Consider the following 142,797-nt stretch of genomic DNA (forward strand, 5'->3'; position numbering starts at 1 on the left):
TCAGCTTTGGTCTCAATTCTTGTCCTCTTTTCCTCTCTCCCTCTCGCTCCGCGGCCAATTAGATGCATCTGCCCCCACTATGCGCTCTGAGTCCTCTTATCGAGCTGGGGCGCCTTACGTGAAACACCCTATATAATAATAATAATAATTCCAAAATAGACAGCAATCTGGCCGTAAGACGTATACATAACAAGAGCTCGACTCCAACTCGGCTCAGGCAAAAATACACAGTATATGTAATGTAAACTGTAATATCAAAGCTTGAGTCGAGTTTGAGTCACGGCTATGAGTACGACCGTTGATGACGTTACCCCTTTTGCGTTCCCAACTGCAAAGTACAGTACGCTCATAATTGGAAAATATTAATTGATTAAGGCCCGGTGTCACAAGTCTTATTTAAATTAAATCGAGCTAATTATACTATATTCTACGTTACCTATAATATAGTACAATTAGCTTGATTTAACTTAAATAAGACTTGTGACACCGGGTCTAACAAATTTACAGGTGATTTCCTTAACAGATGTTATCGCTGAGTGTCAGTTGGATTCATCTAAATGTTAAACTTCAATTAAAGGAATAAAGATAGATATTTAAAGTTCCAATTTATATTTGTAATTTATTATTTTATATATAGTTTTGTTAAACAGGGTGAGACACATAAGCCGCCCCAGCGCACAATGCATACCGGAAATACGTGGTAGGGATCAAGCGTTGATTGACGAAGACTAGACAGAGAGAAAGCTATACGGAGGAAGAGAAAGCTACGCGCTAACACATTCATCGGTACTTTGCTTCCTCTTTATCGCTCATGTTGACTTCTCTCTTTAAAATCGCGACTCCTCCCCCCCCCCCTCATTCTCTTCCGCCACCCTTAGTAAATGGATATAGGAAGAGGAAGAGTGCGAGAGAATTTGAGCGGTGATAGATGGAAAGGAATGGTGAGGGGGGGGAGGTCCACGGAGTCGCGATTTAGAAGATAGAAGCCTACATAAGTGATAGAGAGGAAGCAATGCGCCAATGAGTGTGCTAGCGCGTAGTTCTCTCTTCCTTCGTATAGTTTTCTTTCTGTCTAGTCTTCGCCAATCAGCGCTTCACCCTTACCACGCCTATCTAGCACGCATTTTGCCCTGGGGCGGCTTATGTGCCTTACCCTGTATATTTATACTAATTACACTTACTATGGAACTTTCTAAATATTCCTCGGTAGTTGGCCATTTCACATATTGCGGCATGATATTCTTTAGGGCTAATACAACCTCCTTAAATATGATGTGCCATGCTTCTAGATATTTGAAATATATGCGCAATACATCGGAAAGAATCGGGTGTAGCTAAAGTCCAGATACCCAATAGGATTTTGTGACGTACAGAAACTGGTCCATCTGTTACAAATGGCCGTAGTACTTCCTCCAAGACCTATGGAAAAGGGTAAAAGCATATACAAGTAGTTAAAATTTTACGCTTTTTAAAGCAAAGTCATGTCTATTATTTCAAATTATGGATATATTATTATTTAATTTATTAAAAATTCTAATGATTAAAAGAATATAAACTGCGGTTGTTTAAAAACCTGTGTTCGGAGAAAGTTCCCGTTTAGTAATTTTGAGCATTTCAAGCTTAAGTTAAGATAAAAATGATAAAGAGAAAGTTTAATACTTACCAAAAACGTTTCTTTAGTCATTCTAAAATGACTAAAAAATGTTTCATCTGAATAATTATAGAGATTATATTTTCAACTAATTCACTTTGTAAATATGCATTATTAGTTTTTCCATTTGTATTTATTAAAACAGGATTTATTGCCTCCGCTAAATCATTTAGAATTAAATACATAATACGCGTTTCATCTAAATATTAAAAAACAAGATTAACCTATATGAATTAATTTTAGTGATAGTAACATTACGATAATAAGTATACAAGTTTGAATCCATTGAAATCAGGAAGAAAAACAAATTTTTATAGTAATTGTACTTTTAACATATATATAAGCATAGAGCTATTAAGAATTATAAGGCCTTACCATTAATGGCAACTGAAATCATAAGTTCATCGTCAGATTCATCTGATGAATCATCACTTACTAACTCATTTAATATTATTCTTTCTACAATCTCCATTGTTAAAATTCCCAATAAAAGTTAAACTTTATGCGTTAACGTTTGATGACCGTTTAATTCGTAATCCTGTATTTCTTCAGCTTCGCACATTTTAAACCACGATTTAAATTTTAAATAGTACTATAAAACATTGTCATAGGGATAACGTATGTAGACTCGCAGCCTCTTTAGTTGCGCTGAATGTCGGTTGGACGTACAGTGATCGCCAGGTATGGCTTTCCCTAATTTTTTGATGCATTTAGGAACTACTCTGAAACGACGCCAGCGCGCTCACTTCGACAGCCTATCCTGCCTATCAGAACTTATTACCGCTTACCTCGTGGTAGAAAAGTGGGGATAGCTGTCAAAAGTGACAGCCAATTATCTCCTTATGGTGTAAAGTATTATTCGTTTATATTATAATTTGTACCAAGGGCCATTTGAAAAGAAAGGCGTCTATAAGTTACACTAAAATAATTCCCATTAAGCTTTTAATAAATAAATAATGAAAAGCTGCAAATATAAAAGAAATAAGCTCTATTCTTTTACACGCATATGTTAAATAATGAATTATAGACTGTTTTCATTTTTCAGACATCAGTATATATTAACATTATTATTAAAATATTTATGATATTTAATTGTTTCATGGCAAATTTTATCACACTTCTAACTTTCAATAATCTAACGCGACTAAGAGAATTAGGAAGATAGTATATTATTTAACATATACTATTACTTATAAACGTTATTTTATATATATATATATATATATATTTTTTTTTTTTTTTTTTTTTGTCAGGGGAAATGCTCATGCACATCAGCAAATCTGCAAATCAAAACAGACTACTGATAGTGTGGGACTCATCAATTAAAGACGCCTACCCACTAAAACCCCTCAATGAATTCATCGTCGTTAGTCAGTTTGCGTCGAGAATATGCGTTTGGTCAACGTCCATTATTAGTTTCGTCAATCAGTCTACGTTGAGAGTGTGCGTTTGGTCATCGTTCATTATTAGTCTCGTTAGTAGTCGGTCCAGTATCCGTTTCGTTCGAGCACCTGATCCAACTTTTTAGGGATGGATGCCGTCAAATTGCTCAGAAATTCAGGCTCGTACCGAAGATCCTCCCATACTCTTTTCGCGTTCTCCAAAACCGCCAACCTAGATCTGCTTGCTGGTGGAGTCCAAACTTGAGTCATTCGAGCCCAAACATTTTCTATTAAATTTAAGTCTGGACTCTTGGCGGGCCACTGCACCAGTTGAATTTCTGGGTGCTCTTCAAACCAGTTCTTCGTATGCCGAGAGGTGTGCACTGAGCTGTTATCCTGCACTAATTTAATAACAGGCACTTCGTCCTCTGGATAAATAGCCCGTACGGAAGGCAGTAATACATCTTCCAGAATCGATGTATACTCCATGGATGTCATTCGGGGTGAAATCTCCACTAATTCTCCCATCAGATCACCCGAGATCCATCCCCAGCAACCGCAAGTGATTCGTCCGCTGTGCTGCCGTTGAACCACGTATTTCGGGTCTAGACGAGTGTCTTCATGGCGCCACACGTGAAATTGTTGATCGACGGTGGAGACGAAAACTTTTTCATCTGTCCAGATTGTCGTTCTCCAGTCTTCCACGCTCGTCGTTGAGTGCTCTAGAGCAAAGCCAACCCGTTGCTCTCGGTGGCTTAAATTCAACGGAATTTTCTTAGCAGGTCGATAGCAATAAATCCCTGTTAAAATGTTACAATGATGTATCAAGAATATAGTTAAATAATTCCTTTTATCTTTTAATAGTTTAGTAATGCTACTGTAATATTTCTGAAAGACACGCGAATGTTAATATAGAATACCTGCTGCATTCAATCGACGTCTTGCCGTGGTGTTGGAAAGAGGAAAATTCGTTTCGTCTATGGCATCGGCTACATTTCCGAAAGGATTCTCCCTCAAGCGCTCGACTAACGCTTGATCCTGCTGATCGGTTGACAATTTAGGACCAGAATTTTTCTTCCTGTGGTCATTCAATGCAGCATCACCATCGCTTTGAAATTTCTTGATCCACAAGCGAACCGTTGGCTTAGAAATTCCTAAAGTAGCAGCAATTTGTTCCACAGTTTTCCCATTCTCCCAATGACCAATAATTCGCCCTCTCATTGACTCACTGATATTAGGGGCCATTATTATTACACCAGTTATAACTAATAACGAAATCACTGCTTGTGAGATTTTTCACAAAACAATAGAAATGCAATGTAAACTTAGTCGTTCGTTTGTTTTCTTGGAAACAAAAAGCAAATAATACTAATAATAATACTCAGTCGACTTTGAAAGAAAAGAAACGAACGACTAAGTTTACATTGCATTTCTATTGTTTTGTGAAAAATCTCACAAGCAGTGATTTCGTTATTAGTTATAACTGGTGTAATAATAATGGCCCCTAATATCAGTGAGTCAATGAGAGGGCGAATTATTGGTCATTGGGAGAATGGGAAAACTGTGGAACAAATTGCTGCTACTTTAGGAATTTCTAAGCCAACGGTTCGCTTGTGGATCAAGAAATTTCAAAGCGATGGTGATGCTGCATTGAATGACCACAGGAAGAAAAATTCTGGTCCTAAATTGTCAACCGATCAGCAGGATCAAGCGTTAGTCGAGCGCTTGAGGGAGAATCCTTTCGGAAATGTAGCCGATGCCATAGACGAAACGAATTTTCCTCTTTCCAACACCACGGCAAGACGTCGATTGAATGCAGCAGGTATTCTATATTAACATTCGCGTGTCTTTCAGAAATATTACAGTAGCATTACTAAACTATTAAAAGATAAAAGGAATTATTTAACTATATTCTTGATACATCATTGTAACATTTTAACAGGGATTTATTGCTATCGACCTGCTAAGAAAATTCCGTTGAATTTAAGCCACCGAGAGCAACGGGTTGGCTTTGCTCTAGAGCACTCAACGACGAGCGTGGAAGACTGGAGAACGACAATCTGGACAGATGAAAAAGTTTTCGTCTCCACCGTCGATCAACAATTTCACGTGTGGCGCCATGAAGACACTCGTCTAGACCCGAAATACGTGGTTCAACGGCAGCACAGCGGACGAATCACTTGCGGTTGCTGGGGATGGATCTCGGGTGATCTGATGGGAGAATTAGTGGAGATTTCACCCCGAATGACATCCATGGAGTATACATCGATTCTGGAAGATGTATTACTGCCTTCCGTACGGGCTATTTATCCAGAGGACGAAGTGCCTGTTATTAAATTAGTGCAGGATAACAGCTCAGTGCACACCTCTCGGCATACGAAGAACTGGTTTGAAGAGCACCCAGAAATTCAACTGGTGCAGTGGCCCGCCAAGAGTCCAGACTTAAATTTAATAGAAAATGTTTGGGCTCGAATGACTCAAGTTTGGACTCCACCAGCAAGCAGATCTAGGTTGGCGGTTTTGGAGAACGCGAAAAGAGTATGGGAGGATCTTCGGTACGAGCCTGAATTTCTGAGCAATTTGACGGCATCCATCCCTAAAAAGTTGGATCAGGTGCTCGAACGAAACGGATACTGGACCGACTACTAACGAGACTAATAATGAACGATGACCAAACGCACACTCTCAACGTAGACTGATTGACGAAACTAATAATGGACGTTGACCAAACGCATATTCTCGACGCAAACTGACTAACGACGATGAATTCATTGAGGGGTTTTAGTGGGTAGGCGTCTTTAATTGATGAGTCCCACACTATCAGTAGTCTGTTTTGATTTGCAGATTTGCTGATGTGCATGAGCATTTCCCCTGACAAAAAAAAAAAAAAAAAAAAATATATATATATATATATATATAAAATAACGTTTATAAGTAATAGTATATGTTAAATAATATACTATCTTCCTAATTCTCTTAGTCGCGTTAGATTATTGAAAGTTAGAAGTGTGATAAAATTTGCCATGAAACAATTAAATATCATAAATATTTTAATAATAATGTTAATATATACTGATGTCTGAAAAATGAAAACAGTCTATAATTCATTATTTAACATATGCGTGTAAAAGAATAGAGCTTATTTCTTTTATATTTGCAGCTTTTCATTATTTATTTATTAAAAGCTTAATGGGAATTATTTTAGTGTAGCTTATAGACGCCTTTCTTTTCAAATGGCCCTTGGTACAAATTATAATATAAACGAATAATACTTTACACCATAAGGAGATAGTTGGCTGTCATTTTTGACAGCTATCCCCACTTTTCTACCACGAGGTAAGCGGTAATAAGTTCTGATAGGCAGGATAGACTGTCGAAGTGAGCGCGCTGGCGTCGTTTCAGAGTAGTTCTTAAATGCATCGAAAAATTAGGTTAAGCCATACCTGACGATCACTGGCTGCGTTTCAAATACGTAGCGCTACATGAGCGCTCCGCTCAATAACGAAGCAGCTTTAAGTAACTGCTTTAAAAGTGCCTTTGGACAACATAGCGCTATATGAATTTATAGTATGTACGTGTATGTACATACAAAATATCAGTAATAATTTTAGAGGTTAGAGGCCTAGCTTGCGCTAATATTCAATTTAAAATTATGTCGAATGAATTTTATACAGTTACATATGATTATAGAAATGCATATTATGAAGTTACAGGTGATGAAAGCTTTCATTTAAAATTGCAAACAGGTATGTATAATACATGAAATGATCATTTATAACATTACATGCAGTTAACAGAAGTATAAATATATATATACATATATGTATATTTATGAAATGTGAATGAAAGGATATATCGTTATTTCAGATCATGAGTATATGAAAGAATATTTTCAAAATAAAGAAGGAAATGAAATCAATAAATCATTAACTATTGAAGATGAAGCCGATGAAGGTAGTTATCCGGATGATGGTAATAAGTATAGTAAGTATAAAAAGATCAAAATGAAGCAAAAAATTTCAATTAACTTGCAACTCAGCATAAAAAACTTAACAAAGATACAAGTTTTAATAATAATATGTTCACATTTCCAGGTTTTGATGCATTTTATGGAGCCAAAGAGAGTGGTGAGGAATCTGAAAAAGAAAATGGTAAGTTAAAAAGTGCCTATTTAAATTGTTCGTATGTATATGATCTTCTTACAACTGCATTTATTTTGAATTAGCATAATGGTAGAAAATATCCTGCTATAATATTCGCTATTAGCATTTTGTTTTATTTGCAGATCTAGGCCTGATTGGTTTTGGAATTTAGAAAAGAAAATAGGTTTTAGATCTGAGACATTATAGATTCTTTTGAAAAATTGTTGAACTTAGGATTATATACAGATATTTTGTACAGTCTGCATAGAGCCTGTTCCACTGCAGATCTGGCTCATATCTTTTTTCATATCAAAATCAATGCAGTCAAGATCTGTAGAAAATAGAGCTTAAATGAATGTAGCCTACTAGCGGATTTCCTAACAATCAACGTATAGAAAACTATATTATGTAATAGTGTAGTCTATGTATATTAAAATGTTTTTTTTTATTTCAGATGACAAGTTTATATGGGATTTAAAAAGTACGAAGTTTTTACTTAACCAATACGCAGAGAGGAAATATAGATTTAGAAATCCCAAAGAAAAGAAGGGTATACTTTGGAAAGAAATACAAAGAGAATTCCAAAAAGCTGGATTTAAAGATTTAGATTCTGATAAAATAGACCGGAAGATGAGAAATTTGAAAAGCAGATTTAAAATTATTAAAAATGAAAAAAAGAAAACTGGAAGAGGCAGGGAAACATGGATTTGGTTCGACCAAATGTATAACATATTTTGTAATGATAAATCTGTCACTTTTGATGAAGGGTTATCATCAATGAATTATTGTGATGAACCATTAAATTGTAGCATCTCCAGGTTATCTATGATGTCATATTTAAATAATTTTACTTATAATTTATTTCAGCACTTATTTTATATATATTACAATTTATCTGTTTTACCATAAACCTTATTTCCTAAATAGTACTTTAGAAAGCTCTACGTCAGATATGATGGCATCAAAATCAGGAAAAAGGAAACTTGATGAAAAAGATGAAGAAGACTGCATTATAAAAGATAAAAGTAGAAAATTGGTTCAACAGAGAGCTGCAGCACTTCAAATTGAAGAAGAAAAATTGAAAACATTAAAAAGTATTCACGATAATATTATCTCTAATAGCTGTAACCAAAGTAGCTTAAATAGTATTGCAGAAAATCAAAAGAGAAAGATAAATGCAATCGAAGAAAAAAATAAGATTTTACAAGAAAAAAATGCTTTATTAAAGCAAAGAAATGAATTGCTCTACAAGTTAATTGAGTCGCAAATAAAAAAATAGTTGCATAAATGATATCTTATTCCCTTCTCTTCAATAATTATATAAGTAATTGATGTTTTCGGTTTAGCGAAGTAAAAGTTTAATATTTTGACCTTTTAATTAGTATAAGAAATTCATTATTTATTAAAAGTTTATCTGAATTGGCTGTTTTTTTTTCTAATAATATTCTCTTTCATAAACATAATGAGTATGCTACTAATTATAACGTTTCAAAAGAAATATGTTTTATGTTTAACAAAGTTGAACAGAGTTTATTTGTTTATATATAGATTTATAGGGGTATATTCATTATAAATGATAGGAAATATACATATCTTCCTTTCTGGTTTTCGATCTATTTTCCCATAAGAAGCTTTATTAATGGTTATTAGTAATGTAATTACTTAATGATACATAATTCTTCAATTATTATTGCTTTAGAAATAATTTACTCAATTTACTATATGTATGTATTAAACGCATTTGTAATATTTTGTATGACATATCTTTTGGTAATAAATAAAAATTAATGGGAACTGTAGTTTATTATAAATATTCTTTTATAATTTAATGAAATTATAAAACAATTGTCAATGTTATTTGTACATCAGTTTTGACTTAATTTATGGTAAATCTAAAGGGTAAAAGATATTTAAACATAAAATAATAAGAAACGTTCACTTTCTCACTCCCGTTGTAAGAATAACTTCAATAAGATTATAAATCATATTTAATAAACTTTATACAATATCACAAATCAATTAGACAGCCTGACTTTTCGCACTGTTTTAAATACTATAATTGGCTCATAATAAAATCTCGTTTTCTTCGAGGCTCTTCATTTTCATATTCATCATAATCTGTGTTATTTTCTACGGTTTCATTATTATCACTATCATTGCCAAGTGGATCAGTTAAAACATCTATTTGCTTATAAATTATAAGAAAATTGTGTAGTACACAAGCTGCTGCAACAATATTATTGGCCATAGAAATACTGTTAACATCTAAACATTTTAAACGTCTCCACTTTCCCTTTAAAAGACCATATGCTCGTTCTATTACAGATCGTATAGATGCGTGTTTAACATTATATTTAATTTGTTGCGGTGCTAAATTACCACTGTCCCTAAAGGGAGTCAATACGTTGATAAGCAGTGGATAAGCTGAGTCGCCAAGTAAATGTAAAGTGCGCGGTAGCAAAGGATTTTCAGCATTCGTTAATTTTTCATATATTCTACTACTTCTAAATATTGCTGCGTCGTGTGCGCGTCCTGGCCTGCCAATTAAGCAATCAATAAATTTCCCGGAGTGATCACAAGTTCCTGCAACATAAAAAATTTAGGGTAATGATTCCAAAAATTGATTGAAAGAATTAGCAACAAATACCTTGAAGCACTATTGAATGGAAATCCTTTCTGTTATAGTAATCGTTAGCGTTTCCGGGTGGTTGTTTTATAAGAACATGACAACCGTCTATCGCTCCAATAACGCCTCTGAATCCATTACATCTTTTGAGAAAAACCTACAACCATCAAAAGCAATTTACAATTTAAAAGTAATGTAACCATTAAATATTGTGACTATATAAAGTAAAAAGTTCAAATCTTACTTGTTCACTTTCAATCAGCTCATGATAACTTGGCCATTTTATGAAACATGGCATTAATTTTTTTATTGCTGAAAGAACATCTTTAAAATGTTTCCATCCACTACTTTTAGAAAGGCCAAATCTGTCACATGCTGATCGGAATGATTCGGGAGAAGCTAAAATCCAAATCGTTAGTAGAATTTTCTTCCGAAATGGAGTTGTTTTGTTCTCGTTAATTTGAGGTCTTAATAATTGTTCCAATGTCTGTAATATGCAAGTACTTCATTATTGATATAAAAAGGTGCAATAATTATAGCGAGTAGGAAATATAGCTACCTTACCATAAACGTTTCCTTATCCATTCTAAAATGAGAAAAAAACTGGTTATCTGTATAATTTGGAATTATTTTTTCAAAGAAGCCCTTATTATATGTTAATTTTAGCTTTTCTGTATTTCTTAATCCATGCATTTTTGCAAAACTTTCATTTCCTACGGTAATCATAGCAATATTTGCAATTTCAGCTTGTTCTATTAAAAAAAAAATAGCAATCTTTTTACTGTATTAACAATAATTTCACTCATAAAATTGCATGTACTTTTGTATTACTTATAAGATATCACAACTTTGTTTTTTCTAGCATGGAAGAAAATATCTTTTTGCAATTTACAATGCAGGGAAATTTTAGTACTTCTCCAATAATCTTTCATAAAATTGTTAAATGATTATTTAAAATTTTATGTGCTCCAAATAAAAATTATAGGCTTATCTCTCTATACCAGAAAAAAGTTGGAATCTACAGGCAATTATATCAATATTTTATTAGGAGTTGCTACACTTACTATACATATTGGTATGTTAGAGAATATAATAGATGTAATTAAGTGGTCGTGTTTCAAATTAGAAAACATAAATTATACTATTCCAAAAAGATATTATATAACATTTTCTATTATTATCATAATTTATGAAAAGAATATGCTATGAGGTAAATAATTATTTATTCAGCATCAGGATTAAATATAAATTGTTTAACTATACTATTTATTAATATACATCATAATTATGTTCTCTTACTTGTATTCTGTAGACTGTGATCAAGAAAGATTTGTAGCTCCTCATCCGCACTGTCATCTTCAGAGCTTTGACTTGTTGAATCATCGGACATTAAAAGAACATTATTGATAATATACATTTTTTCCATATTATATAAACCTCTAACACTGCTAGCTAATGATCCAATAAATCTATGTTACTTCGAAAATGAAACAACTAAAGAGGTTTTTGAAATTGGTGCATTCATATATGCATATATAATACTAAAATATATATTTGTATACAAATAATGCATTATATCTATGTATATTTACTTATGTATAGTTTATTGCTTGCTTTGTGCTACACAAAGTTAGCGACTTTTCAATAGCGCTCTAGTGTCTACAAAGAAAACAGCTAGCACCTAGCGGAGCGCTCATGTAGCGCTACGTATTTGAAACGCAGCCACTGTACATGGCTGCGTTTGAAAACTTTAGCGCTACGGTAGCGCTAGGTAAAATACGTGTCATGATCGGTCAAATTGATTCAACTGACCAATCATGATATAGCGCTACCTTAGCGCTTAAAATTTGAAACGCAACCCATATGTACAGTGATGTCAGTGATGCCAGAATCAAGTTTTTAGCAACAAAAATAAAGTTAACCGCTAGCCAGCAGCAGTATAGAAAATTTGAAGGAAAGGGATATATACCTCTTCCCTTCGAATTTTCTATACTGCTGCTGGCTAGCGGTTAACTTTATTTTTGTTGCTAAAAACTTGATTCTGGCATCACTGACATCACTGTACACCGTAGGGGCCAATGTAAGATGGAAAGCAGCATTCCCAACAAAAAAAAAATTAACCTGAAAAAGGTCAATTTGCGTTGGCAGCCCTGCGAAATAGCTACACTGCAAGTTCTGTTTGCTGATTACGGCTGACTTGTACGATTAAGTAGTATAAGGTTTAGGTAAACACAAATTTGACAGGTCAGCTCGATGGTTCTGTTCAAATTTATTTCAGATAAGTATAAATTAACCTTTATGTATAAAATGCATTGACGCGCGATACTTTGTGAGAAATATTATTGTTTACAGGTATTTAAATTGATTCTGTTTCGTGGGCAAAGGCAATTTCGGAAGTTAAAACCTAAATAAAGATTTGATCACCAGGAAATAAGATACAAGCTCACAGACATATACTGTCTGGGATGGCAAAGATTCATCTTTCAGGGCTGTTTTAATGGATATACCATAAAAGTATTTATCCCTATCAATGAAATTACCACTAGTAGACTTTATTCTCTGCTCTGTTAATCTATAGAGATGCAAAACCAACAATGTACACATAATTATATTGGCACTTTAAATTCTTTCAGGTTAGTTTTAAATTAATAGCAGGCTTAAAAAACATGACTTTCATGGTTTATAATGTCGATCTTCATTATGTTCCTGTAATTCAGAAAACTGTGTTGCTTCCGCCTTAATACCAAATTTATCACTATGATGTAGGAAACGTACAGACCACTTAGCTCTTGTAACTTGGAACTGCGGATAGTAGTCTTTTGATAGCTTGTGATCCAAAGATCATCCTTGGCCCATTTTACACAGAATATGGATGGCAGTATCTCCTATTCCAAGAATGATGTTTGCGTAAAGTGTCTGTGATGCAAAGACGATGGAAAAACTGTTTTGACTGTGGATTCTCATCGTAAAACTTATCATATCCTTGAATTTAAATAACTTCTGAAAATATGACCACATCATCCTTTAAAATTTGTTTCTTTGACAAATTAGTCAATTTTCATTAATTTTACAGATTTCAAGACCAGCTGATAATGTGGTTCAACGTTACTGAAGCTGTTAGGCTCACGCTATTAAATGCAGCGGTTCAAGTCATTCACCTATGGAATCTACAAAAGTACTGTCTGGTAAGAAGTATTTTTTGCAAGATGTGACTTAAGGACACTTCGAAATTCACTGCTGCTTTGGGAACATCGATAAAGATTTCGTCACTTCTGGTAGCGAAGGTATAACTCGCTTTAGGATCGTTTTAATTAATTAATGTAGACACATAAATTAATCTACATTCTTTATGATTTCTTTCTTAAATCTTTGTCTTTTTAGGTCATAATGTGTATGTGTTGCACATTAAGATACAACTGCCAGCAACAGCTTTAACAGGATACAGTAGAACTGTAAATTGTGTTGAATGGAATCCTGTATAATATCAAACGACGACAACACTGTCAGATGACGGAACAGTTAGAAGTAATAAATTACTATATGATAATAAAATAGCGTGGGAAAAGCTATATTTTATATTATTTGCTTTGATAGAGCCTACCACTGATAAATTCATTGATTACGTTTTCCAAAATGTAGCACATATTACATGTCTGATAAGTTTCTGGATAGAGTAAAATAATATAGTCAAATTCAACCAGATATACGAATAGACTGTCGTACAAGAAATCTCAAGTCTCATATATTAGTAACTATATAAACATATAATAACAATTATGAATATACATTTAACGATATTGTATTTAATAGAGATATTATAGAAAATATACTTTTCTTATCGCATATCAAACTAAACGATTATATTTATTGTAGATAAAAATGCGTTAAAGTTCTTTATGAAAAATTTGGTTTTTAAGCTTTTAAACAGTTAATATAATTATTTCTTATTCAGCGCAGACATGATAATAAATATTTGTAAATAAAAATATTTTCATCTCAATATGAAAAATGATTATAAGGGGAAGAAAAAATTATACAAGGTATTTTAAAGAATTTTTGCTTGTTTTTAAGTTTAATTAAATCATAGTAATTCTTTATATAATTTATATTACAGAATAGACTGATACGGTTATTTCTTTATATATAAAATGTAGGTTATTAAAATTTTTTATAATTATAACAATTGTAGTGTCAACATCAACTATATTGAAATTCTGTTATGTTATAATCTGAAATAATAATACTAATTAAAATAGATATACATTTATATCAGTATAGTTTTCTGTAATGTTAATAATTACCTCTCTCTATTCAGTCTTTTCAATTTTTCTTCCGCCTCTTTAATTTGTAACTGGGCTTGTACCATTTGGATTTTTAATAATTTTATTTTGTTTTCTTCTTTTTCTATTTTCTTTTCTAAATATTTATTATACAATTCTGACTGGGGTGTTTTCCTATTATTGGCGAAAGTTGCGTTTTCCCGAATTTGGCGAAGGGGTTCGCTTATTTTTTTTTTTAACAGTCCTGTACCTTCTGCACTGCCCCACGAAGCTATTTCGCTATTCTCTATTAAAGTCTGCAATAAACAAAAAACTAAATATAATCATATATATTATTATGCGAATATATATGTATGTATAATATAACTATATATACATACAGCAAAAACATCGTCAGGATCATCTATCCTTTCCTCTTCTATTGCTGATTCCATCAATAATTTACCGACATTGCTGGTTGATGTGGACGGTAGAGTATTGCTGTCGTTTTGATGTTTAAGGGTTACACCCATGGCAGATTTTCCAATAAGCGATGTAATTTTCTCCAAAAAGGGATCATACACTGGAGCTACTGATTTTCCACCGCCTAAAAAAAAAAAAAATTGAATGTTAAAAATTAAATTCATTACTTTTAATAAAGAAACATAATACCTGTTTTATAGAGTTCACTCCTTGTAGCAGCTTTATATTTTCTTGCTTGTAGCTTCATATGGGTCCAGCTGGATTTAGGACATATTTTTTCCCATTGCCCACCTATCTTTTCTTTCACCTCAGCCCGAATTTTTTGCCAGGCTTTTTCTTTCTGGGCTAATGTATTGCCATTTGTCATTTTATTTTCAATAATTTTGAAATATTTTTCAATTATTGACAACAATTTTTCCTTGTTTTCGCTTGAATTACTCATCTGAGGAGGAAATGTATATTATTTAAAAGTAATATGGAGATAAATATTTTAAAATATTTGCATTTTTGCGATTGTGTACTTACTTTTAATGGATAACAAATTAACAATGTTTAAACCAGCACGTAGCGTACTTGATCGTCTCCTCTTTCTTCTTTTGATTTATTTATAAATTGAAGGTAGTTGTTATAACAGGAACAAATTAATATGCGTTGCTATAGAGTTTTCACAATAACAGATTTATTTTATGACAGTGAACAATAACTGTATTGTGGCAGAAATGAATGCAAATGGTCGAAATGTTGCCAATGCACGTAATCGAAACATTTTTCGAAGATGCAACTACTTCGTATTATTAAATGATAGAGAATTCCAAAGTCGTTTTCGTTTGACAAAAATACAGTTTCAAGAAGTTTTGCAACAAATTGAGCCTGCTATCCGTCAAAGAAAAATGTACGTAAAACAAATAAATTGAAAATGATATATATGAATGAAATTGTTATAAAACAAATTAAATTGAATTGTTAAACAATGATCATAATATATATTTAGTAGACTATAATGGAGACGATTAATATTTATTCCTAATAACCCAAAATGTTTAAATTTTCATTTTCAGGAAGAGTGAAATTCCACCGGTTATCCAATTGTTAGTAGCCATTAGGTTTTATGCGACAGGATGCTTTCTGCAAGTGGCAGCTGATTTTTGTAATATTAGTACAAAATCTGCGCAAATAATAGTGCATAGAGTATCAGCTGCAATTGCTAATCTATTTCATCTTTATGTATCATTACCACGAACAGATGAAGACATGATACAAACTGCCAAAGATAATTTCTTAATATCAGGAATGATAAGAATTATAGGTGCAATCGACTGTGTCCATGTACGCATAAGATCATATGGTAAGATTTTAGCATACATATTAATTGAAGCGCTTTTTGTCTTCAGTGCATTTTTTGCCTGGTTTGAACTAGCGGAATTACTTGTAACAATTTTTTTTAAGATGGTCTGATCATCAAAAGCCGTCTGTATTTTTTTAATTATAGCTAAGGCAAGTCTCGTTTTCCAAACGAGATTCGATCAATGGCTGACAAATATTTTGCAATCTGAAATTGCTTTTCAAATTCAGTGAACAAATTCATTATATGCACATACATATATAGATATTGTTTAAAAAAAATGTTTACAATACATTATTTGTTGTTAAATGAGTCTACTTTTGTATATGATTTATAGGAGGCGAGGATGCAGAGCTTTGGAGAAACCGAAAAGGATTTTTTAGTATAAACGTTCAATGCGTGGTGAACAGCCATCTGGAGATAATGGATCTTGTCGCAAGATGGCCAGGCTCTGCACATGATTCTACTATTTTTAATAATAGTAGACTCAAACACCGTTTTGAAAATTTTGAATGCGGAAATGGTTTGTTAGTGGGAGACCGTGGTTACCGTAACGAGCGGTACTTGATGACCCCACTCGCTAATCCGCACACACCGGCAGAAGTTCTTTTTAATGAAGCCCACATTAGGACCCGCTGCATGGTAAGCAATATAAATATATTCAATGTAATGCAGCTTCAGTTTTTAAGTTAAAAATGGAGTAAACAAATAGTATGGAAACCTCTGTATATCTATACTGGCGCCTTATACAAGGTGAGGCACTTAAGCCGCCCCAGAGCGTAAATACAAAAAGACGCGTATCTCTGTAACTATAAAAAATATCCAATTTTTGCATAGCACCTTTTCGAAACTTCCTGTTATTTGCTTTCAGAAAGGTCATATGCGAAAATTGAATATCTCTTATAGTTAAAGAGAAACGCGTCTTTTTGTATTTACACTCCGGGGCGGCTATATATATTTAAAGTTTTTATTTTATATTTCAGGTGGAAAGATGTTTCGGCATTTGGGGACGTACATTTGCTGTTCTTACTATTGGTTCACGATTTTTAACCCCAGAAAGAACAATAAATGTAATTTTATCCACTGCAGTTTTATTTAATATTATAAGGCGTGACAAAAAAGTTACGCGAGGCGGATTACAAAATTATCTACAAATACCGGAGGTATTTTCATCGCCCACAAATGATGACCGCCACTTTTTAATTAATAATTATTTTTATAGGTTTGTATTAGTTTCATCCTTATAATATATATATATATATATATATATACATACAGGCAGCTTAATTATTTAGTAAAATAGGTTGAAACAACTACATCAAGATGAGAATAAATTTAATCTGAAATATTTATTATTCTCAAACTAGTTATACCTAAGTTATTTTAAGTAATAATTATATAAAAAATTATTTTATAATAGTTTAAAATACATTTTTTTTCCAGATTAATATAAGAAAAATCCCGAAAAGGATTTACGTGCTATACGCAAAAGAAAATGAAGGGATATCAAATTACAAATATTTATTATCATGTCTGCGCTGAATAAGAAATAATTATATTAACTGTTTAAAAGCTTAAAAACCAAATGTTTCATAAAGAACTTTAACGCATTTTTATCTACAATAAATATAATCGTTTAGTTTGATATGCGATAAGAAAAGTATATTTTCTATAATATCTCTATTAAATACAATATCGTTAAATGTATATTCATAATTGTTATTATATGTTTATATAGTTACTAATATATGAGACTTGAGATTTCTTATACGACAGTCTATTCGTATATCTGGTTGAATTTAACTATATTATTTTACTCTATCCAGAAACTTATCAGACATGTAATATGTGCTACATTTTGGAAAACGTAATCAATGAATTTATCAGTGGTAGGCTCTATCAAAGCAAATAATATAAAATATAGCTTTTCCCACGCTATTTTATTATCATATAGTAATTTATTACTTCTAACTGTTCCGTCATCTGACAGTGTTGTCGTCGTTTGATATTATACAGGATTCCATTCAACACAATTTACAGTTCTACTGTATCCTGTTAAAGCTGTTGCTGGCAGTTGTATCTTAATGTGCAACACATACACATTATGACCTAAAAAGACAAAGATTTAAGAAAGAAATCATAAAGAATGTAGATTAATTTATGTGTCTACATTAATTAATTAAAGCGATCCTAAAGCGAGTTATACCTTCGCTACCAGAAGTGACGAAATCTTTATCGATGTTCCCAAAGCAGCAGTGAATTTCGAAGTGTCCTTAAGTCACATCTTGCAAAAAATACTTCTTACCAGACAGTACTTTTGTAGATTCCATAGGTGAATGACTTGAATCGCTGCATTTAATAGCGTGAGCCTAACAGCTTCAGTAACGTTGAACCACATTATCAGCTGGTCTTGAAATCTGTAAAATTAATGAAAATTGACTAATTTGTCAAAGAAACAAATTTTAAAGGATGATGTGGTCATATTTTCAGAAGTTATTTAAATTCAAGGATATGATAAGTTTTACGATGAGAATCCACAGTCAAAACAGTTTTTCCATCGTCTTTGCATCACAGACACTTTACGCAAACCTCATTCTTGGAATAGGAGATACTGCCATCCATATTCTGTGTAAAATGGGCCAAGGATGATCTTTGGATCACAAGCTATCAAAAGACTACTATCCGCAGTTCCAAGTTACAAGAGCTAAGTGGTCTGTACGTTTCCTACATCATAGTGATAAATTTGGTATTAAGGCGGAAGCAACACAGTTTTCTGAATTACAGTAACATAATGAAGATCGACATTATTAACCATGAAAGTCATGTTTTTTAAGCCTGCTATTAATTTAAAACTAACCTGAAAGAATTTAAAGTGCCAATATAATTATGTGTACATTGTTGGTTTTGCATCTCTATAGATTAACAGAGCAGAGAATAAAGTCTACTAGTGGTAATTTCATTGATAGGGATAAATACTTTTATGGTATATCCATTAAAACAGCCCTGAAAGATGAATCTTTGCCATCCCAGACAGTATATGTCTGTGAGCTTGTATCTTATTTCCTGGTGATCAAATCTTTATTTAGGTTTTAACTTCCGAAATTGCCTTTGCCCACGAAACAGAATCAATTTAAATACCTGTAAACAATAATATTTCTCACAAAGTATCGCGCGTCAATGCATTTTATACATAAAGATTAATTTATACTTATCTGAAATAAATTTGAACATAACCATCGAGCTGACCTGTCAAATTTGTGTTTACCTAAACCTTATACTACTTAATCGTACAAGTCAGCCGTAATCAGCAAACAGAACTTGTAGTGTAGCTACTTCGCACGGCTGCCAACGCAAATTGACCTTTTTCAGGTTAATTTTTTTTTTGTTGGGAATGCTGCTTTCCATCTTACATTGGCCCTAGGGCCGTTGTCAGATGGAAAGCAGCATTCCCAACAACAAAAAAATAAATCTGAAAAAGGTCATTTTGAGTTGGCAGCTCTGCGAAGTAGCTACGCTGCAAGTTCTGCTTGCTGATTGCGGCTGACTTGTACGATTAAGTAGTAAAAGGTTTAGGTAAACACAAAATTGACAGGTCAGCTCAAGGGTTATGTTGGAATCTGTGTCAGATAAGTAAAAATTAATCATTATTTATAATACGCATTAAAACGCGATGCTTTGTGAATAATATCATTTGTTACAGGTACTTTGATTAAATTTGGTTGGTACGCAATGTCAATTTTAAGAGTACACGCAAAGGAAAATTTGCTGGCAAGTAGATTAGAGGTACTTCTTAGCAAGCACATGATAGCTGGGATGACAAATCATCAGATTTAAGGATTGCAATGGATATACCACAAAAGTATTTATCTCCATCTATATTAGCTACCACCAGTCAAGTGTATCCTCTACTCTGCTGAGCTGTAAAGATGCAGAAACATCAATGTACCTATCACATTATTTAAACTCAGGTAATCTTCAAACATTTTGTGAAAAGAGACTAAGTATGTGTTTTTATAGAATGTATTCTGCAGCCTTGAAATCTATTATAATTCAGGTAATACTGGAGTATGCTATTATGCAGGTAATTCATAACTGCAAAAAGGAACGATTGGGATGTCAGTAGATTCAAGTTAGCTCAATGATGATATTGGTACATTCAATTCTCTCCAAGTGACCTCAAACTGGCAGCAGACTTAAGAGACACGATTGTAATGGTTTGTGATGTTGATCCAGCAAACCATCTTTATCAAATTGCTGCAATTCAAAGTGTCCATTTGTTTTTGATTTAATGTCAAATTTCTTTCTTTAACATAGGAAACATAGAAACCGTTTAGCTCTTACAGCTTGGAATTACAAAATGTAGTCATTTGGTAGTTTGTGCTCCAAAAATTGCCTTTCACCCATTATACGGAATATATAGATATGTCAATGACTCCTATTCCTAGGATGGAATATGCGTAAAGTGTCTGTGATGTAAAGACGATGGAAAAACTGTGTTAACTCCAGATTCTAATCACAAAACTGAACAAACCTTTGAATTTGAACATTGTCTGAGATTTGATCATTACATTTCTTAAGAATTTCTTTTGTTGATAAATTACTCAATTTCCATTGATTTTTCAGATTTTAAGAATATTAACGTTTAATGTAATTTTAATTCACAAAGCTGTTGAATTATTTTTATTAAATGTAGCAATTCAAGGCAGTGACCTATGGGACTTGCAAAAGTAATACGTAATAAGATTTTGAGATGTGACTTAAGAACCCTTCGCAATTTACTGCTGCTTTGGGGGCATCAATCAATATTTCGTCACTACTGGTAGCAAAGGTACAGCTCACGTTTTGGGAATGTTTTAAATATTAATATAGATCCACGAATTTTTTTACATTTTTTATGCCTTCTTTATTAAATATTTCATGTTTTTTAGGTAATAATGTTTATGCGTTGCTCATTAAAAAGTGAACTACCAGCACAGCATTTTTAAGAGAACACAGGAGAAATATAAATTGTTTTACATGGAATCTTGTGTATCGTCAAACGATGGCAGCAGTATTGGATGATGAAACAGTTAATATATGCTAAATGACTACCATAATTTAATTTAAAAAGAGTTCATTTAGGATATTTGCTATGATAATACCTGGTACTGACAAATACGGAATATAACTACCAAAATATAGCTGTTATACTAGCATTACGAGTCCCATAAGGTTTTGAATGCGGTAACATAATAATAATGTGAAATTAAGTTAGATACACACAAAGAGACTTTTGTACAGGATATCCGAAGCCTCTTGTACTTGTGAATATAATCATAAATTGAGATTTCTGAACAACAAATATTTTATTCTAAAATCAATATCGGAGTAGCTCTTAGCTTTTCTACATCCTTTGAGTCTAATATTTATGCTTGGAGAAAAGGATTAATCAAGTTGTATAAAGAAATGGATTTAACAATTTCTTAAAATTTGTATGTCTTATTAATGTTTACATATATAATGTAGGACTTATACATGGAAACAAGTTAATAAATTTATAAATGGATACCCATTCATTTTCTTTTACGTATAGCACGTACAGCCTTACAGAGATTTTTTTTATATTAATCTGGAAAAAAAAGTATTTTAATCTATCATAAAATTAGTTTGTAATGACAACATATTGATTGATGTCCCCAAAGCAGCAGTAGATTGCGATGGGTCATTAAGTCACATCTCAAAATCTTATCACGCATTACTTTTGCAAGTCCCATAGGTCACTGCCTTGAATTGCTACAATTAATAAAACCAGCTCAACAGCTTTGTGAATTATGAATGACATTAATCATTGATATTCTTACAATCTGAAAAATCAATGAAAATTGAGTGATTTGTCAACAAAAATAATTTTTTGGAATAGAGTGGTTATATTCACAGACGATGTTCAAATTCAAAGGTATACTCAGTTTTTTGATGAGAATATGCAGCTTAAAGGGATTTTCAATCGTTTTAACATCCAAGACCCTTTACGCATACTTCTTCCTAGTAATAGGAGAAACTGCCATCCATATTTTGCGTATAATGGGTCATGGACACTTTTTGGTGCACAAACTATCAAATGACTTCATTTTGTAATTTCAACCTGCAAGGGCTAAACGGTTTCTGTGTTTTCCATGTTAAAGAAACAAATATGACATTGAGCAAACAACAAAAGGACATTTTGAATTGCAGCAGTTTGATAAAGGTGGTTTGCTGGATCAACATCACAAATCATAACAGCCGTATCTCTTAAGACTGCTGCTAGTTTGAAGTCACTTGGAGAGAATTTAATGTACCAATATCATCATTGAGTTCACTTGTATTCAATGACGTGTCTACCATTCCTTTTTGCAGTTATGAATTATCTGCATAATAGCATAATCCAATATTACCTGAATCATAAAAAAATTCAAGGCTGCAGAAAACATTTTATAAAAACACTTACTGAGTCTCTTTTCACAAAATTTTTGAAGATTACCTGAGTTTAAATAATGTGATATGTACATTGATGTTTCTGCATCTTTACAGATCAGCAGAGCGGAGGATACACTCAACTGGTGGTAACTTAATATATGAGGGTAAATACATCTCTGGTATATCCATCGCAATCCTTAAATCTGATGATTTGTCATCCCAGCCATTATGTGTTTGCTAAGAAGTACCTAATCTGCTTGCCAATAAATTTTTCTTTGCATGTACTCTTGAAATTGTTTTTGCGCACCATCCAAATTTAACCAAAGTATCTGTAACAAATGATATTATTCACAAAGCATCGCGTTCCAATGCATTTTACACATGAAGATTAATTTTTACTTATCTGAAACAGATTTGAAGATAACCATCCAGCTGACCTGCCAAAATTTGTGTTTACATAAACATTGCTTTTACTACTTAGTCGTACAAGTCAGCCGTAATCAGCAAGCAGAACTTGCAGCGTAGCTACTTTCGCAGAGCTGCCAACTCAAATTGACCTTTTTCAGGTTTATTTTGTTGTTGTTGGGAATGCTGCTTTCCACTTTACAACGGGCCGTAGTATAATCAAAATGGCGGAGTTGGCAACGCTGATCGTAGTCCCAATCCTGGTAATAATCGTAAAGTTATTTTTTAATTAGCTTAATCTTCTAGGCAATAGATGGCGCCACTTGCAAAAATGTTATTTTTCTAGAAAGTTGATTTTTCTAGTCAATAAAAGGATATTGATAGTGACAGATTTTCTTATACAAAAACACTTTAATTTGAAATACATTAATAATATAAAAATTCATTATTAATACTCAATTATCAAAATCATTTAAATGCTATAAATTTGGATTTCTCCAAAATAATGGAGTGCAGTGTCTGATCAGCATCATGTTGATTCTCGTCTCGAACCATCTTGAATTTTGATTTACCCTTGGTAGAGCGATGTCTTTCTGCTGATTTGACATTTATTAGGCAACTAGAGGCAAGTGAATATTATTCTTGTACGGATTTTAGCATTGGTTACAATAAAAAGTATATATAACAAATTTCTTTCTCAACTTTTATCTGTATGACTTACAGAAGCTGTAATTCTTTCCAATTTTCCATGAGTAAGTAATTATTGATCTCATGAATATAATAATTAATAACGAACGTGTTATTCTTTGATTCCTTTAATTTTAAAATATAAAAACAAATTTTTTTTGCGATTTTTATCTAAAATTTTATTTTAATATTAAGTTAAGCTTTGTATAATGGGTTTTCTTCTACGCTTTAAAAAGAATATTTAATCTAGTTTATATTAATAGGTTCTAAATCAGTCATAGTACGCTAAAACCTTTTAATTGCATTGGGAAATCAGTTTTCACCTTATTGCAAACTATTCAATAATTGTTTTTCGAATTGTATAAAGATAATAACTTATATATTTACAGATGTTAACGTTGTCTTCCTACAATTGTCAGTGATGCAAATACCCTTCCTGATTCTGAAATCGACAAGATGGCTATCATCTTCCAGCTCCATTTTTAGCTGAGACCAAAATATAAAAGATATTGGTGATTCTTGCACACCAGTAAAATTTCTAGTCTGTTTATGAATAAGTATGATATTTTTGGAAGACAGTAATTTTATAAATAAATCACTTTACAATGGCCAATCCTTTAACCAATTTGAATTGGATTGTTACAGAGAGAAACAAAATTGGTTAATATTGGTGGTAATGCGGGGATGTGGATCTGTTTTGATTTGGTAGGAAGCCGAGCAGGCTGGAGTGCTTCCATTTTTCTTCTTATAATTGTAAGCCTAACTCCAGAAATTATCTATGCGAGTTTATCAAATGTTGAAGAAACTGTACAGCAAAATTCAGATTCATCTGACATGTTACCAAATCCAACACGACAAGAGGACGACGAATGTAGGAATGTGACCACTGAAAACAAACCAGGTAGGGGGGAATATAATTGATTTTTCTCTGTCACATAATTATTTACTATATATTTTATTAAAATATTTTCATTTCTCAGGTAGTGAATTGTCAGTGGTGAGCCCCGGATCTGGCTATCCTCATTCGCCAATAGTGCCTCCACGTTTCCTGTATGAAGCTCTTACCTGCCAACCCTACCAAGGAATTTATGTGAATCATGTCTACTTTCAATTAGCAAATGCCTTCTTCTTATTGTCTCACCTAGCGCCAAGTGGAATTCATGGCGTTCTCTATCTAAGGTTCACTCTACTAGTGGGCTGTGCCTTTCTTGCTTTATGGGGCTGGACAATAGCTTGTTGGCTGGATGCTGCTCTCTGGAATGCTCTCTTTGTTGCGATCAACTTCATCCATGTATGCACGCTTCTTTACAAGCTCAGGCCTATCAAATTTTCTAGGGAAGTCGAAGAGGTAAGTTCAAATACAAAAATTAACACTCATTTTCTAATCATTTTTGGATAGCTCCATATATTAGGAACCATTGAAAACAGCTCAGTACTTCAATAGAAAATTACCACTATATACTGTCTATGCCTTGTGCATGTATAATAGTATTAAATTTGTAACTTAGAATAGAGTATGTATATTTGAAAACAGTACAAATTCATAAATCTAAATTATTACATATCCACCTAAACTATATTAAAAGTAGACATTTAAGAAGGATGCACGTCTTTTTTTTGTTTTAATTGATACTGCATCAAACTAATAGAATAAACATATGATTGCATGTTTGCATAAGAATAAATCCATGCTGCTTGCATCATTAAGAAGATTTATTATATTTTGTTTAAGAATAAAGAAACATCATTATTTAAGATATTAAATTCTTACCTAAAGTTTTAATTGTTCTATAGGTTTATATAGCAGTCTTTCAGCCCTTAAGAGTATCACGACATCAATTTAAAAAAGTGCTAAATTGTATGAAAACTATTCGCCAATTGAAATATCAAGAAGTATATGCCCAAGAAAAAGTAACAAAAGTTGATTCCTTATCTTTGGTTTTATCTGGAAAGTAAGAGAAATTTTACATATATTTATGATGAAAATATATTTTATACCAATATGCAATTTAATATTCATTTTCATTTAGACTGGTAGTATCACAGAATGGAAGAGCTTTACATATTGTTTTCCCACATCAGTTCCTTGATTCTCCAGAATGGTTTGGTGTTTCCACAGATGAATATTTCCAGGTGAATATCTTTAACAATTCTTTGTGTAATCCAACCAACAATACAATTCATTTAATATATTCATGAGGTAAAACAATTTTTAGGTATCAATAACAGCAATGGAAGAGTCAAGAATATTGCTTTGGCACAGAGATAAGCTAAAATTAAGTATAATTAGCGATCAGTTTCTACAAGCGGTATTTGATCACATTCTTGGTCGAGATGTAGTAAAAAAATTAATGCAGGTATTTTAAATCATTATATCACGGCTTCAGCATGAGTACAGTTAAACGTGCTAAGATCACTTGAAACATATAAGTTTCCTATAGCTTACAAAAATTTAAAAGAAATGAAATATCTTTAGAAAATACAATTAATAATTTTCTAAGTAAAAATATTTTAAAATAAAATATTTTATATGCTAAAATTGAAATAGGTCAGTGAAACAATGGCTGCAAGTTCTCACCAGCAACAAAATGGTCAAATTATTGGCCTAGGTGGCATCAATAATATAGATAATGACACTGACACAAAATTTTTTGTTGTTAAAAAAACTGGTGACAGCCAAGGTATCACAGCATTGATTAGCCGACAGCTTCAAGGTAAATAAAAATAATTGTGAAATAAAGTGTTATAATGGTCACCAGACTATTGTATAAGCTTAAATTTTATTTTAAATAATTATTTTACTTATTATTATTAAATTATGTAGTTACTTGTTTTTTTTACATTACTTGTATTTAGTAAATTTTGTTATTATTATAGTCATTGCCGTTCTATAGCATTATTGTTTAACTACAATTAGTAGCAAAACTTAACAGTCACTTATTGCATATTAGAATGTTAATATATTTGTAAATTTAATAAGAAAAGTTAGTTTGACAATTTAAATAATAATTATATTATTTAAAAAATTTTTTTACTTTTTAATTTTGCTTTGCTTTAAATAGATGAAAGAATGCCACTGCTGTATACGAATCAAGACATGCTGAACAATGCATTACACAATCCATATAATTCAAGCCTGCCTTACACAGTTCCTTTATGTTCCAAACAACGCAATGCTCAATCAATCCTATAAATTCTTTTTTTGTAACAGTATTTATTTTTCTAAATATGTGTATATTCTTATCTCATATTGGATGAACATCTTCATTTATTATGTACACTCTCTTATTTAAGAGGTGAGTTGTCTCTTTGTTTTACAGCTGGTTTTATTTTGCTTGTAAGTTTAAGATACAGTAAGATATATACTTTTATATAATTAATATTAAAAACCATAAGAATAAAATTTAATTGTGTGATTATACATTTTCAGCAGCTGGTGATCTTAATGCATGGAGATTAGGAAGAATCGAAGAGACTGATCATGAAACGTCTGTTTAATGAAAATGAAATTGATGTCATCCTCGACAGTCAATATAGAACAAGAACAGTCTTCTTATATAAAGTGAATATGATAAAATCATATTCAACAAATGTAATAACAATGGCATGATGTACTGTGTATGGAACAATTGAATATTCTCTTGCCAATAATTGCGTTTTTCCAGAACTAGTCTATCATCCATATACCGATGAAATCCAAAAGATTTTGTAGATAACAATTTTACTTGAAAATCTAAATATAGATACTATAAATATTACTTTATGCTTCCGGGACATATTCTCAAGTACTGAATTGTGGTTTATGTGGTTATTGATAGTCTGATGTTTCGTTACATTATTTATAAAATTATTTTCTTAAGCAATTAATATATATATAATATATATATAAGATTTTGCAGATAAGGTAAGAGTTGTTCGTTCACAGGGGCGTAACTTCTTTAAGAATTGTGATTAAAGTGACACTGATGGAAGTTAGCGAGGCCTAAGAAGCTGATTCTTTTCCATACCCAATAGAGTGCCTTTTCACCTAACATTTATTTCATAAATTCTTTATGACCTATTATAATTGAAAGTATGGTTCTTTTGTTAGACATGTATGAAATCTATTGATTGAACACTGCAATAACTTTTTTATGATTTCCTAATAAACGTTTTTTAACAAAATTTTACTTTTTGATATAGTTTTATTGTTTAGTAAAATTGGATAAGGTAACAATAATTTTCATGAAGTTTTGTTTTGAGTGTATATTCTAAAGGTGCATTCAAACTATGCCAGCTGTGCCTCTAATGCAATATTCGTTACAGATTTGATTAACTTCGTGATTACGTCCAACTTATGTGAATATCATGTTGAGTAAGTTGCAAGTACTTAACGAGAATTATATTATAGACTTGGCTCGTGTAGTCTAGAATCACCTTAATAAAAGACGCGTAAGATGTTATGAGAATCTCTATTATATAATTATTATTAGGCAAGCTACAGCTTTACGCTTAAAACTTTTTATATTACGTCGAATTCCAGTAATAGCAATAGTCATTGTTTGTGTATCTTTTATTTTTAGATAAGATTGACTAGTAATGTTAGATGTATGTATAGCTTTATTATTTATATAGTAATTAAATAATGATTAATGTTATTTAAAATATGTTTGCAACGCACGGGGAGATAAACGTCTTACTGTTAAGAATTTTATATAAGTTTAGTTATATAGAAACCTTTCTAATTAATTCTTAATAATTTGACACCCAACTGAAGGCTGATAGACACTTTTTGAAACAGTTTTAACGATAAGATGATTATTCGAATCACAGCAATTATTATCTAATCTCAATATTACATTAAGTCTTATAAAAGGATAACTAAAATTTGACAAGAAACAAATAGTAATACTAAAATTACAATGCCCTTTAATTATTATTATACATACATTAAGACTTTTTACATGTGAACATATCTGTCGAGTGACTTAAATATTGATTTTAACAATACAATTCAATTAACAAGTTAACATTTGATAATAAAAATATTTGTCTTATTTTCAATGGGTGGAATGGGGGAGAACGAAGGAAAGCAGGACCATCAGAAAAAACTCCGTTTACATTGAATAATTGTAAATAATATAAAACAATTCTGGTTTGCAATAATTTTGGTCTTATCAGTACATAAGATATATTATAAAGCTCTCAAAAAATTGACCAGAATTTACAGAACAGCTTATTATAAAAGTAATAAAATAATACATACAATTTTACACCATTTCACTTAAGCTTATGATGAATAGTCAGTATTGCTTTGTTTGATGTGATATAAGTTTAAATTAAACAATTTTCATAAAATATATGTTATTTGGTAAATGCGCATATATACTAAACCAATCAGTTACTCTATCTCTTATACTCTTGATTCACCTACAAGACAAAATCAATCCTACTGAAATTTGAGATAGAGTAAAAAGGCTGAATTAATTCTTAACGCAATTGTCAGTATTTTTATTTTTATTGGTGTCATGTCCTATATTTATTATTAATATTTATTTTTTTTTTGAATTCGTGTTTTGGATGTGTACTTATAATCTGTACAGTTATGAAGATGGCTTGAAAGATAATTTAATAAAAAATGCATTAGATATAATATATTAAATAAATAAAATAAATTAGTTTTAGAAAAACTTGTCTGTTTTTTTTTGTTATAGCACTGATGCTTATCCTTATTACGAATGCTTAAATTTGTTAAGAATATACCTAACATTTTGTTTTTATTTTAATTTCTTTTTTTCGAAACTACAAAAACGTTTTCTAATCAATTTATAATCTAAATTGGTCAACGAAAAAGTTAAAGAAATAAACAATAATTATAAGCTTCTTTAAATTTTAAAAAACGGATACTTTCGCGCCTTAATTTAAATTAAACAGCCGAACCTAACTCAACCTGATGAACAGCTTGTAAATTAGGTTAGGTTAGACCAGAGACTCGGTAAACTCGGTTCACTACAAATTACAATAACTACTAAACAGTTTTGCTTCTTATTTATAACTATTGAATGATATTTTATATTATGTATAAGAATATTTTCTATTAAAAAATATATTTTCCTTCAATATAATCATGCGTAAGGAGTAATTTATATTAATCAGTTTTTTGAGCTTCAAGAATATTGATAGACTTACAGCTGATGTCTTGTGAATAGTTGTGATGTCTTGTAGCATTTTTTCTTTGGTTACGTTACGTTATCGTTAAATCTGTGCGTTAACAACATTAGAGTCATAAAAGTGTAATGTAAAAATATTAATCATAGGAAGCACTTAGTGCACTCTTTATAAATAAACAAATAATGTGACAAAAGGAAGAAAACTATTAATATTTACTCAAAAACAATAATTCATAAAACAAGAAAAAATGCCAAAACTAAAGTCATATCAATTAGTTCACCCAGAACTATTACCTAAAGCTGACTTATGTGAAATTTTAAAAAATGTAAGATAAACAAAGTTGTACTGTTGATGTGTACTTTTATCTTGATTGTTTTTTTTTAGAGTTGTATCAAGTCACAGGACTTTGGCAAATTAAGCAAGGATGAATTAATAGAATTATATAAAAGAGTTGCTTTGCCTTTACCACAAAGAAATAATAACAGTGACAAACCTTATAAAGATTTTGAAAATTGCAGCAGCTCAATTTTTAAGTAAGTGAAAATCATTATGTGTAATTTTGGTGAAGATTTGATAAACTTTTAATTACTTATTTAAAAAAATTTTTCAGTAATGATAATCAGTTTATTTCTAATAAACAGACTCAAAAAGAGAAAAGAGCTATAAATCCCAGTCAAATTGTACGTTTAAGACCTTCATCAATTGAAATTCCTGAAGCCAAGAAAATATGCTTATCAGCATCTTCGACTAAAATAGGCATAGAAAATAATTTACCAAAGAGAAAAAATACTGATATCATAAAAGTAAGAACACTATTTTTCTTTCATATTATTCATTTTCTATTATTCAGTTTACAAAATTGCTAACTAAAATTATTTCAGGGTTCTAATATTTCTCAATCAAAGAAAAGACAAAAAATTACATGGCCATGAAATGAAAAACCTATTAAGATTGTGTATATTACAATTAAAAATTTATATCAAATAATGTGAATATGTATGTTTATGCATATATAAGTTTTATATGGAAATGCTAATTACCTAGAATAGTATATAATGCAGATATATATATTTATATACAAGCACATTTTTCTTGCAATGCGTTAATCAATATGTTTTATTGATACAATTTTAAAGAAATATTGTGAATAATAATTAATTCTATGTGTATTTATAGATTTAAGTAATATTTGCATGTTTTAATCAGATTTTAATTCTTAAAAATAAATACAATTAATTGTATTTATTTCTTCTGTAAATGATGTTTAAAATTCGTCATTCAGTCAATGATACTATTGTTTGTTACATTTTTGTGGTTGTTACTCAACAGCAAAAATTTTACGATATTTTCGTGGATATTTAATATTCTTAGCGTGCTTTTAACGCATAACGGAAGCGTTACACTTACACCGTTGACCAAAATCGAAGATTACGCAAGAGTGAAAGTAGTCTAGATAGAAAAATTATTGACCAGGATATGATCATCGATTTCGCTCATTGTTATCTCACACGTAAAAAAATATTTAATTTGCACACAGGCATTGTTATGGAAAGCAAATAGTGTAAAGAAATAAAGAAATCAATATATTTTGAATAGGAACAATTTTCACCAACTAAAGGTGAACTAATGTTAAAATAATATAGAAAGCATTCAGTCAGCAAAAATTAATTGCTACTAAAACTAAATTAATTAACGTCCAATTAGTCATTTGCATAATTTGAGAATGTGAAAAAGTGGTCTACATTACATTTTTTTATTGTATAATCTCTTGCATATGTAATTATAATGAATGATTAAGATCAGAACGAGGTATACATTTACTAAATGAAATGAAATAAGAGACTGGAATGCCATATTAACTGACTGATTAAAAGAGACTTATTTTAATAAATGAAATCAGAGAGATGACAGTGACTGATTAACGATACAATTATAATAAGGAATTGTGATGAGTGGTTTTTATAGGAATAGGACTTTAAAAAACGAATTTTTAATTCATTATCGTTGAAGTGGATTTGATGAATCTGTCTGATGGAGGGATGGAAAATAAAAAGTAATAATTGGGGGGGGGGGGGGGGGTAGAAAACAAAAAGCAAAACTTTCCCGTTGTAGTAAGAATTAAGAGGATATATGTGGTATGTTAAGGCTATCTGATTACAATGCAGGAGTGATACGCTGTTCAAGTGTGACTTGGATATCACGTACGACCACCATGGCATTCCTATAAATACGTTTCTCGCAGGACAACCAAACGTCAGTCTGACTTTCGGTGTTCTCCTCAAAACAATTGGATTAAACGCTCGAATCAATACCAACATGAACATCAAGGTAAACTTGTTCGCAATAATTTTATTTATTTAATAATCATTTAAAGTTTTCAACAATATAAAATAATTTTGGATGAATAGTTTTAATAAAAATAAAAGGTAAAAAATTTAATTTTATGAAATAACACAATTTTTTGAGGTATAAGTTGTATTTTAAAGTAATTAATTGATAACAATTTAAAAATGAAAGTAGATTTGTATTAAAGTAATTCAAACATTATTTAACAATTTTGATCAATTTTTGAAAGCAGAAAATCATTTTTAATAATTGAGTAATAGCTATTGCTATTTGTTTAACATACAAAAATGGTCATGACCATCAAACATGGCATTCATTTATTAAGAAAGTAAAAGTTCTATTATGCTTTCGACTGTCATTTCTGGGCACCCGAGCTTACACAATAGGAAAGACAAATGTTATTTTAGCTTCGCGTAATTTTTGATTACAAAATAGTTTCGACATAGTGAAAGCCTTGATAAGCCTATATATATAATTGTTAGAATAATAAAGAGAACAGATAAATACTAAACGGATCATTTTAAAAATGATTTTAAGACCCTTGAATATTCTGATTTCTAAATATAACTTTTATATTTACATTTATATATCCGCTAGAAGTTTACTTGTAATTAAAACATAATTTGATATATGTAACAAACAATAAACACGGTTATTCCAAATAAATTATAAAATATTGAAAAATAAATAACGTACATATAAATAATATAAAAAAGAGAGATAAAAAGCTGCACCAATTTTATATCAACATTAATTAAACAATTCATTAACAAAAATTGGTCTTTTTTAGGTGTCAACAATTATTCTATGCTTTGGAATGGCAACTTTGTGCAGCGGCTCAGCGATTCCCGCAGGACTTCCGGTTTTTCCAGTAGCAGCTCCTGTACTAGTGCCAAAAATCGTTCCAGGACAGGAATATGATCCCCATCCTCAGTACACTTATGGTTACGACGTGAAGGACGCATTGACCGGTGATTCCAAGAGCCAACACGAGACGAGAAATGGCGACGTAGTTACCGGAAGTTACAGCTTGATCGAGGCTGATGGTACCAGAAGAGTCGTTGAATACACGGCTGATCCCATCAATGGATTCAACGCCGTTGTTCACAGGGAACCTGCAGCAATTGTAAAACCAATTGTTGCTAAAGTTGCTCCAATTGCGCCAGTTCCATTCGCTCCATTTGCTTATCATTCTTAATCTACTAATTGCAGAAAGAAATTAAGAGTAGTCCTAGAAAATTTTAATCTTTTCTAGAAGAATAATACAGTCTTACCAGCTGATTAAGCTCTTTTGTTAAAAAATAGTTAAAGCAATAATTCAGCTGGGGACCAGTTGCTCCAATTGGCTTAATTCTAATTTTTTATTCAGTTGTTGCAATATAAATTTTATAAGTATATACATTACGTTCATTGTACTAATAATGTCAGTGACTCCATTTGATGAAGGAAAAATTGTTAAATCATGAATCTCTGCTAATGAACAGTAATGGAATCTTTTACACTGCAAACTGCAACTATGTAATTAGCACGATTTTGAGAAAAAACATCGAATTCTCGACTGATATTGATAATAATTAGCAAATGCATTTAACTTTTTATAATACAATGTTTTGTTGATAAAAATTTGTTAATATAAACATATTTACTTTAATATCGTTTATAGATAACTGGATAACATTATTTAATTTAATTAATTATAGATCACACCTGTATAATCAACTAGTCATGTTCTATTGTAAATACAATGTTATATATCTAAATACCTATTTAGTTAGTAAAACATTTTTTACCTACAGCTAATTGTAGTTTTATTTCTTAACACAAAGCTAAATAAAAAATCTACAAATTGTATAAAAACAGAATAAAATAAGTTTAAAAATAATTCATAGATTTTTATTGAAATATTTTCTTCTGAATGAACTATTTCAGCGAAAATTATGTCGTTTAAGAAAGAAATATCTTGAAATAATAAGAAATTATTCAACTTGACATATGAATTTTTTCATGTGTCCTATAGGAAAACATTTGTATACTGATTACCATATTCAAATTTTCTATTTGAAACAATGTATTTAATTATAATGCTTTTCGATTTTCTGGCTTGTCATTGCAAGTATCACTGACAAACGTAGCGTTACAATGGTTTCACAATACTATGTTTTAGTAATGCCTGTCTTATAAGTTTATATATGTGTAATACATGTTAATCAGTCTCGCCCTCTATAAGTATAAAAAAAAGCAGATTTAACATTAAATTAGTCCTTTATAATACAAATAATTTTAATTATGCTATTACTATAAAAAAATCCATATTAACTTATACAAATTAATAAAATATTCAATCTAATTAATATCTTCATTAATAAAAAGTATTACACATGAAAGCTTTAAATAAATCATCAATATTGATTGATGGAATCTAGGAATCTTAAAAAATAGTGTAAATTTCTAATTTGGTGATTAAGAAAAGATACGTGAGGAGCAAGAATATAATGGACTTCTAATGCATGAAGTGATTTTATTGATTGTTGAAATTTCTAATGAACAAGGTGGCCCTGGATAGAGGTATGAGCCAATGTGAGCGTTAAATGCTGAAACTACCCCGACGTGACTTAACATATAAGTCAAGGTATGTGGTGCTACAAGTACTGTATGGTGTAATGGTATATAGATTATGGGACATTTAACCCCCCATTTTGCCTCCTTTTCTCTTACCAATGCAGGGGACGAGGGTAATGGTGGGGTTCTTGAACTCCCACAATTTGGCATGACAGACTATGGGTTTTGCTTTTGAGAAGAAAGTAGGTGTCCACGATGATGACATTTTCTACTTATCGCCGCACGTTCAAGTATGATCTCGTTGCACCTTACAGTCTCCTTTATCAAAATACAAGCTCATATCGTCTGTCGTGAATTTACAATTAATCCCCTTCCCCCTTTCCTCTTTGTAAAATTAAAAAAAATTCTCTCTAGCTCTAACTTTTTTTATCTATCTGTATTTTTTATTTTTCCCATTTCTTCTTTGACTGTTCTTCTAGTATTTTTTCCTTATCTTCTTTTACTTATTATTATATTTTTTAAAGAGAATATTTTAATTATATTTAAAATCATCGAAATAAGTAGTTACAGTGAGTATTAACCTTCGAGCAATTTCGAAGATTAATTGGTATGCAGATGGAGCGTGCTGGTAGTGATATAAAGAAACACATAATTAAGTCACGTTAAATATTCAATCGACGAATTAATGCAATAGCCTTTCTTAATACAGATTATTAAATCGATGATATTATATAATTTGATAAGAATCTTATTACATCTTCCCTTGTCATGTTATTAAAGTGTCTTGGATATTTTTATAGTATTATCAATAAATCTGTATGAAATTACTTTAGACACACGTGAGTTAAAAATTAATATCTACGCAAGAATAATGATATATTATTATAATAATCAAAAGATACTGTATTGTATAGAGTCTCTCCGGCAAGTACGTATATAAAAGTAGATAAAGAGTCATTCCTATACCGCCGTCGAGGAACTAATCTCTTATACAGCAAGTAGGTATGTAACAAATGAACGTGAATTAAAAAGTTAATAATTCGATCATTGTCCCTCTTTCAGAATAAATTTCAAAAAAGAAAATAGAAGATTTAGATAAGAAAAAAAACTTATAAAAGGAAGAAGAAAATTAAAAATTTACATAAATACCTTGGAGTTTAATACAAAATTGACTAAATATCAATACAGATTATTAATTAATTCAAATATACATTTTTCAAAAGCTAACAATTGAAAAAGTGTCTTGGACAAAATATTTCGGAAGATTGCAGAAAAATATAGGGTGTAGGTTAGAAAAGAAGAAAAAGTGAAATAAGAAGAATAGGAAGAAAAGTAGAACTAGAAGAATAAAAGAAGATTAAAATGAGCAAAACACAGGAACAGTTGGTACAAGATTTAAATGAAGGAAGAGGTCACGAAGTAAAAGAGTGGAGGGTCGACCTCGTGGCAGTTTCGCGTACTGTTTGTTATCCAAGTCGCGTGTTTGGTGCGAGAGATATGAAGAAATATATAAGAGGAGCGGGAGAGAGGTGCAAGAGAAGAGTAGGATGGGACAAGGTGAGAAGGAAAGAAAAAAAAAGACAGATAGATATTGTAAAAACGTTAGTGGCTGATGGGGACAGGACTGTTTATGAGGAGGTCAAAGCCTACGGATTTGGATTAGGTGGGGGGAGGGCGGTTGGCTTGCACATGGGCTCTGCTCTACTGGCTGCAAGAGCGGTGTATGTATCCTCTACTTACCACTACAAAAAAAGACCCACTGCTTTATTGACAATGGATGACACAAACGTCCCATCGTTCCTATAAAAGTCCGAACAATCTCACCCCGAACCATCAGTCTTCTGCCGATCTTCTCATCAACAAACATGGCTTACAAGGTATAACAATAAGTACATTATCTACTTATTTGTATTATAATATTTTCACTGTAATCATTAGCTTACTAATTTCAATGATTATGACACTAAAAAAATATGTTAAAATAATTTAGAATAGATGTTATTTATCTTGATTTTATAATAAATTATAGTTTGATATTATTTGCATTTTAACAAGTAGTTGGTTGATGATTGTCACTTATATTGTCTGAACTAGCACGAAGAAATCTTTTAGACAAATTTTAGAGCCTTATTTCATTAGTAAAGAAGAATTTTGATTGAAACTCTTTAAGAGGTCTAAGACATTTTTTAAAACGTTAGGAGTTTCAGAGAGAATTTGTTCTTATTATCATAATAAGAAACTTCAGAGAGAATTCTTTATAATAATTGGAATTATTGCAAATGCTGTTTTTAAAATTTATATGAATTTAAATTTCGGTGCAATATTCATTACCAATAATTTTCAGTGGAGTTTAAGTGAATTAATTACAGCTGATTAGTTGATTATTGTAAGTGAAAGCGATTAAAAAACGTTGCGATCAAGGTAAGGTAAAAAACATTAAATAAAAAGATTAACCAGAACCTATGTACATATATATAAATGCTAACTTAATATGTAAATCCAGCTTAATATTACAAAATCTAAAATTTTAAATAAATCGTAGACAAGTTGTTACTGAGTGCACACTTCCTTTTTATCGATAACCATACTGAAGAATTGTAGAAGTTTAAACAAATACTAATTAAAAAAAGCCTCAAAGCTGAATGTATTTTAAAAAAAGAGTAACAAGTAGGTAACGTCTCAAAAACAGTTGTATCACTATAAAAACTGTCAATACATTAAGCTTAGCTCCTTTCTTAAAACAAATTGGTGGATCTAGGTTGTGATGGGTATACTTAGTTAAAACATTGTTTCAGCACTATTTTATTTCTTAACTGTAATGGATAACGGTTAAAGCATATTACAATATATAAAATGGGAAAGAAGGGGTTAATCCTTGATCACGTTAAACACCATTAGCACAGAAATTACAAACTCCGCAATATGACAAAGTAATAATAACATTGCAGAGAAACGATTGCAACTTCTTTTGCATCACGGTTAATGGCTTAAAAAAAAGCAAACAAAATTCTAGCAAAGATCAGATTTAATGAATAAACGCATTTGTTTATACAGCTCGTAGTAATGTTGGGGCTAGCTGGCTTGGCGTACGGAGCAGTCGTACCAGCAGTTCCAGTTGCTGTTCCGGCAAAATTGGAAGAGCTTGACACTGAGCCACAATACACTTTTTCTTACGACGTGCAGGATACTATAACGGGAGACTCGAAGGCCCAATTCGAGACGAGAACTGGAGATGTTGTACGCGGAAGTTACAGCTTGATAGATGCTGATGGTGCTAGAAGGATCGTCGAATACACAGCTGACCCCGTAAACGGATTCAACGCGGTCGTCAGCAGACAGCCAATAGTTCTAGCTTCATCCGTGGCTGCTGCTGCACCCTTGGCGCCAATTTCACCGGTAGTTCCCGCTGTCGCCGCTGCGGCGCCCGCTCCTGTTCCAGCTATTCCGGAATCTGGACCGGATTCCGATGTCGAAGTGGTTGAGGCTCGCTCCGGTCCAGTTAGACAAAAGCCATCCCGGGAAACCGAGGCGGAGAATTTCCAGAGACTGAGACAGTCCCAAAAATATCAACAGAAGCAGCAAGTTCAACAACAACAGCAACAAGAATTTCAAGGATACCCAAGGCAGAATCCAAGCCAACAGCAACAATTCCAAGACGAACAGCAATCACAGCAGCTTCGTTCTCAACCCCAACGGGCAAGAATTCCTCAAGTAACCGCGGCTAGGCTAACCTATCCAGCAGTGTCTGCATATACCACTAGTTTTACGTCGCCAGTAGCTTTTGCTCCAGTTGGAAATCTCGTTTATACCCAAACATTTGCTTAACATAACGCATTGAACCACCTCTGATAACTCCAGTATATTTGGAACAAGATCTTTTCGCCACTTTGCTCGATTTTTTTGTCCTACGAAAAAGACGGTTATTCCCCTTCTCGCTGAGTTCCGTTCCGGCTATTCAGCCTGCTCGGCTCGCTGTGATTGGTGCAGCGATGTACCCCCCATTTTGTTTGTTATTTACAATAAAATGATATATCTAATTATATTTCATATTTTCTCTTTAGCCTCTTTTTTCACATTAATGTTAAATTGTAAAATGAAAATGTTACAATTAATATATTTTAATTTTTAATTTTACTAGATCGTCAATCAGTACGCTATTTATAGATTCCTAAATATAATTTAACGTAAGGCAATTGTATATTCTAATAGCACATAATGTCCAAAGTACATATCGTAAGTACATCAACAGGATATGTGGTTATCTTTAGGATGTTCTTAGAATCTTCTTAGAACTAATGTGCCATTAGAAGAATTAACCTTTAGCTGTTTAAAATGGTTTTATGTTTTCGAAATAAGCGTAAATGAGGAATTAAAAGAAAAGAACGTGAATCGAAAATATCGCGTAATATAATTTCATTGCATCAAGCAGCAACGATCGATTTCAATGTTAGTCACGTCGTCACGAGTAGCACTAATCGGTTAATTCCACAGAAATTTACTTAGTTAAAATCGAAAAACAGAATTGCATCGAATGACAAAATTGGCCAGTTGTTCGTGGGTGTAATAAAAAATGAGTATTTCGGCCATCAATGACACCAAATAGAATAAATTTGAAAGGTAGATATGTGTGAATGTTGATATTCTTCTGGGTCGTTGGCTCTTGGCCGATAATGGCGATCACGTACTACTTCGAGTCTCTGCAGGGATATAAAAAAAACACAGCAACGTTGAGAATAAAATCACTCGAAGAAGTGTTGCAATCTGTCTCTTTGTTCAAGTTTGGCTCAGCATTTTCAATATACAGGGTGTCTTGTTGGATCATGACCAACTTATAGATTTACAGAATAAATAATTTTAAGAATAAAATTCTTATACAATTGAATTATTTAACTTTTAATTAAAAAGTTGTTTGACATTGAAAATTCATTACTTCAAGAATTACTATTGGTCCCTGGATCGCCCAATCGGTGTCTGACTTATAGAAGGTCGTTAAATAGTTCTACCAACAGAAAGTCTCCGATAAATTTTATTGTAATTTTGAATAACTTTCTAATTAACAATTAGAAACAAAAATTTTATTAGAATTTTCAGTTTAACATAAGTCGATTAGACACCCTGTATATTATAATAAATTAGTAATTTTCGAAACAAACTGAAATTACATTTCTGGTTAATTTGATTTTTTTTTTTCAATTATTCGTAACAAGCTGCTAATGATACAGTGTCCAAAAATAGCTGGTAATTCTCGTATTAAAAAAAGGACCGAGCGAATTGAAAAATACATAATTCTTTAATGATATCTTATTAGTAAATGTGTTTGGGAGTGGTGAGCCGTGTTACTGGTTTGGGAAGCTATATGGATGTTGGATGATCGAAGGCATCGACGTAGCTTGTGTGTTGTGTTCAGACGTTACACAATGTGTTACGTTGCCAGGTTGTGGCGGTGCCCAAATTTACGCAATTCGCAAGAGACCGTTGCGCGTAATCCGACCTTCGAGTACGTGTACTGCCTGCGCAATGAGACTCGTGAATCTCTCGATTATAATATAGTATATATATATATATATATATATTATACACACATGAATAGCAGCTGGTCAATATTATAAAATACATTTGTATGTGTACCAAAATACTACGACTATTATGATAAATAATAATGATTGATTGTTACTATCAGATATTATTATTATTATTTAACTAAGTTTGGTCTTTAAGAACAAATGAAAAATATATTTTTTACATATTTTAATAGTGTGTATATATATTGGTGAGAAACCCTCTATTTCATAGTAAAAGTGCTGAAAGAAATTAACTACGATCACCACGACACGTGATAAGAATTAAAATCAATTTGCTCAAGATTACATCTTAATTACTTAATTACATCTATTGTGAAAATCGTATTGCACTATTTTGTTTCTTAACGAGCCAGTTACTTTTTTCCCCCTTGTGAATAATAATATTTTTTAAATTATATATAATACTGACCAATTTTGGTTAACAATAAAAATTATAGCATGTTGATTGCGTTAAAGTTGTTTGCAAGTTCTCAAAAATATCGCAATTTAATTATAACGTAATTATAAGAATGTAGAGTTATTAGTTCCTTTACAATGTGTGTGAGTAGACTAGTCAGTAATTGATCAGACGTAGATACAAAATTAATAACATTAATCGTCTATTTTTCAAATTATTGGTATAAATTTTTAACAAATTAATCAGTAGTGATTTCTACATTTTAATGAACACTTTTCACACCAAGTAGTAATTTCCGCATTAGTCAGACATGACATAAATTCATAATTTGCGTCTACTGTATCACGATGCATCACTACTAAATTTATTTTTTTTACTTCAGTTAAATTATTGAAAAATCCTATTATGACACAATTACAGAAAATTTAAATTTTTTCATATTGCGGTGCAATTGTGGAAGTAGTAATTTCATTATTAGTCGGACTAAGTGATAGAGCAGCAAATAGTACAGACATAGTGTTTTCTACTGTGAGTCGGTCCAATTTTTAACTGTTCCACTATTTCACTACCTGTTCAGCGTTACGCTGATAAAACCAGGTTAATAATTAATAATTAAACATAAATTAGTCAAATAAAAAAACAGTATAGTAAATGACACAATAAAAGTATTAAAGTTGCATTGCTAATCGTTATGAGAGAAAATAAATCACAAGAGCACTTTCAGATTACAGTTCACGTTAATTGAGAAAGAGGGCAGTTGAACCCGAAACATTCCAACTAGCTGGCGTCATTCTGGTCATACAAAGAAAGTGGAGTAAAGTAAGAATATTAAGATTAGCTCGCGAAATCCCAGTTGATGACTAACTCTTTTCTGCAAACTGTTAACTAAATCATGGCACGTTACGAAAAAGAATCGTCAGGATGGATAAAGGGGGGTTTAGAGGAAGAGAAGTAGGCTGAACATTAAAATGTAAATCAATTTAAAAATGATAGAGAACAAAGAAGTCGAGATACGATAAATTAAAAGTAAAAACAACGAGTCTGCGATGATTGCATTAATTGCGCATAAAAACAGTGAAAATACTCAAAAATTATATTAAATAAAGTTTCGAAAGTCGCGAAGATAGTTTGCATATAGAGATCAGCGGTCGATTAACAATGAAAGGTGAAGTTGCATAAATATTTTTACGGTAAAGAAGAAAAATTACGAATTGGTGTTGCAGCAGCGTAGAAATTGCGCTGTTGAGTTTTGATATTCTCAGGAAAGCTTGAAAACGTGTTCTGTTATCATTCTTCTCCTCGTGACGTCATTGGTCTCACTTATCTAAAATGCTATAGGAATACGTGGAAGTGTGTTTTCGTAAAATAAGAAATGTGTGTGAGGTTTCCAATTGGAAAAATAGGAATAAAAAAAAGAGGTAGAAGAAATATTGGAGAACAAAAAAAATAAATGAATAAAAATAAATGTATATAATGAATAAAAGGGAAGAAATAATAATAAAAAAAATACAATAAAAAATTAGAAAATTAATAGACAATTTAAAGATGCACGTGATATGGAAGTGAGCAATGAGCAAGTGAGCAGGTGTCAGTGTAGTGGTGAGTGGATCCAGGAGGGGGAGGAAAAGCGAACGAACGACTTTCACCGCTCGAATAAACCTGAACTAAAACGAATAAAACAAATAAAAGAAGTAAATTGAGAGACAGGGCTCCGCATCGGAGGCCACGTAGGACCGCGCCCAATGTCAGTATGTGGCCTCCCCACGTAATTGACGCCTTCTTTACATGCTTATGCACTTCGAGACCAATACCACGCCACGCAATGCAACGACTTTCATATACATAAAACTATATCACAATGTTTTGCATTACGCAATATATTACATTTTATTTTACATATCGTAATTAACCCACGCCATGCCACGCCACGCAAAGCTTTACCCCGCCCCACGTGTTACCATATATATATATATATATATACTCTTTACTATTTCAGTTTGTACTACTGTATCTATATTTTTTATACGTGTATGAATAATTTTGTATGTGATTCCACGCAATACCATGTTATGCCACGTGTTACAATGTTTTATTAATCTTTATTATATTTTAGTCTAGATTATAGTGCATCTATATTTTTTTTAAGTGTAACTCGTGCTATCTCATCCTACGCAACACCACGCAACGTGTTACTACGTGTTACCACTCTGCATTATATTTTAGTCTATATTACAGTGCATCTAAATTTTTTACAAGTGTAATTCATGCCATCTCATCCCACGCAACACCACGCAACGCTACGCAACGTGTTACCACGTTTTACCCCTACCTCACCCTGTACCATTTAAATCTATACTACTGCAAAAGAACCTTCCCTGATGTATATTGAAAATATACGAAACCCCATCCTACGCTACGCAACGTTACGCTACTCCACACGATACTATCTTATTTTAATTAAATCTCTCATTATTCGATTGCTATAATCCTCATCTACATACAACGCTCTACACCATACTACTACACACAGAGCGGTCGCTCCACTTTTTAATGATCCGGTTTACCAGCGACAATTCATCTCGTCCGACCGAAACTCGCCGAAAAACTTAATAGCTTCTGTCACGTCAATTTGCAGTTAACTTTATTTATACTTTAATTCTGCTCCGAATAAATTTGCATGATACTCTTAAATATAGATTTTTCTTTTTTCTCTGCACTCCTTCGAGAGCTCTTATTTTATCATAATGAATTGTTATACAAAATTAAATCAACGATATTAACAGAAACATCAAAATATAAATGAATTATGACGGAATTACAAGACAGGTAACAATACCGAAGATATAGATATAATAACGGATACGTACGATACTAATTAAGGCGTGGAGTTTGCTGGGTAATCGAGTGAATTTCCGAAGGCAAAATGAAATTAAAGAGTGGGGGGGGGGGGGGGGATATTAATTTGGGCAAAAATGTCGAGACGTTGCAGATTAGCTGGGCCGAATTCGTTAGCGAGGGTGAAAGGCGTTTAATGGTGTCCAAATTCCAACGCACGGTTTAACGAGTTATTGCATAATCATAGCTTATCCGAAAATGGAGTATTCTTGATTTTTTATCGCACGCATTCGTCGTCTTACATTACTTTAAATTACACTGCGTTGTCTTACGTTGTATTGCACTATCTTGTGTTACGTTATAATTTAATTATATTATTCATTGCGTAATTTTAATTAATATAAATTTTAATTTGGTATTTAATTATAATTTATTCTTTCCGAAAATCGCTTTAAATTTAATCGCTAGTTTTATTTTAGAAGGAAAGTCAAAGGGTTAGAGAAAAGAGAGCAAAAAACGTGAATGAAATAGAAGAAAGGAAGAGCGATTTTTAATGAGATACTATACATATAATCATAGCTTAACGAATAATGGAGTATTTTTGCATTGTTTTGCCTTACGCTGTGGTCTACTTATTTCACTTTAAATTACATTAGTCTTACTTACATTATATTACACTACCTTATATCACGTTATTACAAATTACATTACATATTGTGTAATTTAATAAAAAATATAAGTGGCTATTATTAAATTAATTTTATTACATTTCTCCTAGTATAATTATAATAGATTTTGGAAATGAAATGGAAAGTATTACAGGAAGAGTGTAACAAAATGTAAGTGAAATAGAGTAAAAAAAGAAAGATTTACAATGAGACATTACATAATCATAGCTTAACAAAAACAGAGTGCTTTAGAATTATTTTGCCACAACTTATACTTCTTACATTACTTCAAATTACATTATCCTTCCTTACATCACGTTATCAAAAAATTACATTATTCATAACGTTATATTACAAGATATAAATTTTTCTTTCATAAAATAATTATCATGCATTTTTCTCGTGTCACTTTAAAAACTAAACAACTGTGATTGATTTTGTAAAGAATAATTGGAAAGACGAGAAGAACGAGAGTAAAAAAAGTTTGAGTGAAATAAAAAAAAAGAAGAGCGATTGTCTGGTTTAGATGTAATCGAGGCTCGTGTACGTGATACGGTTTTGGATGGGCAATTAATTGGTATTGGCCTCGAGGCCAGGTTTCATTCTAGCAGTAGGAAGAACAGAGAGGTTTCTTTTGAACGTATGTCGTAGACACTGTCCTTTTCTAATGCCGAAACCCTCGTATCACATTCCACAAGATTAGATTATATCATCGAATTCTATTACTAAATTCCATTCTTTCGTTCACAAGGACGAATCGTAGAGTTGACCAATATAGCGTGAAAAATTCAGTAAGGACGTTAAAAGAATGTGGAAGAATTCGATTGGTTAGATTTATGGTACGACTCACTTACGGTTTTCTGTGCATATCACTCGACTTTCACAAAAAATGATTAAAGGAATCGAAGGATAAAATTGCAATAATTATACAACATTTTTAAATGATAATTCTTTCACGTTTTTTTATCTTTTCTGTTTTGGTGGGTATTATTCTTTTTATATTAACACCCTGTGTTTTGCATTTTAGTTTAGTTCAATGATATTTTGGCAGAAAAATATTAACTATTTAGTAATTCCTTGAAAAATAAAGTAGTGAATTTGTCTCCAAATCCAACACAATTACTAAAAAAATTAGTTATTTTGATAAAAACATTTGTAGGGCTACAAAAAACGAGTAAAAAAAGTAATTTCCATATATGATCAAATTATACTCGAGTTTGTAAAGTGGCAAATCTAAAACTTTAAAAACTGAATATTTATTCCACAGAGAGAAAGACACTTTGATAAAAAATAAAATAAAATAAAAGAAATATCTTCCTAAGTGAATAGTTGTACTTGTAAGACTCTTTACAACTGATTCAAAATAAAACAGTCCTTAAAAACTGATTACTTATACTAGAAGCTAACAGAAATCCTAAAGAGGAAATTGCTAGGCTCACAAAAAATACCACTAAAACATAAAAAGAATAAGGTAGAAGAGAAAAAAAATAGAAAAAATACAAATATAAATGTAACTATTTTAATGAGTCACATGAAATGCTACAAAAATAAATAAAAAAAGGATGGGGTAACAGTCGAATAAGAAGATCAATCGTCAGCTCAGTGATAGTAGGCAGCTGGTGCAGCATATGCAGCTGGTGCAGCATAGGCAGCTGGTGTAGCATAGGCAGCTGGTGCAGCATAGGCAGCTGGTGCAGCATAGGCGTATTTAGCTACAGCTGGAGCAGCATAGGCAACTGGTGCGTGGGCAATAGCTGGAGCAGCGGCGTAGGCAACTGGAGTAGCCAATTTGGCAACTGGTGCAGCGTATGCAGCTGGTGCAGCATAGGCGTATTTAGCTACAGCTGGAGCAGCATAGGCAACTGGTGCGTGTGCAACAGCTGGTGCAGCGGCGTAGGCAACTGGAGTAGCCAATTTGCCAAATGGTGCAGCGTATGCAACTGGTGCAGGGGCAATGTGTGCAACTGGTGCAGCGGCAACATGGGTAACTGGGGCGACAGCTTTAACGGCTACTGCAGCGGGTTCTTTGCGAACTACAGCGTTGAAGCCATTGACTGGATCAGCGGTGTAGTCTACGGTGCGTTTGGAGCCATCAGACTCGAGAAGAGAGTAGCTTCCCTGAACAACGTCACCATCCCTGGTCTCCTGTTGGCTCTTAGAGTCCCCGGTTAAACTGTCGTGCACGTCGTATGCATAACTGTACTGGGGATGAGGATCGTAGTCAGCGTCCACAGCTTTGGCAACTGGCGCTGCGGCTAGAACGGGGCTAGCTGCGTAGGCCAGTGGCGCTGCTGGTACGATTCCAGCATTGGCTGCAGCGATCAAGCAAGTGAGAGCTACGAACTGCGATAACAATTTAATATTATTATTAACTTAAAAATACAAAAAATACTTAAATTAAAATTTTATATTTATATACAATAATACTCTTGTGAGTTTAACGTTACAGTTATAGATTTTAGTCTAAATAGTGTGTTAAGTGAGACCAACCTTGAATGCCATTGTTGAGAGTTGGTTTGGTGGATTTGAATCACTTGTAGGAGTGAATGATGTGGTGGCAGAACGTTTTCGGGCTTTTATACCCGAGTGACCGAGTGTCCATGGTCCCAGTCCAGTTCGGTTAGGTTCCAGACTTGGCAGGGAGCTCTTTTCCCCCTCTCCAGGTCTTCAGGGGCTTTGAAAGTTCCTTGTGTGCCAACTGCCAAGTTGACGGGCCCGTGCGTGGCTATTCGCAGTATTCGCACTTGAACTTGGCCGGATCAGAAACTCGCCTACTATACGCCCAGTCGAGCAACACCTTTACCAACTGCTTTAGGAAGGTCGCGTATGATTTACCATACCGCTGCTGCTACTTATTTTCTCACTTATGCTCCATTCCTGGTACACGAGAAATCTTTCAGATCCTTCTTGGATTAAACGTCATGGATAAATTATCGTCTCCCCAGGAAATCCTCAAGTTCTTTTTAACATTTTTCACTCCCTTGTTTAACTCGAGCCTGAAACACCAAATGGCATTAAAAAAAGGCCACGTATTCGACTACATATATATATATATATATATATAGCACTTTCATCGAACCCTCATTTACTGGTATGGAATCCTTGGGTATTTTATTTTTGCTCACGTTTTACTCCAAAGATATTATCGTTGCAATAAGAATAGGTATTTCTTTATCTCATAATTTATTACACTTCTAAATGGTTACTTATTTCTTTACCAAAGCAACACGAGAAATGTTTCAGAATCTTTAAGCATCAATCAGGATGTTCCTGTTCATATCCCAACATAAATCTTCAACAACTATTTTATTCCAATGTCCTTAACTGATTTCAGCATTATAAATAAATCAATAAACAAAGAGATCTTGTAGATTTTCTCAGTCTGAATTCTTACAGTAAAATAAACTGTATATTTATGATGGTAAAATGTAAAAATTCCAAGAGATCCTTGTTGACACCACCCGGAGGTCCCTCATCAAGGAAACGTTGTCCTTTATTTCCTCTTTAATTCCAACGATCATTTTCTCGTGATTCTCCTTCGTAAAGCTCGAAAGAAACTGTTGTGTCTACAGGGGAAGAAAAATGGAATCTCGAAAGGAGCCTCAAGAGATTCCGGACGAGCATCATTATTTTTACACACAGTGAAGAAATTCTGTGTTGCAGAGAGAGGATGTAGAAGCACCTTCATAAAATAATTCACACCTTGCGCATCCTGTTTTTGGTCGTCGTTGGCGGTGAATTCTTGAATTTTTCAATTCGATCGAATTTACGAAGAACCTTCCGCTTATCAGGCGAGCATATTGGATCCGGTTATCAAGTGGCATGATATTTCTTGGCTATTCAAGGCCATCGCACTTGAACAATTCGGCCCCCAAGTTCGCCTTACGGAGAAGAGTTACAGCTCGGGTCCTTGGTGAACCATTTGCTTTTCTCCAATCCGATCGTCAATTGAATAATCCACGAGCAGTCTGGAATTCCACTTGGCCCACGATTTCATCTATGGCGTTTCATAATTCGACATTGGCATTATTATTTTACCAAACTCGACTCGTTCTATCTCCTGCGAATGGCAAAATTTTGCTTGGTAATTCTTAATGTTTACATATATATATAAGAATCATATAAATTGTGTGTGTGTGAGAAAAGTTGGAGAACGAGTATAATACATACATAAAACGATAAATAGCGTTGAAATTGGATCGTTGAGAGGATCCTGTACAATTTTAATTTTTTACCCAAAGGAATTGTCAGTGAGAATTTAAGTGATTTTTGGAAAAAGTTTCAGGAGTTGCTTGGTGTCTAACGCGTCTGCCAAGGAATGAAAGGGAAAGGTGTGGATGGATAAAGAGAGAGAGAGAGAGAGGGAGAGAGAGAGAGAGAAGTGGAGCACTTTCATAAAGAAAAAAATAAGTGGGCGCGCACGAGCTTGTTGCTCGGCCGTAAAACGCTTCGATCATTGACAGCCCGCGGGCAACTTTGCTCGGTTCGATCGAAAATTCAGATTTCGTTCGGTTGACCTCACCAAATGGAAAGAAACGGGCTTTGTCCTCTCCTTTTTCCAAAGCCGACCAATTACGTGTCTCCTATCTTGCAAATTGAGCCAATTTTCTGTTTCTTTGTTTTTTTATAATTGTGCTTTACCACTGTGTGTTGTGTGTGTATATATTTTCTCTCCCTCTTTCTTACACTCTGTATACGTTCTCCAACGACATAATAAACTATTTCTCTCGCACACACATTTTTTATATGATCCAATGTATTAATAAATTATTTTCTCTCTATATATATATATATATATATCATACACACACACATACAGTCTCCATATTTTCCAAAACAGCAATAAAATAAAATGTTGTATTTCTCTCGCATATTCCCTGTGTGCCAGTCAAAACAATGATAAGCCGTTTAAACCGGGATACAATATCGTTGAGCAACACATCATTAATAATATAATTATTATCATAAAAGCGAGTACAGAGGGACGCCGATGAGCGACGCGGTTTCCTGTTAAAATATTTTTGCCTGACATTGCGATTTCACTTGAATTACCGACGCAATGATTCCTAGCCGGTTCTCATTTCACTTTCGTTGGCGCTTTTACGTGTACCCACCGCGAAAGTCAGGCGACCCTCGCTCGTTCATCCGATGGGCCGTTTCAAGGTCACGCTCATAACCCGTACTTCTCGTACCCCGACAAAGAAACAGTCTCGCTCTCGTCCACGCATAATACCCCGATTCCAGACTCCTGCGAATCCTTCGAAATACAATTTTTCTTTCTTTAAATCTGTAATTATGGAAAAAGTGCTTTTAGCAGAATCATTCGGACAGTTTAACTCGGTCCCTTCGATGTTTCACAGAATCAAATCTTTAGTACCAATTTAAGTATTAAACAGTTTCTCGCTCTTGTCCAGGTATAATACCCCGGTCCCGGACTCTGGTGGATCCTTCGAAATACAATTTTTCTTTCTTTCAATCTGTAATTATGGATAAAGTATTTTTAGCAGGTTCATTCGGACAGTTTAATCCGGTCCCTTCAATGTTTTCACATAATTGAATCTTTAGCATCAATTTAAGTATTAAACAGTTTCTCGCTCTTGTACAGGTATAATACCCCGGTCCCGGACTCTTGTGGATCCTTCACACACACACACACACAATACAATTTTTCTTTCTTCAAATCCGTAACTAAGAAAAAAATACTTTTAGCAGACGCATTAGTAGTTTTATCCAATTTCTTCAGTTTTCCACAGAATCGATTCTCTCTTCAGTTCTTCGCCAAAAATTGTTTTATTTCTTCACTCACAGCTAACAAGCTGTAACGCGTCATTAAATTAATTAGTTTGTCTCTTGAAAACCTCCACTTCAACAATGGTTTCTGTGAAATTATAAAATAATAAATGTAGAATCTAATGTTATTGTTTTGTAGAATCAATGGAAATTCAGTGGATATAATTTGAATAGTTACGAAACATTGATGTAAGGCGTTACAAAATATCGAGAAGCCGGTGTTAATTTTTTTTCATGAAGAAAATTAGAATGTTCCATATCAGCCCACGATCAAAATGGTTTCTTCCGGATCGATAATTGTATCACCTGCGGAAACGGCCTTTGTCGAAGGACAAACTCCTTTATTTCTCTGTCCTCCCCTCTCTTTTTTCTTCAATTTTCTTACTCAACACTTAAGGGCCCTCCACTCGTAGCCATTTGATACCGCTAATGGAGATTGCGAGGACACTGTACAAAAGAAGAAAAAAAATGTTAAAAAGGATCTTTTTCAAAACATCTAAAAAAAACATGATTGACTTACACCTCAATAATTTATATCCATCAGTACTTATATTATATTTGTAGATATTAATCTTCATCTTTCTTCAATAATCGCTCACGGTTCCGTTCTTATTTTCTTTATCATCTCGCTATTTACAGAATTTAATTCGTACCTTCATCACCCACCTAATTAACATTAAACATAATTTTATTTATAATAATTAGTTTGAATCATTTTTTCGATTCACAATTAAACGTTAAAAAATTCTTGTCAATATATACTTTGAAATAACTATCGTTCAAAAGATTCTGTTTAATTTAATATTTAATTTGTCCCAGAAAATTCATGAATAATGTTATAAAGATAAGAAACAGATTTTTTAAAAGATCTATTGTAATTTGTCACTTATTCTGTTAAATTATTAATTACGTATAACAAAATCATTATTAATTTGCACTTTGTGACTAATGGAATTCTTAAATTAAAGTGTCACAGTTTTTTGTTTAATCGTTAATTGGTTTGGAGTTGGTAAATTGCAATTGGCAATCTAACGTATATAATACACAATTGATTGGTCTATCAAAGTTCTTGATCAACCTGTCGCTATTGGCCGATCGACACGTCAGTCATCGAGAAAACTTTCTCGCTTGTGATATATTTGCACTTCTTTCCCGAAGTCGTATCATGCGTAAATGTTTTGTAACGCGCTACAATTTTAGGAAGCGCACGTAACGCAATTCGTTCAATCAGTTAACAACTGTCGCCAATGGTATCCTGATGTGATCGCTTTTTTTATCGCCTACTAGTATATATTGCACTATTCATTACAAGATGGAAAGATATATCAGTTAATATTAATTTTAAAATTGTATAAATTAATAATAATAAGCTAATTAGTGTCTAATTGTAAAGAATAAATTATAATTAAATTAATAATAATTTAGATAAATTAAAATCATTTAAAATTAAATTTAAAAGCTAATAAATGTTGTATGGAGATAAATAATTTATTTTTACTAAAAATTATTTAAAGAATTATTTTATCCACAGTAGTTCAATAATTATTTCGGATAACGCAAATAGTTTTAACACAGTAACACCATTAATAGTAATTTAGTAGTAGTCTACTTAAGAATAAAAGTACCATTAATCATACGTTTTCATTTCATACAGATTTTTGTTCCCTGATAAATCCTTTGAATACGTGCTTGTTTCTATCTCTCAGTGAACCAATTATTTATTATTCAAATTTCGCAATTAATTCTTTTGAACCCAAAAATACGAGGTTATTTTTAAATCTCTCTGGATGAATTTCATATTGCAGTTAACAAAATTATATTAAAACTTTAAAGGGAGTACTGCTTTCGTTCATTAAAGTATTATACATGATATAATAATATATAGAAATGTGAAATAGGACTTTCTAGGCAAGCAATCTCATCTATTTCGTATAATATGACAAATTTTAAGACACATGAGCATAAAACAGCTAGGGTAGTTTCTTCATGAGTGATATTAATTTAAAAATATATGAAATGACAAGAGAGCATTTTCATAAAAATTATAAAAATGTTGTTAATATAGGTTTAATAATATAAAACTCCTAAAAGAATCCTACAATATTCTTTAAATATCCAAACATTCTGTTAATGTACTTGGTACATCCTTTAGACACTAAACGATACAGGAGAAGGATTGCATCTAGGGAAGGAATGTATTTAAAAAAGGGAAGAAAGAGATGCAAATGCTGTAGTCTTTCGATTCAAACGGAGATAGATTGGATCTTGACATAGAAATAAATGTGGAGTGAAATGGGTACAGGAAAGTAAGCAGTGTTGGGTAAGCCGTAACAAGGATGTGACCTAGCCAAAATCTAAAGCATTTAGAAGATTGTAAAACGCAGCTGAAAGTCTACTTTAGTGTAATCAATAAGAAAATCCTATAGAATTACCAGTTTTTGCATAAAATTAATAAAGATTGCATCAAAAGTAAGAAATGGTTAAAAATAAAAGAGACAAATCAAAAATTTGTTCGTTTCAAAGGCGACGGGTTTGAGCTTGACATAGAATCCAATGTGGAGTGAAATGGGTGCAGCTCCGCAGGAAAGTAAACGATGTTAGGTAACTCGTGACAAGGACGTGGCCTAGTGTAGTGCGTGACGTTAGCTTGGTCCACGAACGACGAGGAACGCGCTCGGGGGAGACGGATGGTAGACAGAAATGCAGACAGACAGACAGACGGACAGGGGAGTACTACTACGCGAGAAGGTAAGGGAACACGCAAAGCACGTTGTTTGGCCCAATGGGCGTGGCCAGATTGCTTGCTCAATTTGTGCGACGCCTCGCTCGCGAGCGCGAATCGCGCCTGACCGTCCTACCGTCACCCGATTACGTCACAATTGCTGGATCCTCTTGCCTGGTATAAAAGCCGAAAACCACCCGCTTCGACCATCATTCGCTCGACAACCTCTCAGATCATCGGATCTACCTGCTGAAAGCAACTCAAGAACAATGGCCTTCAAGGTATGGTTCGATTCTTCGAGTGTCTTAGTGTCTATTCCATCGCAATATCCTTCCATGAAACTCCTCCAGTATTCCTATTTCTTCTTCTGCTTTATTTCTACCGTCATCCTTTTATACTCCAAAACGAAAAATTCCAGTTCTGTGAAATTGTGCATTTTCCCAGTATCGAGTAATCGTTCAAATCCTGGTTGATTCACTTCTAAATAAGAGTTTTTTGAGATTCGATACTAGAGAGTGATGAAGATTTTTATAAGAGTTGGTTTGGATCATCTAGAATAATGAATTGTTGTAATTAACGATATTTCATGATTTTTAAAGTTTTATATTTGAGATATTAAAATATTGTTTAATATTTTTTAAATAATGTATAATTAAGGTTTGGTTTTTAAGAGAGGGATAGTGGAGAATAACGTGATTAAAGAGGAAATTCGTGTATTACAGTTCGTAGCACTTGCCTGTTTGATTGCGGCAGTAAACGGGGGAATCGTGCCAGCAGCCCCCCTAGCCTACGCCACTAGCCCGGTACTAGCCGCTGCACCAGTTGCAAAGGCCGTAGACGCCGAGTACGATCCTCATCCACAGTACAGCTATGCTTACGATGTGCACGATAGTCTGACTGGAGACGCCAAAAGCCAACAGGAAACTAGGGATGGTGATGTTGTCCAGGGAAGCTACTCACTTCTCGAGGCTGATGGCTCCAGGCGTACGGTTGATTATACAGCTGACCCTGTAAACGGATTCAACGCTGTAGTTCGCAAAGAACCTGCTGCAGTAGCCGTTAAAGCTGTCGCACCTGTTGCCCCTGCCCCTATTGCCTACGCCGCTGCACCAGCCATTGCCAAATACGCCGCTGCCCCCGTTGCTTATGCCGCTGCACCAGCCATCGCCAAATACGCAACCCCAGTTGCCCACGCAGCCCCTCTTGCCTACGCTGCTGCCCCTGTAGCCAAATTTGCATACGCTGCACCCGCCGCCTATACAGCGCCAGCAGCCTACGCCGCACCTGCCCTCTACCACTGAAACTCCGAACCACATTCTATTTAGGCACATTTCCATCTCAATAAAATATCACTTAGCACCTAACCTTTATTGCTCATCGTGTATCACGACACCCTTTATTCGCCTAGAGAAAACTACTTTTTTACCATATTTATACTCAGTCTTTCGCGACAAAACTTTGCGAAAACCCTGCCTTCTCGTCGAATTCGAACAGTTCTTCGCGTGTCATAATGGCTGGTTTTGGTCGGTTGATCAGCCATCCTCCATATTGTATCGCTTAAGACGACTTGCCATATACTTAGGGATAACGATTTATCAAATAAATTCATTTTTTTAGCAATAATCGTTGTTTTTATTGATATACCACATAACTTTTAAATTTTGTTTAGAAGATTTAAGCTTAAAATGGATAATTTCCTAATGAAATTTTAAGGTTGTTCATGTATGTAGGATCAACTGAAAATGTTCACTTGAAGATAAAATCTACCCTTTGATCTAGTTGTTATCTACCACATCTTATAGTAGATAATTTGCTCAAGAAGACGCATAATTAATTTTAACTAATAGAACATTAATAAAAAACTAATTTTTAAGCAATGAATCTCTAAGAAACATTGTTGAATGAAATGTTTTTTATCAAAAAAAGAGTTAAGCGTTGACCATAACTTAACTCAGTTAAACTCTTACAAGGATTCGATTAAACAAATTCACAGTTATAATCAATGTAATTATGATAACAATAATCGATGATTACTACCGGAATATTAGAGCAAACCTTTCTCTATTGCAAGTTTAGGTCGTAATTGCATTTAAACAGAAAAAGTACCTAACGTCAGACTGGTTGGAAAACGTTACTTTTCCTAAAAAATTAGTATCTTCTAATGGTAAATATTCCTTATTAATTAATAAAAAAAATGCAACAATTCAGTGATAATTTCAAACTTTTTTTTTGTAACAAATAACAATGTTTTTCATTATTCATGTGAATATTGTATAAGGAAGACGTTTAAGTTCTAATCATTATAATAAGTAAAAAATAACATATACATAAATAATCTGTAAAATCAAATAGAAGAAAGAGAGAGAAAGAAATTTAAACGGAGGTCGGATTTTTGTTAAGCGATAGGCAATCCAGGCAAACAGTAATGGCGGCAGCTGATTATGTCGAGCAGCTCTCATGACTTTCTCCACGGCGTTGTCAAATTACGATTGCACAATATGGGGACGACCACGCCTGGTCGTCCACACAATGAAAAAGAGCAAAGGAGGCAAGGAGCAGCGAATGAGATTCGAGCACATATCGAGCAATAAAAAGAAACTCACGTACGATATTCGGCCACTTGCTCGGCCATGTTTGACCGGCCGCTTGCGTTAATCAGGAACTCCAAATGAACCAGATTCGCGCAATTCCCTCCAACCTTGATCTACTTACGTCTTATGTCTTCGTCTCCTCGATGTTATGCATCATGTTATGCCAACAAATTTCCCTTTCCCTTCTACTTAACCCCCAAAACCTAACCACCGCTCTGACTCCCACCTAACCTCACTTTTATTGCTCTTTCCCTCGTTTTTTTACTTACCTCCACCCAAACATCCTGCAACTGCCAGTAACATGATACTTTCCTCCTTTCCCTTATATTTTTACTAAAATGTACAATTGTTTCCAAAAATATAACCATCACATTCGTAAAATTATAGGAATATGGCTAAGTACTACTTGCAGTATACACTTAATTTATTCTTTGCAAACTAGCTACCACAAATTTTGCAATTTTGTAAGCTACTTCGATTCTAAGGATTATTGACAAGTATATGTAATAATAAACGTAATCTTTAATTTATAAAATATATTATTTATTACAGTAATTTTTTTTTAAAAACCTTGTACAAATATGGCTTTATTATTGTCGCAAGGTATAATAGTAAAATAAGGCTTCGGATTATCTGTCGGTAAGTTAAAAAGTAGCAAGTCATTAAAATTACCACAACTGATGGTAAAAAATAATTTCTAAAATATGCATATTTAAATAAAAATATCGATTTAAAATATTTTAATTGGACTACGTACACAAAGCATATATTCAGAAAATTTTATATGACAATAGAAAAATATTTATTTTGTACTCTACATGAGCAGTATGTGTGTTTAATTAATATTATTGTTGTTTTCTCACAGCCAACATCCAGTCTAATGAATCCGCATAATCATTGTACAAAGCATACGATGTATACATTCACAGACGGGTTGTTTAGGTTACACTCGGTAAAAAGTGAGATTAACGAACAAAAAAAAACAGTTAAAATGAAACACAAATTTCTAGTTATATAAATACACAGAAATATATAAAAACTAGAACAATAACAATATTAATACTGCACTGAATTTTTCACTAACATGCAGTTACGTTAATACACTCTTAGTTAAAAGGAACACTTTCTTCGATTAAATATTATCAATACTTAATCAATTACAAAAAAACAATGTAGACTTACTAATAATTTAATTGAAACAGGTAGTTTTAGTCGTCATTATGGCCATCTCGTTCAGGCGCCGCTAAGCTGGAAGAGAATAATTTTTAGTTTTTTTTTTTTAATAATCCTTACTTATATCTGGGATTTTATTTCAATTTATCACAGAATATGAGGGAGAGAGTGCAAAATTAAACTCATCTCTCAAACCATAAGGTTTTTCAAAGTTGCTACTCATGATTAAATCACCACTTTTTAGCATGAAAATAGAATTCATTTAAAGCAGAATTACTTAAATTGCATACATAAAAAGAAAAAAAGTTTCCTATTTCCAAAGGAAGCTACACATTCCATCGATTGATGATGTTCGTGCGTATGGTATAACATTTGAGTTAGGTTAACTTCTGTCCCGGTTATGTTTATTAAAACAAAGAAAGTGTTACTAATTTTAGAGACATGTACAAATAAATGCAAAAATCGCGAATCGATTTGCATATTAAATCTGAAAAATATTATCAAAAATTATCATTTTCTTGTGGTCCTACACAAGGCACTCCTCTTAACGGGAATTTCCATATACAGGGTCTTTTCCTAACAGCGGAGCATAGGAGATTCGTGTTAGTTGACTATAGCACTCGGAATGATCGAATCTGAGAGCGCTGATTGGTCAATATTACGTAGTACCAACAGATAATAAGCCGTTACGAATAGTTGGATACAAAAAATGAGATTCATCCGCCATATTGGTGTGGAGAAATGTTTACATGCTAATCCTAGCAGAAAGAGGTGTAAAATGGAGAAATGTCAAATGGTAAGGTTACTAAAGTAAAAATGGAAAATAATGAATGGAAAGTACGAATATTCTTCATTTTCATTCAAAGTATTCAATTTTTACTTTAGTAACGACAACATTTGACATTTTTCCATTTTACACCTCTTTCTGCTACGATCAGCATGTAAACATTTCTCCACACCAAAATGACGGATGATTCTCATTTTTCGTATCCAACTATTGGTAACGGTCTATTATATGTTGGTACTACGCAATATTGACCAATCAGCGCTCTCAGATTCCATCATTCCGAGTACTATAGTCAACTAACACGAATCTCCTATGCTCCGCTGTTAGGAAAAGACCAGTAGACATTACAGGACAAAGACTATTTCGCATGCAGCGTCCTCATTTGTTGACGGGATGTATTGTTATAGCATGCTTTTGAATATGCCAGGAGATTATCTATTGAAATACATTGGAAGATTTTGCAATTTATTTGTTGTTTCTATAATGTTAATTTATTTATTTAAACAATTTGTTTTTTATTTTTTTTTTAATTTGCCCAATGCACTTCAGTAGATAATCTTCTGGCATTTCTAAAAACATGTTATAATATTACAATCGACCAACAAATGAGGACGCTGCATGCGAAATAGTTTTTGCCCTGTAATGTTGGTATACAGAGAAATTCCCATTAAGGGGATGCATTGAGCGACTGAAAACCTATTCAAGTTTACTTTCCAAACTATTAGGAATATGAACTTTCTTATTGGGATCTGACTAACTCCAAAGCGTCTCTGGTGGTCGTTAGTTAAACTCTTTATTTCCTGAAAAGTCATTTGGAGTATTTGGAGTTACAGCCCACACGTAAAAATTTTCTCGTAGGAGTTGTACTCGCAAACCGGTATACTTCTTAAGTTGTAAGAAACATTTCATGCACTATATTGTCAATATTTATTTAAACTCGTATTGCACAACATGTGGTGTCTTTCAGGATTGCGTCGGCCATATTGGTTTAGACACCTGGCAGTTCAGATACCAATAGACTAAATTTATTCTTTAGACTATGCTGAAGGGCGTTACAAAGTCGGTTTCTCAAAATTATAAAAAACAATTTCATAAAAGGAATTATAAATATTTATATTTGTGTTACTCATAATAATATTTAAAAATAGGCTTTGCAGCGCTCTAAAGAAGAGATATATGAGTAAATTGAGACCAATAAAAGCAATTATACCTAAAAATGTGGAAGAATGTTTTGAAAAACTAATTTAGCTAGTTGAAAATCAAATTTTAAACTTTTTTATCGACGCAGACGTTCCAAAGTACGATAGACAAGAACAACAGATGTGTTCTATAGATAGTATAGATAATGGCACAAAGGGGTATTTTTACCCAAGTGTATTTTGGCATAAGGATATTTTGACCCAAAAGGATTTTATCCTGAAAAACGGCAATGTTCAGATCAGTGAACGCCGAGATTGTAATGTTATCGATGATTACCCAACATTACAATCTCGGCGTTCAATGATCTGAACATTGCCATTTTTTGGGACAAAATCCTTTTGGGTCAAAATATCCTTGTACCAAAATATACTTAGGTAAAATATACCTTTGTGCCATTATCTACAGGGTTTTTCTCTAACAGCGGAACATAGGAGATTTCGTGTTATTTGACTATAGTAAATTTTACTACAGTCAAATTATTGTTTTCCATTTAATTTAAATATTAAACGTAGTAACCAAGATTAATTGAGTAAAATGACATTTATAATGAATAATAAAAGCAATTAAACTAAAATAACCATTAAATTGTAACTATCTACGCTTTTATTAATTATAATAATGTATAGTAAGTGCTTCATTGCTATAGTTAAATAACACAATCCTATGTTCCGCTGTTAGAGAAAAACCCTGTATACTACCGTTCTATTGTCTAACTCACTTTGAAACTTCTCCGTCAATAAAACAGTTTAAAATTTGACTTTCACTAGCTAAATTAGTTTTTCAAAATATTCTTCCACATTTTTAAGTATATTTGTTTCTTGTTGGTCTCAATCTACTCATACAACTCTTCTTTAGAATGCTACAAAGCTTATTTTTAAATATTATTATGAATAACAAAAATATAAATATTTATAATTTCTTTTATGAAATTTTTTTTTATAATTTTGAGAAACCGACTTTGTAGCGCCCTTCAGCATAGTCAAAACAGTAAATTTAGTCTCTACAAGAAAGTTAATATTCCTAATAGTTTGGAAGATAAACTTGAATTGAATTTCAGTCGCTCAATGCATCCCCTTAATATAAACTCCTTGTAATTCAATTATTATGAAAGCATTGTTGTATACTATAAAACTATCTACATACTTGAGGCCGGCAATTTCTCATTACGTTAATATTAAATATCTTTAAATAGGTAGTATTATTTTGAAATCAACGTTTGGCAATAATTACCTCAAACGTTCAAATAAAAATCTACACTTACCTGTGAACGGTTACATAGTCATGACGTAGTACAGTAGATGTATCTAATGGCGTTAGGAATGTAAACTGACTTTGGGGATGGCACTTTGCATGATCCAAAAGGATATCCATGATAACACGTCTATTAACTTTATCCTAAAAAATGTATAGAGATAATAAACTTTGTTTATTATAACACAACAATATACTTACCATGAAAACGTCAAATTCATCGAGAAAATAAAATGGTAATCGTGTACAATCCCAAAGTGCTAGAATAAACGCAACCGTGGAGTATGACCTTTCACCGCCTGATAAAGCTTTAGTATCCGCTTTTTGAGATCCTGTCTTTGGATGAACTTCCAAATCAAGAACTTTATTTGTGTGATCAATTTCAATAAATCCCTTTAAAAACAAATAAGTCCCGTTAATTACAATGCAATAAATTACGAAGCATATGAGTCCTATCAAACATAAAAATACAGAACCTAGGTAAGAATAATACTAATTACCTGATAGTTTCGAATTGCTAATATACTAACAAACGCATTTTGAACCCTAATGCCAATAGCGTTTTTCATCTCTTCAAACATTATTTTTCGATACTCCAACAGGTTAATAAGTTTCTTTAACAAAAAATTTCAATATAATATTTAGTAATTAGGTTATTAATACAACTAAATATTATTAAAAAACTCTGAACAAATAAACTTAAATAAAATACTTATTATATCTGACAAATATTATAAAAATAATTCAAATTAATTACGTTATTGCATCGCTCGATTGCAGCTGCAAAATCAATGGTATAGCCATGATTTTTTTCTTTATCGAATAATTTCGCAGTAAGATCCTCCACAGATCCAATACGGTTTTCTATATCACGTATTTTTGACTCAATGACCTCCTTCTCGTTCTTTAACTCATTTTTCGTTCTGAAATAGTAAAAACACATTAAATAGATGGTACACATAATAATTAGTAAGTGATATTTTTTCGCTAAATATTAAATTATTATACCAACAGAAAAAGCAAGCAATTTCATGAGTATGCAAACTACGACTCACTTTTCCATAATCTACTATACACTCATGAAACCAGTCTATTCCCTATAAGGTTAAAATAGTATTTTTCTCAACAATCGCATTCAAATTATTCTTAAATGTAAATTTATAAAAACGAATATCCAATTAAGCTTTTATTTGTCACTGTACATTTACCCATGGACCCTTATCCCAGCTTTTCATCTATGAACAAATAGCTCATTTCGCAATTTTGGCAACGATCTTCTTCTTTTGTGAGCAAAGAAATTAAGTCTCTCAACATTCATAGGAAATTGATTTGAAACAAAACAAAAAATGTACTTACACTTTAGTAAACATTTTTTTAAAGTATTCTATTATAGTATAATATTTATGAATCCTATATTATATATTTGTGTGAAATAAAGATTTTACAAATTTTCATACACACTATCCATTATCTAATTGAAATTGTTAAAATAATTATATTAAATTCAGTTTAAATTTTACATTATTTTTGTAGCCGAATTCATTTTATTTGCTTCAATAAATCTCTCTATAAAATATTAAAATGCTATAGGCTTACTAAAAATAATATTAAAAAAGATTTTACCTTTCGGTATCTATTCTAGCACATTTTGTTAAGGCATCTTTAACCGCTTTATCAGTAACCCTTTGTTGAGTTTCATATGCAGCAACTGCAGTTTGAATTAGTATACGAGTTTCTTCTATTTTGCGTTGATTACATTGAGCCCTAACTTTTAACATCTTCTTATCATCGTTCAAATATTTAATCTTTTTTTTCAAGGGATCTACCCTTGAACCTATATTGCTTTTAGACTCTTTTAGCTTTTTTAAAGTCTTTTCACATTCAGTGTACTTTTCTGTTAATGATTTTTCTTCTTCATTTAAAGTTTGTTGATCAGTTTTTAATTGTTGCAGTTTAGTTTCCAATTCCGTTAACTCGGATTTCTAAAGAAAGTACCAAACTTAGTGTTAAACATCAAGCTATAATTAATACCTTTCATGTAATAAATATTAAAGGAATTAATATACCTACAAGAATCGTAATATGAGTAGTATCCAGCAACTGAATTTTATCTTTCAAATCAGCTATTTTCGCTTTCAATTCTTGCTGGCTTATTCTAAGTTTATTAACCAATGACGAAATATTAGTAAGTTCTGTATTTGTACGCTTCTGTTTATCAACCAAGTCAGTAAAATAATCTTTTGATATTTTATATTCAGCCATTGCAGTACTTAATTCTTCCTCCAATACTCTACAATAGATCATTTATATAAATTTAAAAACAAAAACATTTGATATGTTTTAAAATATATATATAAAAAAAAAATATTGTCTTGAAATTTAAATTTAAACAAAATAATAACACATGGTAAAAATTAAATGATTAAAATAGAAAATATATTTCAGTACTGCTTAGCTTCAGATGCTGAAACTTGAAGAATCTTTGCTCGCAGGTCTGGCCTTCCACCATATGACCGATAATCAGGATCAGGATAAAATATATCACCATTTAATGTAATGGCTTTCTTGCTATGAATTGGTACTCTAGCAGCATCAGACATTATTTCACAAGCTTCTTTACTAGTAGGAATTAGTAATATGCATTCTATTTCATTTTGATCTATCAAACAATTAGCAATAACTGGATGACTAATATTCATTGCATTTAGTAAGCTTTGATGAGTTTGGCTCTGGATACCTTCATTACATACATCATGAACCTACAAAAAATTATCATGATAAAGAACTATTAAATAATATACTTAATTTTCAATAATTGGTCTGATTTTAAAAGTTCTGATGGGAGAAACAAATCAAGTTCAAAACTACTATTTACTAATTCAATTAGCTTTATAAGCTATTTAAGTTTCTCTTAAATCAAATTTGTATATAATCAAATATTAACCCATTACACTTTGCTGTTTTTGCAAAGAGAACATTATGTCCTCTGAGGAGGAGCAGCAGAGTGCAAAAGGTTAATAACTATAACAATTACAATTATTAAAAGGAAACAAAATTAACTAAAAAAAAAACGAGTATAACAAAAACAAACACATATATATAGCACAAATTGCTGAAGTTAAGTTTAAAGAAATTTTATTACTTTATATTATTATTGATTTAACTTTCTTCTTACGTGATTGTAAAATTTGCTGCTTATTATTTGTGGAGTATTTTCATTTAAATAAATTTCTTTCATTATAGCATTTAATATTTTTGCATCAGATGAATTATCAACACAAAATGTGGTAAGAAATGATCGTTTCAAAAAATGTTCCACTGCTGGAGCCCAAGCTGAATCTTTTAACGTTATATAAGCACCTAAAATAATAATGAAGTGAAAGGACTAGCTTGAAGCCATTGCAATAAGTAAAATGATAAATTTAAACACAAGACAAAAGGTAAAATTATAAATAAAATATATACCTAAAGGGCCAACTGGCTTTACTTTAAACCTTCCTCTATTGGCCTCTTCATTAATACGTTTTAAGAGACGCGGAATATTTTGTCCAAAAACAGCAAAGGAATCATTTGCTTGTTGCTTAAATGCTTGTAAATCACGTTGAATCTTTTCTAAAATTACAATTGCAATATAAAACATATTCATGTTTAAAACTAAAAACATTACACATTATGTTCCATACTTATTTGTCCTTCGTATCTTTCCATTTCAATTTTCTTGGATTTCAATTCTTGAGATAATCTCACTTTATTGGATTCAAAATGCATTTCATCTGTTTGTTTTGTACGCAACATTGCTTCAACTTCATCTAATTTATTTTCACACTCTGATATATGATTCTGTATTTCTTCTTTTTTATTTGTTGTGGCAGCATCTCTAATAAAATAAAACATAGAAATTTAGTTTTTTATTGAAAAGTGGATTCTGAAATCAAAGAAAGCTAAATTACCCTTCTAATCTTTGAATCTCCTTATGCAAACATCGAATATCAATTTCCGATCTTTTGATTTGACTCTCCATTGATTTAATTTCCCTAAGTTTACGAGTTTGAGATTCTTTACTCGCTATAAACACACTTTTTGCTTTATTATAATTTTCTATACTGTCATTAGCAGCAGCTTCCTCTTCTTCAATCTGTTTATTTAATTTTCTAACAAAAAATTAAAGCAGTTTATGAATAAAAATTAAATTTATAGCTATATTTTCAAAATAATATTAAGAAATTTACTCTATCTCTGCATCAATTTTATCAGTTTTAGCATTAACTGTCGCTTCTTCCAAATTTTTTAAATTATCTTGATGGAATTGCAGGTCATCCTTAGTTTTTGTAAGCTTATTTTCTTCAACAATTGCCTAAAATATAATAATCTAATAATAGTAAATAACCTAGCTTTAATTTAATATTGTGCAGAATTTTACTTACAGCTACCCAAATTAATTCATTTTCAATGTCTATTAAATTACTACGTAATTTTGTAACTTCTTCTGACTTCTTAATACATTTCTTTAAATGGTCTATTTCTTCTTTAATTTTTGATAATTTCTGAGTGAATTAAAATAAAAATTTTATAACTTAATTTATTTTATTGTGAATTGCTTTATAACTGATTTAAGCTTACCATATTAACTTCCTTTAATTTTTCACGTGTTTCAAGACTGGTAAATAATGCAGTTTCATAATTATTTCCTATTACATCCAATCTAGTAGCTTTCATAAACAATTGATATCTTTCTGATGGTTTTGAAGATACTAAAAATGACCTAGAAACATCCTGATTCATAACTGATATAGGATTCTCTATTTGAATGTTTAAGGCTCTTATTATTCTATTCAATTCTTCTCGTTTTGTTGAAATAATCTGACCTACAATTGATATTATTATTGTAATGAATTTAAAGAATACATTTTTTTCTCTAATGTTTTAATCTTTATTACCATTGTAGCTTTTTAATTTGTAACCTGGGCTAGATCCGATTCTTCTTAAAACTGTTATCTCATGTCCATATAATTCTGGCTTGTAAGCTAATGGACCATCATTAGATAACGTTATTTCAATTGTAGCATAGCTTCTTCCCTTCTGTACAAATCCTGAAGTTTAATAAAGATAAACAGTTAAATCTATAGTCAAAAATATTTTATTTAAAGTACATAGCAACTTTTTGGTAAACGATCATAGCAATAAGTCATTACTACCTTGAAGAGACGTTGATCTATTGGTAACATTGGCTCTAGCTCCCAAACCTATTGTAAGTGCAGCAAGAATAGCGCTCTTTCCACTACCATTAGATCCCACAACAAAATTCACATTTTTATTCAGTTTAATATCAAGGCCTCCATGACACATAAAGTTACGAATAAATATCCTTATTACTTTTCCTGGCAAAATATCAGAGGTATCCTGAAAGGTAAATAATACATAAAATCAAGAATGAAAGTTAAACATATACCATAAAGCTGACAAATATTAAAATAGATACAATCTTGCAGGTTAACATAAATTACTACAAAACTCACATCGAAGCTTATCGCTTCTTCCTCCAAAAAACTTTCGTGATCCTTAAATCTCTTAGTTTGCTGAGATTCATCAGGAAAAGGAAACTTCTTTTTCCTCTTCAATCTTTGGCATTGACTCATTTTGTATAAATTGATGTTTATACAGATTAATACAGAGTAACTATTAACAGAGGTAACGCGGGAGATTGCTCATGATTTTGACTAGTAGTCAAAGTTAATACGAAACAAAGAATAGCGTTCCCGCCACGGCGTTCGTCACACTTTTGAAGAAAACAGAAAAACAACATGGGTGAATTTGTAAAGACTTTAAGGCTAGACACGTTTAAATGTGTTTGACATAATTCTACATAAGAAACGCGCCCTGATTGGCTGAAAGGCAAAAACTTCCACCAATGAGGCGCTTGCGCCGACCATCCCGCTGATTTTGTTTCATGGTTGCTATTTCAACGATTTCAACAACGGTCACGCTGGTCACGGCACGGTCATCATCTATACCACTCTATACATTTATTTAAAAGCAAAATAGAACGAAACTTCTAAAAAGTAAAATAATATAAGGATTTGAGAAATTATAGGTTAATAAAGCTATAAAATTTCTTATATTGTGTTATATATTTAGTAGTATAAGCTTAATAACAATAAATAGCTTTTTAGAAATAGCCAATAATGGAGTATGTAATAAACAAGGAGAAGGCAAGTGCAAAAACACAATGAAAATAACAATTAATAACTTAAAGCGGCTAAAAGAATTATTTAAAAGTTATTTTATTGGTGAAAGTTATAATGAGAAACGCGAATCGTTAATTTGAATAATGTATTGTTTCAGCTAGAAGCTATTGAACCGGGAAAGCGCTGTATGTTGACAGCTAATATTGTTATGAGTAAAAAATATAAAGGTAGATTTTTTAAATTTGTAAAATACATTAAAACAAAAATAATTTATATATGTATAAATATTTATATATTATAGAGATTCAGAATAAGCATCCTGTTTCCTTACTCGCCGAATATTGTAGCAAAAAAAAACTATCGAAACCCGAGTATGAGGTTTGTTTTGAACGTGGACCGGCTCATAATAAACAATATGTTTGTCAGGTATGTTGTATGAAATAAAAGCACACCGGCTTTGGAAGTCATTTTAATATGTCGTTTTAATAAAGGTGACAGTAAATGGAGTGAAGTACGTGCCAAACACAATAAGTTATAGCAAAAAAGAAGCGAAATCGCGAGCAGCTTTGATGTCTATCAAGGCGTTGCGTATTATTGATGCAGCTAAAATTAAAGGTACCTAGTAAATTTTAAATTTATAAAACACATTAGGAAGAAAAGCAGTATACGAGGTTTTTTTTCTAACGACGGAAGATAGGAGATTTCATGTTTTTTGACTATAGCGAAATTACCGTTTTATGTTTAATTTAAATATTAAACATAATAAGCGAGTTTATTGAGAAAAAGTGGTATTTATAGTGAATAATATATGTGAGTAAACTAAGAGAACCATTAAAACTTGTCTATACTTTTACTACTTATGATAAGTAGTCGGAGAGTAATGGCACAAAAATATAGCACTTTTTCCACTTCGTGCCATAGAGAATTTCAATTTTTTTATGTATAGTTTAGAACGTCCTTAAAGAGCTCCTAAAGTCTCGAACACGAAGGATGTCGGGAAGGTTATTATTAATTTAAAAAAATGTTGAAAAATGCGTTTCTTTCTGGTTTAACTTAAATAACTCGTTTATTATTAATCGTATAAAAAAATGTGTCAAATAAACCTTGTTCGTAATTAAATTTTCAATAAGATAGGCGTGGTTTAAAAAATCAATTTGTTTTTTTATTTGTAAAATCATTAATGAAGTACAGGAAGTAGAGAAAAGTTTAAGTAGTGAAAAATCATATAACAAATGCTTGATTGCTACTGAAAGTTCACTAGAAGGTGTCTTTTAGTTAGTAGAATTTGCTATAAAAGCCATTTTTCGATATCTAAAAATGGTGGCCTATTGCAAAATTATTTATGTCAAAACTTTAAGTAGCTGCCAATTTTTTCCTGGCGGTCATAATTTAATGAAACCAATTGCTAAAAATTGGTATTAACGTTATTAACAAATGGTGTAAAGAGCATATTTTTCAATAATAAACAAAGCATTTTTTAATTAAAAAAACCCGTTGCTACCGTCCGTATTTCAGCAACTATTGAATTTTAACAATTGCAATAAAATGCATTGTAATGTTTATGAAAAACCATGAATTTAAAAAAAATCATGGCGATTGGAGCAGTAGAAGTTGAGATCATCAAATTTTACTTCACGGTGCACTAAGTCTAAAGTATTTGACCTTTCGACCTGAAATTTGGCACAGTAGTAGTGCACATATCACCCTATCACCTAAATTTTTTTCTTAATCTTTCGTTCAATTTTTCTTGTTTGCAACGAAGAAGAATCTGTTAGAAATCACGCGCTCGGTGGTAGCGATCTCCTCGCTACGTAGCGCGGTGGTGGGGGTAGCGCCTGAACAGTGGAGGAGGCGCGCTGGAGATATTAAACAACTTAATTGAAAAATTTATTTCTACATAACCAAAGGTCGTAGATGGATGATTTTTTTTTAATTGTATATCATTTTTTCCGTACTTTCCAGCAATATTTATAAAAATTTTATAAGAGTACGGCATGTTTCAGAAAACTATGCTTTTTAACTTATTTGTAATTTTCCATGATTTCGAAATAAAGTACAGACATGTTTTTAAATTGCAGTTAAATATCATATATATATTTAACTGTGCAATTTAAAAACATGTCTGTACTTTATTTCGAAATCATGGAAAATTACAAATAAGTTAAAAAGCATAGTTTTCTGAAACATGCCGTACTCTTATAAAATTTTTATAAATATTGCTGGAAAGTACGGAAAAAATAATATACAATTAAAAAAAAATCATCCATCTACGACCTTTGGTTATGTAGAAATAAATTTTTCAATTAAGTTGTTTAATATCTCCAGCGCGCCTCCTCCACTGTTCAGGCGCTACCCCCACCACCGTGCTACGTAGCGAGGAGATCGCTACCACCGAGCGCGTGATTTCTAACAGATTCTTCTTCGTTGCAAACAAGAAAAATTGAACGAAAGATTAAGAAAAAAATTTAAGTGATAGGTTGATATGTGCACTACTACTGTGCCAAATTTCAGGTCGAAAGGTCAAATACTTTCGACGTAGTGCACCGTGAAGTAAAATTTGATGATCTCAGCTTCTACTGCTCCAATCGCCATAATTTATTTTTAAATTCATGGTTTTTTATAAACATTACAAAGCATTTTATTGCAACTATTAAAATCCAATAGTTGCTGAAATACGGACGATAGAACGGGTTTTTTCAATTAAAAAATGCTTTGTTTATTATTGAAAAATATGCTCTTTATACCATTTGTTAATAACGTTAATACCAATTTTTAGCAATTGGTTTCATTAATTTATGATCGCCAGGAAAAAATTGGCAGCTACTTAAAGTTTTGACATAAATAATTTTGCAATAGGCCACCATTTTTAGATATCGAAAAATGGCTTTTATAGCAAATTCTACTAACTAAAAGACACCTTCTAGTGAACTTTCAGTAGCAATCAAGCATTTGTTATATGGTTTTTCACTACTTATAATTTTCTCCACTTCCTGTACTTCATTAATGATTTTACAAATAAACAAAACAAATTTATTTTTTAAACCCCGCCTGTCTTATTGAAAATTTAATTACGAACAAGGTTTATTTGACACATTTTTTGATACGATTAATAATAAGCGAGTTATTTAAGTTAAACCAGAAAGAAACGCATTTTTTAACATTTTTTTGAATTAATAATAACCTTCCCGACCTCCTTCGTGTTCGAGACTTTAGGAGCTCTTTAAGGACGTTCTAAACTATACATAAAAAAATTAAAATTCTCTATGGCACGAAGTGGAAAAAGTGCTATTTTTGTGCCATTACTCCCCGACTATGAAGTAAAACTAGATAAATCATATGATAATTTATCACCTTTACATAGAACTGGCGTCTACCTGGAATGATTACTGTTTGTTTGTCTTGAAATTCTGAGGTTTCTAGCCCTGATTTTTTCTATTTTACAAGCTATAGCCAAACAACACGTTCCTGCAGTATTCCGCTGTTATAAAAATATTGTTTGTTGACTAGAGAAAACTCGCAACAACAAGGGAAAGCGGTCGATAACCATGTATAGGACTGATTTGGAAGATGAGCCAGATGATGAAAACGTACGTTCTCCTCAGGCATGTATATGAATATCATGTAGTTTATTTTTTCTTGTAGTCATCTTAAAAATCTCTTACAATGATGAAAGATTTAATTGAAAAAAAAAAAATCACGTGCAAGTCGTCGGTCGTGGGAAGCAGTAGTACCAAAAAAGCTAAAGCAGGAGTTGCTTTCAATTTTCTTGAAGCGTGGTACGTGTAATAATTTTAACAACATTTATGGTGTATTTAAACTTTACGAAATATGTTGAAAAAGAAAACTATAAACGTCTTATAATAATTTACAAGTGCCGATTAAGCAGTCTGCCTATTAAACGAAATGTGTAGTAAGAAATAAAAAACCGAAACTCATATGCAATATTGATAAAATTTGGCCGGATAAAAATAAGAGGTTCCTTTATCAAGCACGAATAAATTAATAGTTCAATGTATTTTGCTTCTTGATATCGTTCTAATATATTCTGCTTTACTAACTACAGGTTACATCAGATGAAGTCACGTGTACAGCTTACGTACGTGCGAGGCCATAACAAGAAAAAAATCTGGAGTGTGAGCTACTTTGTCTTGAAACGTTGCAGGCGCCGGTAGTAAATACAAGTGGTATAGTAGAATAATATAGTATTCTAAACAAAAACACTTTACTTCTTTACTATCGCTAGTCTTACTTTACATACTTATTTCTGTATGTAAACTCTTTAACTTTTTTTTTACTTTTAAAATATAATTATTTGCAGAATTTCCTTTCTACTCTATCTTTTCCTATTTCAAAATAATTAATATAATAATTTAAATGTATTTTACAGAATTTAAATTACAAAAGTGAGTATTTTGTACCAAAAAATGGAACTCATAAAAACAGTTGTTCTTTTAGTTTTATTTTTTTTAATGATTATCTAACAAATTATTTCTCGCGAAAAGAACTGTGTGCCATAGGAGTAAAATTTTCATCGCGTGTGTTCATTAAATTGTTTTCTCTTGGTGCAAGTTTTTCTTTCATAACTTTTCTCCTCGTGTTGCTATTTTGGCTATTAAATGATTCTTGAATGTTACTTCTTCGCGGGGTTTCAAATAATTCATGGTAATTATAAGGCCTATCAACGTTTCTGGACCTCTTAAATTCGCGAAACGATTCGGGCGATTCGTTAAGATTGATTTCAAGATCACTAGCTGTAATTATTAAATTTATTAATAAAATTTACTTTGATAAAAGTTAGGAGTCTTTGTTTTTCCTTATAAGTTAGCTTTAACTTACAACTATCTAATGATAAATATGACAAATCTTCTTTGGGATTCCTCATTTGACTAAATTGTCCTCTCAGTTCTTCTAAATAGTGAATTTTTCAATTATTGGACTATATATATATAATAAAAATAAATATTCGTTTAATATATATTTTTTAATACTTTACCTCTATACTGTGGACTACCATCTCTGTAAGAATACAATAGTTTTTGTACTAAATTTATTTGAGCAAATTATTCTATTGCAACAAAGTAGTTATTACTTGAGAAGCACTGAATAATAAATTTACCTATTTTGATCAATTACATCTTCCCAAGAAAAAGAATAAGAGTAGGGTGATTCTTCATTTTCACGTTTGATATTGTGTCTTCTACGAATAATTGAAATGGAAGGTTCATTTTCTACAGGCGCATCAAATTCTGTATCAGTCAAATCTTCTACTAATATTAATAAATAAATAGAAAACTCATTGGCTTATAAGTTTAAATGTTTTAATATTTAAAAAATGGTTTACCAAAGTTTTCAGAGGCTTGTGGCTTTATCGACCTAAAATGAGAAATTCAATTAATCAAGGAAGGGGTTACTTCAATTTTGCATATACAATAATAGATTAATACCATTTAGTATATTCTGGATTGATTGTGTAACTCTCTTCTAACCTTCCAGATCTATTTTCTTGATGTATTTGGACTTTTGCTGGATTAATTTTACTGGTAACTGAAAATTGTTAATAGTATAAAAAACAAGTAAAAATAAAAATATAAAGATGCTAAAATTCTTACATCCAGGTATTAATTCATCTGGTTCAATAAAATTTTGTAGTAAAAATGGCTTTGCATCTTGCTCACTATCAAAAGATTTTGGATATCCTAAATAAAGAAAGAACTAATAAACATAAACATTTCTTATTTTGAAAGCTTTGCCTTTACTTTTTATCATCCATACTTGCCCCTGAAAATAAATATATCTCTGTTAATGTAATTATTTATTTCAATGTTTCTTGGTTTTGTTAATTTATATTTTTTTAATACTGAGATTTTAGACTTCTCTCACTCTTCTCCCAATCAGAATGTAAAGCTCCTTTAAAATAATCTTTGGTCGGATAGTACACACTATCATCTGGAAAATATTAACTTTAATCAGTGTACTATTTTCCACTATTTACCTATTTAAAAATATTTTTATATAATACCAGTCAGATTGGAATTTTTATGTCTTTTGTTTGAAGATAAATTTTTGGAGAAGCTAGAAAATCTAGACTGCTCATTGTTGTAATTGTTTAGATGATGCTTGTTTTTATCTGACATATAATTTGTTTTAAAACCAAATTTCTGATGTTCAGAAATATTGTGCCTTTTTGAATGAGAAGGATAGTCTGGAATCAACATCAAATAATAAATAAATTACCTTCACCTGATTTTTAAGTAAAAAAAGAAAATAATCTACTAACTGTTAGAATAAAAATAATAACAAAGTTCTACCTTTCATTTTATCAAAATAATTGCTTTGGAAGTTATTAGAAGATTCTGAAAAATTAAGCGAGTCAGTTTCTTCCTCGAAACAATGATCCACGCATGAAATATTAATTTTCTCTTCAGCTTCCGGGAAACATGTGCGAGACTCTTTTTTATAAAAAATAAAATTTATGCTTTATAAAATACAAATTTAAAGAAAAAAAAATCTTTTATCAGAGGTACCGTACCATCGTCTGAAAGCTCTTTATCTCCCGGATCAACTCTAAAACGAATAATTGGTTATATTCATCTCAACTTTTATTACCCATGTGCAAATAAATAATACAGTTGTTTTAATTGATTTCGGCATTAGAGTTACTGTTATTGAAATGATTATATAAAATTATAGCAAACATGTTTTTAAGTAACCAATACAGATTAATGAACTATATAGAATAACAAAGCCACGGCGCCAACCATCACATTCGTTGAAGGTGTGGGGTGGTGTATTTGTATGTAATGCGAAAATGTATCTTGTTAATCATGTACACACTCTTTCAAACACAATAAGTTTGTTTGTTTTAGCTGCACTTATTACACTTTATACACTTTTCGTATTTCTGTCTTTATCCAGTGTTTAAGCTGACATCATAAAAAGTGCACAAAGTGCAAAAGGTGTAGCGACTTTCTGCTAAAACGAACAGACCTAATGCAATGGTCGGTGTATGTAAGGCAGATCAATGCCGATAGTTAATTCAATCGAGTTATAATTTTGTGAATGCTTGTACCTAATTAGTACAAATATAAACTTACGCGCAAGGTGGTAAATCTAGCATTCGTTCAACTTGGCGTCTTCTGTTAGAAACGAATGCACAAGAACTGTTGACATTCTCCTTTCCTGAAAGTTTCATTTTTCTGTCTTTGAAAACATGTAGCAATGCGTCCGCTTCGGATAAGTCTAGATCAGCCGTATAATGTGCTAAAACAAAAAATGTAAATCAACAAATTAAACATAAAATTACTCCAGGATTTTACGTCGAATAATTTAGCTAATAATGTATATTTAAGAAAAAAAGGTTGTTAAAAATGTAAGTTATTACTCACGCGATTGATCGATGAGCCTTTCATAATAACGACTCGTGCCCCAACAAGGTCTGCTCTCGACTCCTGGTAGTTCGCTTCTTTGTGCCCTGAATGCAGTTATGTTTACATTTTTTGCCCAATATAAACATACGTATTAGGTTTCTTTTGTAAGTCTCACTTTTCATCATTTTTAGTATTTCTATCTTTATTCCTAGTATTAATACTGTTAAAAGTGGACAAAGAGTAAAAATTATGCTGTTTATGTTAAATAAAACAAACCTATTACATACCGCATAAAACCACTTTTTAAGACAATTTTTAGGGCCGGTGCCAGATGGAAAAATTCAGGGATCGAAACCTCAGAATTTGAAGACAAATAAGCAGTAATCATCCTAGGTAGACGCCAATTCCATAAGAAGATGATAAATTATCATATAATTTATCTAGTTTTACTTTAGTGTCTTCGTTTCGAGCTCCCAAACAAAAAAACTGCTTTTTTCTTTTCAAATTCTGAGGTTTCTAGCCCTGAATTTTTTCTTCTCCCACCGGCCCTTAGAAGTATTTAATTATACAAAAAATAAATAAAAGAAATAATATAAAAGCTAACTGTAGCATTTGTGGTGAAATTTGTTTCGTCGTCTCTTCATCAAATTGAGATTTTATTTCTTTCTCTTTAGAAGCTTTTTCACGGTCATTCGTTGCTTTGGCCGAATAAATATTTTCCATTGTCAGTCGATCCACTCTACTTTGCCTCTCGACAGTCTTTTTATTACTATCACTATTTTTTGCTAGTTCACAAGTGTCCTTGAAACAAGGCAGGTACTTAAACAAAATTTGTCTTGGACCTATTGGTTTTGAATGGACCCATCTAAAAAAAAGACCTTCGTTTCATTCAATCTGTTTTAATAAATTATCACAAACATTAGCAATTATATATAGCTAATTTTATTAATAAAAAATTTATTAGATTAGCTATGATAATATTTGACATCTTATCGTTTTTATAATTACGAGGAACGACATGATAAATAATTACAGAGAGAACAAAGTATAAATATAACTACTTAGGTAATTTTTCTGTGGAAATAGCATAGTAACCATGCATGCCAAATTTTGGGATTTCTTGCACTGATACAAACTCACACAAATCACCTCCAATAGCCGCATAAACTCTTGGAGTTGCCGGTTTTTTATCTTCAGAAACTTTTACCAGACTTATTAATTCAGCTGTCTGAAAAAATCAAATTTTACTTCCTGCGCGGCATCTTTTGAATTTATCAACGATAAGGGAACAATAGCGCTATAGGTTTAGTGTTTCGATGGAGCTTCAAAAAATGTATAATTTGCATTATTTCTCTATTTTGTTTAAAAAAACCCACCGTTTTTTCACTTAATGACTGGAGAGGTTCATCAGGTGGGATTTTCTGGAAGATTCCACCAAGTTTGTCGTTTTGCAGAGCAAACAAGAGCAATTTTAAGTATTCAACATCTATTTCGTTATCTGGATTATCATTGTGTAGCTCTTGCAATTTTTTCAACCAAATTGCCGCCTTTATTCTATCTGAATATCAAGATCATTGAATAGTATTAAGGAAAATTCTTTATCTAAGATAACTGAATTGTTTGAAAGGGTTAAGCGTTACATATTAATTAAATAGTTAACGATAAAACGTTTTTACAATCTATATTACATTTAATATAGAAATAATAAACGATTTTATTTAATAATTAAAAAATTACCCTCGAGATGTGGTAGGTTAAGAATCATAGGTTTGATTAAATTTAGGTAAAATGTAAAGTCGTCCGCATCGCCAATCATTTTATGGAATTTTCAAAAGTCTTCTGGAGACACTTGATTTTTATCCAATTTATTCAATCTCATTAAATTAAAAAATATAAAATAAAGCCTTTAAAAATAAAAATTATTTCCAATTTGAAAAACAAAAAACTGTACGTATATATATAATCCTTACATTTTCAAGAATGTATAAGAGTACATACACACGACACACACCAGAGTGCACCTACATCGATACACGAAAGTAGGCATTGTTGCCAGATTTTCCTTTGCGCTTGCCGTTCATTTGCCAGTTTGCCACCACCAGTTGCACACTGCGGGCGCCGGGGACACTGTTGCACACTTGTTGCTGCTTGTAGGACCACGTGACCCAGAGAGCCGGTACTCTACACACGTAAAGCAATGGTTTGCAGTGGTGGTATTTCTTTACGTATACATAACATACAAATAAAGCAACCAGCTTCGTTAAAGGTGTGAGTGCTTCCCCCACACTGCTTCACAAGATCATCTAAATTTAAATGTTCTAGACAGCAGTGTTAGCTCTCTGATAATACAGAAATTAATACTTTTTAAATTAATTGCTTATAGGATTAACAATTTCTGTTCTACAAATGTTTAAAAAATAGGAGAATACATAAATAAAGAAAAATATAATAGTATTTGAGGTTGTGTATGTTCCGCCCCCTCCATCTTTCCCCCATTACTATACCTGCTCCACGAGATCTCCGAAATTTAAATGCCCCCACAGCGTCGGTTACTAACCGTTGGAATTCTACTTGATTTGCTTCGTTTTCTCCCCTCTGAACTGGACCCCCATGCAGTCAGCATCCGGATCGGACCTTAGCCGGACTTAAATACCCAAGGCATTTCTATTTATTATTATTATTTTTCTCCAAACATCTCCAACCATCTCCCACACATAGACACCCACTCCTTTAAAGTTTATCTATAATTTAGTTTTCTCCTTTTTCCAAGAGATATACTGTTGCAACTACGTTTTTTTTGTAAACTTAACGACGAAAATAACAAAATAAAATGTGCATCGTCAAACTGCATTTTTATCTCAACTCAATTCGTGTGCTTTTTGGTGGTTCTGAAATTCAATTTGTGCTCCGATAATTGTGATTTAGATGTTAATTTATTGCGTAGAAACAAAGTTAAACTCTGTTCTTTAATAGATTTTCTAATAACTACGTCATTCTATTCTTCATATTATTAATGTTTTTTCTCTCTTTGCTGTTTGATCAACGTTTTCTGTGGGATTTATCCCAATAGAATTTTTATACGTTATATATAATTACAAGGAAACAAAAGAATTTGTTTTTGTTTTGATTCAGTACTTTCACTTCTCTAAGTAGTGAAATTTCGTTTGATGAATCTAATTCTTACTTCAGTTATAGCATATAGCACACACAGTGCAGTGTAGAGTGTAAATGATTTATTGTTGTTTTTATTATTGAATGTACAGTGTTTTGGAACAATTTATATCCTTTATTTTGACCTTCTCTATTAAGCTTGTAATAAATTCCCTTTTTTTGTTTAAATTTATCTGGCTGAGTCATGTAGCTTTTCATTTATTGTCAAAAGTGAAATTTAATTGTAAAAGTTGTATTCTGAAAAGACATAGTGGTTATATAATATAGAAAACATTGTATTTACACAAATTTTTTTAGATCTACAAAATCTATCTGAAAATGGGAGCAGCAAATATTTGGTGAAATACTGAATGGGAATAAGGAGATCAAAATCAAAAAAGTTTAAGGTTTACATCAGCAATTTTAGTAGATGCTTCAAAATGAGTGACCCAGGAGAAAATTCTAAATACAAATGGACACCAGACAGCACTGCTCTTTTAGTGTCTGTATGGTCCGATAAACAAGTACAAAAACAGTTGGAATATTCTGATAAACCTCAAGTTATTTGGGAAAGTGTTGCTCGATATATGAGAAAAAAAGGGTATAATGTAACTGGAAAGAATTGCCGCTCACGTATGAAACAGCTTCTGGTATGTTATCGAGAGGCTAGACGTGCTGGAACACAGGCTGGTGTAGAGCAATATTATGAGTCAATTGACAGAGTTCTAAAAAATAGAAAAATGGAACATGTTATTGATAATGGAGTTGATACAGTTGGTACGTCTACTTAATATATAAAATTTTTATTTAACCTTTAATTATTTAAAAAATTTTTTATATTGCTCTTTAGATTCAGTAAATATGAAATCTCCACCCAAGGAAATAAAAACAAATAAGAATATGCAAATGCAGAATAAATATCCAGACCACCCAGTTGAATCTATGTATAGAACTGAGGCCTTATCACCTACCTGGATAACAGGACGTTTGTATCTCTTTTTTCAATATATAATTAGTGATATAAATATCCAACTATTTACTATTATTTTTCAGGTGAAAATGAATATCCAGATTCTCCAGAGTCTAATGAGACGATAGTTGCTAGGCCATTGAGAATGTTCTCTCCTACCAGAGACATTGGTATAAATACTGGAGAACAATTATCCCATTTAGCTAAGCAAAAAACTTTAACCAGAAACTTAATACAAGAAGAATCAAAAGAAGATTATCGTCAAAATTTAATACCCAATTATCTCTATGAAATTCCTTATCAAAATGCAGTACAGAACGTTCAAAATCAAATAATTCAAGAAAATATGCAGCAACATCAGACAGTTTTACAGCATAATAGACAATTTAATCATAGACAGCAACAAAACATGATACCAGGAAATTTAAATTATCAATCTAATTTTCATAATATGTATCAAACTATGGGGATACATCCAATTATTGATCAACAAACTAATTTTGCTGCAGTACCTCCTCCAAATACAGAAAATATTATAAGACAGAATAATCAATTACAGCAAAATTCTGCTATTAATAGCAATGCTGTACCTCAGGAGCCAAGGAGAATAGTATTTGGACAAAATTTAGCTGCTACCTATAAAAGATATCGAGACATTCTTCCACGAAATACTTATCAAAATGAGAATAAGCAGAGTGGCTCCTTATCACCAGATTATTCATCTGATACTGCACCAAATTTAAATGATGCCTTTTGTCAGACTATGGATAGTGACACGAAAATTCACAATATGAATGAAACTTTTACACAAGTTACTCAAAGGAATTCAAATTTATTGCCTGAAACCACAGTTTTGACCAACAATGCCACATTTAATGATGACAGCTTTATTCTGGAGCTTATGACTGATACCCCACCAGTATCTGAAGCTGAAAATAAGTCAAGAGAAACAGCTGTGAATACTGAAAATGCTCCTAATGCTCCTTTCAGAAAGAAGAAAGCCCAGAAACTTGAACAGCTTGTATTAAATGCTATTAATTCTCAAAATGAAGTAGTTAATAAAGTAAGTATATTATTAAATTGTATTAAATGAAAATTTAATATATCACACATATTTCTAATTAATAGTAATGATATTTATATTTCTTGTATTCTTAGATACTAGAGGCCCAAAATGATATGGTGGTACGTTTCCTAGATGCTGGCAAAGATCGTCAAGACAGACTGGAAAATCGTCTAGATCAACTATTAAATGTTGTTCATGCTTCTGTTTTGATTAAACCTCCAGAGTCGGATAATGGAATTCTAGCCCAGCATCAAGAACCAGCAATAGCTTGTTTAAGTCCTCCACCAAAACCTGGGGTAATTCCACCTAAGTTAGATCTTGTACCTCCAAAACCTTGCAGAGTACCATGCACTATTCCAAGCTCGAAAGTAGAGCTTATTAACCAGAATCCAGTCAACACAAGACCAGGTGTGGTGTCACCTATTACTACTAGTCCAGCACCAAAACTTGGTTCAATATGGACACGGCTTGGACCAGTTTCACAATCCCCTTTTGTCAAAGCTCAACAGCGGTTGGGCTTGCAATCAAATTTTACTACTGGTGCAAGAACTCAATCATCCGCAGAACGAAAAATTGCTAAAGAAATTGAAAGATTGCCAATGGATATGCAAACTCTGATTTTTGAAACTACAAAGTTTATAGAAATAGAAAAATTCATGGAGGAAAAAATTGAGAACGCTAGGAGGGAAGAAGATGCTGGAGAATTACTACCTTTGAACAAAAGATTACACCTTCAGATTGAGCCAACAGCCGCAATGATTTTAACTTCTTCATTTCTACAAGCTGAACGTCTGGAGTCTGAAAGAGCATTAGTTCGTTATGTAGGACCCAACATTCAAAAACCACATGTGAGAAGGAGTTTGGATGACGAGCTTATCAGTGGTCAAGGAGATGGTTACAATAAATTGAAACAATTAGATATTCAACAAAATTATGTAATCGATGAACCTTCTGATTCTTCGACACCGGCTAAAGTTCCTCCAAAACCGCCCAGAAGTGCGAATGATGTTAATCCAGTTCCAAAGCAAACGATACAGCAGCTTGCACAGTTAGTAATGAATAGTCAAAGATGGAAAGATGCAGCAGCACAAAATCAAAAGAGGCAATTGGAGCGCGGTCATTTAAACGAAGAAATCACAGGAAATCATAGCAACAATCAATTTAGAGCTGGCACTTATGTACCAAATTTTAATACAGAAGAAAATCAAATTGTTAAGCACGAGGAACCAAGAAAATTCTCGTGGGAAAATAAAGAAGGACAGAATAAACGTTTTGGTACAGATATTCATGACGGTCAACCGCCATTACCACCTAAACCTCAATATCCAATAGGATTTACCAGAACTATGTTAGATACAGCTCCCGTGAAACAGGATATCATAAATCCAAATCCTATTGGAACAATAGGATTCGTAGATAACACAATAGGTAATGATCGGAAGCAGAATGTACGTTTTATGGATGAAGCTCTCACGGAGTTGCAAAAAATGTACATGCAAAAATTATTAATGGCTGAAAAGAAAGAAGGACGAGCACCATTTATGAGTAGTAATGAAAATATAGCTACTCAACATCATAAGTTAATTGAAAGGTACATGCAGGACATGCTAAAAAAAAGAACAAGGGATGGCAAGGATACAGATTCGGACAATGATGATGAATATCTTGATACTACCATGTCCATGCAGCCTTCATCTAGTTCTAAGAAAGGCTCATTGACTTCTATTGGTACAGGATCATCAGGATTTGCATCAAAATTAACCAAGATGGATGGTAATTGTATCATAAGTTAAGATGTATAATTATTTTGCCATAATCATTCATAATATCCTTTTGCTTTCCACTTGACATTAATTTTCATCAATTTATTGTAATAAAATTGAAGCAATTTTAATTTTATCTATAAAACAAATATTAAAAAGATATGTTGTTAGTTATAGATTTTGGGCAAATTTATTATCTGATTTGTTTCAATAAATCATGTTTATTATTTCATTATCAACACGTCCAATATTTTTTTTATTGGATGTAATCATAAAAATAATCAAATTAAATTTGTATTATGATCGTAAAAAAACGGTTGCTCGTAATTTAGGCAATTAAATTGTTAAATGTAGAATTTAATGTAGATCTCTACTTTTGATATAAAACAGTATAGAAGATTGTTAAAGATTTTGTTATTGAATTTTACGTTCACGAGACTTATCTTTAAAATGTTTACATAAAGATATAGAAATTAGAATCTTCTAATGTGCCTTTTTTGTTAATAAGGAATTATTAATGTACTTAGATTATTATTAAATTACTTACAATATATTCGTATATTAAAATTCAAAAGTAATAATAAAATATTTTATAAAACTGATCATTTTGCGTTATTTTTGTGTCGAATTCTTATTTTTATTAAATTCATGTTGTTCTTATAGATATTCATGTATATTATTTTGCAATAAAAATCAATAAAGTTCATAATGAATTTTTATTTCTACTTCGTTTTCTAAAGTATACATGGCTAACCAGATAGAACGGCTCAGACTATGGACATAAAATGTTGTTCAACTTCGTAGCTATATAAGAGATATAAATTTTTGTTATAAGACCTTTTTGAAGCTTCTTTTGATTTGCGTTCAAAAAGGTCTTATAACAAAAATTGCTATTTCTTATAGCTACGAAGTTAAACAGCATTTTATGTGTATGGTCTGAGCCGTTTTATCTGTTGCTTACCCTGTATATATATAATTTTTAAGGAAAATTATTATTATCAATTGACTATCTCCTAACCGAGAACGTATGCATTCAATTTTTAGTATCTGATGGGATGTTGGACCACTTTGATATGTATTAGCAGCGTATTTCCTTAAATACATATATATTTAATATAAATATATTAATTAAGATCACATGCATTTTACAAAAAATTTGAATATTATAAATATAATTTTAAGTATTTTATAATATAATTATAGCCCCAATATGCTTATTTTATAAAATAATAAATATTTATTCTTTCACATTAGTGATTCTATAATACTTTCTATTGAAGGTAGTTCTCACATAACATATAAATATATGTATAATTTATAAACAATATATTCGAAAATTTCCTTTGTATCTCATAAATTACAATTTTTTATGCGATATCAGTGATTCGGCCTTGGAATAATGGTATAGATACTTTTGAATCTTGGTCCTTTATAGTTGTTATAATTGCATAGTAGAATGGTCGATCAACGAGTATCCTCTTTGTTATCAGCATGCAACGAAGCATCATCACTTTTGCTGAAACAAAAATTTTCAGTTCAAAACTAATGATTCAGAAGCATAAAATATTTTAACTTTGTAACTATGTATAATTATTGGAAACATATATTTAAGAAATGGTATTTATTTAATTAGTCCTTCAATTGTATTGAATGTGGGTTATTCTTGTTCAGGGTTATATATTAACTGATTAGTTAATTTATTCTTATCCTACAATTTAATTTTTTTTTGTAGTGGGAGCGTTAGTTGTACGTATATATCACTATGCTTATGATAGGATTATTTCTCTTTTTTATTAATATGTAAGATATTTATGCAACTGTTTTATAATTCGTGATAATCTTTATATCATTGTGTGAATTTACCACAAATATATTTTCATATAAATATGCACTCAGTTTTGTAGTACCTATCTTTTAGTATATTCTTTTGCTTTTATTTGTAATAATTTGGTTTTATAATTTAATGATAATTATTAAAGATGAAAATATTGCGAATTAATAATTATAAGATTATTTGATTCTTATTTTTTAAATCTATTTTATTTATTTCACATGCCATAATTTATATATATTAAATGTAGGATTAGATGGAAGATGTATAAAGTAAAAAAAAACACTAGAATGTTTGAAATATTTATTTGCTGATGATTAAAAAAATACAATTTATACATTAGTACTGTTCAATGAAAAATCTTCACAGCACTAATTATATAAGACTGCTATCATTTGGAAAGTTAAATAACGTAAATATGATAGAAAGAATAATCTGATTAAATAAAATATCCACTATGCTTCCTGATTTTATAAAAAGCAAGTAGTTTTTGTGTACTTTATATTCGTAAAGTATAAAGTATACTTGATTCAAATAATGTAAAATACTTTATTATAAAGTACAGATGGCAACCCTAGCACTAATATACAAATTTAAAACAATAATAAAATATTAAAGCAATGAAGTAATGATAAAACGATTTGAATCAACAATTTTGAATGTGCCCTGTAAATAAAGAAGTGTGGTGGCATTTGACCATAAAAGTGAATGGTCTATCCACTTTAAAAACAACAGCTGGCTTTTTTGCACTTCGATCTCTCAGTTGTACTTCTAAAAACAAAGTATCAATCATAATTATTGTTAATTATTTGAACAAATATCAATATAATTTTGCTGATAAATATAATGACTTGTTTTAAGTGCTATTATGAACTACTTTTTAAGCAATATCTTTTTTCTATGGGTATAATATGATCAAAGATTTATTATAGAAAAGTTTTTATGTGACTTAATAATAAAATATTTATCTTTATTTTAAACTTTTCACTAAATACATCTACTTTAAGTACATCTTCCATAAAAATATCTTACAATAATATCATGCATATTAAAAATGAATACTAGTGAATATTAATTTGCCAATGAATATTAATAATGTCTAACATGCCCTATGAATATATTTGTGTTAAGATATTTGATCATAAAAATAAATGGTTTGTTGACTTTGAAAACAACTGCTGGTGGTGTTGGTAGACTCGGACCTCGAACACTAATTCCCACTCCTAAAAAAATTAATTAGTAATATTTCTGTTAGTGGTGAACTAAACAGATACTATAAAAATGTAAAAAAATAGTTTTAATTTATTTTTTTTCACAAATTTGACATTGATAATATTTATATATTTTAAGTGGACTTTTGTAAAAATGATTGAAATGCAAATTGATTGAACACAATGCTGATGATTAATGAAAAGTTATCAATCCAAATTTGGAAAAATATAGTACTGAGTGAACCTATTAATGGTTTTTAATGTGCCCAACAAATAAAGAAACATTAAACAATTCGATCACAGAAATAAACAAACTATTCGTTTGGAGTAAAACTGGTAACTTCCAGATTCAAGTTTTCATCTAGGTAAATTAAAAAAAATTAAAATACCTCATCTGGTTAATTAATTAAACAATTATCAATTGCACTGACGAAACAAACAAATAATATCGTTAATACATACGATGTGAAGGATTCGTTTTAAACATTGCAATGCTATATGCAACACGTTTAAAGATTTTTTTTTAACAACACAATACAGTAAGTCAATTATATAAAACTCATGTGAAAATATTCACCTTGAGATTAAGAAATCAAATAAATTTAGAAAATATTGTTTCAGGCGTATGAATATTTCATTTTGAATCAAAATTGAACATTTTCACGTGAATCCAAGTACAGAATAGACCTTCTGACATTTAACACGTAGCCACTTTGTGCAAATTAATACAATAAAAATAAAACGAACAAAATTCCTATAAATAAAAAAAATTCACTATTAATAAAAATCAATCCTGTAAAAAAATGGTCAATTATAAAAATAAATTAATATAGGCTTCAAAGGAACAAATGGATGATTAACATGCTTTTTTATTATACTGCTTCATTTTAAACAAATTAAGCTTATTTAAATATACATTTTTCGGTTTGATTTGTAATTAAATAAATTTAAATAAGACACTGTCATTCACACATACACACAACTACACAGGGATAAAGTAGAGAATAGGCTTTGGTATTTTTTATAAATACTATGGAGATTCACAGACATCTACATACATTATCCCTGGACTGTTAACTTTTTACATAAACTCAAAATCAAAAAATGGTTTCTAAAATTTGTACTAATTTTGGCTAATGCTGACACCTACACAGTGTCAACTTTGGATTAGCACAAAATATCTATATTACCTATTACATATATACGTGTACATCAATAAATGATCAATCAAAATCTGTGCTTTGCTATTATACATAAAAATAAAATTTGGAACCTAAGTGCTTCGCAAAGTTAGATGTCTGGGAAAAAAATGGATGCCAATGCACGGGCTACTATTTTCTTCTTAGCAGGAACCTCGAGTGGGTTTGATATGCGGGCATTGAAAAGTACAACGTTGTCTTTGGATTTTACGATTGCGAGGAATGGACGATTAACTGCAAATCTTTCAGAATCATCCCATCCCATTCTCCAACTTAAGTCTGTATCTGAAAATTTGCAAAACTTTTTTTTTCACAGTCGTTCAAAGTTAAGAAAATTAACAATTTATATTAAGACTGTTTAAAATTGAAAAAAGATAAGAAGAAAACAGACATTTTTTTAAATCTTTTAACAACAATAACACAAAGTGTCAACATTAAATATTTTTATAGTAGAAAAGCTTTAAAATCTTGTTCACACCTCAGTCCCCAGCTTTGTAAACATTTCAACCCCAAACAACCACTTGATATTGGTCAATTATGTTAATTGAAAAAACAAAATCCATCCTTTATAAAAAAATTAAAGTACATGTTGAAACACACGTGGAAATTAAAATGTAAACTGCTGTATTAAATGAATTTGTTAATGTGTGATTTTCTGCACTTTTCTTAAGTATAAAAATGCCATGTGTGAGATGTTAAAGAATACAAAAACCAAAAACAAAACAGTTCACATTTTGTCCATGTAAATAAAACGTTTGCAAACCAAATCTCCAAGTTTCATGCTTTGTTTTGCTGCTTCGCTCAGTGGGCTGAAAAAAGCTTGAAACTTAGAGGGCTAATCTGGATTACGTGGAAACGAAAGAGTAAGAAGAAAAACAGCAAGAAAAAACTGGCCAAAGAGCAGCAATAGGAGAATTGAGCCAATACTTACTTTGTTGTTGTTTACCTTCTTTGTCAGTCTACGAGAAATCCGTGACACGACCGTTGAAAAGGGTCACGTCGTTGTTTTGGTTGTTGCTCGATGTTTTCCTTATTTCGAAGTAGAACGGACGATCGACGATAAACTTTTTCGAGAATCTAATCATAGTTAACTCATACCCCAATCCTTCATAAAATAAAAAGACTCGATAACGTTTGTGAATTCTCTCGTTGAGAGTGTACAGACAGTACAAGTCGACTTTCTCTCTCGCTCTTTAATTTCAGATTTTTTAAGAATAATTCATCATTTTTTTGATAATAAAAAGGATAGCTGATTTTGTGACGTCTTCCCTTAAATAATGAATTTTGGTAAATGGATCTTTGTTAAATTTAAAATTTTTTGATATTTGCTTTAAAAATATTTAAATTTCTCACAGGCAAATGTTGTAAAAAAACAAGTTTTTAATCATTTTCAAAAAAGTGAAAGAAATACTTATAAAGTTTATAATTCAGATACGTGTCCAATGAAGAGGGTAAATTTGTGGTTCTCGACACTTTTTTTTATAACGTTAAAAAGGAAAGGACGATTAACGACAAATTGTGTGATTGGAGTTGGTGGGTGCCAGGATTGTCCAGGTATCGCCAATACTACTTGAATAGGATATAAAGATTTCAAATATATCAACAAATGCCTTTCATAATTTTTGAATGAACGAGAAATCCCCTTTCGCCATCCTTATTCTTAAGTTAGTTCAATTATTATATCATTGACAATTATATATAAATGTAGAGCATAAAATGCACAAAACTTTGTAACATAATATTGTGCAAGTACAGATTAATAATGCCCCTTTAAAAAATTTTAGAAATAAAATAAAAACTTGAAAATGATTTTCACCCATAAAACTAACTTGTGATATCGAATAATGAAAGTTGTATGATTAAAATTTATAATAATTATTTATTAAACTCTGTGCATAACACACCTTGATGAATGTATAAAATATAGTTTTATGCAATAGAGAACAGAATAAAATAATACTTCTTGTATTGCTTCTTTCCACGTCACACGAATAAAAAATCTAAATCTAGAAAAAAGTCGAGCTTTCTTTCTCAAAAGTCTTTAATGTGGCCCTCGAAAAGAGTAACCCCGCTACTTTCATTAGTGTTTTTAATAATTTTGAAATGGAACGGTCTGTCAACTACGAATCTATCGGTCAGTGCCACAGAAAGGTAGGAGACTCCAACAGCTTAACAAAGAAAATAAAAGAAAACGATCACAAATTAAACTAAAATTCATCGGTACCAAAGATTCTCTCTCGCATATGATATACAAAGCTCAAATAACCTCTGTCTCATAATAATAATAATAATAAAATTCTGTTCCCCTTCCCCCATTAAGCAAAAACTACCACATCTTACTACTGTTATGTACAAAAGCATATTATATTAGGTACAAAAAATTAGTACCTTTATCAAGCCAAAATTTGTTGCTACTAATTGAACAAGGTGGGTCTACAATATATCTATACATTACATCATAAGCTAAAAATTAACTGCAATCGGATATTCAAAACAAATTATATACGTGTGGAAAAAAATATGTTGTATAGAAATAATATAATTTATGCAAAACGAATTGAATTTATCGACTGCAATTTTATATCTTTAGCTCATTCCTGTCTACTTTTTTATAATTTAACAAAACGCACTAAAAATCTGTTACGTGTCCAACGAAAAGAGGGAGCCCGTCTTGTTCAGTTGTTTTTTCAATTATGTAATGGAATGGTCGATCGACTATAAATTCCTGATAGGAACGTCCATATATGGACGAAACTTTTACTCCTAGAACTACAAAGAAAAATTAAGTAGGTATTGATATATATATATATATAAAATAGTAATAATTTCACCTTTGGTTAATTTAAATTTCCTAACTTTATACATTATTTATTTCACAGTTAAATTCAATTATTTACAAATAAGTCCCAGTAAATCAAAGATGTGTTATACTGACCAGCATTAAATTTGAATAAAAAGTAATTACTCGTGCACATAAAAAATGGCAAGAAAAATTATTGTCCAAGCATATTTGATTGATTTATTAAGTAAAAAAATTATTAATAAAACTTTTTCTGCTAGAGTGCAAGCTTTTTTCAATTGTCATTATAAATTTTGGTATAAAATGCTTTTTTTTGAGGTAAATTGTATTGTTCGTGGTAATTTAATGTTCATCGAAGAAAAAAATTTTCATTGCACTGTAATAAAAGGTTTGATCATATAGTTTAGTATTCAGAGGTAATAATAATTTCCCATTCTTGGTTTAAGCGTAGATAGGTTCCTTGATATGACCTAAGAAGAGTGGAGATTTGGTTTCTCTATGAATAATAGAGTAGAGGAAAGGGCGATCAACCCTCATCAATTGTGTTGAAATTTTAGCTGGCATGGAGAACAACACCATTTGAACAGCTGCGAATAAAATTTCTTATCAGATCCTACTAAAAATCTCTTTTTCAATCCATGCGAATGTGCTCATAATATCTATATCTATACACAACACACACACACACACATATATAGATATATATTAATCATGAACGTGCTTACTTCTTTAATTATAAAAAAGAAAAGAACTCAGTGTTACATTAACAATATACTCAAAAGTAACTCAAAGTTCTTTTTTAATAATAATTATATATATATATATATATATATATATATAAGAATCAAATTTTTAATACGTTTTGGCACAAGATGAAAGACAATTAACTATAAGCAACAGGGGTGAGTTTTAGTATGGTACATTTTGTATTGATGGCAAATGATTAAGAAATGTACAATAATCCTAATAATAATGACGTAACAATATTGAGTAGCCACTAAAGCTACCATTTAGCAACAGCGTAGAAAAGAATTAGTCGACGACGATAACGAATAATCGCCATGAATGGACGATCGACGCGAAAACGAATGGGCTCCGGCGGTGACCATAAGGTGGATAGGGGCCTGACACCAATACCTGCCACAAGAATATCAATGTGCTCTGTCAGGTTACTCGCTCGAGAAAGAAAAGAATTAATATCTCGTGAAAGAAATAGAAAGGCACGAAGATAAATCGTTTAAATTGTTAAAGATACTAATAGGCACTACTTCAACATAGAAAAAGCATAGATACCAATGATATATATCATCACAAGATCATGGAATATCTTGCTTTTGGTTACTCGATTGAGAATTAATAGAATTATTAACATTTGATAGAAATAAACAAGCTAGGGAAACTAAATGTTTCATTGGTTAATTTTAATAGGTATTCCTATATATACTATATATATATATATATGTATTTAAATTTTAAAAAAAGCATAGAAAGAAAGGTATTAATAAATTCTATTTCCACAAGTCAGAAGATAGAAGCTACTGAATTACAGCCCACACCTATGTACAATAAGAATGTTATTTGTTTCCAAGTACTTGTCTATAATTATTGGGAGGAATGTTAATTCCTATTGTTTTAAACTATTATGGACACTCTTATTCTTGATTTATATCTATTTTGTTTTTTACTAGAAAACTAAATTAAACAACAGAACAATATGTTTATCGATTCATGAAGAATTTATCATTCTTGGTAACAATGAACATGTGATGATGTATTAATTAAGATGTTTATTGTTTAATTAAAACAACATGGCTTAGGGTCCAGTAAAATTTAATATGAAATGACCTAATAATGAGGCTCGATGACTTTGCCGGTGAACAAAATAGTTTCGTCATTTTCTTCTGTGGAAGTGATAATGAAGAGGAATGGTCTGTTCACTTCAAACATTGTTGGCAAAGAGAGTGCAACAACATCCGACCCTATTTGATAAGTCAAAAGTCATTAATATAAATTTAGAAAAAAAAGAACATTAGGATTGCTTAAAGTAACAACATCATGCAACTCTATCAGACTGACAACCTAATTAGGTTTTTTCATTATTCTGTTAAGTGAAGCTTTACCAATTAATTGACACATGGCTTTAGCTGATATTTGCTAGATGTTTTTGGTTCCCTTCCTAGGGGAACTTGTTGTTATAAATAAGAGAACATTCCTGATTCTTAATCTGGTCCTGTAGTGGGTGCAGCTAATGAGTTAATTGATAAATTTTATTAGGTAGAAACCAGCGTAAATACACCGTGCAGATAAATAAAAAAGATAAAAAAAGCAACTAGTAGCACAGTTTATATATAGGTGAATGAAGACAAACGCAAAACAAATAGTGCGACGAGGAGCAAAACATAAAAACAACAAAAAGTTATACGTTGAATTTTTTTTAACTAGCCCATTGGATTTTTAATGATGTACCCGATTTGTTATTCTTGGTGGTCGCAGAGCATATCAAATATACATGCTATAGTACTTCTGAGAAAATAATCTTCTAGCAGCCAATATTGAAAAGAAAATTTGGAAAAATCACCAACAATTATAATGAATTCACCCAAGAGATTCGACTACACTGATTATGTTGACTCAATTGGAGTTTATAGATTTTTTTAATGTAGTCGAGTTTCAGATAAAACCAAATATGTCCTTTTGCAGAGAAACTATATTATCTTTCTCAGAAATTCTTAAAAGCGAAAGAGAATCTCGATGTACCCATAAATGAAAAGACAGTACACAAAAATATTGAAAAAAAGGGAGAGGGATAATTTACTTACCAGTAACTGCAGCAGCTTCGCTACCTTCCTCGTTAACCTGGATGAATGCTTTTTGAATAACTTTGCTTACATACAAAGGTGCATCAGCAATATTGGAGAAATCAGCTGAAGTATCAAACATGTCAGTCATACCCAACTAAAAACAAATAAATTTAATATATTTAGTTTTTAATTATAGTATTAAAAGCACTTTGAGATTTTCTAAATATTTAAAAATTATCATCATAATGATGAATAAAATCATTTCATACTTTTTTCAATGGTTCTTCGAGCTCCAATGTACTTTCAATTGTAAATTTGGGTAGGTATAATTCAACTTCCTGTTCATAACCCTTGGACAGAAGAGAATCCAAGCTAACACCCTTCAATTTGTTTTCAACTTCAGTCAAACCTTCAATTTCGTCAGGGAGGATGATTACCATGCTCAATTCATTGCCCTACAAATACAAGAGTACAATAATTATAAAATTGAAGAATAAATTTAATATCAGACTATACTAAAAAACACAGCAAATTTAAATTACTTTGTATGGCAGCTCAACGAAGGAAGCTTTTAATTCCGGAAGAACGCCAAACTTGATGTCACCTTTTCTGTACATAGTTGGGACATTTTTTTTGGTTTGAGCATTCAAATTAAATGGCAAATCAGCAGTAGCCTTAGGATTGAATTGGGTGGCCCAGTTGCCTTTGAAATAAACGGCGTTCAAAAGAACCAGTGCGGTGAGTGGGCCAAGGTCATCTGTTACATTTAACAATATCGTTAATTAAATTCTTAAAGCCACTAGTCTAATTAATCATATTAAAAAAATTAAAAAACAAAAAAGTAAAAAAATAAAATTTAGTCGTAATAATATTAATAGTAAGCTACACACTGGCATTAACAATTTCTTTAATGCGATCATGTGTCTGTGCAGAAGCCCATCCATTAATTTTCTGTGCTGCAGCATCTGCTTGGGAGAAATCCACGCTCTCACTAACAGACTTGAAGACATTCTCAGTGGCCGCTTTGAATTCAGGCTTGATGGCGAATCCTTCCTTCGTGTAGATTTTATTGGCAACGCTCAGCTCGACGTCCTTGATGTTCTGAAAATATAAAACCTACGTTAACCACTCTTCTTGCAAATTTCTATTTCTTTTTCGATATAAGTCTGCAGACTATGGGGATTAAGAAAGAGAAGAGCAAGAAACGATAAAATACTAAACGTAGAACAAAAAATGAATTATTCACAATGTCTCCAAGACCGGACACTTTTAGCGAGAGAAATATTTCTTAAATTTGCTTTGGACTTTTTAGAAATGCAAACCACGTAGAGATGACGTGCTTCGAAATTTTCTAAATTTAAATTTAACGTTTTACAAGTTGCCTTTACAAATAAAATGTAGTTCTTACGAATATTTTAACAGATTTAAATATGTTCACGAATTAATTACTTGGTTGATTACAATTAACGATTAGGGTTATCAGGTATTAGCAAACAAATGCTAACTGATGTACTTTACAATGAGATAAGATTATTAATGAAATAAATGTAATAGAAAGATGTCAGTTCAGTGAGCAAACTTGATAATTACGTTCAGCTTTTCAATAAGAGTTTTGTATCCATTCTTCACAGAGTTTTCATCAGCTGAGAGGGCAAGGGCACTTTTCATTTGGGCAGCTGTGTTTCCAGAAGCACCCAGCGAGGCCATGGCAAGAACAACATCGACGCTAAATGGGGACATGATGAGGTTGCCATTGTTCTTCTGGGCAATTTCCTATTAACAATAAAAAATTCGTTGTAAATGTTGCAAAATTACTTTCTTCTTAAAAATAAAATTTTATTTACAGCATAATTTTAGTATATTTGAAAATAATGTTGTTGTACAAATATCGATATGAATCTTACTTGGAAGAAATTGTTGGAGAACGTATTAGCACTCTGAGTTGTTGCCAGTAGTGCAGGATCGGTTTGCTCGGCTGGGGCTGCTATAACTGCAGATGCCATTACGACTGTTAACACCGCTAAACCTTAAAAGAAATGTAATATTAATTAACATAATATAAAAATATTATTATACGCTATATTATAATACAAATTATTTTATCTTTGTTTAAATAATTATTTGTGGATTAAATGATCATTCATACTAATAATTATTTGTATATTTTATAATGATTTCATTCAATTATGTAATTAGAAAAATATTTGCAGATTATATTGAAAAAAGTAAAGAAAAAAGTGTTATAGACAAAATTTGATAAAACTAAGTAAGCATGATAATATCCTTTAATATATTAAATTATGATAAATTACACAATATTTCGTATATGTGACTGGTGTTGTTTATAATTACTTTGTTTTTTTATGATAAGTTTGTATTGCTTTTCCAATAATTAGTTTCGTTTTTGCATTAGTGTCAGTAATCAGAGCACTTATTACATAATTGATAAGGATAATCGCTCTGTCAGATTTAGTCTACTCTAGCAAGAAGGCCAGTGGGGTTTTTCACAATTCTAACGCGATTATTCAAAGAAAATGAGTGAGAAAATCGGTATTTCCAGAGATGTAATCGGGATTGCTTATAATATATATAGCGACCATTACCATTATCTCATTCATCAAACAGAATTAATACGTTCATCCTTGATAAGGTTAGAAAATGTTCAATATTTTCTTCTTTCGTTCAAAAAGTTACACAAGTTTTTTTTATTTAATATTATAAAAATTACTTAAACATAGTGTTAAAGTGAAATATTATTTCTGAACGTTAAAAATGATTTTTTTTAATGGATATTTGCAAACAATTTTTTAATATTATTTTGATGTTAAAATATAATTAATGTAAATAAGTTTTCAGCAGACTCTTATCACAATATACGTATTTTAAATTGCTTGATAATTTATTGTCAAGGTAAATAATTAATCTTCTCTTATTTTGAACCAGTGAGTAATGTTAAAATTGGATACACGTGCTTATTAATTACAATGAACCTTACAAACATTATTTGAACAAATGTTTGAACGAATGTAAAATAAACATAAGAAATTACTATATTTGTTTTTCAGTTGTGTAAGCTGGATCAATCATACATATTAATATTTGTATTCGTACAACTAGCTGCAAAGAATAAACAAATTTATGATATTGCAATACAAGCATTTATAAATTAACAATCATTATTTTTATAATTTATCAAATCCACCACTTTTGCCCTAACGATTTCTCTTTGAAATTTACACAATCTTGATAACAATAATAATAATGAGTATAAATTATAAAAAGTCATATTTTACACCAAATGACAATTTTCTATATTTTTATTATCTATATAATCGCAAATCAAGTTACACGTGGAGCGTTTCCAGTTGCATAGTCGAGGTATAATTATTGTTAATTACTGTCAGGTATATTATAGGAGAAAAAAATTCTTGGTTGAAGGATGAAGCTAGATGAAGATAAAAAAAAAGTAGAGAGGTCGGTGAATCAGGCAAATGGCGGATAACTTGCGTAACGAATGAGATATAAAGTGTAAGATGAGGGAGAAAGAGAGGGGAAAAGGCCGGTTGCGGTCACGATCTGGTCCCGAAGAATGACCTTGAGTCGTCCAGTGGACAAGGCCGTTGAAACCGGGCAACAAACCGGGAACGACCCGTTTTACGTCACACAGTACCAGGTATAGTTATCAATATAATATAATAATTTTCTAATTATATTCCTGATATTTCTCGAATTACTTTATTATTTTTATAACATAATATTGCTGTGTTAAAAATAGAAATCGTATCTACGATTTTTTACATTCTCAGATTTTTGCATAAATATCTGCATATTTACTGCAACTATATCTATTCGTGAAATTCCAATTTCGTATTTGTCCTTTTCCAGTAATTTTATTTATGACACTTTAAATTTTTTTCAAATATTTATGGACATGTACTTTAATTAGTAAACATTAAATCATTTTAAAATAGTACAAATATCACCTACGTTTTCTGTTCTTCGTACAAAAGAAAATCATACACTAAAAATAACTATGATTATAATTAGAGCTACTACACGGAATTTATTAACAATTTGATGACGTCATTCTTTATATATTATTGTTACAATTATATTTATTTCGTACGTAAATTAGTACTGTGTATAAATAAAGATTTGTATACAAAGAAATAAGTGGAATGAGTTATTTATGGAGCATCTTTAAATCAAGCCAGAGATGTTTTTATGCTTTGTCGAGAGCGAGGCGTTCGTAGAACGGGAAATCCCTGTACAATAGGTTCGTGAATATTACTGTTAATCTTCGAATTCTTAACAATCTTTCGATAATTTATTTTCACAATACTCTATTGATTGTATGAGCAGAATATTGTTGAAAGATTTTCCTTAGTCTGTAATAATTTAGCAATGTTAATTATTTCTGCACGTTTCGTGATTTGAGGTTAGGAATCGTCGCATATCTCGATATTTCAAAACGAATATTTTCGTAAACCTTGTAACATATTTTAATAACACTAAATAAGGTATTATTTTGCGAGTTATTATTGTGTGATTGTTATAATAATATTTTTTAAATATCTTTCAATATTGGTAGATAAGACTCGTTTGGTGAAAAGATTCGCTCTAATAAGATACGATACTGATAACCGTTGCATCAGACTTTTATTGCTTTTATTAATTAAAACTTTTCTTATATACAATTATCTCTGTTTATATAATAGATGTCGAAACAATGTAACAATTAAATGACTAATCCTGTGCTACAGCTGGTACATTATTTACACATCTTTCTAGGAACTCGAAGAATACTTTTGAAAACAAGCTGCCAGAGACAAGTTTTTATACCTATCATGTATATATGTATCACTTTTTAAATAATTTAAAATTTACTAGAATAAAAAATGTTCTTAAACATTAAAAATAAATACTTTAACAATATTGAATAAGACTAAAATTGCATCACAAATTACAAATAAAATTTCAGTCTCTTTGAAATAAAAAAATGGATTTCTAGTGGTATTTATTAAGGTTGATTCATTTTTGTTAAATAGTGAAAAAAGAATAAAGCAATATTGTTATTCATTTCCAAATATAAAATAACTTTTTCTCTGTACCCGACACAGAGGATTTTTACTAGAACATATGTATACAACGATATGATTTACCAGTTACTGATTATCGATATCACGATATATCCGATGAGTAACGTGTCGTTTTAACTTTAACAGTCAACTAGTCGATTAGTGATAAGAAGCTAAAACTCAAGACTCCGTGTACCCAGCGAGAACTTTTTTATCACCAGCAGAGACTCCCACGAATTTTCCAGACTATAATAGATCGTAATCGTGAGATTATCGATATTTAAAGAATATTACGGCAGCTGCATATATTGATAAAAATGATAATAATACTGAATAACCAAGTTGAGACATTTAATAAGTTCCAGAACTTATATAGATAAATAGACGTATAGAAACGTCGTTTGGTTAACTATATTAAATATTATCTTTTGCATTGGACACTTCTGAAGTTTCTGTCTATTTTCCTCTAAAAATAGGTCCTACAAAAAATTGATATCTTCAATCACGTAGATATATTAATTTTTACGGTCTAACGCTAATGCGTCACAAGTTGCTCGTCCTATATTTATACACGATTTTTATTACATTATAGGTAATAATTTGACTAAAACTTCTTTGCAAAATTATAAGTAATAAATTCTAATAAAAAATAGCAATTAAATACCATTTAAGAATTAATTAAATTTTTAGTTAACTACACAATGAATTATTAGTAAGAGTAGAAAAGTAGGGAAAGCGCTCGCTTTTCTCGCCCTTCTCACAGTTACTTTCCTTCTTGCTTTTACTGTTCTGAAGTAGAGTGTTAAAGAGTCAACTATAAAGTTAAATAATATCCAGAAATGGTATATGACAGAATTTTTGTTCTATTATATGTAGAATATGTAATTTTGCAATTATATTATTATCCATGAATTAATTTATTCAATGTATATATTGAGTCTTAATTTAAAAAAAATTATTCATTATATTAATCAACTTTAAAGCTGATGTAACAATTACTATTCGTAATTATATTTTGAATGAACGTGTTATTTTTTATTTGAGGTTAAGTTTTTTCAATAATATAACAACGAAATCTAGAAACCTACCGACAAAAGAAAAACAGCGATGATAAGAAAGACTTAGCTTAATCGTTTAAATCTTTAGAAATCCTAACGAGAAGCTTATGAGCGTCTTTGGCAATTACCAATCATTGGAAAACTGACTGGGTAACTTTCACAGTTTTTCTTTCTCATGTCAAATAAATTTAAGACAGCACAAATTTATGGATATGCGTTCAAAAACACAATTACTCTTCCTCTCAGTGGTTAAATTATTATCAGAAACCCTTCTCAGGTGTGAAAAAACTACAATAAAGCTTACAAGTTATTAATTTACTTGGACAAAGAAATTTTTTAATTTTACACCTCTGTAAAGTTCCAACTTCCCCAAGCATTAGAGAATCGGGATTTTATTGCAATAAAGATGATCCAAAATTCGTTATTGGTTGAGAAGAAATATCTATGAATTATTGGGTAGGGTGATGATAAATCTTAACCTCGAAACGACAGATGGCGATGTTATAGCATAGGAAAATATTTGAAGGTTTGGTTTACTCACTTAAACGCATTTTGATGGTTTACGATTGTTCTGGTTGTAGAATGAAAATTCTTTGTGCTCACTTTGAGTTTCAAGCCAGAACTGAGAAGAGCCGGTCGAATAAACCGATTAAGAAAGCTGAGGGAGAACGGTTGATAAGCGGTGGTTGAGCGAGAGGCACCAATAAGAAGGCGGGATTCAGCACCAATCGGATGGTGGGGATGCTAGTAGTGAGCAGTAGTGAGAGGAAAAGTGAGTGAGTGAGTGAGAGAGAGAGAGAGAGAGAGGAGACGCCAAGTGGCCGGCAAGGTTAGAATTGCAAACAACGTGCTTTTTAGTCTTTGGACGATCAACGATTTTTTACGGAACCGAAAATGTGATTGATTTTGTGGAAGAGCGATAACCTTGCTTTTCCGAACGAGGAAAAGTTCGTATTATGCCATAATTCGTCTCGCAATGTGTAAGTATCGAAAGATTCGCTGGGTCGCGCGACTAGCGCATTCGATCTTTTATTCGACAGCGTCACTGCAGACAATAACAAGGATGACGAGTTCATACAACCGGTATTTCCCAATGGCTCGTGAATCAAATATGGTCAACTGCACAGGGATTCAAAAATAGACAATAGAAATCTCGCAGATATGTTTTCAACATTTTCCAATGGTAAGTTAAACTTTTTGAGCTCCAATGGAGGAGGATTCAAATAAGGTCCTTTTTTTCACGAGGCAAACCAGTAGATTCGTCTAATACGAGGGTATACCAGGTAAGTGACTATAAATTATGCATGATTATATTGTACAAAGATACGGGGATAAATATACTGTTTAATGTGGCAGCTATAAATTAGACGAATGTCAATATCGGTTGAATTAATTCAAACTCGGAGAATACAGTTCTGTAATAGACAATTGAATGGGAAATGCTAATCTATACAAATATTGAATAAAAAGTATGCGTGTACGATTAAGGATAACGCAGTATTTTATTTCATTATGAAAAATTTCACGCTTTTCACTGCTAATACAGATTTACCGTTTAAGATTGATCACTGGTGTTTCATTATTCACCATTAGTTTTGGCTGTATTCGGTTCCATGCATGTGCGCATAGAGCGCTTAAATTGTAAACGTAACGTAAACTATAAACTTCATGCACGAAGTGGAATGCGCCCTTTGATACAAACGTAAAGGAGAGAGTTGAGCAGTTAATTTTTTTAAACAGCAACTTTTTTTAGCATTACACGATAAGTGAAAAAATTTTACCACGCTTTGTTGAAATATCTAATAAAGTAAAAAAGTTTAGAAATAGGTGATTTATGAGATAATAAAAATGCAGTAAACATGTACGTCTGCAACGACCTTTTCATCCTGTAACCAAATATTTATCTTAACTTGTAGATTTATTATTAACAATAATAAAGATTAGTAGAAATATTATCTTCTGTACAAGATATAGTGTTTGATAAAAGAATTTTGCATTAATCTTGTATAGTAAGTGTATGCAATTAAATATCTAAAAAATTCTCTTAAAATTAATAGTTTATGTTAAATATTTTGGTAAAATATGAATTATTTTATTATTTTCAGCCTTTTACGATATTCAATGGTAATACATGTGTGATGAGTCAGCTTAATTCGTATACATATAATAGATCATAGACCAGTGTAATCATTTTGCACACTAAATTTACAATTTATTGTTACCAAGCTGTATATTCAGATGTGTAAAACAGAAACGGATTAACAATTGTTTTAATGGGAAAACAAACGAAACGACTAATTTATGCAACACATTTTTATAATATACATGTACACTTATATTGTATAATAGTATATTATATCGTTTTTTTCTGGCCATTCAAAAGTCAATTGAATTGATTGCTGAATGATAGCTGTACAAATCGAATTAATTTATGTAAGAATCATAAAATAATATTTTTGCGCGTTTCGCCTACGTCAATTATATTGCGCAATGAGTTTTAAACTTGGTTTGCCAAGTTTTTTAATAAAAAATAATTTTAATTAAACGGTCATGGTACCCCAACTTTTTGCATGGTTCCATTCAATGAATATTTATAACTGATAATGAAATAAAATAATGCATCTGATAAAGCCAATTTTTTGTGAATAAAAATTGATAGATTACGCAATATTTGATTTTAATATTATATAAAGTAAGCTAAGTAGGACACGTTGCGAAAAAAACTCCAGGATTATTATTAACTGAGTCAAATGCTATATTGATAAAATTGAAATGTAATCATATTACTCGTATTCTGTTATGGATCATACGATAAGTTATATGTATAAGGAAAAATTTAATCTTTTATTTTATTTATTAATATACAGGGTGTAACGAAACGACCGCCTTTTCTCGTAACTGGAGGTTCGGGGTGACAAACTGAGTGCACGTGTAAAATTTCGTTCGAATCGTTCAAGAGGTTTAAAAGTTATTTCTATTTAAAAATCACCCTTTTTCAATCCTTTTCGAACGACTTTAACTGCATAATGGAAAGTGGAGAAAGTGAAAAAGAATTGATGAGCACCCAGCTAGAATGTAAAAATTATCGATCGCGTGCGATAATACTTTTGCTATTTATTTCTTTAATCTGGCTGTTAGATTAATTTTAAAAAGAACAAAATCCTTTACATTACAATTCCAATTCAATTCAGTACAAGCATCATTGACTGATTTGATGGAAAGAGCGAGTTGACGCAATGTAAAGGAAAGTATCAAAAGCTAAGATATCGCGCGAGCGCAATGATAACTTAATAGACAATGCATGAGGGCATTCTCTTTCTACTAACGAAGCTAAAGGGAATGATTCAAAATCAATACATTGATGAAGGAGAAAACTAAACTCACCCATTAAATGTTCTGCAAGTTCCTTTAAATCGAAGTTTTTGAAAAAGCTTCAAACTGGCTCCTCGATGATTTCCAGAAAGCACACTATCACTGATTTTGCATTTAAACACTTGTGAATTTAAACAAATTAGGTATTAACCTACGTTTCTTCAAAACACTGGTGAATTTGACACTTTTGAACTGTTTCAAGTAGGGTGATTAAGAGTGGTCGAAACGAATGATTGATTATTCTATCTCTCTGTGTCTCTCTTTTCAGCCTACTTCAAACAGTTCAAAAAGTGTCAAATTAACCGGTGTTTTGAAGAAACGTAGGTTAACACCTATTTTGCTTAAATTCGCGAGTTCTTAAATGCAAAATCAATGAAAATGTGCATTCTGGAAATCATCGAGGAGCCAGTTTGAAGCTTTTTCAAAAACTTCGGTGTAAAGGAACTTGGAGAACAATAATGGGTAAGTTTAATTTTTTCTATCATCAATGAATTGATTTTAAATAATTCTTTTTACCTTCGTTTGTAGAAAGAAAATGCCTTGATGTGTTTCCTATTAAATTATCAGTGCTGTCGCGTGACATCTTACCTTTTGATACTTTCCTTTTCATTCTATCTTCTCCCTCTTTCCATCAATTCAGTCAATGATACTTGTATTGAATTGATTTGGAATTGTAATGAAAAGGATTTTGCTATTTTTAAAATTAATCTAATAGCCAAATTAATGAAATAAATAGCAAATGTATTATCGCGCGCGATCGATAATTTTTACATTCTAATGGGGTGTTCGTCAATTGTTTTTTCATTTTCTCCACTTTATTATGCACAGTTAAAGTCGTTCGAAAAGGACCGAAAAAGGGTGAGTTTTAAATGGAAATAACTTTTAAACCCCTTGAACGATTCGAACAAAATTTTACACGTGCATTTGGATGGTCACCCCGAACCTCCAGTTACGAGAAAAGGCGGTCGTTTCGTTACACCCTGTATAGGTACCATTTTTTTCAGATGCTTTATCGTATACATTTATTTGAATATAACGTGGAGTTTGTGAATTGAGTGAAATTAATATTACACGAGATAATTCTTCTCTAAAAAACAATACGTTTAATTACTGGGCCGTTCTTAAGAATGCGCGTATAAGGTAATTCCTTACCTAAATAAGTTCGGTGTGAAATGTACTCATATATTTTAGAGGGAACTCTATTGATTATTTTACTAAAAAAAAAAAAAAAAAATAAAGTCAAATGTACATTTCAGAAGATGCAGTTATATACTCAAGGTTGCAAAAATGTATAAAAGTAGTACTGTTTTTCGTATATATAAGGGGTTACGTGCAATCAGTAAATTTGGAAAAATCGAGTTTTCAATTTTTATATTTCCTAGAAGTACTAACCCTTAGGAATATTTTGTGAAACTTTTATGGGTTTCTACTATAATTTTGCGATTTACTGTGTCAAAATCTACAGTACGGTAACGATTTCTATCATTATAGCTTATAACTTTAAACGCGATTATCTCAAAACATGATTTTTCAAAACGGTAAGCAAGAATTACTACAAAACGGTTCAACATGTAGCTTTCAAACTTCACGCTTTTTTCTTTGATAAAAGTCTCGGCCTTAATCAAAGGATTTTTTATTATCTTGAATACTTTTTTTTTTCAGCCAAAAATACCATTATTTGTTTCATAAAAATTCTATTTTCAATTTTAAAATGTCGCCATTTTGTTCTTGTTTATTGTTTTTGAATATCCTTCGATTAAGGCCGAGAGAAACTATTCTACTTTCGAAATATAACGCGATTTTTTTCCGTAGATGATCCGGTACTAAGAAAGTGTGATCACCGCTAACATCGTTTTTTAAAAGGCTATCCAGGACGTTGCATGCTGACACAACAAAAATTTTTTTGGATCTTTGTCAAAATTCATGTGTCGGTACTTATTAACTATTACTGCATCATGTTGTTTACTTAGATTTCCTTAAAGCAAGCAGAAATACTTTTAAAAAAACCTAAATAACAGGTTTTTTTCGGAAAATAACTGCTTGCGACCCCTTGAAGGAATGTATTGAGCGGTAAAAAAGTAATTCTAATTATTTTTTATAATTATAGACATTTGAATCTTTTTATAAAGCCCAAATTATATCCTGCTGATTTACTTATTTAACGTAAAGGCTTGTTTTTTTAACTAACCTGTCAATGAGTACACAGGGTGTCCAGAGCACCCCAAGAATATAAATCTATCGGTAACTTAGCAAAAAATTTTTGCACTTACAAGTATTAGCGTTTAATTAATAGAAAAAACTTAAAGAAGTGCAACTGCTATTGTATATCAAAGGGAACATCGTATAGATGATATTTATTGAAAAATAAAATTGAATTCGTAAATATTTGGCGCTGAGTGTAACGACAAACATATGGGGTTTCCGTGGCACCCTATGCGCCTATATACGAAAAAAACGCGCCTATTAGCGGGTAAATTAAAAAAATTCAGGTGTTAGTAATTATATTTTATTTCCGATTATTAATTTTGGAAAAGCGAGGTTTTACAACGCTTCGACAAACTTCTGTGACTGATTCGGGACTAAAGAGAAACTAATATTTTTATAACTGTAAAAAATTACTTGAAAAAACTTAAAAATTCTAAACTCTAAATTTTTAATTATATATAATTATAGTACAATGGATTTTAGTGGAAGAACATTCTTTTTGTGTGCTTGCAGCGATTATAAAAATAAATGTATATATTACACTTATTTTTCCTCTTAGCGCGTAGAATGCTGCTTAGTTTTAATAAAAAAATAAAATAATCCAGCTAGGACTAAGAAATTTTTTAGACAAGTTTTAGAGTTCCATTTGGCGAGACACAATAAATACTCTCTTAAATTAATTTAAAATTCTTTGAAATTTCTGAAAATATTAGCAATTGAAAAAGAACCCATTTTTCGTTTCACTAAATAAAACTCTCAAATTACTACTTGGGTAGGTTGTATAAAATATCAGTAAAATTGTCGATAAATCTTTGCCACGTCGGTACATATTTGACGTGGCCAAAAGTCCAAAATTTTCGCCTTGAAAGCGAACGAGCTAGGTTCCTGAATAGCTTCAAAAAATAGACACGTAAACGACCACGAATCGCACGCATAATACGCTATTAAAATATTCGTGGAGGAAGTCGTTCGCGTGACCTTGAGGCTCGTCGCCTCTACAAATTCTCCACGAGCAATGAATCAAACGCGAAATATTAATATTTTAACACGGTTGATATTTTCCTCCGCCTTTTTAATATTTGTATTATCAATTCTACTCGCAACAGAAATAGAAGCGAATTTTTGAATAGACCGGATTCCATGCGATTGGTGGAGAATTGAATAGAGCGCTACGGTGTTGATTGTTGACGTTATCTTCGAGAGTCACGCTGAAACGCCTATTCTCTGTCACGCCTTCGGTAATACGAAGCTTTCTCATCGATAAAATTAGTTTTGGTTTGAAATTTACCTGGATTCGGTGCTAGGAAAATCTGAATTTCTCGCGATCGATTCACCAATTGCTGTCCTCGAGTGTTTCCAGAAAATTATCTTTATAAATTTCGATGAAAGAAACTTTTGGTCAACACGAATTACACTTGTCTCTTTTTCACGCACGATACTCGCTGGAACGAACTTGTCAAACATTCGAGAATCGATTATTTGTGTATTCCAGATCGACTTCTATACTGGCAGTTTCTCGAAGTTCGTCCAGTTATTGAGTTTTGAGGTTAGGTAGCGCTCGGTGAGATTTTAGGTTATAAGGATGGTTGTGCGTTTTATGGATGGTGTGTGTCGTTTTTGAGGTTATGTGAGTTATGTCACCTTTCAACCGGTGTCTGCGATGCTTGATGGCCACTGTGCTCCGCTACATTTTTCTTTTTTGAAGTTGTAACGAACGAATAGAGCAGTTCTCTTTTAGGTTAGCTTTGGTGAATACATTTTGTGGCTACCAGCAGTGTTTCCTGTTTACTTTCGCATAATCGACGGTTTAAGGTAGTAGTCTAGTTGTTTGGGTCGATTTTTTTTTTTTTTCATATTTCGATAGTATACCAATATGAGAATATGGTGTATAAATTTTAAACCGATATTCAAAATATTAACAAAGATATAACATATATTCAAGAGCGCCGCATAATTGAACGCTGTAAGGTGCATGACAGCTACTAACGGTTATTCCTCACTATTATGACTCATTACCTTTATATTTCCTTGAAGTTTTGTATACCTTTTGATATACGAAAGAATATAACCAGATATACCCGGGTTTGACACGTATGAAGAGACCTAAAGCTTGTTGCACGCACCGGGGATCGACGATTAGTGTGAGGATAAAAGTTCTGTTAGCCAAACTTTAAACGCGTTTTTCTCGAAATCACGTTTTCTCGGTCGGCCCGAGGCATAACAGATTTTCTGTTGAACCGATCGGGCTGAAATTTGTACAGATTGTTCTACACATCTGTAATTCTGGCGGGTACTAGAATCAATGTTTTTCATTCATTACTTTTCAATTTACAGCCCAATTTACACTAAAAAATTGTATCTTTTTCTTTCGAAGTCCGCCATTTTATTATTTTTCAACCAAATTAATTTTTTCTAGTACCTGCCAGAATGACAATCGTACTGAACAATAATCCATTGCATTTTTTTATTTTCGATTACCCAAACTGGAGATACCTCACGGGCCAGCAGCATATATTATTTTTTTTTCACCTACTTTGAACCCATATGATTTAAATAAAATATCGTAAAAATTAAAAAAAATATATATTTTTGTATAATTCAATATAGTATTAATAACATATAAAATTTTCAGAGTTTTTGCACTTCATTTAGGTAGTCAAAAAAATTCCCGAAGAATACCTTGCAAAATCGGTCGATTTACTGGACTGCTACCTTAACCATTTTAACCACGTATCCTTTTTATTTCGAAAACGGAATGTGTCGACTGTATAAAAAGAACGTAAGAATTCTTGAATAACCTTATGAGAACAACGTACATACTTAAAGAGGTAGAAAAAATGTTTTCGATATTTTAGAAAGGAAATAAAGGAAACAAGGGAACTGCTATTCATGTCATACGAAATTTGTGTTGCTTTTGGCCTTGGCTACACTTGGTTTACAGTTATTTTAATACTATCTTGATTTTTAAATAGTTTCCAACATAATTTTCTCATTGTTATAACGATTGTCATTGTAATCTAGCAAATCTCGTAATGAATATATTATTAGTCAAGTTTGTGATAAAAGTGATGACGACTGCTGACTATTTTTAAATTTTAATATTCTCATGCACGAGCAGAATAAAACTAGTGTAATAGTGGTCGGTTTAGCCTTATCTTGAGTGATATTAGAAAACCGCTGAACTTATAAATAGCGGATTTCTTCGAGCTTACGTCACGTATGTAAACAATACATACATAAAAATGTGTACACTATTAAATAGTTTATTTCTTTGTTTATTGTTTTTATTATTTATCTATAAATTCTATAATTGCAGCAAGCCAACAAAATATTATGAATAATAATTCGACACTATTGTTATGATAATAATAAGGAATAATAAAAATTTATAACTTACAATTCACACGTTTTAAAAGGTAAAAGAGAGGTTTTACTGATGTACTGTGTAATGAAATGCGTCGTAAACTAAACTCAGTCAGGTGTTAGAGGATTACGGCTACGGCCAGAATTTATCGATAAGATTGTACATCGAATGTGTGATGACTGTGGTGCTGATATGATTGCTTAAAATAAACAATGATGAACTTAAAAATTTTATTTGTGAAATTTTTTTTAGGAATTCTTAAATATTACGAATGTTAATACGTTTGATTCTTTTTTGTCTCATAAAATAGAACTGTAAAAGGGCTCTTTTCGTGTTAATAGGAATAAGTAAAATTTATTTATAAAAACCTTAAACTTTTTTAATGTTGATTAAAATTGGGAATTAATGAATATTTAAATTATCAATGAAAATATGGAAAAAATTATCTTAAACAAATTAATTAAAATTGTTTAACGTGTCCAGTAAAAATAGGAATGTTAAGGTAATTGATCATAAATATAAATGGTCGATCCACTTTAAACGTAATTGGTGGTGGAGGCAAGCTTCGTTTTACAATCCTCACGGCTGAAACAATTTAATTGAAAGAAAAATTTGTTATAAAAAATCTTCATTCTGGTAAAACAAAAAACTAAATGTAAATTCATGCAAATAAACAATATTTTTTACACTAGACTAACAAAGTATTTAGTTTGTAGGGTTTTAGGTTCTTTATTTTCGATTTGTCTATTACCATAAAGGTAATATTGCAATAATTTGTAAATTTTTATCTCGAGTAAATATTAATTACAAGAATACATACAATTATGAAATGAATTATTTTTTTTTCAAAATCTACTTTAGCTAGTCAAAAAATTATACATTTATATGTTCAGTTGAAACTTTTCGTGATTAAATATATATATATCTCTAATCTCATGCATAAAATTCAGCTTCACTAATTATGTTGACTTGATTAAAGCTTATTTTTTCAATCAATGTTATCAAATATGAAATAAAACTATTAAAACCTTTATGTATAGAAACATTGTTCATTATTTTACGCAAACATTCTCAAAACCAATAGTGAGTCTTAATATTTCGAAAATGTACACTAGTTTAAAAAATATTACAAAATATGTAAGGCTACAAATAAACCTACCAGTAATTGCAGCAGCTTCGCACCCTTCCTCGTTAACTTGGATGAATGCTTTTTGAACAACGTTGCTAACGTACAAGCATTCATCAGTCATCTTGGAAAAATCAGCCAAAGAATTGTCAAACATATCGGTCATGCCTAACTGAAAAAAATGAAAAATAGATTGATACATTTTTTATGTATAACATGAACGTGCTGTATCTTTTCTCGTGTATTTTGGTACGTGAAATTAAATTTTTTGCTTAAAATATATAATCTCATCAGAATATTAAAAATTTTAATTCCAAAAGTGAAAAACTTGTTCATTTCATATGCACCTTTCGGTTTTTTTCGACTAAGTATAATTCATAAAAATGCTTCATACTTTTTTTAAAGGCTTCACTAGGTCTAGTGTGCTTTCAATTGTGAATTTAGGCAAGTATAATTCAACTTTTTGCACAACGCCATTGGTTGCAAGATAATCAAGGTCAGCATTGGTCAATTTATTCTCAACTTCAGCCAATCCTTCAATTTCATCAGGAAGAATGATCAACATGCTGAATTTGTTGTCCTGAAAATCATAATAATAATATTGAATTTAATTAAAAATTAGATTATAAGTTTCTTACTGAAAAATTTGTGTACCTTGTATGGAAGCTCGACAAAAGAAGCTTTTAATTCCGGAAGAATTCCAAATTTTATGTTATCGTTTTTGTACATAGTTGGAATATTTTTTGTGTCCTGACTATTCAACTTAAATTGCAAGCTAGTAGTATTATCAGGATTAAACTGGGTAGCCCAGTTGCCTTTGAAATAAACAGCATTTAAAAGAACCAATGTAGTGAGTGGGCTAAATTCATCTGTAACAGTATTAATTATTTTTAACAATTGTTTAATTTTTAAATTAAAAAACGAAATTTTCCATATTAAAAATTCATAAATTTCTCAAAAACAGATTATTTCTAATATTATTATAAATTTTAATAGTTAAGTTACACACCTGGTTTAACAATTTCATTAATTCGATTCTGTGTATGTGCAGCAGCCCATTGATTAATTTTCTTCGCTGCAGCATCTGCTTTAGCAAATTCTATATTTTCTGTGGTGGACATGAAAATATTCTCAGTAGTGTCCTTGAAGTCAGACTTGATGAAAAATCCGTTTTTCGTGTAGATTTTGTTGGCAAGGCTAAGATCGACATCCTTGAAATTCTAAAAATTTTAATTTAGCATTAGCAATTTTTTTTACAAATTTTAGTAAGTTTATATATTTATAATTAAGATATAGAAATTTTTCAAATAAAGGAGAATCTTATATGAGTATTTAAATTAATTAATTATGTAATTACAATAAGAATAAAGATTTTTAAATAATTTAATGCTAAATAAAAGTGATAAGTATTTATAAGATAAATAAAATTTATAAAGTATTATGTAAGATATCAAATTTATAATTAGTTTGGATAATTACTTTTAAACCCTCAAGAAAATTTTTATAGCTACTCTTCAATAGATCATCATCAGTTTCCAGGGCTAGTACGTTGTTGATTTGGGAAGCAGTGTTGCCAGAAGCACCAAAAGAAGTCATTGTAAGTGCAACGTGAGCACTAAGTGGAGATGTGGCCAGATTTTCGTTACTTTTCTGCGCCACTTCCTATTGTAAATAAAAATTATATTGTGTGAAATTACATTATCAATTAACAATTTTGTTTTATATTTTTATTAAATTTTTTAGACGTGATACAATCATGATACATAATTATTCGTATTATATTGAGTCTTACTTGAAAGAAGTTGATGGTGAATTTATTAACACTCTGCATTGCTACTGATACAGTTGAATGACTATCCATGATAATTGTTCTGTTCGGCAGCCTTAAATTAAAAAAATAAGTGATTACAAAAGAATTATTTGATTTTTTTATAGTAGGTTTATATAAAATAAATATGTGTAAAGTTTATTTAAAAATTGCAATTCAGAGGGGTATTTTGGTCTATAAAATTTCATAATTTTTAAGTTTATTCAAAATATTTCACTTTAAGAATTTATCATCATTGTAAACTTTTTATTTTTTAATCAAAATTAATATTGGTGGTCTTGACGTTTATGTATTTAACTAATTCGTTCAAGAAATTACTAAGTCTTCTTATTATAATAATAAAAAATTTAGACTACTTTTATAGGCTCAAATTACATTTATAAAGGTTTAGTTGATGGTTCAATATTAGCTTTAGTGTTAATGATATTTGTTTAGAATAATTGCCAATCAAAATTAAAAACAAAGACGTAATATTTAAAAAAAATAGTCTCTGTGATGTTAATTTTCAATTATAAATCTTTTATTTTCTGTTTCAATTCTGCTGTTAAAAAGTGACAATATTAAACATTAAAAATAAAGAAACCAATGTTGGAGTAACAGTATTTTTTTTTTCAGCCACCCTAAAATAGGACAGTAAGACAAATGTTATATTACGTGTCAAATAAAATATCTAAAATGATTGGATAAATAAATGATTAATCCTATAAATTTAGACAATCAGAAATTGCTTATAGTTGTAGGTATGGCTGAAGTAGCGTGTGTAATTGCCACGTATGCACATTTAAAACATTCGATCATACACTTGTTATTTTAAATTGAAATATCTATATAAATTTTAGATGATTGTTTATCTACTCTATAATTTATTTATTATCAACAGAAACAGGTGAAAATTTGAATCTCCCGGATTATACATGATTGGTGGAAAATTGAGTACAGCGCTGTGGTGCAGATTGTAGAAATTATATTTGTGTGAGTCATAACGCAACGCTTATCTACCTAAGCTGTCACGCCTTAGAAAAAGAATCTTACTCGTCGATAAATTTGATCTACTTTTGAAATTTACCTTTATTCGTTGTTAAAAAATTTTAATGTCTTCAAATTGATCACGAAAAGTTGTCCACTAGTATTTTTAAATAATAATTATTTAAAATTTCAACAAATCTCATTTGACACGACTTTAAGTTTTACACATACTTAAACATATATAACGCGTATGCTAGGGAGTGAAACATTCGAGAATCGACCATTTTGAAATGGACTAAATATGAGAGTTTTGTAATTAGTTTAAAAATTTACAAATTCAGTAAAAATTTATAATTTGTCTCATATGTAATGTATTGTTTTTGTTTAATTGTGTCGAAGTTTAGAATAATTAAAAGATATTCTATATCGTGCAGAAATTTATCAGACGAATGTACGGAGTGAAGTTAACTGAAATGTCGACGAATCAATTTCCTCGTGTTCTTTGTCCACGTTTCAAACACTGTGTGACAGTCGATTAGTGTAGAAATTGCTATTACCTTGTGCATTGGCTTGGCAGCTGTGTTACGTTTCAATTATGCTGTTAGTTACTTTAGCTCATTGAAAAATACCAATTTCTACCTAAAAAAATATATATATAATAATGCATTGATAGTTTACTTTTTAATTATTTGCTGCTGGTACACTATATATATATATACAGTCTCTTAATTTTATTTTTAAAAATAGATAAATACCCTAAGAAATTAGTATTATTTGTTTGGTTACAGTTATTATTCAACGTATATGAGTAATTAACTATTTATTTATGTATTATAATAAATATTTTAACGTTTCTAAATAAGTTGTATTTTTTTCTAAGAATAAAGTGTTTGATGTTGAAAAAAAAAGTAGAAATTCTTGAACGATTTTAAATTGGTATCATAATATAAATTTTACCTCGATCGGTAAAATCGGGAGTGCTTTTATTGGAAGATGATATTATTTATTGTAGCACGCAGTGGCAGCATTCGATAAGTAAGGCTTGATCCATTGAGCATAGTTCTTTCAAGGCAATACTTTTTTTGCATTGCAATTGATTTTACCAATCCGGTAGAACGTATAATGTATCACTAGTTTTGAGTAAACCGACATTTTTGAAAATATACTTTTAGTTTATGTAAGGAACGAATAAAACAAAATTATCATTCAAATAAGGAGGGATTTATTTAATTTTTATATTATTAAGTAGTTTTTGTAATTTTCAAAGTGAAAATTAATTTATCGCATATTTTCACTTCAAATTCATAATCAGCAGGTGAAAATATTTAATTGTAATCTAGCAAACGTCATGGGTCTTTCAGATCTCATCATTTTTTCTTTTTGCATATGATTATTAATAAGAGAAATGATAAAAAATCAGTTCATAGTCATTGAAAGTCACAGCTTTCTTTAGGATCATTCATAAAATAAACCAATTTTTGTATAATATTTAGTGCAAAGAAGTCGATGCAAAAAGCTTCTGGATATGAAGGTGGCTCGACTTTAATTGTAACGAAACACTATTCCGGGTTAATTGTCATTGTTCGAAGATAATTAAATTGAAGTACGATGTTATCCAAACTTTATTCGAATAAGTTTAGCAAAACATTATTATTAAATTATTAGTATATTCAGATTATTATCATTCATATAATTAATAATCTGTTACTGTAGTAGTTATGAAATTTTCCAGTTTCTTGATATAAGTGAGGATGGACCCGTTAGTCTTAATCCGATTATTACCGTGACCAAATTCATATCTGTAGTAAGTAGCTATACCAATAAGAGAATTCTGGTAAATTAAAGCAGCACCATCATTACCCTACAATATTAATAATATTATTAAATATACAATTGTACAGACTTCAGTTATCTGTAATTAATTATTTTTTTCAGAATACTTACGAGCTTCTCATCATTGAAAGCGCATATTTCATGATCATCGTAGGGTTGACCATACTGTTCGACAAATCTCCTACAGCGAGGAACTCTTTCAATTATAACTCTTTTTTCCATTTTTAGGAGATCAGGGAAAAAGTATCTGGGTTGTGGGCGCTTTCTTATTAGTGCTGCGGGGTCTTCTATCCCCCAGCCAACCACTGTTCCTAACCCTGTAAATTAATTATTTGTAAATGTGCTACTTATGTAAGATCGTACCTCTTAATAGTTTTAATCGTGTAAATTACATTTAATATAGTTGTAAACTATGTGTTTAAATTTAACAATGTTAGTCAAAATAAGGTAATAATTCATAATTTATTATGACATTATATGAGAAATGCAGTATATTTAAATAATAGTTTGTCCCATCCTAAAATCTTCAATTTTATTCCAATTAGAAAATATATGACAAAACATGTTATTTTTAATTTGAAAGGGAAATAAATTTAATCTAATTTTAAAGTAATTTTCAAATCTCACTATTCTGTTTAGAACTAGCCTTTTCATAATTTAACTAGCAAAAGGGGTCAAGTGACACATAATGTTAAAATTATTTGCATGCTTTTCGGGAATTTTAACTAATATTATAGTATATAAAGTCCGAAAAGTATCCGCAATCTTAATTCAACACATTGAAACACGTTTGAAACAGTTCTTACTTTATATTTGATGAACTTGCTCAGAAAAAAACACAAATTTCATCATTCTAATAGGTACATTGATATGTTTAAAATGCTTGAGAAGGTTTATTTTTAAAATTTACTACATTTATGTGGTTGATAATTTTATCAACATCTGAGTCATCTATGGTAATAATTATTCGTTAATATTGTTAAAACAAACTTATATTGCAAATAAATACCACATAAAATAAATGATATCACTTGCCTCGTTCTCTTTATCATGAAACTAAAATATACTATAAATTATTAAGAAAATAGTTTCAATAGCATTTAAAATACTAAAGTGTCTAAATTGAATAATAATAACTGCTAACTTTGATTCTAATGCAAATTCAAACTAAAATTTAATAGATTGTTATTAAGGGGGAGCCTCTTTTAATAAGTTTTTAAAATCGATTTTTTTTCATATATGGATAGTACATAGCCTAAAGATATTACCTTTAAAATATTACATTAAAATTCATACTGAGTACATAGTTATAGAGATTTTTGTAGTTGTGCGTCATGCAATAATATTGCTTGCGGAGCATACTGTTCCGCTAGAAACAATAGCTTTCATTATTTCTGTGTACGGTCAAACCTTGTTTTCATACATTGTCTGAGACTATATTTCATATAAGTTTGGTAAAAATATTTGTTATAGTCAACAGTTATCGATCCTGTTATCATCCGTCAGCTGAGAATCTCTTTCCTACTGGAAACTTTAAACGCGTTTTTCTCAAAACTACTTTTTCCGAATTGCCGTGACGCATAACTCGAAATGTTCTCAACCGATTTAAAAAAATTTTTTTTGTTTTGAAGGTAATAAAATTCCCTTATAGATGAACCTCAAATTAAAATTATTTTGCGAATCAGTATTTACTTATCTGTTTTAAAGATGAACAAAAAAATTATCAAAATTAGACTTTATTTTTCACAGTTGATACTTATGTTTAAATTATCATTTTTTTCAATAAAACGAGGCACATCCAGAGGGGAATTTTATTAGGATTGTAGTTAAAAAAGGAAAACATGAATTCTAGGTTTTTTAGGGAAGCTACACGTCACGCCGTTTGAGGATGTTCTTGCGGACACTTTAACATTAAAGTTAAATAACTTTTTTTACAACTCAACTAAAGTAAAAAAAATATGATAATACTTTTGAGAATACATACAAACAACAGCAAAAATAGCGATTCGATTATATATTCCCTTACCCCTGATAAAAATTCCCAAAATCTGCTCATTCTTCTGTAGCCAACATTACGGAACGAAAAACGAGGGAGAATTGTCCAGCGTTATTTTTCGACCGATTTTAATGATTTTGGGCTTGTTGGAACCGTTAGGACTCCCACTTTGTCATAAATAAAGCCGCATTTTCCAAAAGACGTAAAGAAAATAAAATTGTTTAAAAATTCGCATTAATAATATTTAATCGCAAAACAAATAAAAAAATCGGGCTTCTTTATGACGAGGTGCCAGACCTAACGATTCCAACAAGCCCAAAAACATTGAAATCGGTTGAGAAATAGAGCCGTACCATTGTCCCGCGTTTTTGAGGTGGACGAAAACCAAAAATTTTTAGGAAGAAAGCTAGGCTTCCACCCCTCTCGCGGCTCACGCTAACATGTTCCCCCACTCCAGCATCCAAACTTACTGCGAAGCTTTCCTCATATTTACGCTATTCCCCTATCTGTAGCTATACACATATAAATACCGTTAAAATAATGTTGAGAACATTTCATTTCGCCGATATAATGAAATTGCTAAAAATGCAATTATCATTTTGAAATAAAATTGTAGAAAAGGAGATTTCGTAATGCTTGAAATATAGGGCATATGGCGAAACGCGGGACAATGGTACAGTCGTATTTTTCAAAAGAATTTGATGAGACTAATAATAATTAAAGCCATTCTTCATGTAGATTGTCCTAAAGAGCTCGCATTTTCGATAAAGCTTATAGTTTTTCAGCTATGAACGATTGAAGTTGCACGGCGCACAAATACATATTTCTTCTCTCGCGTAGATCAGCTGTTGTGCACGTCCATCTTCAATCGTTCATAATTAGAAAACTATAAGCTTTATCGAAAATGCGAGCTCTTTAGGACAATCTACATGAAGAATGGCTTTAGTTATGACTAGTCTCATCAAATTCTATTGAGAAATACGCCTGTACCATTGTCCAGCGTTTTAACGTAATTTCTGGTCTTCAAGCGTCCTGACTCGTTCATGCTGCAATTTATTTCGAGTAAAGTAAAAATGCATCAACAAGTTGGGTGGCATCATTGAATAGAGCGTGAAAAGGGGAGACGCTTTTATATTTTCATAATTTTGCAACGCTTCTTTTGGTCATTACAACGTGAACTGTAAAAAGATGCATACTCGAAGTAAATAAAATTAGCTTCCCCTCTCCCCTCTGCAGCTTGTTGCCTCATCCAGCGTATGTACACCAGCATAGTAGGCCTACTTACATACGGGTGCGACTGTGTTAGTGACTCGTGAGTGTACTGTAAACAAACACACATTGCGTTTACCATGTATGTATGTGCGTCTTATTTTCAATCGCGAAATTGCCCTTCTAAATTTATTGCATTGCACCTTCTACGACAAGCTTTATAAGATTAAGAAATACTCATAGCAGCATGTACATTATCGAGAACTTTTAATGTAATTTTTCAATGTGCAATCGTACTTTTATTTGTTCCGAAATAAATTGCAGAATGAACGAGTCAGGACGCTTGAAGAGGTGAAATTACGGAAAAACGCGGGACAATGGTACAGGCGTATTTCTCAATAGAATTTGATGAGACTAGTCATAACTAAAGCCATTCTTCATGTAGATTGTCCTAAAGAGCTCGCATTTTCGATAAAGCTTATAGTTTTCTAATTATGAACGATTGAAGATGGACGTGCACAACAGCTGATCTACGCGAGAGAAGAAATATGTATTTGTGCGCCGTGCAACTTCAATCGTTCATAGCTGAAAAACTATAAGCTTTATCGAAAATGCGAGCTCTTTAGGACAATCTACATGAAGAATGGCTTTAATTATTATTAGTCTCATCAAATTCTTTTGAAAAATACGACTGTACCATTGTCCCGCGTTTCGCCGTATGCCCTATATTTCAAGCATTACGAAATCTCCTTTTCTACAATTTTATTTCAAAATGATAATTGCATTTTTAGCAATTTCATTATATCGGTGAAATGAAATGTTCTCAACATTATTTTAACGGTATTTATATGTGTATAGCTTACAGATAGGGGAATAGCGTAAATATGAGGAAAGCTTCGCAGTAAGTTTCGACGCTGGAGTGGGGGAACATGTTAGCGTGAGCCGCGAGAGGGGTGGAAGCCTAGCTTTCTTCCTAAAAATTTTTGGTTTTCGTCCACCTCAAAAACGCGGGACAATGGTACGGCTCTATTTCTCAACCGATTTTAATGTTTTTGGGCTTGTTGGAATCGTTAGGTCTGGCACCTCGTCATAAAGAAGCCCGATTTTTCGATTTGTTTTGCGTTTAAATATTATTAATGCGAATTTTTAAACAATTTTATTTTTTACGTTTTTTAGAAAATACGGCTTTATTTATGACGAAAGGCGAGTCCTAACGATTCCAATAAGCCCAAAAACATTGAAATCGGTTGAAAAATAGCGCTGGACAATTCTCCCTCGTTTTTCGTTCCGTAATGTTGGCTACAGAGGGCTTGAAGGATCCCGTTAAATCGATTATTATTAAGAATAATTGATCTTTTTTATCGATTTATTCAAAAGTCGATTTATTAAACATCGATACTTTTTTCTAACATCGCCCATCCCTATTCCCTAGTAGTATCCATCGAAGTGTTCGTTTTGTTAGTATGATTCGCACGTGCGTTTTCCACGTGAATTCATAGTTAAAATTGGGATGCATCAATTATATGGCAGTGATCCAGAAATCAATTAGATAAGTATTGTTTGTTAGAACAAATATTTAAATATTTGAGCAATGGTTCTTTGTGGTTTCTTTGTTTTATAGGTTACAGGAAATAGAGTGACAAATAGAAAACCATGCGTTTATAAACGCTCATCACATTCCAATTAATAAAGTAATTGGTAACAAAATGATGCCAAATCAAGGAAAATAGTTGTGGTATAGTCTATAACCCTTAATACGCAGATTATTTAGGTTAGTTTCAATGCATCTTAAAGAACAAATTAAAATTTAAATAACATTTTTCAATATCTGATTTTTATTTACTCAGTTTTAATATTAAAATGTGTTTATCAATATTATTATTATAGTATGTGTTTTCAAAATTACAGATTGTGTTAGCAAAATGCAGAAAGCAGATGAACGAATGGCAGATCGAACAGTTTACATATATAAAGGTATGCAGAAACAAGAATTAAACATACATTGATCTTTTGTGACTAATTTTAATGAGGTTAGAAGGTTGTATTAATAAATATATCTTCTTTCATCATTTAAATTTGCCACAACTTGGTTTGTACGTATGTTTAAAAATTGAATCTAGATATTTTTATATATTTATATACGCAGTTACATACCAGCATATACTTTAAGCTTACTCAGGTTATTTAGATCAGATATAATGGATTACAATGGACAAATTAGAAGGTAAATAACATTTAACAATTAATATTTAGATTTAATTCAGTCTTAGTCTTTCTGTTATATATGTTAGTGAATATTATTATTGTTTCCTAAATAGCAGATTGTTTTGAAAATATGCAGGAATAAATAGCTGGAATAATCGAAGATCGATGAGAATGATATATATATATATATATATATATAAAGGTAGACAGAAAGAATAATTTGACATACAGTAACTGTTTGTGACTAATTTCAATGAGGTTAGAAGGTTGTATTAACAAAATAAATCTTCTTTCATCATTTAAATTTGCCATAACTTGGTTTGTACGTATGTTTAAAAATTGAATCTATATAAGTACTTTTATATACTTATATGCAGTCATATACCAACATATATTTTAAGCTATTGTTATTATATTTTTATAAAATGATTGGCAGCTAATATATTCTTCAAAAATACAACAACAAGTATTGGAATGGGAAAATAAAGTAGAAGTTATCAAATTGTATCCAGGAGTTGATTATGTAGAGTATGAGCCATTTATGGATATTAGAAAATCATTCAATTAGACAATGCTACGGAGGATGATAAATTTGGATTTCGACTAAAAAGAGGCCTGGTATTTTACACTGCGTAAGATCTATAAAATTGTAAGACAAAAATATTAAAATTTATAAATACATATTCATGTTTTTACAGATATATTTTTTTGTATTAATTTCAGATTATGTTGGAGAATTCTGTTTGGTATATGGTGATTCATGATGCTTATCAATAAACTCTAATACAATAATATTGAGATACTTATTTCAATTTAATTTGTGATCTGCAGGTAGTGGAAATTTAAATATTATCACATTTTCGGTTCATAGCCTCTTGTATTGTTATTATATTCTTATAAAATGATTACCAGGCAATATATTCTTAAATAATGCAACAACAAGCATCCGAATGGAAAAAAAGAGTAGAAATAATTTGTATCCAGCAGCTGTATGTTGAGTATGAGCCATTTGTGGATATTATAAATTTATTCAATTATATTATGTTTGAGATGAGCTTTATGTAGCAAAGCAACAATTAAAAGGAAAATTATATTGTATAATACGTACATATCCAATTTTAATTCAAACCAATTTTCTCTTAAGTAGCATTATTTATATAATAAATTTGTCTTATTTACAGGATATGTCAGAAAGAAGAAGGAGCATCTAGAATAGTGGATAATTGGGTAAACTCTTAAATATTTGCATAAAGGTATGCAGAAAAAAATTTTAACATACGTAAACTGTTGGTGCCTATAATTATTGAAGATACAAGGTTTAAGTAATAAATAGATCTTTCATCATTTAAAATTGTCATTAATTGTTGTGTATGTATATTTAAATAGTCAGCTTGGGTACTATTATGTTTGAGATGAAGTTTCAGTAGCAAAGTAACAATTGAAAGGAAAATTATAATGTATTATACGTATCCAATTTTAATTCAAACCAATTGACTCTTAAATAGCATTTTTTTATATTATAAATTTGTCTTATTTACAGGTTATCGTAGAAAGAAGAAGGAGCATCTACAATGGTGGAAAATTGACTAAACTGTCACATATTTGCATAAAGGTAAGCATATAAAACCTTTTAACATACGTAAACTGTTAATGCCTAATTATTGAAGATACAAGGTTAAGTAATAAGTAGATCTTTCATCATTTAAAATTGTCATTAATTGTTGTATATGTATTGTAAGGTTATTCCCGTCAGTGCGAGGGGCCACTCACACTACGGGTTTTCCCATTACCTTCGCCCGTCCTTTTCTATCGGTATCAGGGCGCCAGTTGGTCAGTTGGGTGGCCAACAACCCTGCGTTATCAATTGGGTCCTTCGACCCCATTCTCTATGCATCTTATACGGCCCTGCGGCCATGCATATGGACGGTAGCGGTAGCCAGGGTCGCTCAGTATGCTAGGTCGTGGAGAGAGGGGAGGGTTCCTTACGGAAGTCCGAGCCTCGCAGACCTGCCTGCTGAGGGGCATACATTTCTTCCTCACCACCCACACACAGGTGGTGGTGAGGAGTGCGGGAACATGCGGTATCAATTGCCAAAGCATAGAGTTTTGCCAGGAGCGGACCACCACGGAGGCAATGTTCACGGCCCGTCCAGCCATAGCGCAAGCCTATGGGATTACGGAGGGCACCGGGACACATTCCAACGGGCTAACTACGCCCCTGCACAACCCACTATGCATTGGCCGGTATCCAGTCGTGACGTACGTGCAGGCTGGCCTATAGCACACGCCTCACGTACGCGAACCGACCCATGGCTGTCTGAGTGCCGCGTCACGCGCTCACCAGCACGCACGGACACATCAGCACAGTCCCATGGTCGCGTTCCGACTGCCTGCTATGGCAGTCTGCGCACGACATTCGCGCAGCCTGCTTGACGCGCGTAACCAGCGTTCAAGCCAGACTCGATGTTCTATTTCCCCTCCTCGTGGGGACTTATAGACACTGTCATTGTTTTAGGACTCCCCGAGGCCGCTTCTCCTTATCTCAGGTTGCCTGGGTTGTTTGGCATGGCCCTGCCTTACTTCTCAGGACAACCTGGACATCGTTTACTGGAGCGCCGGTCTTTTCATCCGGGCCTCTGCCTGTCAACGGGGTCTATCCTTGACGTTAGCTATAATCCACTCGTGAGCCTATCTCACGAATCGGTAACGTAGGGATTAATAATATCCACTGTTCGGTAGCTTTTATGTTCTTTATTCGGTATCTCGTATACGTAACGGGGAACTTCGTTACAGTATATTTAAATAGTAAGTCTGGGAACTATTAGCTTTAGGTAGCAAAGCAACAATTGAAAGAAAATTATATTGTTTATATTAATATGTATCCAAAATTAATCCAAACAAATTTTCTCTTAATTAGCATTGTTTATATTAAAATTTTGTTTTATTTACAGGTTATTTCAGAAAGAAGAAGGAGCATCTATAATAGGGGGAAATTGGCTAAGCAGTCACATGTTTGCGTAAAGATATGCAGATAAAACATTATAACTTACAAAAACTTTTGGTGACTAATGTTAATGAGGATAGAAAGTTGTTGTAATAAGCAGATCTTTCATCATTTTGATTTTTCATTAATCGATGTATATGCATATTTAAAAAATAAGCTTGGGAACTATTATATATGACTTGAGCTATAAAGTAGCAAAGCAACAATTGAAAGAAAATTGTATCGTATAATATCTATCTAATTTTAATTTATACCTATTTTATCTTAATTAGCAATGTTTATATTATAATTTTCTTATTTACAGGTTATATCAGAAACAAGAAGGAGCATCTAGAATAGGGGGAAATAGGCTAAGCAGTCACTTGTTTGCGTAAAGATATGCAGATGAAACATTATAACTTACGAAAATTTTTAGTGACTAATTTTAATGAGGATAGAAGGTTGTAGTAATAAGTAGAACTTTCATCATCTAAATTTGTCATTAATTGCTGTATATGTAAATGATATTGATTAATACATAAGAGGAATAATGAAACATGATTATATTTCTTCATACGCAAATGCATTTTATACAATGCATTGTAAATTGTTATTCAATTAGAAGTCCTATTTCGTATAGAAGCAGACAATGCTCTAAAATCTTTTATTCTTGCTTACAGAAACTATTGATAAATCTGTAAAAAATATTGATATTAGACAATATGCTGAAATCCAATTTGTTGGAAAGCGGCAGTATGATGCTGGTGATTTAATCACTGCTCTGTGTGATAAATTAAGTTGCTTGAATCGCGTTGTGCAACATTATCTAACAAAAACGGACAAATGTAGTACTTCATGTTGTCATACAGATATTACCCAATCTTGTAATAATATTTTATTACTTACGCTATTTGATGGTATGAAGAGTTTGTTAATTCCCAAAAAATTATGCAAAAGTAATTCTTGGAGCACACGAAAGAAATAATTCAGAGCAACTTCTCTAAGTGGAAAAAAACTATAGAATTCTTTGTGCAGTAATTGCATGAGTTCTTTAGAATTTCAGCAAAAAATTGCTAGTACAGTTACTAACAAAGTTCTGATTGTTAAATTATCATTATATAATACCAAAACTGAAAATATAGAAAACGTTAAAGATTGGATTGTTCTTAAAAACTGAAACATTAAAGGTATACCTATTGAGAAATTAGAAATGGGTGATAATGTTTATAAAGCGAATTGTGCGATTTTCCATGACGGCAAGGATGCTGCAACTGGTCATTATACGTTTTTGATACGTAAGGATAAATCATGGATATATGCGAACGATCATATCGTTCAAAAGAAAACATGGCCCAGAAATTCAAAAGGTACGTTTATCATATTCTTTGAGGAAATTTAATTAATTCAATATTACGTTATTCGTATCTCTAACGGCTGCTTTTATAAATGTTGAAAGTTGTTATCATGGGTAAAAACGTTTTACTCGTAATAACATAGTAGTGTGGATATGGGGATTCTATGACCGGGTGGCGAGGGGGTCGGGGTCCCGCGGGTGTAGGGGAAGTGCCCCCTCTCCTCGTGCGGTTGTGCGCATTGTATCGCGCCCTGCTCCCCCCCGACGTTAAACTCGTGGGGTACACAAGTGGCCTCCCCCCCCCCCCCCTCTTACGTTAAGCAGTGGACGCCTTAGAGAGAGAGAGAGAAAGAGAAAGAGAACGATAGAAAGAGAAAGTGAAATTTAATATTTAAAGCATACACCGATCTCAATTTTATGTTACACTTTGAAATTTTGTTGATCGTATATTAAATTTCTAATTGTTGGGTGATGTATCATCACAACCTTGAAGTAGTTATTATTTTACAGTAAAAAGAAGATGAAAAAAAGTTAGAGCCCCTTTCTCTCTATACCATCAGCTTATATTATCTTACTAGGTATAGAGTGTTTCATAATACTAATGTAGGGTTTTTTATTCTTTGAATACGGAGAGGAGAGCAATTATCACTTCAGTAGTGATTCTAACAGTGGTAGTGGAACTTTTGGACATGGATGAGGAAAATTATACATATGTATTTTAATAAAGAAAAGTAACGTATAAAGATGTTTTTTTTTTATTTAAAAAACATTGTAATTTAAAAAAGGTATAATTAAATATAAAAATTAAATATTAAAAAAATTGCAAATATATTTTTCGCTCCTAATTGGGGGCCACCCTTCCTCATCATCAGGGTCTTCGTGTTGGAGGTTGGGTGACCCCCAAACACCTTCCTGCATCCAACGGATTCCAAAATAATCAAAATCTTCTTGGAAGTTAAAATTGTACATAACTTCTTCTTTCCATTGAGCATTCCTTATTTCAATTCCTTTACGTAAATATTTTTTATGCTCCTTCTCAATAATTTTATCCCTTAAAACTGTAAGCGGATAATTAAAAATAAATATATATTATTTAATTTGTTATAAGCAAAAAAATATTATTTAATCTGTCGTAACTTACGGTCTCTAATTTTCTCCAGAAGCTTTTTATCAGGATTTATCCTTTTTAAATACAATATGAAATCGTAGAGGTGTGCGTACATTTCGTCGTACATTTTTTTTTAAATAATAATTATCTTGGAGATTTTTTCGGTCGAAGTGTACAAACTAGAATGAGCGCACCCATCCACAGATCCACTATAGGAATTTCATGTAAGAGGGGAGACGTCACATGGGTACCCCCAAACTATAAGGTAGTGGGGTATAGTTGAGGTATATTACCTCGTGTTAGGACAATAGACTCTGTCCAGCCAAGCGCGAAAGTTACATTTGATAAGAAGTCCATTCTTTCTTAATATCCGGAAGATATTTTTTTTCCTATTGTATTATACTGTGAAGAAACTGTAGGTAACAATGGGAAAAAATCTTAGAATTTATCCCTTTCTAAGAAAAAAAAAAAACATTAAATTTTAAATTTAATAGTAAAAGAAAAAGAAATGTGGTGGTTCCTCTTCTTCTCTCTTAGTCTGCTTTGACGCAATATTTTTTTCCTCCTCCTCCTTCTCCACTACTTTTTTCTCCTCTTCCTTCTTCGTTTGCTTTGACTCAATTATCAACACGTTATTATCCTCCTCTTCCATCTCACTACTATCTTTCACTACCTCGTCCATACTTTGGATGATCTCAATATTTTAACTAGCATCCTGATACGACGAACGTTAATAATATTGTTTTATCATTTTTCGCGTGATTTCAAGGGTGAGGAGCAGGGAGATGGGGGTTGCGAGTTGAACGATCGTTGGTGTTTTTAATTAAAATTTATATATTTTTAAAATAATAATATTATACACATAATAATAATAATAATATTGCTCCTAAACTGTAGCAGCAGCAGCAGCAGCAGAATCTGCGATTAAAAAATTGAAAATGATTTATTATTAGTCTTAAATTTTAATTTCATGAAGTACTTAATGTTAGAAGAGTTTAAACTTTTCTTACCGATTCGTGATGGTGGCTGTTAAATGCAATCACGACCCCTATGCTCACGTAGACCACATACAGGGTGATTCTCTAACGGCGGGACATAGGAGATACGTGTTAGTTGACTATAGCGCTCCGAATGATAGGATCTGGGAGCGCTGATTGGTCAATATCATGTGGTGCCAACATGAAATGGCCCATTACCAATAGATGAATAAGAAAAATGAGACCCATTCGCCATTTTGGAGTGGAGAAGTGTTTACATGCTAGTTGTAGCAGAAAGGGGTGTGAAATGAAAAAATGTCAAATAGTGAGATTACTAAAGTAAAAATGGAAAATAATGAATGGAAAGTAAGAATATTCGAACTTTCCATTCATTATTTTCCATTTTTACTTTAGTAACCTCACTATTTGACATTTTTCCATTTCACACCTCTTTCTGCTACAACTAGCATGTAAATACTTCTCCACTCCAAAATGGCGAATGGGTCTCATTTTTCTTATTCATCTATTGGTAACGGACCATTTCATGTTGGCACTACATGATATTGACCAATCAGCGCTCTCAGATACCATCATCCTGAGCGCTATAGTCAACTAACACGAATCTCCTATGTCCCGCCGTTAGAGAATCACCCTGTATTGCACAGCTTACAATACGTGGTATAGGTTGATGATCGGGTCACCAGCAGCACCAGCAGCAGCACCAATACCAGCATCATCAGGCTGCAGCGGTGCATTTAAAGGTCTACGAAGTGGTTGATGCTACTGCAGAAGTCTCCATCTATTTGGTACAACTAACTGCGGTGTTGGCTGTTGTACAATCCTAAATGGCTTTACGATTGCTACAGGCTTTCCTGTTTGTTGATAATCCAATAATGTCATTTTTTGTCTGGCAAACTGATTTTTTTTAGTGTGAATCCATTTCGTCTACTGTCAGAAACACTACTGAAGTCGAGATTGCTCTCCAGTACGAATGATCCTTATCTATCTCTACTCTAGATTGAGTTACATCTCTTAATCAAAACGTATTAGATTTCTTTCCGTATACTCCTGATGAAATAGGAAAGGGAATATTTACAATAATATTTTTTCAATAATTTTTTATTTAACCTCTACTTTTTCTCTCATGTTTTTTTTTTAATATTATACACTAAATTTAATAGTAAAAGAAATAGAAATGTGGTTGTTCCTCTTCTTCTTCCCTCTTAGTCTGCTTTGACTCAATATCCTCCTCCTCTACTTTTTTCTCCTCTTCCTCTTCTTCCTTCTTCGTTTGCTTTGACTCAATATCTTTTTCCTCCTCCTCCTCCTCTTCCTTCTTCGTCTCCTTTGACTCAATATCTTTTTCCTCAGCCTGTTTCTCTTCGTTTTTCTTCACTTTATTAAAAAAAAAACAATAAACAATAATTATGAAAAAATGTAAAAAATAAATACTTACAGTTTTTATGCAAATAAAGATGCAGCTTCCGTTCATACTCTTCGAAGTAAAGATTGAAAAAATCGTTAATTCGATTGACGTATTCCTCTGTCAATTCTCTGGGAAGAGTGGGTGAAAGAGGAACAATATACTCTTGAATCATGATTAATTTACACTTTTCGCAGCTCATTTTTTTTCCTGTGTGCAGCACCGACGACGGTATAGGATTGAATGAAGATTTGAGGACTTGTGTTCTCCTCTTTATTTCTCTAAATAGTTTTCAAAGAATCACATATTTGCTTTTATCCACTTGGCGAAAACTGACACCTCCTCGTACGGACAGTGGATACGTTCATTGTCCAAGTTCGTCTCTCGAATGTGTAAATTACACGGTGTTTTTTCAAAATCATATAATTTAATTAAATCCTTAAACTTAGGACAACCATACACTTCTAAATTGATATTTTCCACATTCATCCTATTCAATATATTTTTTTCAATATTCCCTCCCTTGTAGGCTACTACGGGATTCTCGAAGGTTAAGCAATCTCCAATAAAATCTTCTACATCCTCCTGCTCGTATTTCTCGAATCCCGTATCACTGTATTTTATACCATGCACCATATTGAGCAAATACCACACAGTTTTTTTGTCTTTCTCACTAAGGTTGTTAATAGTGCCACGCAAACGAAAAGATGCGTAAGAAATTTGGTTACTTATTAAATCAATTATAGCTACCTCTTTATATTTAAGTTCTTTTTTATAAACTAAGAAACCTTCTATATCCATTATGTGAGTTATTCTATGCATTGTTGCGCTCGCGCTATTCTCGACAAAGAAAAGAACTGAAATGAAGCATCAGAAGAAATATCTTCGTCGAGAGAAAGACTTTATCGTTTCTTTAAAATATAAAGTTACATTTGATAAGGAGTCCATTCTTTCTTAATCACAATGGGAAAAAATCTTAGAAATTATCTCCTCCAAAAAAAAAAAAAAAACATTGAATTTTAATACGTTTAGCATATTTGTTCCCCTGATGGAGGGGGAAAAGAAATTTCTTAAATGCGATAAAAAAAAGATCGTTCAGTATTGCATCGAGCGACTGACGACAATGACACCGACATTCGTTGATTTTCAAGGTTTTGTATTGACCGACAAAAGTTTTATAGTTAAAGAGTTGCGGTGTTGCGTGATAATGAATTGTATCACAATGTATTTTCACCACCATTTCAAGAAGCTTGGTTGAGCGATCTCGAGAGAGAACAGAATGAGTAAGTATTTTTTTAAAAACGATAAAAAAATATAATGTTCTGTATATAATTTTTTGCTTAAAGTTGGCTTTATTTTAATCGCCATGGATTCAATTGGACCGACGGTCATGCACCTTATTACAAGTATAAAGATGTAATAAGAAAGTATGTAACGTCATACTAGGAGGAGGAGGAGGAGGAGGAGGATTGGATTTTCGTGAAAGGACGGGAGAAATATGATTGGTTGAGAAAAATTTGCAACTTAGAAAATATATACAATGTTAAGGAGTGTGAGTGGGGTAAGTTCAGTCTTAGAGGGAGTAAAAATTTCGAACCACCGTTACCCAAGTGTATGACTTATTATGGTATATGTTCACTGAAAAATGTCCACTATATGAAATCTGTATATGATGAAAGAAATAAATGAATTCTGTGAAAAATTGATAACAATGTATATATAAGAATATCGATTGCATCTCGGACGAAACAATGGGATGTGTATATCACCCCTACTCCCATTTTCTATTCGCTACATATGAGCGTTACTCTTCGCGAAAGACACATTCACAATTAATAATTTATTGTTGCCTACCGTATGACAGAATCTTAAATTTTTTAAAGAAACAAATATGTCTACTGAATTACGAAGAAAGTTTTTTACAATCAATAGCGCGAACGAATACGATGCGTGGGTACTGGAATGTCGCGAGCATATTCGACGATTGAGCAACGCAGATCGAGCTTTGCCCGTTGGAACGCGTCAAAAGAATTTCGCCGAAATCGCGTGTATAAAGTGTCTATTGCTACGAGCGCAGAGAGAACTGAATCATATAAAATCAGGCGCTGGTTGTAGCAATGACGTTCAAGAACTTATCTGGGAGGAGCTTGATTCGGCGTTTCGAAGTCGAATATGCAGCGGTATAGTAGTTAACAGTAATTATATAGAGCCTAAGGATTTTTTAGTAGATGCGGAAGTATTAGTGCGTGTGCGTATAGATAAGGTATTTGTTAGTACAAATAGTGTTAAGGTTAATTGTGTATTTAACGGACATTTCATCTCCAAGGACAATAGTGTTGAAAAAAACATCAGTACGACTAACGCAACATTGTATAAAACTGATAATTTTAGTGATTGGTATAGGAGAAATATTTTAGACGTTATTATGAAAAAATTAAGCGAATTTCAAGAGAGTGATAGTGGATGGGCTTTACAAAAGTCCATTATTTACTGGTTAACATTAATCGTTTTAACCCGTTGCACGCGGGTTGTAGAATTACTCTGCCACCTGCTATCGCAAGTAGGAAATCTCTGATAAATTTGGAAACCAGTGATAATGCATGTTTTGCGTGGTCCGTGACGGTGGCACTCTATCCGGCTAAACTTACGGCTAATCCAAAGCGCACGTTCTCTTATCCACATTTTCGGACTGTTTTAGACGTCGGTAGCATAACCTTTCCGACTACGCTAAAACAGATCCCGAAATTCGAGACGGATAATGACGTGTCGGTCAACATCTTTAGCTTGGAGAATGAAGAGCAAAATATCGACGCAAAAATCGTACCTCTTCAGGTGACGAAGAAGAAGAGATCGAGGCATGCTAATTTTCTTCTCGTCAATGATGAACAGGGAGATGCACATTTTATGTGCATAAGGAATCTCTCGAGACTGGTGCGAAGCCAATTCACCAAGAGCAAAATTGCATATTATATATGCGATCGGTGTGTATTAATAATAATAATAATGATACAAATATAACTGCATATGATTTATTTTTAGATGTCTCCACTACTTCTGCACAGTGGAGAAGCTGGAGTCGCATGAGCAGGATTGCGCGCGGCTCAACGATAATCTCCGATTGATGCTACCGAGAGAGTCCGAGGATCGCTGGGTTTCCTTCAAGAACATCAAAAATGGGGAGCGAGTGCCATTCGTCATATACGCGGATCTCGAGTGCATATTATCAAAAGTTGAACAATCGAACAGTAGTAGTAGTAGTAATATTTATCAGAAACATGAACCTATAAGTGTAGGCTATTATTTGAAAAATGTTTGCGATGCGTCACTCTCGAGATACGATGCTCATCGGGGTGTCGACTGCATCGAATGGTTTATACGCGAGCTCGAGGTCATTGCGCGTATCGCGAGCGAGAAACTGGGCACTGTCGTACCCATGCGTGATTTTAGTCTTACCGAACGATCGCGTCACTATAATGACCCCAATTGTCATATATGCAAAAAGCCGTTTCTTCCGAATCAACTACGAATTTGCGATCACGATCATCTGACCGGCAGATACAGAGGACCGTCTCACAATAATTGTAATTTAAATTTTAAAGATTCGCATGTCATTCCAGTGATTTTCCACAATTTTTCCGGCTATGATTCACATTTTATTCTCGAGACTATCGGTAATTTGTACGAGGGATCGGTATATCTGCTGCTTGTACATAAGGAAAAATACATTTCATTCACCAAATATTTGCGAAATTATAATATACGGTTGAGATTTATCGATTCGTTCAAATTTATGGCCTCCAGTCTGGACAAATTGAGCTCGTACTTGACGGAATCTCAGCTGACAAATTTGAGGTCACAATTTTCGGACTTGAGCGTCGAGCAGTTCAACTTGCTTACGAGGAAAGGTATTTTTCCTTACGACTATATACATAGTGCGGCTCGATTGGAAGAGACGGCTTTACCACCGCGACAGTCGTTTCGCAACAGACTGACCGACAGCGATATCAGCGACGAAGCATACAATCATGCCGTAGAGGTATGGACCAAATTCCAGATGCGCACACTTGGGGAGTACAGTGACCTGTACTTGAAGACCAATGTCCTATTGTTGACCGACGTTTTCGAAAGTTTTCGCGATAGTTGCATGCTAAAATATAACTTGGATCCAGCCCATTAATATACGCTTCCGGGCTTCACCTGGGACGCGATGTTGAAGCATACGGGAATCAGGCTGGAGCTTTTCACGGACGTGGATATATTGCTGTTCGTAGAGCGCGGTATACGCGGTGGTTTGAGTCAGTGCTCCCATCGCTACGAGAGGGCCAACAATCGGTACATGCGGCACTACGATCCGACAGAACCGTCGAAGTATCTTATGTATTACGACGTAAACAATCTGTATGGGTGGGCAATGTGTCAGCCGCTGCCCACTCATGGATTCCGATGGATCGAGGACGCTGCCAATCTCGATGTCTCCGCTATACCCTCGGATCATCCCGAGGGTTATATTTTGGAGGTTGATTTGGAGTATCCGCGCGAGCTTCACGACAAACACGCGGACCTACCGTTCTGCATGGTGAGCGAGAAACCGCCGGGCGCGAGCCAGGAGAAGCTGCTGGCCACTTTAAACGATAAGACGCGTTACGTAATACATTATCGCGCACTGCAACAATGAATGCGTAATGGACTCGTACTGAAGCGTATACATCAAGGTTTGAAGTTTCAGCAGTCCACCTGGCTACGCGATTACATCGAGCTGAACACGCGTTTTTGCACCGCGTCCACTAACGAATTTGAGAGGAATCTCTTCAAGTTGATGAACAACGCGGTTTTCGGTAAAACAATGGAGAACGTGAGGAATAAAGTTGACGTGAGGGTCGCAACCAAGTGGGAGGGAAGATACGGGGCGGAGACCCTGATTTCCCAACAGAATTTTCACAGTCTTGCGATTTTCAATGAGAATTTGATCGCGATTCAATTGTCGAAATTGTCCGCGAAATTTGATGAACCCATTTACGTGGGAATGAGTGTTTTAGATATTTCAAAAATTTGCTTGTATGAATTTCACTATGATTATATGCTTCCTATATTTGGCAGTGAATGTAGAGCGATGTATACCGACACGGACAGTCTGATATACAGTGTCGAGTGCGACGACGTTTACTCGTACATGAAACGCGATCTCGCGCGATTCGACACCAGCGATTATCCTGACGATAATCAATATGATTTGCCACGCGTCAACAAAAAGGTACCTGGTCTGATGAAGGACGAGAACAATGGTCGTATCATGACCGAGTTCGTAGGACTGAGGGCAAAGATGTATACTTTCAAGGTGCAGGACTGCACGAGAATTGTTAAAAAAGCCAAGGGTGTCAAAGGTTACGTTATCGATAGAAATATAACATTTGACGACTACAAGGATTGTTTGGATAATTTCACCGTACAATCTCGCAATCAAAATTTAATTCGATCGAAGCTGCACCAAATTTTCTCGATCAGTCAGAGAAAGGTCGCCCTCAGTCCGTACGACGACAAGCGTTTCGTTACACCCGGCACCGCGGCGACTCTACCCTGGGGTCATTATGGTCTAAAAGAATAATTTTTTCGCTTTATTATTGTTTTTATTTTAAGAACACATATATATTTTTTTTAATGATACATCTTAATAAAAGTTCTTATAAAACATTGTTCTTATTTATCCAGGAATTGTGCGTCCTGTCGAATCCCAGCCACTTAACGAACACTTTATCGCCCTTTCTGCGCAATACTCTCTCCACCAGATACACATCGGGATTGATAGTTTTCGAAAGCTCGTATTCGTAAAATCCACCCAACAGTTCAGTACCCCTGGAATCCTTGAGGAGATACGTAACGGGATTGGTCCTCTGCACTTTCGCCACCTAGAATATTTCGGTCGTCCAATTTGGCGTGTAGCCTTTGGCGAACATCTGCTTGTATTTACTAATTCGTACGAAATCGCCGACATTGAACTTGGCACGACCTGCGACCTTGATGTGACTATACTGTCTTGAGTAGCTTATCTGCATGCTCGGGTTTCACATCCACGGGACGCATTCCCGTGGTACGACGCTTTCGCGCATTGTACGCATCCACCAACTCTTGCAGCATAGCACGCCACTTGTAATTGCCGTTCAGCGTAAATCGTTTCCACATTTCCGTCTTCAACGTACGATTCCAGCGCTCGACTATCGACGCTTTCATCACGCTGTAAGTCGAGTAGTGATTTATTCCGCGTTTCTTCATCAACGCCTGAAAGTCACTGTTGTAAAACTCCTTGCCGTTGTCGGTCTGTAAATTTTTCGGACATCTGCCGGTCTTTAGGATTCCCGTCATTGCCGTCGTCACTTCTCTGCCGCTCTTGGTCTTTAATGCCACCGACCAAGCGTACTTCGAGAGCGTATTGATTACAGTGAGAATGTACTGGTGACTCGCATCGACGTAATTGCGCATATCAACCAGATCGGCCTGCCAGAGATCGTCGAAGCCGCGCACGATGACTCTTCTGCGTGGAAAATTTATCCTCGCCGGTGCATGGAGCTCCTCCACCAACTGTATCTTTTCTTTGCTCATTTTTTTTCAAAAATGGACAGATTCTTAGAAGTTATAATTATTGCTAAGTGTTTCACGTATCAGATCTTGCTTACTCACTTTTTTATCCAATTTTTTACAAATTGTTTCCAAAATTTGGTCCATCTTTTTCTCAAATTGTTCATTATGTTTATTCAATGTCATTGTCAAATATTGTTTAAATTCAAGCAGTAAATTGTCTAAATTTGGTTCGTGAAAGTGTTTCCTACTCTCACCATCCAGTCCAATTCCAAATTTATTTATCGACATTTCGAAATAAATGCACTACTGTCACTTTTTTTTTCAAAAATCAGTCTCTTGTTCCTCGTTATTATTATTATTCCTCTTTTTAATGGCTCGTAATGCCGAGAGTATACAGTCTACGATGTATGTTAAACAAATGTAAATTTCACAACAGCAGGAGTCAGATATTTAATTTTTTTTTACCTCGTGCTACCGAAAGACGTTGATATTACACTGAGGTAAGAATGTAACGTGCAACTTTCTTTATACGATAAGATCCTCGTCGCGCAACTCCTCGATTATCGACTGTATCTCGTTGTGATGACTCGTATTACCGGCAGCCACCGATGCGATCAAAAGTCTCAAACGTTCGATCAATTCATTAGGATCGTTCCAATGTACGTAGTTGATTGGTCCCTCGGTGACACGCATAAGACCTTTACCCCCCTTTTTTTTTTATGATGTTGACGCTTTACTGACGCCTGATGTTGACGCGTCAGACGTTGACGATTTTTTTGCGCCTGATGTTGATGGCAACCGATCAGACGGTAACATTGGTTTTCCCAATAGCAATGGTTTCATAATTTCTGTATATTTTACACCTTTATTACCCTTGATTTGTTTTAAACTATCGTTTAACAGTTTATGCGCCTTAGTTTAATTGAGAATACTCTTGTATTGTTCCAAATCGTCGGGTTTTATAATAGCTCGATTGGGTTCTCTCATGAAAACTAGTTCATAAGTACCTACTGTACCGGTGTATAGCGTCTTATCGAGAATAATATCTCCTTCATTACTAATATCAAATTTACATCTACCAAGCGTCAGTTGTTCATTTTCATAACGAGGTCCAAAAGCACGATCAATCAAGTTTTCCCTATCGGTCAGAAGTAATTTATTATACTTGCCAAGGATCGGATGTATTCGATTATGTTGAAAGGCAAATTGTAACAAGCGTGGTTCCTTGTTTTCATCAATATTTAATTTATCTAGCAAACTTTTTTTCGAATCGGGCGAAGATTGATCGGTTATAGAAGACTCGTCGTCGGTCATGAAATCCGATGGATTCGTAATAGTTTCATCATTACTACTAAGATTCTTCGCTCTTTTAGCAACTCGATGCGGTGTCGATGTGAAGTAGGCTCCCCTCCTCAATTTATCGTTGTATTTGAAATAAGAATTATTATTATTTATGTTATCACTATCCTCCGTTTGCGAAACGAGTTTCTTCAATGAATCGACTATCGGCTTGAATGTCTCGTTCAAACTGCTCTCCATTATCGCCTTCTCCGATTTCAAGGCACGATGCTTGTCGCGAATGACCTCGCTCGTCTTGGCGATCCTCTTCAGAAGCGATTTTTCATCCATCGCGATGCTGTTTTGGAGGGGGGGGGGGGGTTTAAAACAGTTATCAACCGATCTAACTGACACGGTTTTTAACAGATCCAACCGACCTGTTCAAACTGGCACTCGATTATCAACTGACGCGGTTTCTCCGACCGACCTGTTCGTCGATCAAAACTGATCCTCAAGGCCGTTCACTCGATCGTGGCGTACTCGTTGAAACCTTTGCGATATCGACCGTTCTTCAGAGAGCTATCCTTGTCTATTACTAAGAAACCGTAATCGCGACTCCAACAGGTCGAACACAATGTGAGAAATTTCTCATACGACATGTTACTGTTGACGTGATCGTTGAAAATATGCTTCAGATTAGTTCCATCCTGCTTAAATATTATTAGCAAGTTTGCGTTATCTCGTATCAGATGCTTTGGTATTTTCGCATAAGTCTGACAGAGATAGAAGCAATCGATGCTGGAATGTCTACCCATGCAAAAGTAGTCCCTTATATTATCCTGCTTGTCGTTGGCCACATCGTCGAATATGAAAATAGAATTCGGCTTTGCATCCGCGACGTTCACAACCTCGCAATTGTTTGAAAATTGAAAGTAACCAATTTCCTCCGTGTCCTGCAGAAGCTGTTCCAGATATCGATACTTCGGTTGCTGCAGCGACTTCGAGTAGACGAACAGGTTTTCGAATCTCACACCGTGCGGACTCTCTATGAGGCTCAGCAGCACGTTTGTCTTACCGCAATTCGACGGACCGCAAACTATGCAGCGTATCGTAGATGGTAATAGCGATCCGTGACGTTTTCTTGTTTGCGTGATAGCATTGTGAGCATCCAAATTTGCCACGCGAATAGTCGGCACGTGCTTCACGAAATGCGTCCTCGCTATTAACTTTCTGACATAGCTTTATCGTTCATTTATATTTCGCGAATTACGGAACTATTCGGTCAGTTGCTATTATGATGGCGTTCATGCTAGTCGTCGTCGATTCCCTGCAGAACTTGACGAATCATCAGCTCGAACACATACAGAAGATCGTATTGCTCGAGTACTTTCCAGATAGTATCGCGAGTGTGTGGGAAAGATTACCTCGGCACATTCGCGCGGACTCGGATGTGCAGCAATATCAATATTGCTTGCAACACTACAATCTACCTAATTCCACTCATCACGACGGACCATCGAGACGGATGAAAGACTGTTAGCTTTGTCAGCAAGAAGAGAGAGAGAAAAAATAAAACAGTTGCTCTAAATGTCTGGATCGTTCTTCAATAAAGTCTTAAAAAAATTGCCATTTGAGCTGCACGTGCCCGGTTACAATTATTGCGGGCCCGGCACTCGACTACGCGAAAAATTGGTGCGCGGCGATCGTGGTATAAATCCGCTGGACGAGGCCTGCCTCGATCACGACTTAGCATATTGGCACAACGAGGATCTACTGGAGCGTCATCAGGCCGATAAAGTGCTAGCGAGGAGAGCGCGTGAACGTATTACCGCAAGAGACGCGACCTTGGGTGAACGCGCGGTCGCCACAGCCGTATGGGCATCGATGAATGCTAAGCGTTAACTTGGCTTGGGATTACATAATATTGTCGAGATGAAGAAAGCAGTAGCGGCTAAAAAAAAGAACAACAAGAAAAAAATTGGTACTACTACTACGAGGAAGAGAAGAATTCGAGTGCCGAGGAAACGGGGCGGTATAATACCTATACTCCCACTGCTAGGTGCAGTCGGAGCACTGGCAGGTGGAGCATCGGGATAGCGACGGCTGTAAACCGTGCAAAAGCTGAGAGAACGATTGCAGGAAATGCAGCGTCACAATCGCGCGATGGAAGCGTCGGCGAAGCGCGAGAAAGGCCGAGGTCTTTATCTGAAAACGTACAAGCGAGTCGTAGGAGAGGGGAACCGTGGAGGTATAAAAAAAAACAACAAAAAAAAAACGGTCGGAGAAGAGGAGCGGGAAGATAATGAATGAGGGGAAATTTCGTCGTAATGTAGAAGCTCTCCTTCCGGATTCTGGTGCTACTAGCAACATACAATTGGCACGCATCTGCCGACGCATACCACATTTTCGTGGAGTCTTTATGCGCACATCTCTGCCGCTCGACGGGCCGCGGTGCAACGAGTGCGCGATCGTGAATCTCGACGATCAATGCGGCCCTGGTACCCACTGGGTAGCCTACGTCAAGCGTAACGACATCGTCGTATATTTTGATTCCTTTGGAAATTTCAAACCGCCGAAAGAATGTGTGCGTTACTTTGGTCCTAACGTTACAATCTACTACAATCATGATCAATATCAATCGTACGATAAAAGCAATTGCGGTCAGTTGTGCGTGAAATACCTGCGAGAACAGATACTTTGAAAAAAATGTCTTTCACCGTGACATTATCGGATCGTAAATCAGTATTAAATTCAGATTTCTTTCCCCCGATCAATCTGCAAGACGATCGCTACGAGATCGGTCTCGTGGACATGCAAACGTACAATTCGATAGCCAATGTGGACGAGACGAATAATAAGTTTTACTACGATAACGATAAGGTACTGATGATACCCAGAGGCTGTTACGAATTGAGTGCGATAAATGAGTATTTGCAGTCTCAAATTTCTGCGAGACACGAAATTAAAGACGACATTAACAGTGTTATTCTTCTATGAGCGAACAATAATACACTGAAGAGTGAAATATTGTGTAAATATTCGATTGACTTTGGAAAACCGAATAACATTGGCTCACTACTGGGCTTCTCGTCGAATCGCGTGATCGAACCGAACGCCCAGTCTGAATCCGACGAAACCGTGAACATTGTGAAAACAAATATTCTACGCATCGAGTGCAATATTGCGGGTGGTGCGTATATCAACGGTAGATCCCGACACATTATTCACGAGTTCTTTCCCAGCGTACCACCGGGCTATAAAATCTCGGAGGTACCGAAAACCGTCATTTATCTACCGGTCATCGTCAGAGTAATCGACCGTCTCACGTTACGTATCCTCGATCAGGACGATCGTCTCGTAGATTTTGGACGTGAAGGAATTACCATAAGATTACACATTAAGAAAAATGTTAATTTACAAAAGTAACGAGGATTATAAAGCGGTGAAACTGGATGAAATGTTCGCTAGTCGTTCGTTCTGCGTGGAGTCGAATACACCGGTTCATCGGAGTGAAAGCAGGAATCGCGACAAGAGGAGCTTCTTGCTAACGAGAAGAAATATAGAATTTTTACAATCATTGGGATTCACCGTGAAGAGATTGGGCGAAAGTACATAGTGGAACAATGGCAGATCCCTTGAACGTCACCGCACCGCTGACCTACGACAATCGCATCACCAAAATGGAGATGCATGCCTACAATCCGTATGCGAACGCCTCGTTGGCGAACAGCGACGAAACTCGCATTCCCATACAGCAGCAAGATTTGATACTTCTGCCGTGCGAGAGTTATCTCTACGTCGAGGGACAGCTGGTGGAGGGCACGCGTGACGCGAGCGCCAGCAACGAGGATATAGTTACGCTCGACTGCAATTCCGCGGCCTTCCTCTTCGACGAGATTCGTTACGAATTGAATGGTATCGAGATCGACCGATGCAGAAACGTCGGTATTACCAGCACTCTGAAGAATCTCGTCTCCCTGAGCACCGAGGAGAGCGCCAGTCTACGTCATTCTGGATGGTTCGTCGCAACGGCCGCAGACCGGCTCAAGGAGGCTGTTAAGAATTTCAGCTTTTGCGTGCCCCTGAAAATGCTGCTGGGATTCTGCGAGGATTATCGGCGAGTCGTCGTTAACGCGCGTCACGAGCTCGTTCTCATTCGCGCGCGCGACGATACAAATGCCATTTAATCATCGGTCAAAATCACCGATTTGTCGATCAAGCTGCTACGAGTGCAATGGAGAATACACCATGTGACCCTGAACGAAATTACGAAACTCCAATTTCTGAGTATCGTCGAGCAGGACAAGAGTCTGTCACTCGCTTTTCGCGCCTGGGAACTTTACGAGTATCCGCTACTGCCCAAGTCGCAGCGACACACGTGGTCCGTGAAAGCGTCCACGCAATTGGAGAAGCCGCGATACGTCATTCTGGCGTTCAGAACGAACAAAAAGAGTAATCAGCACGAGGATGTGCTCAAATTCAGTCATTGCAAAGTACTCGATGTCAAACTCTATCTGAATTCCGAATCTTAACCGTACGATCGTCTCGACACTGATTTCACGAAATCCCGCTATTCCGTCCTCTACGACATGTATGTAAAGTTTTTCACCTCCTATTACGCTGGTGAGAAACTCGCGAGACCCATGCTCGGCTATACGGACTTTTTGACTTACGGGCTGCTCTTCGTCCTCGACTGCTCGCACCAGAACGAGTCCATAGAAACCGGCACGGTAGACGTCAAACTCGAGATCGAGTGTATGGAAATCATTCCGGATAATACTACAGCTGCGACATGAATTCCTGCCACTGTGGGGAAGGCAAAATTTAGCAAGAATCAGTGCAAAGGTACACAGACTTTACTTATAAAGAGCGCCAGGCTCATAAACCTTATATATGAGCCAGTCTGAGGCTTGCCGGCTTGAGACTTTTCAAGGACGTGGCATGCTGTGAAATTAAAGTGGATTCTCTTGGAAAATTACTAGTACACAATAATAAATATTATATTTTTGTGACTGCTCTGTCTCTCAATTTACAAGTATAAAGTTAAGATAACTATACAATTATACATGGGATTTCTCCCCAACTCTACCGTTAACTTATAAAGACAAGAGCAATAAGATGATAATCATTTACAAGAAAATAATCATATTTATAAATAAGAAATAAAAGAGTGGATATTAGACAATACTGAGGAGTTGGATCAATCGTATGACTCTCAGTCCAGGCATGGGCAAGTCCAACTGGACAAAAGACCCTTTTCAAGTTTATCCAACGCTAGCCCTTCAAGAACCTAATTACTTGCTGCACTATCCCTGTAGGAAATATAAGGCACAAGCAAAGAGGTGACACCAGGTCAAGTAAGGCGTAGCCAAGTCCATCCAATATCTAATCACCACCAGAAAGTTTAATTGGCTAGGGTTGTCCAACGGAGTCTCTAAATTTCCTTTCTTAATGTGCGTATGCACCAAATTCATTAACCTTATGTTAACTATAATATACTTTCAACACCTAGTCAGGAAACAATTGATTGAAATCAAACTATGTACACTCCGGGAAATATATTCTGTCCAACTTATAACCAAATGTTTTAAAAGGTCGTACTTTAATAGCGGTCAACACTTTTCCACATCCCGCTGGTTACCTGGTCTAGCACCGAGTCTCCTGAGGGTCCCGAGCAATAAACTGGGAACAATCGAAGAACCCTAATATACCTGATACTCTAATCACTAATCTAAAATTACTATTTTTGTATTTTTAATCAAACATATTTGAAATTATTATGAATACATTCCTTGTATTTTTAACATGAAAATGAGTCCAAATACGACATTAATCGAACAATTATTTCTTTTAGTTATACCTTGAAGCTGCTACTTTATTATCTATAAATTCTATTAAAAATTCAATTTTACTATATATCTTCGTTATGCGTTAAGTTAAAATAAATCTCCAAAATATTCGAAAGGACATAAACGTATTGTTAAAAAATTAACAAATATAAATTTTAGTTTAAGATATAATTAACAAATAAATGTAAATATTTTAAAATACTATCTTCAAAAAGAAAAAGGTTGATCATCTCATAAAATTAAAAATTTCAATTTTTTTAGTATGATTCTGCTACGGGTTAATTGATGCTTATTTGGATTATTTATAGACATATTGGAATAAAATAAATTTGATTTTTAACAGGTTTTAATAAAATGAGAAATGCAAGATATAACTAATATAGAAATAATAGTCCGAATAACGTCATTTTTGGATTCATTTTCATGTTAAAAATACAAGCAAGGTATTCATAATAATTTCAAATCTGTTTGATTAAAAATATAAAAATTGTATTTTTGGATTAGTGATTAGAGTATCAGGTATATTATAGGGTTCTTCGATTGTTCTCGGTTTATTGCTCGGCACTCGGTGCTAGATCAGGTAACCAGCGTGATGTGGAAAAGTGTTGACCGCTATTGAAGTACGACCTTTTAAAACATTTGGTTATAAGTTGGACAGAATATATTTCCCGGAGTGTACAAGTATATAAGTAAAGAAGAAAATTGACAATATATATATATATATATATATTGTAACGTGGTGGAAACCCGTTACAGAAAAATGCTTATGGTTAGCTATTCTTCGGTCTCCCCCTTAGTGCCTCCCGTCCCCTTGAGTATGTTTGTGAGTGAGTGAGTGAGCATAGATGAACCTTCCGTGTGATGGTAATGTAGTTACCCGCTGAAGGGATATTGTAATTGCCATCCACGGAAGGAGAGTAAATGTTTTTAGGACATGGTATGATTGCGGATTGAGCGAATGTCAGTAGGTTGTATATTATTTAGGATTAAATATTATATTCCTAATGGTAAATTTTATTCGTAGCTTATAAGACCGATTCCCTGCTCCAACATGAGCTAGAAAACTGTTATTGTCCTATCCTTTACGCTCCCATGCCCGAATGCCTATAATGCCCTCTCTCTCTAACCTTCCTGCCGAGCGCGGTTGTTTACGCGACGCTCCTACCGTCCCCTTACCCAGTCTCCCCGCCGAGCGCCTCATCGGTTCCTTCCCGTTACCGCGCCGCGCCTCGAGCGCCGGCAGCGAGTCCCAGTCCCCTCCCCTTACCGCGCTGACGCCTCGCGCGCCTAGCTGCGTTCTCCCCGGCCCGCGCCACTACCGGCCCATCGCTGCCGACCCCGCACCGCATCGCCCCGCTGCCGAGCCACGAAGCTACCGTGTCGTCTGCTGCTAAGGACGACCACGCAGGATCTTCGCGCAGGAGCTAGCCAGCCGGCTATCATGCCAAGTATATGGGTGATTAGCCGGAACGGCGAGAAATATGGATCGCGGATCCATACCTAATTAATGATTGGTCCCTGGATCCCGATCACCAATATGACACCCCGGAATGAGGGGAATGATTGAGAGGACGGAGGAATATCCGTCAAATTGGGCCAGATCTTGTTCTACTATCAGAGTATCAGTACGTGGTTTAAGTAGAGAGCTGGGTCGTCGCCGCAATTATTGAAATTCGGTGTAATTCAATATTGCGGGCCCCAGCCATCGATTCATTGAAGTTTGACGTGGAGTTCTCGTGGCGGACGTCGTGGGATCGCCGGATTTCATCGTCGGAGCCGCCGGAGAATTTTACCTCGCCCCGTTCCCTTCCCCTTTTCGCCTCCCATAGTTTTCCCTTTAATTAGTGTTTAATGAAATCATTGTGCGCGTATAATAAGTGTGCCAGGACATCGCGGGAGGCCTCTCCCCCCGAGATTTTTTTGTGTTAATAAAGATTGTGTCCTCGCAGTTGGATCGTGTCGTATTAATAATTTTTTTTTAACCCGGAATCCCTTTTCCGCGCGTTACAATATATATATATATATATATATGTGACATTACAGCCTAAATCCTGTCATCGTACAGGCTATGGAATTTATAATCCAACTCATCTCAATGATAGTTCACTTTCCTTATTGGAAATACTAGACTATATGAGTGAAAAGGGGAAAAGCTCTGTATCTGTCTCATGTGATTGGAGTTGGATTCAATAGTACTCCCTACGTAGACCTGCTACACCCCACCAAGCCTGGAGCCACAAAGTTAGTCGCAAAGGAATATTAATAATTAAACGTTGAGTCCTACTATCGGTACTCAACGCTTACCTTCATGCAATAAACAATATAGCAAAGTATAAGCCTGGCATGCACAGCAGAGTCAATTAATAGGTTAGGATTAATGGATGGAGTTGAAGTCCCAATCAACCTCCTGACAGTTCCCAATTTCCTGTCTAACCTCCTTCCTTCCTTCTTGGTATATCAAATCCAGTTTCGTAGTCCACTTACATGGGTAACTTAACCAGATCGAAGCCTTCCTTGGATTTTCCAAAATTCGTCTTGCCTTGATGACTGGTAAAAGCGGTGTGTCTGCGCCTAAGGCTCCGCTCGACTAGGCGATCGCGGCAGCTGTGCACGCGTGCACAGCGCCGCCACCCGGGATCGAGAGCAACCTCATTTACGCGCGGCGTTTTAAATCAGAAATAAATTATGTATCAAGGCAAGAGAATTTGCCTTGTTACACAGCCTATTGTTTAATCATACACGATAAAATTGTACAATATAATCCTCTTACGAATATTGTTAGAAATGTAAGTTAAAAATAAGAAAACAATTTTTTATTAAATAAATATATAATAAACAACAAATTTATTCATTATTTCTTTTTGGATACAAAATACCTATTAAACTTTAGACTTAAATTCCACGTTGTGGTATTTTCCTCCTTTATATAACATTATTAAATTATTGCCTGCTGCAGCCTTTTGTAGCTGCTGCAACTGCTCCGTATCTTCCGCCAATTTTGCCATTATCCCTGGCAAGAATACCCAATCGGCTGTTGACAGCTTTACAATGATTTTAATTCCATATTGTCTTAATTTTTTCCACTTCGGAAATGTCGTACTCGTCATTTTCCGTCAAGCTATCTAATTTAACGAAATTTTTTGGAATGACGCTTCCCAATTCATTGATCTTATTGAAATTCATTTTTATCTCTATGAAAAAAAAATGATTAGCCTTATTAGTGTTAAAAAAATCATTTTTATAAATACATGTACTAATCGAATGAAAAAAAAAATACCGTTACCTTTTTTTTTTTTATGTAAAACAAAAGAAGTTTTTTCTAACACACTTAATCTCTTTCTTTTCTTCGATACGTCTGACACTACTGCTATGCAGAATACGTCTGACACTACTGAATCTGCTTTGCAGAATAAGTTTTACAGACTGAAGCTTTTTCTTCTTCTGCTGTTCACTTGACTTCTTTGCAAACGTTATTATCGTATGTTAAGCGTATTTAATTTCAATGTTTGGAAGGGGTAATTTTTTTTTTTTTTACTTGCGATCAATTTCCTGTGTGATTGACCTATAGGTTTATCACAATATAACTCAATAGAAAAAAAACGATATTACCGTATTTCTTGGAAAGAGTAATTTTCTAAGATTTTCTTACTTATGATGAATTTCCATTGTGATTGTAACCTATAGGTAAAAGACAATAGGAACAAAAATATCTCTATACGGAGATTATTCATAGGGTATAGTGTATCCTTTTTGATTAAGAAAGAATGTACTCCTAAGTGTTATCAAATGTAACTTTATATTTAACAAATGAACGACAAAGACTTTCTCTCGACGAGATTTCTTCAGAGGCTTCATTCAGTCATCGAACCTTCATCAGTGCGATATAGATTGTAACATAGAATATTAAAAAAAAAAAAATGGAAAGTGAACGGGGTTTTCTGACAAAAAATCTAGTAGAGGAGGATGAAAATCCTGCAGAATCGATGCAGGATTACATCAAAAGAATTAACGATTCTCACAATCGTTATTTTGAAGAATATGAAGCGATGCTTCATCACAATATGCACTTGAACTGTAAGTACTTATTTTTATTTCTTTTAAAGACAAAAAACCCACCAATCCATACAGACTGTTTATGTCGTGATACATGAGATAATGTCAATAAATAGAATCATAAAAGAATTTTTCGACACATCTTTTTGAAAACTGTTAACTATCCCACTATTTGACCAATTGTTTTGACCAATTGTTTTTTTATTCAAAACGAAAAAAATAAATTTTTTTCTTTTATTGTTGACCAGCCATTAATTTAGAGGAGAGGGAGGAAGAAGAGGAGATGGAGGAGGAGGAAGAAGAAGAGGAGAGGGAGGAGGAGGAAGAAGAAGAAGAAGAGGAGGTGATTTTTGTAAGTATACTTGCTTTGTAAAATAGTTATTACAATATAAAAAAAAAATAACAAAATGTTTTCAAATATGTCCCAGGTGAAAAATAGTGGTACACAAAGGGAACCTATTTCCGTAATAACAGAGGCTACGCAAATGGAACCTGCGATAGATCTAACGCCACATTATTGGTGTACAAATTGCAAAAATTATGGTCACCTGCATATTAATTGCTCACTTCCAGAGTGGTGTACCATTTGCAGAACATACGTACATCATGCCATAGAATGTAAGAAAAACTTCTAAAGAAACAAGCATTGTATTTCAATTAATCGCAGTTTATGAGCATTATTATTATTATTATTATGTGTATATTATTAAAAATATATAAATTTTAATTAAAAACTCCAACGATCGTTCATTTCGCAACCTCCCATTCTCCTTCTCCTTCTCTCTTTCTCTCTCTCTCTCTCTCTAAGGCGTCCACTGCTTAACGTAAGAGGGGGGGGGGGGGGGAAGGCCACTTGTGTACCCAACGAGTTTAACACGTTAAGCGCCACGCCGAATTTGCGTGCCTTTCCGTTCAGGCCACAGTTAGCCGTCAGGCGGGCTCTGCCGGGCCGCTCGCCGATAGGCGAGCCAGAGTATAAACAAATGTCGGGTAACGTAATCCGGCCGGGGCTTGCCTTCGTATGTTTACCTCTCCACTTGTAGATAAGATGCACTCGAGAGCCTGACATTTTCAAATCGCAATAAATACTTTGTATATACTTTGTTTATATCCGTATAGTCCCTTCTCCGTCGTAGTAGAGAAAAACCCGAAAAGC

General features: G+C 32.8%; 16 protein-coding genes and 3 long non-coding RNA genes across 37 annotated transcripts; 10 read left to right on the top strand and 9 right to left on the bottom strand.

The window, feature by feature from the left end:
- Positions 1-9,228: 9,228 nt before the first annotated feature.
- LOC136783698 (putative nuclease HARBI1) lies at positions 9,229-11,218 on the bottom strand. The gene is made up of 5 exons (XM_066743952.1): positions 11,101-11,218; positions 10,366-10,553; positions 10,046-10,288; positions 9,823-9,958; positions 9,229-9,758 (listed from the first exon to the last, which is right to left on the bottom strand). The coding sequence occupies exons 1-5, from the start codon at positions 11,216-11,218 to the stop codon at positions 9,229-9,231; spliced, it is 1,215 nt and encodes a 404-aa protein (XP_066600049.1).
- A 900-nt stretch (positions 11,219-12,118) lies between these two features.
- LOC136783757 (uncharacterized) lies at positions 12,119-13,743 on the top strand. 2 transcript variants are annotated; one of them, XR_010824313.1, is made up of 3 exons: positions 12,119-12,434; positions 12,519-13,085; positions 13,183-13,743. It is a non-coding gene; the product is annotated as an uncharacterized lncRNA (long non-coding RNA). The 2 variants fall into 2 exon arrangements; XR_010824312.1 differs by having other exon boundaries at positions 12,568-13,085.
- Positions 13,744-13,922: 179 nt separating this feature from the next.
- LOC136783762 (myb/SANT-like DNA-binding domain-containing protein 3) lies at positions 13,923-15,518 on the bottom strand. Its single transcript, XM_066744038.1, has 5 exons — positions 15,069-15,518; positions 14,733-14,985; positions 14,462-14,667; positions 14,103-14,377; positions 13,923-14,030 (listed from the first exon to the last, which is right to left on the bottom strand). The coding sequence occupies exons 2-5, from the start codon at positions 14,983-14,985 to the stop codon at positions 14,024-14,026; spliced, it is 741 nt and encodes a 246-aa protein (XP_066600135.1). The 5' UTR covers positions 15,069-15,518; the 3' UTR covers positions 13,923-14,023.
- Positions 15,263-16,935, top strand: LOC136783699 (putative nuclease HARBI1). Its single transcript, XM_066743953.1, has 4 exons — positions 15,263-15,435; positions 15,602-15,888; positions 16,223-16,445; positions 16,869-16,935. The coding sequence occupies exons 1-4, from the start codon at positions 15,263-15,265 to the stop codon at positions 16,933-16,935; spliced, it is 750 nt and encodes a 249-aa protein (XP_066600050.1).
- A 488-nt stretch (positions 16,936-17,423) lies between these two features.
- Positions 17,424-19,190, bottom strand: LOC136783758 (uncharacterized). 2 transcript variants are annotated; one of them, XR_010824315.1, is made up of 3 exons: positions 18,743-19,190; positions 18,092-18,658; positions 17,424-17,994 (listed from the first exon to the last, which is right to left on the bottom strand). It is a non-coding gene; the product is annotated as an uncharacterized lncRNA (long non-coding RNA). The 2 variants fall into 2 exon arrangements; XR_010824314.1 differs by having other exon boundaries at positions 18,092-18,609; positions 18,743-19,185.
- A 4,146-nt stretch (positions 19,191-23,336) lies between these two features.
- On the top strand, positions 23,337-29,069 carry LOC136783675 (popeye domain-containing protein 3-like). Of its 4 annotated transcripts, none has more exons than XR_010824310.1 (10): positions 23,337-23,474; positions 23,799-23,966; positions 24,055-24,310; positions 24,390-24,757; positions 25,204-25,361; positions 25,440-25,542; positions 25,626-25,766; positions 25,958-26,123; positions 26,472-26,746; positions 26,840-29,069. XR_010824310.1 is itself a non-coding variant. In XM_066743924.1 (9 exons), the coding sequence occupies exons 3-9, from the start codon at positions 24,094-24,096 to the stop codon at positions 26,905-26,907; spliced, it is 1,221 nt and encodes a 406-aa protein (XP_066600021.1). In that variant the 5' UTR covers positions 23,337-23,474; positions 23,799-23,966; positions 24,055-24,093; the 3' UTR covers positions 26,908-29,068. The 4 variants fall into 4 exon arrangements, 1 of the variants encoding a protein (XP_066600021.1); XR_010824311.1 differs by having other exon boundaries at positions 26,472-26,705; positions 26,843-29,069; XR_010824309.1 differs by having other exon boundaries at positions 26,472-26,705; positions 26,840-29,068.
- Positions 29,070-29,334: 265 nt separating this feature from the next.
- LOC136783752 (uncharacterized) lies at positions 29,335-31,582 on the top strand. The gene is made up of 4 exons (XM_066744022.1): positions 29,335-29,884; positions 29,944-30,092; positions 30,170-30,362; positions 30,441-31,582. Exons 1-4 carry the CDS (start codon positions 29,807-29,809, stop codon positions 30,489-30,491), a joined length of 471 nt encoding a protein of 156 aa, XP_066600119.1. The 5' UTR covers positions 29,335-29,806; the 3' UTR covers positions 30,492-31,582.
- Positions 31,583-31,652: 70 nt separating this feature from the next.
- Positions 31,653-33,716, top strand: LOC136783748 (larval cuticle protein A2B-like). Its single transcript, XM_066744013.1, has 2 exons — positions 31,653-31,887; positions 32,696-33,716. Exons 1-2 carry the CDS (start codon positions 31,876-31,878, stop codon positions 33,101-33,103), a joined length of 420 nt encoding a protein of 139 aa, XP_066600110.1. The 5' UTR covers positions 31,653-31,875; the 3' UTR covers positions 33,104-33,716.
- Positions 33,717-37,522: 3,806 nt separating this feature from the next.
- On the top strand, positions 37,523-38,450 carry LOC136783747 (cuticle protein 18.6-like). The gene has a single exon (XM_066744012.1). The coding sequence runs from the start codon at positions 37,528-37,530 to the stop codon at positions 38,287-38,289; it is 762 nt and encodes a 253-aa protein (XP_066600109.1). The 5' UTR covers positions 37,523-37,527; the 3' UTR covers positions 38,290-38,450.
- A 6,925-nt stretch (positions 38,451-45,375) lies between these two features.
- Positions 45,376-50,389, bottom strand: LOC136783799 (cuticle protein 19.8-like). 2 transcript variants are annotated; one of them, XM_066744063.1, is made up of 6 exons: positions 50,257-50,389; positions 49,915-50,183; positions 49,650-49,824; positions 47,649-48,006; positions 46,437-47,512; positions 45,376-46,289 (listed from the first exon to the last, which is right to left on the bottom strand). In XM_066744063.1, the coding sequence occupies exons 5-6, from the start codon at positions 46,446-46,448 to the stop codon at positions 45,546-45,548; spliced, it is 756 nt and encodes a 251-aa protein (XP_066600160.1). In that variant the 5' UTR covers positions 46,449-47,512; positions 47,649-48,006; positions 49,650-49,824; positions 49,915-50,183; positions 50,257-50,389; the 3' UTR covers positions 45,376-45,545. The 2 variants fall into 2 exon arrangements, with proteins under 2 accessions (XP_066600160.1, XP_066600161.1); XM_066744064.1 differs by having other exon boundaries at positions 46,437-46,942; positions 47,072-48,006.
- Positions 50,390-52,436: 2,047 nt separating this feature from the next.
- On the top strand, positions 52,437-54,172 carry LOC136783798 (cuticle protein 19.8-like). The gene is made up of 2 exons (XM_066744062.1): positions 52,437-52,739; positions 53,181-54,172. The coding sequence occupies exons 1-2, from the start codon at positions 52,437-52,439 to the stop codon at positions 53,757-53,759; spliced, it is 882 nt and encodes a 293-aa protein (XP_066600159.1). The 3' UTR covers positions 53,760-54,172.
- Positions 54,173-55,640: 1,468 nt separating this feature from the next.
- SMC6 (Structural maintenance of chromosomes 6) lies at positions 55,641-65,249 on the bottom strand. The gene is made up of 18 exons (XM_066744002.1): positions 64,977-65,249; positions 64,656-64,860; positions 64,398-64,550; positions 64,081-64,325; positions 63,885-64,004; positions 63,690-63,814; positions 63,411-63,611; positions 63,144-63,337; positions 62,926-63,072; positions 62,636-62,820; positions 61,909-62,219; positions 61,531-61,750; positions 61,084-61,442; positions 60,218-60,383; positions 59,961-60,074; positions 59,662-59,853; positions 59,471-59,604; positions 55,641-56,297 (listed from the first exon to the last, which is right to left on the bottom strand). The coding sequence occupies exons 1-18, from the start codon at positions 65,094-65,096 to the stop codon at positions 56,258-56,260; spliced, it is 3,231 nt and encodes a 1,076-aa protein (XP_066600099.1). The 5' UTR covers positions 65,097-65,249; the 3' UTR covers positions 55,641-56,257.
- A 485-nt stretch (positions 65,250-65,734) lies between these two features.
- LOC136783751 (protein Son-like) lies at positions 65,735-69,975 on the top strand. 2 transcript variants are annotated; one of them, XM_066744020.1, is made up of 5 exons: positions 65,735-65,872; positions 65,947-66,071; positions 66,137-66,260; positions 69,153-69,247; positions 69,709-69,975. In XM_066744020.1, exons 1-5 carry the CDS (start codon positions 65,833-65,835, stop codon positions 69,757-69,759), a joined length of 435 nt encoding a protein of 144 aa, XP_066600117.1. In that variant the 5' UTR covers positions 65,735-65,832; the 3' UTR covers positions 69,760-69,975. The 2 variants fall into 2 exon arrangements, with proteins under 2 accessions (XP_066600117.1, XP_066600118.1); XM_066744021.1 differs by having other exon boundaries at positions 69,153-69,232.
- A 107-nt stretch (positions 69,976-70,082) lies between these two features.
- Positions 70,083-71,411, bottom strand: LOC136783700 (uncharacterized). Its single transcript, XM_066743954.1, has 8 exons — positions 71,402-71,411; positions 71,255-71,341; positions 71,090-71,189; positions 70,987-71,018; positions 70,762-70,912; positions 70,639-70,661; positions 70,482-70,553; positions 70,083-70,396 (listed from the first exon to the last, which is right to left on the bottom strand). Exons 1-8 carry the CDS (start codon positions 71,409-71,411, stop codon positions 70,131-70,133), a joined length of 741 nt encoding a protein of 246 aa, XP_066600051.1. The 3' UTR covers positions 70,083-70,130.
- An 85-nt stretch (positions 71,412-71,496) lies between these two features.
- Positions 71,497-74,274, bottom strand: LOC136783701 (uncharacterized). Its single transcript, XM_066743956.1, has 8 exons — positions 74,261-74,274; positions 73,617-73,877; positions 73,031-73,116; positions 72,740-72,905; positions 72,175-72,209; positions 71,954-72,094; positions 71,665-71,847; positions 71,497-71,591 (listed from the first exon to the last, which is right to left on the bottom strand). Exons 1-8 carry the CDS (start codon positions 74,272-74,274, stop codon positions 71,497-71,499), a joined length of 981 nt encoding a protein of 326 aa, XP_066600053.1.
- Positions 74,275-75,091: 817 nt separating this feature from the next.
- Positions 75,092-81,131, top strand: LOC136783800 (uncharacterized). Of its 2 annotated transcripts, none has more exons than XM_066744066.1 (5): positions 75,092-75,670; positions 76,481-76,939; positions 77,013-77,147; positions 77,216-78,195; positions 78,291-81,131. In XM_066744066.1, the coding sequence occupies exons 2-5, from the start codon at positions 76,534-76,536 to the stop codon at positions 79,989-79,991; spliced, it is 3,222 nt and encodes a 1,073-aa protein (XP_066600163.1). In that variant the 5' UTR covers positions 75,092-75,670; positions 76,481-76,533; the 3' UTR covers positions 79,992-81,131. The 2 variants fall into 2 exon arrangements, with proteins under 2 accessions (XP_066600163.1, XP_066600164.1); XM_066744067.1 differs by lacking the exon at positions 75,092-75,670 and adding an exon at positions 75,707-76,236.
- Positions 81,132-81,270: 139 nt separating this feature from the next.
- LOC136783801 (leukocyte elastase inhibitor-like) lies at positions 81,271-102,949 on the bottom strand. Of its 11 annotated transcripts, none has more exons than XM_066744073.1 (9): positions 96,481-96,627; positions 91,708-91,829; positions 91,394-91,576; positions 90,694-90,904; positions 90,346-90,560; positions 90,073-90,258; positions 89,822-89,957; positions 85,134-85,307; positions 81,271-81,477 (listed from the first exon to the last, which is right to left on the bottom strand). In XM_066744073.1, exons 1-8 carry the CDS (start codon positions 96,488-96,490, stop codon positions 85,162-85,164), a joined length of 1,209 nt encoding a protein of 402 aa, XP_066600170.1. In that variant the 5' UTR covers positions 96,491-96,627; the 3' UTR covers positions 81,271-81,477; positions 85,134-85,161. The 11 variants fall into 11 exon arrangements, with proteins under 11 accessions (XP_066600170.1, XP_066600167.1, XP_066600175.1 ...); XM_066744072.1 differs by lacking the exon at positions 81,271-81,477 and adding an exon at positions 84,348-84,487; XM_066744070.1 differs by lacking the exon at positions 85,134-85,307.
- Positions 102,950-104,780: 1,831 nt separating this feature from the next.
- Positions 104,781-109,546, bottom strand: LOC136783803 (alaserpin-like). The gene is made up of 8 exons (XM_066744080.1): positions 108,901-109,546; positions 107,799-107,889; positions 107,486-107,668; positions 107,016-107,226; positions 106,661-106,875; positions 106,401-106,586; positions 106,040-106,178; positions 104,781-105,465 (listed from the first exon to the last, which is right to left on the bottom strand). The coding sequence occupies exons 2-8, from the start codon at positions 107,865-107,867 to the stop codon at positions 105,341-105,343; spliced, it is 1,128 nt and encodes a 375-aa protein (XP_066600177.1). The 5' UTR covers positions 107,868-107,889; positions 108,901-109,546; the 3' UTR covers positions 104,781-105,340.
- Positions 109,547-116,511: 6,965 nt separating this feature from the next.
- On the top strand, positions 116,512-119,481 carry LOC136783804 (uncharacterized). Its single transcript, XR_010824325.1, has 6 exons — positions 116,512-116,692; positions 116,767-116,874; positions 116,956-117,147; positions 117,225-117,655; positions 118,995-119,266; positions 119,352-119,481. It is a non-coding gene; the product is annotated as an uncharacterized lncRNA (long non-coding RNA).
- Positions 119,482-142,797: the final 23,316 nt, after the last annotated feature.

The sequence above is a fragment of the Prorops nasuta genome, unplaced genomic scaffold, assembly GCF_024137725.1.
Source record: "Prorops nasuta isolate Cenicafe-Biocafe unplaced genomic scaffold, Cenicafe_Pnas_1.2 PNAS00035, whole genome shotgun sequence".
NCBI classification, from domain to species: Eukaryota; Metazoa; Arthropoda; class Insecta; order Hymenoptera; family Bethylidae; genus Prorops; species Prorops nasuta.

Bases quoted from the DNA above. Each gene is read 5' to 3' on its own strand.
- LOC136783698 (XM_066743952.1), bottom strand. From the start codon at position 11,218: ATGTATATTATCAATAATGTTCTTTTAATGTCCGATGATTCAACAAGT. The intron at 10,289-10,365 runs GTAAGGTAGCTA...TGCATATTACAG, and splicing joins TGGATAAGGAAACGTTTATG to ACATTGGAACAATTATTAAG. The intron at 9,759-9,822 runs GTATTTGTTGCT...TTTATGTTGCAG, and splicing joins CCATTCAATAGTGCTTCAAG to GAACTTGTGATCACTCCGGG.
- LOC136783762 (XM_066744038.1), bottom strand. From the start codon at position 14,985: ATGAGTAATTCAAGCGAAAACAAGGAAAAATTGTTGTCAATAATTGAA. The intron at 14,668-14,732 runs GTATTATGTTTC...TTTTTTTTTTAG, and splicing joins GAGTGAACTCTATAAAACAG to GCGGTGGAAAATCAGTAGCT. The intron at 14,378-14,461 runs GTATGTATATAT...TGTTTATTGCAG, and splicing joins ATCCTGACGATGTTTTTGCT to ACTTTAATAGAGAATAGCGA.
- LOC136783699 (XM_066743953.1), top strand. From the start codon at position 15,263: ATGAATGCAAATGGTCGAAATGTTGCCAATGCACGTAATCGAAACATT. The intron at 15,436-15,601 runs GTACGTAAAACA...TTTCATTTTCAG, and splicing joins GCTATCCGTCAAAGAAAAAT to GAAGAGTGAAATTCCACCGG. The intron at 16,446-16,868 runs GTACTTGATGAC...TTTATATTTCAG, and splicing joins CGTGGTTACCGTAACGAGCG to GTGGAAAGATGTTTCGGCAT.
- LOC136783675 (XM_066743924.1), top strand. From the start codon at position 24,094: ATGTGGATCTGTTTTGATTTGGTAGGAAGCCGAGCAGGCTGGAGTGCT. The intron at 25,767-25,957 runs GTATTTTAAATC...AAATTGAAATAG, and splicing joins TAGTAAAAAAATTAATGCAG to GTCAGTGAAACAATGGCTGC. The intron at 26,124-26,839 runs GTAAATAAAAAT...ATACATTTTCAG, and splicing joins GATTAGCCGACAGCTTCAAG to CAGCTGGTGATCTTAATGCA.
- LOC136783752 (XM_066744022.1), top strand. From the start codon at position 29,807: ATGCCAAAACTAAAGTCATATCAATTAGTTCACCCAGAACTATTACCT. The intron at 29,885-29,943 runs GTAAGATAAACA...GTTTTTTTTTAG, and splicing joins TATGTGAAATTTTAAAAAAT to AGTTGTATCAAGTCACAGGA. The intron at 30,363-30,440 runs GTAAGAACACTA...AAATTATTTCAG, and splicing joins AAAATACTGATATCATAAAA to GGTTCTAATATTTCTCAATC.
- LOC136783747 (XM_066744012.1), top strand. From the start codon at position 37,528: ATGTTGGGGCTAGCTGGCTTGGCGTACGGAGCAGTCGTACCAGCAGTT.
- LOC136783798 (XM_066744062.1), top strand. From the start codon at position 52,437: ATGCAGACAGACAGACAGACGGACAGGGGAGTACTACTACGCGAGAAG. The intron at 52,740-53,180 runs GTATGGTTCGAT...CGTGTATTACAG, and splicing joins CAAGAACAATGGCCTTCAAG to TTCGTAGCACTTGCCTGTTT.
- SMC6 (XM_066744002.1), bottom strand. From the start codon at position 65,096: ATGAGTCAATGCCAAAGATTGAAGAGGAAAAAGAAGTTTCCTTTTCCT. The intron at 64,861-64,976 runs GTGAGTTTTGTA...TTTACCTTTCAG, and splicing joins AAGAAGCGATAAGCTTCGAT to GATACCTCTGATATTTTGCC. The intron at 63,612-63,689 runs GTAAATTTCTTA...ATTTTTTGTTAG, and splicing joins AAAATTGATGCAGAGATAGA to AAAATTAAATAAACAGATTG.
- LOC136783751 (XM_066744020.1), top strand. From the start codon at position 65,833: ATGTTGACAGCTAATATTGTTATGAGTAAAAAATATAAAG. The intron at 65,873-65,946 runs GTAGATTTTTTA...TATATATTATAG, and splicing joins TATGAGTAAAAAATATAAAG to AGATTCAGAATAAGCATCCT. The intron at 66,072-66,136 runs GTATGTTGTATG...GTTTTAATAAAG, and splicing joins ATAAACAATATGTTTGTCAG to GTGACAGTAAATGGAGTGAA.
- LOC136783700 (XM_066743954.1), bottom strand. The intron at 71,190-71,254 runs GTAAGAATTTTA...AACAATTTTCAG, and splicing joins AGATGAATTAATACCTGGAT to TTACCAGTAAAATTAATCCA. The intron at 70,913-70,986 runs GTAAACCATTTT...TATTAATATTAG, and splicing joins ACAAGCCTCTGAAAACTTTG to TAGAAGATTTGACTGATACA.
- LOC136783701 (XM_066743956.1), bottom strand. The intron at 73,117-73,616 runs GTTAGCTTTTAT...AACTGCATTCAG, and splicing joins ATTTCACCACAAATGCTACA to GGCACAAAGAAGCGAACTAC. The intron at 71,592-71,664 runs GTATTATATAAA...AATATTTTCCAG, and splicing joins TAAAAATTCCAATCTGACTG to ATGATAGTGTGTACTATCCG.
- LOC136783800 (XM_066744066.1), top strand. From the start codon at position 76,534: ATGGGAATAAGGAGATCAAAATCAAAAAAGTTTAAGGTTTACATCAGC. The intron at 76,940-77,012 runs GTACGTCTACTT...ATTGCTCTTTAG, and splicing joins TAATGGAGTTGATACAGTTG to ATTCAGTAAATATGAAATCT. The intron at 77,148-77,215 runs GTTTGTATCTCT...ATTATTTTTCAG, and splicing joins ACCTACCTGGATAACAGGAC to GTGAAAATGAATATCCAGAT.
- LOC136783801 (XM_066744068.1), bottom strand. The intron at 90,561-90,693 runs GTGTGTAGCTTA...TAAATGTAACAG, and splicing joins TAAAGAAATTGTTAATGCCA to ATGACCTTGGCCCACTCACC. The intron at 90,259-90,345 runs GTAATTTAAATT...TTGTATTTGTAG, and splicing joins TCGTTGAGCTGCCATACAAA to GGCAATGAATTGAGCATGGT.
- LOC136783803 (XM_066744080.1), bottom strand. From the start codon at position 107,867: ATGGATAGTCATTCAACTGTATCAGTAGCAATGCAGAGTGTTAATAAA. The intron at 106,587-106,660 runs GTACACAAATTT...TATGATTTTCAG, and splicing joins TTGTCGAGCTTCCATACAAG to GACAACAAATTCAGCATGTT. The intron at 105,466-106,039 runs GTAGGTTTATTT...AAATTGTTTCAG, and splicing joins CGAAGCTGCTGCAATTACTG to CCGTGAGGATTGTAAAACGA.